At 52.6% G+C, this 142,342-nt stretch overlaps 1 protein-coding gene across 1 annotated transcript; it reads left to right on the top strand.

Moving 5' to 3' along the window:
- Window positions 1-58,018: 58,018 nt before the first annotated feature.
- Window positions 58,019-116,850, top strand: Mdga1 (MAM domain containing glycosylphosphatidylinositol anchor 1). Its single transcript, XM_028885041.2, has 17 exons — window positions 58,019-58,186; window positions 88,043-88,182; window positions 93,008-93,182; window positions 93,535-93,731; window positions 94,499-94,631; window positions 94,839-95,108; window positions 97,637-97,966; window positions 101,568-101,864; window positions 102,284-102,571; window positions 104,003-104,154; window positions 104,968-105,145; window positions 105,380-105,403; window positions 106,332-106,484; window positions 106,858-106,992; window positions 111,329-111,459; window positions 111,674-111,782; window positions 112,320-116,850. The coding sequence occupies exons 1-17, from the start codon at window positions 58,120-58,122 to the stop codon at window positions 112,409-112,411; spliced, it is 2,871 nt and encodes a 956-aa protein (XP_028740874.1). The 5' UTR covers window positions 58,019-58,119; the 3' UTR covers window positions 112,412-116,850.
- Window positions 116,851-142,342: the final 25,492 nt, after the last annotated feature.

The raw sequence follows: 142,342 nt of genomic DNA, 5'->3' as shown, positions 1-142,342 counted from the left end.
ACCAGTGAACTTGACAAGCCTGTTAGGTCTTCATTGCTGTCCCTGGTAACAGCCTTCCTTGTCCAGGCTGAGGACAGAGCCCCGAGGCTCTGCAAGTTTCCCTGCGGATAGACACGGCTTCCTTAATCAGCACCCTTCGGGGACAGTGGTTCAATTCACCTCATTACATGGTCACCCGGCCATGATGGGCCATTGCTTCTCAAGGACACTGTAAGGGGCCTTGTCACCATCCTCAGGACCTGACACACCACATGTGACACTGTTTCCTTCCGTAGTCTGGTAACCTTGTCAAGGAGAGAGGGCGACTTTTGTTTTCCAGCTACCAATGGTTGGCTTTCTCTCTGTCTCTCTCTGTCTCTGTCTCTGTCTCTGTCTCTGTCTCTCTCTCTCTCTCTCTCTCTGTGTGTGTGTGTGTGTGTGTGTGTGTGTGTGTGTGTGTGTATACAGTCCTCTCTCTCTTCCTTCCTTTCTTTCTTTTTTTGAGCTAGGGTTTCACTATATATCCCTAACTGTCTTGGAACTCTCTATGTAGACCAGGCTGGCCCCAAATTCATAGAGATTCACCTGCCTCTGCCTGCTGAGTCCTGGCATTAAAGGCATGTATCAACATGCCCAACTTTTATTATTTTTTAAAAAAACTATTTTATTGAAACATACATTCAGGAGTTCTCAGGTCACAAGCATACAGCTTGACAACTTTCCAGGGTGACACGCCATATAATATTACCACCCAGAACAAGAAACAAAACAGTACCTCACTTAGGTCACCCCATAAAGAAGAACCCTCTTAGGGCTTCTAACTTCACAGACTATCGTCTCTCATTTTTGAAATGCATACATTCATATATATATATATATATATATATATATATATACACATACATACATATGTATATATGAAACACACATATATTCTGTTTGTGTCTGCTTTTTGTTTATTGACTGCTGTGATTTTATTTCTTGATATTTACATTTTTTTGAGATTATAATATTATTACATTTCTCTCTCCCTTCTTCTTCCCTCCAAGCCCTCCCAAATACCCCTACCTGCTCTCCTTTATGGTGGTATTTTATTTGTACTGAAATGTGATTTTAATTGTATGTTAATAAATAAAGTTGCCCAGGGGTCAGAGCTATTGGAGCCATAGAAAGAGCATGGTGGTGGTGGCAGCGACAGCGCACGCCTTTAATCCCAGCACTTGGTAGGCAGAGCTAGGTAAGTCTCTGTTCAGGGATACAGCCAGCATTGGAGACACACGCCTTTAAGACCTGGAGGGCTGTACTTACAGGCAGTGATGAGGCAGTCACGTGTTTGGGTTTACAACCAATGAGAAGGCAGAACAGAAAGACTATTTAAAGACAGACACACAGGAAGTAGGTCTCTGTTGGAGAGGTAGAACCACCGCAGGAGGAAAGGTAAGGTTTTAGCTCTGAGCTCTGACCTCTTGGCTTTCTTCTTTACATTGGTTCTGTGTTTCTTATTTAATAAGACAGTTGGTTACATCTACACTCCTTCAAATTCATGGTCTCTTTTCCCACTGATTGCTATTGCATGCACATAGTATGTATGTATGTCTATATAATTATATATTATGTATTCCTAAATATGGTCTGTTCATCTCTATAATGCTACTTGTATGCATCCTTCCAGGAGGAACATTTGGCACTGGACAACCACTCGGTGTGCTCTTCCCTGGGGAGGACCACCTCTCCCGTTCCCAGATTGCCTCAGTTGCCTGTGGCTCAGTTGAGGCCCTGTGGGCTTCTCCCTGTCCACTCTGGCATGGCCATTGGTGTCATCCTGGTTCAGCTCATGTTTGGATGGTCATGGGTGTAGCTTCTGATGTTACTAGAAAACACAGCTTCACAGCAAACTCCCTGATCCTCTGGAACTTACAGACTTTCCAGCCCTTCTTATGAAATGTTTCCCGGGGCCTTAGGTGCAGGATGCTTTCTCTTTTTTGAGACAGAATCTCCTATAGTCCAGGCTGGCCTACTACTCACTGTGTAGCCAAGGATGACCTTGAACTCCTATTCCTCTTGCCTCCATCTCCCAAGTGCTGGAATTGCAGACATGTGACGTTATGCACAAACTTGTATTTAGTTTCTTTTGCTCACATTACATCTGACCTTCATCTGTATTGGAAGGCACTGTAGATGTCCTTTCTCATGGATGCATAATATTCCACAATATGAATATTGCATAATGTATTCATCCATCCCCCTGCTGCCAATCAGCACTGCTTAACCCTCAGGACTATGCTTTATGGGCTGCACTGATGGGACTTTCTATTTTTTTTTTTTTATCATATGACATGCACATGAAACTACCCATGCACAGTCAGTCCCTAGGAGTAAGTCTCTGGGTCACGATGTGTATAATTGGTAGTTTTACCAAATAGCACCACTGTGTATTCCCATGAGCATCCTCACCAGCAGTCAAGGGATTCTGTGGATTGGAGGGAAATCTCCCAGCATCTGTGTCTCCCTGGTGATAAAGCACAGCACTCTTTCACAGGCTCACAGCCAATCAGATGGCAAATTTGGGAAGTTATCTGTGCCAACCCTTTGTTAGTTTTTCTAGTGGTTTATCTGCCTTTTTCTTGTTGATTTGTAGTGGTTTCTTTGCTATATTCCGTGTGTACACCAAGATGTCATCTAACCTTCTTCAATTATTTGTGCAAATGAGTATATCAGATCCCAGGAGGCAGCTGGGGAGCGGGTAAGTTCCCGTTAGCGGAAAGCTGAATCTGAAGGAGTCTGTGAATCAGCTGTCAAGGCTTGTCTTCATTCACCCTACCATGCTTTTCTTAAAAACTGGTGGGGAACATGGACGAACAGAAATGATACACTGAAGGTGGCCTTAATAAACTGGGTGAGGCAGGATGGCGGGGAAGGCTGTCACAGTGTTGCTGAGGACTCTGAAGTTGATTATGAGCAAACCTAAGGGTGAGCATTGGCCACCCCACTTCTGGGTGTGTCATTGTGGACCAACAAGCCTTCCCAAGCATCCCTTCTCTCTTTCAGGATCAGAGAGGAAGATTCAAGCCTGTGAGATGGCTCTGTGGGTAAAGCTGCCTGCCCTAAGCCGGAAGACCAGGACCAACGTGGTGGAAGGAGAGTCGCCTCCCACGTGCTTGCTAAGGTGTGGGCACATGGCCATACATGCATGTTCAAACGCAGATAAATATCGTTACAGCTATCTCTAAAAATGAGGAGTCTCCATCGCATCTGAGATTAAACAAGAAAGCAAGTGATGGGGCTTAATAGTCATGCAAATGTCAGATGCCTCTTGAGTTTGAGAAAAACCCGCGAGTCCAGCTTAACGCGGCAGTGGATCAATAAGTATGCATTGTTGAGCACCTAATGTATACCAAGTGAGCAATCAAGGTGGAAAAAAGCTGATGTAAGACAGTCTGGATGCAAAGGCCACTTGTGCCACCCCCGAGGGCCACGGTAGGCATAGTACCTTATGTATAAAGAGATAGAATAGTGCCTGACCACACAGGGCGGGTGTGAGAACGCAGTGCAGCCATTTATGTGAAGATCCCACCTTGGTTCCATTTCTGTTGCTGTAACAAAAATACAATTAGAAGAAGCTTGTGGGAGAAAGGGCCTTCTTATCTGCTGGCATTTCCAGATTACAGTCCACCATGGAGGGGAAGTCAAGGCAGGAACTTCGAACAGCCAGTCATATCACCGTCGAGGGCAGAGAGAAACAAATGCAGATGGGCTCCCTCGTGGCTTGCTTCTGCTCAGCTCCATGTTTCCACTCTTGACAGTTCAGGACCCCCCTGCCTAGGGAATGGTGCTGCCCACAGTGGGCTGGGTCTTCCTATATCAGTTAAGACAATCTCCCCCGGACATGCCCGGAGGCCAACCCAACGTAGATCATCCCTCATTGAGACTCTTACCAGTGACTCTCAGTTGTTTCAAATTGACAATTAAAACTAAGTATAACAGCCGGGCGGTGGTGGCGCACGCCTTTAATCCCAGCACTCAGGAGGCAGAGCCAGGCGGATCTCTGTGAGTTCGAGGCCAGCCTGGGTTACCAAGTGAGTCCCAGGAAAGGCGCAAAGCTACACAGAGAAACCCTGTCTCGAAAAACCAAAACAAAAACAAAAAACAAAAAACAAAAAACTAAGTATAACAGCCCCAGCGGAGGTGGTAACACATGCCTTTAGTCCCAGCACTCAGGAGGCAGAGGCAGGCCTGATCTACAAAGCGAGTTCTAGGACACCCAGGGCTACACAGAGAAACCCTGTCTCAAACAAACAAACAAACAAACAAACAAACAAACAAACAACCTAAGTATAATGGACTCATGCTAGGCTCACAGAAGGCACACACATGTCAACCGATATGTCATGAGGAGGTTTGTGTGAATGCCTATACATATTTCATATTACATTCACATTACACCTTGTAAGGTGATGTTAATGCTCACTCCACTTAGAAGATAAGGAAACAGGTTGTGCATTACTACCAAGACGACATGTTCGTGTGAGTAGCAGAGCCAAACTTGTGCCCAGACCTCCATGGATGTGTTACCATCTGGCATAGCTAACCCAACTGCCGCCAGGCTCGTATGTGTCCAGCTTATTTTTAAGAACATCAGGAAAACCCTTATCAGAAGCCGTCCTCGATTTCTCGGGAGTTAGAGGGTCAAGAGAGGCCTGAATCTTTTGATACCGGGACAGATAGAGTGGGTATACCTGGCCCGCCATGAAGGAAGAGGGCTGCTAAGAGTGAGGGCAGTGAGCCCTGAGCCCTGAGCCGCAGACCCATCAGGAACCCCACACCAGAGGCCCTCTGGAGCCCCAGGACCCACAGCCTGGGATGGCCCTCGGGCTTTCTGTAATGAGCCTGCCATACAGTTGGACAGAGACTTATGACTTCTGGTGTCTGGGCCGCCTCCTCCCGCTTGTCCTCCCTGGTTATTTATCACATTTGTCCCTCTGGAGAGGCAGGGCCATCGCTTACACTGTCCAGAACAGGGAATGCAATAAAGCTGGTTCCACTCAAGTCCTGAGCCCTGCCCTCCCCACACCCGTGGTTTGTCTGCTGGGGGTGGGGCAGGGCCCCCGCGGCAACATTGACCCCCGTTCAGCTTCCCTGGAGATCTCTGGCAGTACCGCCACGCACACTGACAAATGTCACTCACCTCGCCAAGCTACCATAGCACAAACAGAGTCATACACAGCATCCCAGCATCCACTCATTCAATTACCTCTTACACCACCCGCCCCCCCAGCCATCCAACTGCACCAGTATCACCCCTGGGAAGGTAATGTCAGGCTGAATGAATATTCCTCATCATAAAATCTCAAAGTCAAGATGCCTTGAAATCTGAAACAGTTTGAACGATGACATAATGGTGTTAAGTGGAAAACTCTACACCTGACCTTGTGTGACAGGTCCCAGTCAAAACACAGGTGCTCTAAAGAGATTGTCTAAAATTATACCGTCAGCCTGGGTGCCTAAGGCGTACATGAAACACTAATGAATTACATGTTTAGACTTGGGTCTCCTTCCCAAGATATCTCATGAATCTTTAAAAATAATTAGATTTGTTATTATTTCTGTGTATACGAGTCTTTTGCTTACACATATGTCTGTGTACCACGTGCATGCCTGATGCTCATGGAGGTCAAAAGAGGGCGTCAGACCCTCTGGAACTGGAGTTATGGATGACTGCAAACCACCATGTGGTTGCTGGGACTCGAACCCTGGTCCTCTGCAAGAGCAGCCAGTGCTCTTAACTACTGAGCCATCTCTCCAGCCCCCATATTGTCCCTTTTAGTTTAGCTTGCAGAAGCAGGAGAATGAGAGTTGTCACAGCTGGTCTGCCTCTTGGGTCATCTCTCAGAGGCTCCTGGAGAAAGCAGGGACCTTCTCCCATGACTCCCCTTGGTTCCTTGGCTGATGGCATCATTGGAAGAGCTTGGCTGTAGACAGGCCTGACCTTGGACTTGTCTGTACCATTCACATCTCCCCAGGGTCTTAGTGGTGTCAACCATAAAAATGGGAATAGTGCAGATCATCTCATGAGGTCACAGGAGGGAAATGTGTCGCGTCTTGTATGCAGTAGGTGCTTTCGTAAGCATCCCATAGAAAAGTTACCAACAATACCGTTATTCTCTAGCCTCCTTGCCTCTGCCTAGAGAACTTGCCTCCTTCCATCCTGGTCCCCTAGCCCAGGACAGTAGCTTCTGTCTTTATCTCCCCCGCCTGACCCAGTTTCTGTGAAAACCTGAGATTCTCATGGGGTGGAGATGACAGTCATATCTACAGGTCTCATCGTCCTATTAGGACAACATCAGTGTAAACATTAGTTATTCACAAACCCAATTACATTTTGATTGCTCTGACCCAAGTGAGATTGGGGTTGCTCTCAATCCACATTTCTCTTTTGGCACAGGCTTCCTAAGGTTCCGAGAGACGAAAACAACCTCCTCCCTCCCTCCCTCCCCTCGGCTGGACCCTGGCAGGAGTCTTTTCCAGACTTCATTACTTCTCTTTCCCAGTTCCCAGATGCAGCCATTCCTGGGCACTCTGCCATTCAAGGGGAACGGATCTTGGTTAGAGTGAACTGAGAACTTCCGTCAGGGAGCCAGGGAGGAAGGGAGTGAATACGGGGGATTTCGAGAGTCTTTACCCAGTTAAGGAGACTTGGAGGAGCTCCCTGCTTTTGGAGCACAGCTGGAGGGCTAGCCTGCTTTTGGAGTGCAGGCGGAGGGCTAGCCTCCCCCTCGCCAGAAGACTCAGTTCTAGTCTGTGCCTCTACTAAACCACGTTCATCGTTAATTCCCCTGGGAAGCCGCTTCTCCCCAAATCTTTCCCGGTAAGTCTTTGCTCAGGTGAAAAACTTTGGTGTCTCCCACAATTCCTTGCTCTCTTTCACTCCAGTCCTTCAGCACCCTCACCCTTTCCACTGCAGCCCCTGTATTAGTCCCGCCTCTCGATGCTATAACCAAGCAGCTGACAAGAAGCAATTTCAGAGGGAGGGTTTAAGCTGGGCATGGTGGTCGGTGCCTTCAATCCCAGCACTCGGGAGGAGAGGCGGGTGGGTCTCTGAGTTCGAGGCCAGCCTGGTCTTCAGGGTGGGTTCCAGGACAGCCAGGGCTACAGAGTGAAACCCTGTCCCCCAAAAACGACAAAACGAAACAAAACAACAACAACAACAACAAAAAAAAAAAAAAAAAAAAAAAAAAAAAAGAGGGAGGGTTTATTTTGGCACACAGCATAAGGGGATAGATCCTGGCAGGAAGGGATAAAGGCAGAGGCATGAGGCGGCTGGTGTCACACATCTGTGGCCAGGAAGCAGAGAGTAGGCAGGAAATGGAGCGAATCTATAAAACCTCAATGCCCTCCCCCTCCCTCCGGCAAGGCTCTAACTCCTAAAGGCACCATAACCTTCCCCACAAAGTACCTTTTGGAGACCAAGTATTCGAACTTGTGAGCCTATGGGGGACATTTCACACTCAAACCACCACACCCACTCTGGGCCCAGGCACCGTCATCTTCTGCCAGCACGCCCACAGCTGACACCTAACTGACCTCCTCTCTCCTCATAGCTCACCCCCATGGAGCCTCTGCCACCTTTTTGCAGTGTGCCCAACCAGCGCTCAGACGCGGCTGTAAAGGCTGGTCGTGGTGGCACACCCCTGTTATCTCAGCACGTGGGAACTGGAAACAGGAGGATCTGGAATTTGAGGCCAGCCTGGGCTATGTCGTAAGACCCTGACCCCAAAACAAAACAAACAAACAAGGCCAGGGGCTGGAGAGGTGGTTCAGCAGTTAAGAATACTTGCTCTCAAGGAGGGCCGGGGTTCAGTTTTCACCACCCACCTGGAAGCCAACAATTGCCCATAACTCTAGGTAATCTGATGCTGTCTTCTGACTTCAAGACACAGGACACAGACACACATGCAGGTAAACTATATAAATTGAAAAAAAAAAAAAAAACTAAAACAAAATCCAAAACCATCTCCACTGGTTTCTGTTTCTCCCAAAGTGAAAGATGAAGTCCTTAAGATGACTCTGAGGAGCCTTGGCCAGATGGCTCATTGGTTAAGAGAACTGGAGTTTGGTTCTCCATGCCATTTAATATGTATCAGTTCATTTTATATGCATCAGTGTTTTGTCTGCATATATGTATGTGCACCATGTGCATGTAGTACTGGGGGAGGCCAGAAGAGGGCATTAGACCTCCCTGGAGCTGGAGTTACAGTTGGTTTTGAGCCACCATGTATGGGCTGGGAATCAAATCTGGGTCCTCTTAGAAAAGCAGTCACTGAACCCCCTGCCAGCCCCATAAAATAAATCTTTATAGTCACTTAATAAAAGTCTATCAGGCTGGCCTTGAGCTCTACATAGCCAAGGACGACCTTGGACTTCAGATTCTCCTGCCACTGCCTCTTGATTGCTGGGATTACAGAGGAGTACGTCCACAGCTGTTTTACATGGCGCTAGGGAAGGAACCCAGGGCTCTATGGATGCAAGGCGAGCACTGTGAACTGAGCCACATGTCCTGCCCTCTCTGTCACTGTTGCCATCACTCACAAGGCTCTAGTTCACGGGGATGCAGGCACTGTCTCGTCTCTGGCTTCCCTCTGCCCTTGATGCTTTCTTCCAGATGTCCACATTGTTTGCTCACCTGCTTCGCATCTCTGCTCAAACGTCACTTTACCAAAGAGGCCATCTTTACTTGCCAGAACCCAGGAGACAACAGATGGCAAATCCAGATCCTTTGATGAGCAGTTAAAATTAGATTGGATTGTGCAGTTATAATCTCTGTGGACCATGGGGACAGAGCTGGGACCCCCAGGCTATTAATGGCAGCATTGTGAGGAGAGCTGTGACCATCCGAGGCCAGACTGGGTACAGCATCCAAGATGCAGAAAAACCAAAACCAAAGCTGCACGATGCTGGTTCAAGACCAGCCTTGGCTAGATGAGAGCCTATCTCAAAAATAAGAAGGGCTTGGGGCTCAGCAGTTAAGAACACTTACTGCTCTTATAGACTTGAGTCCAGTTCCCAGTACCCATGTTTGGCAGCTCACAAATGCATGTAACCCCAGCTCGAGGGGATCCAACACCCTCTTCTGGCTTCTGAGAGCACTTCACATACGTGCACATATGCATACACAGATATGCCTGCATATACATTAATACAAACAAATCCTTAAAAAATAAATAAAATGGGGAGGGTGTTATGTGGAAAGGACAACGGGGGGGGGGGGCTGAGAACGTTGAGAACCAGTTACAGCCAGCCCACATCCTCTCTTGTCTCTGCTCTTCTTCAAATCTCCACCCCCTGGCCAAACTCACAGAAGTCAAAAGTCAGGGGGTTCAGGTGACGCTTTGCCTGCAAAGCAGCGTCCTAGAGCACAGATCTGGGTGAAGCAAGGCATGAAGGGTCAAGAAGAGGGTGCCCTTGTCACCGAGTGCCCCAGAGTATTTCGGTCACCACCTGACTCCATACCCATCCGCCTTTCCTGCCTGTTTTTCTGTTTCCCATTTACCATCTTTTAAAGTACCCAACTTTTTTCCCCCCTCATCCTCCATTGTATGTGAGTCCTACAAGAACCAGATTTTATCTCTTTAGACTACAGATGCATCTTTGGTGCCCAGCCCAGAGCCTGGTGTACTATAATAAATACGTGACAAACTGAGTCACCGTTCCAAGGTGGGCAGTGGGGGAGAGAGCCAAGAGAGCATGAACGCGTCCTGAATGCGTCCTGAGGTTACTTCCTGCAGCTGAGGTCTCTGGGCTTGGCCCTGGAAATTGCCATCTGTAATGGAGAAAGAATGCATTTGTTGTTCGGGTAATTGGTAGTAACTGATGGTAATTTCGAGTAATTAAACACTAATTAATTCAATGAGTCAGTAATGTATTTATTTATGGTCTCCGTGTTTGTTCCCTTATAAATATTGGTGTTACTTTTGTCAGGCAATTAAAATCCACTGGTGGGGACTGGCTGAGGTCCCAGGAGAGTCCGGAAGCTTGGCCTGGTCTGAGCCAAGAATGAGTCGAGGAGAGCCTGGAGAGAGGGCTGAGCAGTTAAGAGTACTCGCTGTCCTTGCCGAGGACCTGGGTTTGGTTCTCAGCACCCACAGTGACTCACAACTGCCTGTAACTCCCATCATAGGAGATCTGACGCCTTCTTCTGGCATCTGTGGGCACCTGCAAGCATGTGGTAATCACACACACACACACACACACACACACACACACACAATCTTTTTTTTTTTTTTAATCTCTGTGTAATTTTGGTGTCTGTACTGGATCTCGCTCTGTAGACCAGGCTGGCCTCGAACTCACAGAGATCTGCCTGGCTCTGCCTCCCGAGTGCTAGGATTAAAGGCGTGTGTCGCCGCCGCCCAGCTTGTCGTCCCCCCCCCCACCTGCCCCCAACCCCTTCTCTTTTTAAAATAATCCATTAATTCCAATCTGTGCTGCCTGTGTACTCCTGGGTGTGGGGCCATTTACTGGAGGGAACATAGTCAACCTACCAGGAGTCAAGACCCTTTAAGAAAACTGACTCTAACCCCCCCCCATTCCTGTAGTCGTTGACTCTCCATTGACTCTCCATAGCTCCTCATGTAGGGGTGAGGGCTTGAGCATCCCTCCCACTCCATGCTAGAAGTCTGACTGGCTCAATTTTGTATAGTTTTGGTCAGGCAGCCACAGGTGCTGTGAGCTCTTGAGGGCAGTGGTCCTGTCATGTTTCTCTCTGGTCCTCCCTGACCTCTGACAGGACCTCTTCCTCCGAGATGGTCCCTGAGCCTTGGGAAAGGGGTGTGATACAGGTGTGTCCCTTTGTGTCTGAACACTCAATGGCCACTTATTCTCTGCACTTTGAACACTTAAGTCTTCCTACAGAGTCCGGGATCCCGGTCCAGGGAATAGTGCCACCCACAGTGGGCACATCTTCCCACCTCAATTAACCTAAACGAGACAGCCCCTCACAGCCATGTCCAGAGGCCCTAGGTGTTTCTAGATGTCACCAAACTGACACTTGAGATGAACCGAGGCAGGGGGTGAGCTTCTGACCGGTGTTCTCCAGAACGATCCTTTCCCGGTGCGGCAGTTTCAAAGTGGCCACAGGGAGGCGTGGGGCGTGGGGTTTGGACTCAGATGGCGTGGTTGTGATGAACTGGGGATTTCCGTGACACCTCTGAACCTGTTTACTTACACCTGTCTGCCCTGTAGAGCTGTCACAGCCCGAAACAGGCCCAAGCACACGAAACCCTCCGTCTGTGCCGCTAACGGGTAGGAACTGTTCCGCACTGTTCGTTAGAATGACGAATGTGGGTGCCTGGCCCAACTGTGACTCGCTTTCTCCCCCCGGTTTTTCCTTGTCTTTTCCTTATTTATTTATTTATTTATTTATTTATTTATTTATTTATTTATTTCATGTGTGTATGTGTTTCGTTCACGTGTGTGTATGTGCACCACATGTCTGCCTGGTGCCCTCAGAGGTCAGAGGAGGGTGTGCGATCCCCCTGCAACTGAAGTTATAGATGGTTGTGAGTGGCCATGTGGGTGCTGGGAACCGAACCTGGGTCCTCCGCAAGAGCAGCCGGTGGGTGCTCTTCACCGCTGAGCCACCTCCCCATGCCCCCAGTCTCACCCGTTTTAACTTCGGAGATTCCTCTTCCTCCACGGGTCCAGACCAACCGTGGGAGTTTTCCCTCCATGGACTCCAAAGGCATCCCCGCTTCTCTCCTTCAGCCCGTGAAGGGGTTATCTCTTTCTCGGGGTGTCCAGCTGTCAGCGGGGAATTCTGTCTGCACTGCCTTCCTTTCCAGCCTCCGCTAGGACAAGCGCACGGTGACCTCCTCTTGCGTGTCCCAGCAGCCCCTGGGCCCGTGTGCTCATCTCTCTGTCCTGTCTTCCTGCCCTTCATTCTGTTGCCTTGTCGCCCATCTCTCCTCCTCTCTCTCCCTTTGTTCTCTCCTGTCTTCCTTAATTAGCGACACTCTGGGACTGAGGTGTTTTTATTATGTTTTATTTATCGAATGGCTTTACTGTTTCCTGTTCTTAATTTAAAAGGCAGATCGATAAAATGCTTTATATTCCCTGCTCAAAACAAAGCTAAGTCAAGTTGTTTTTTTTTTTTTTTTTTCTCTTTCATCCACGCAGCTCTTCCTTGTATCTCTCTTTCTCCCCGGGAAGAAAAGATTCCTCACCTCCATCCTTGTAATCGACAAGAGCATTTAATTCATTGGCTCCATTCATCCCCCGTTAATTATTCAGTAAGTAGTGATTATGTGCCCGGCACTGTGCTGGACCCAGGGACCCCAGAGATAATTCAAAGCCATGTCCCTGCCCTCCAGAGGCACCTGGCTACCTGGGGAAGCCGGACACCGACATGTGACAGAGAATGCTCCAGGTGCCATGTTAATGTGCGATGATAAAGTGTGTCATGTTACATGCAGCCCAGGGAGGGAGCGGGAAGGCTTCTGGGGGCGGGAGGCAAGTTGGGCCAAGAATCAAAGGTGAACTGGTGGTGTGTTTTTTTTTCTTTTCTTTTTCAAGACAGGGTTTCTCTGTGTAGTTTTGGTGCCCGTCCTGGATCTCGCTCTGTAGACCAGGCTGGCCTCGAACTCACAGAGATCCACCAGTATCTTGGTGCAGGCTCACAGAGGCAGACCGACCCTAGGCCGATGAGACGTGTGCAAGCGGTTGACTTAGGTGGCGGGTGTCAGTTCCCTTCTTCTCACTGCTGTGGCGAGACCCCTGAGACAGACCGCTTGGGGGAAGAAAGATTCACCACTCCGTTTCCGAGAGTCAGTCCACAGCTGCCTGACTCCACGTTGCTGGGCCTGTGCTGAGGCAGAATGTCACGGTGGGAGCATGTGATGAAACAGACAGCCTCCTGCCCTGGCGGCCAGGGAGCAGAAGGAGAAACAGGAAGGAGCCAGGACCGAGATTCCCCCCTCAAAGGCACACCTTCAGCGGCACTTCAGTCTAATTAACCCTCCCATCCACAGCTGCACCCCTCCCAATAGTCTTTTCCATTTTTAAAAATGTTTCAGTTAGTTGCTTTGTTTATTGTGTGTGTGGACTGGGTGGGCGTGTGGAGGTTAGAGGACATCTTGTGGGAGCTGGATCTCCCCTTCTGCCATGTGGCTCCCCTGGGGATCAAACTCAGGTATTCAGGCTTTGCCGCAAGCCCCCCTGCCTGCTCAGCCATCTCGCTGGCCCACTCTGTTCAACTTCAAATTGGCCAATGGATTAAATAAACTACTGGTTAGGGCAGAGCCTCACAGACCCCCAGAGGTGTGCTGTGGTAATTGCCTCTGTGTCTCTCAGGCCAATCTCAGGAATCGAGACTAACAGTCATGGGGAAAGGCAGAAGAAAAGGCCTGGTAGGAAAGAAGTTAGCAGAGCAGGTCATTCCTGTGGGGAGCTGGGCTTCATTCCCTCTGGAGGTCTGGGGGAGACTCCAGAGCATGCATCAGAGTTGTCCCAAGTGGTCCGGGAGGTAGCTGTCAACTGTCACCCATCACTGGTGATGCTACCAAAGAGGTAGGGCTCCCCCACAGCTCTGGCCCGCCACTCGGATGGCCAGAGAGCCTTCATGCGGGGAAATGAGGGCTCTGGTGGTTTGGCGTGCACCAAAGTAACCAGAATGAAGGAATGCCTGTGGTCACCAACACCTCTGCTCCCACGGGCGTTGGGAAAAACGGAGGAATGTTCCAGATAGAACTCGAGCGAGTGCCCCTTGCAGTTTCAGGAGGTCCCAAAATTCAAGTTCAGGAGACCTCACTCATTTACAGAAAAAATGATAAAACACTTTCTCCACTCATCCGAGGTGATTTGCAGGGAGCCCCTGCTCGCCCAGGGCCCTGCGGAACAGAGCCCCATTCAGCCCGTTCTTTTGAATCCCTCCACCGCACCTCCTGCCAGCCTATGCGAGGCTATTTATGATGTCCTGTCGATATCTGTCTTGGCGCGGGAGCGTGGAGGGGACGGATGGAGCCTGGGGTCCTATCCATCAGTCACTTGGCCGCAATCTCTAAAGAGATTTTAATTGTGAGCTCAGATTTACTCTCGCCATCAGCTGCGCCCGCCCGCCTCTTTACCAGCGAGAGCAGAGCCTGCAGGGCTGCCGCGCTTTGCCAAATGCACGTCTTGTAGCAACGCTGAGGAAATATTTGCTGCAGTGAAACAGTGTGCCCTGTGGAAAGCAATCGCCCTAAATCGCCCCCTGACAGCCGCCCGCCCGGGCTCCTTGCTACACATAACTGCTTTCCTTCCTGGCTTCCACCCTGCTCCCTGCCAGCAGGGACAGTGGCCTCTAACCTGGGGGAAGCTGAGGCAGGGGCCACAGCGCGCCCTCTCCCAGACCGTGAGGTAGAGAGGATTTCAGTACACGAAGGAAGCAGGACCGTGGCGGTGGGGGAGGGTGGAAGACCCGGCCCTGAGTGAGGCAGGCCAAAAGGCGATACCCTACGGCCCGTTTACAGCTGGCGTGGGCGCCCAGAGAAAGGGACATCCACCTAACCTGTGTGGCTGGTTAGGCTTTGGTGATTTGGGAGTTGCCAGAAGGTTTGGTCTTTGGACCTCCCCAGCATCCTATTTTCCAGGGACTAGGAACCCCTTCGCCGCTGCAGAGCTATCTCAGGGGACACCACCATCTGCTTCTAGTGTGTGCCGCCTCCCAGTGGCTCCTCTCCTAGATCCCCCCCCCGTGTGTGTGTGTGTGTGTGTGTGTGTGTGTGTGTGTGTGTTGAGCATGCTCAAAATACATAATAGGATGCTCTCAGAGAATTAATAAAAATAATATTTTAAACAATGCTTATCCTGATAAGAGGAAAGGAGGGAAGTGGGGAAGGAGAAGAAAAGGAGAAGGAAGAGGAGGGGGGAAGAAGAGGAAGGGGAAGAAGGAGAGAGAGGAGGTAGATTTGGAAGAGGAGGGGAGGGAGAAGGAAGATGAGAGAGAGGAAAGAGAGGGAAGGAGAGAATGGAAGGAGGGGAAGGAGGAAGAGGAGAAGGGATAGGAGAGGGAAAGAGAAGAAGAGGAGGAGGAAGAGAGGGGAAGAAGGAGAGGAGGAGGAAGAGAGGGGAGGAAGGAGAGGACTTTCCCAATCTGTGAGGTCATTCAAATGAGAGCCTCCCGTTCTGCCTCCAAAGCTCACAACTTGCCCGGCCCCGAAGGTCCCATGTGGTCTAAACGCCCACTCCCTTGGCCCCCAGCAGGCCTGTTTGTGAAATTCATCCTACCTGCCCGCAAGAGCTGGATGCTGCTGATAACAAAACTCTGGAAATGGATCTTTCAGTAGGGGCACCTCTCCCTTGGTTGGACATCCCCCCCCCCCGCCCCGCCGCCCACCAAAGAGCAGGGGACACCATGCATAGGAGCATTAGGGGAGGTGGGAGATTGAGGCCTGAGCATGGGGACCCTGTATACCCAACTGTGTGGAGGGGGGGTGGCCCTGAGGGGTCAGAGAACACCAAACCCTCTCCCCATAGCTTTGCCAAATTAGGCCACTAGGAGAGAAATGGCTGTCCCTCCCTCCCTCCGGGTCCCCTGGCTTCTGCAGTGCCGGCCGGCCCCCCATTCAGCGGCGTCTGTTGGGCTGAGTGCGCAGTCGCAGTCGGAACGCTGGTGAGCCGGGCTCCAGTCCCGGACGGGTTCCACCGCCACACAGGTCAACCATCTGAGAGGCAGAGGAGGTCAGTAGGTGCGCACAAATGGTTGGGGAGCACCCATGAGGCCTCTCCACACTGTGAGGGTGGAGACCTCTGAGATCACTCCCTTCAGTCCCCTCATGTGAGGAGGGAGGGAGCCAGTGAGGAGGGGTGTCAGAGATGGCCAGGCAGACTGCTGGATCCTGTGCTCTGAAGTTCTGGCCATGAATAACTCCTCCCTCTCCTTGTCTCTTACTTCCCTGCTTCCGAGTCTGTCCTAAGGACCATACCAGACTGTGCCTGCAGCCTTCTCTGGGGAAGAGTAGATGCCCACCCCACCCCGGCCTTTCCTTCTCCATCAGACCTGGCCTCCTGAAGGCCGGAGCCCACAGAACCCACAGGACCCACATTCTCTGGTAGATGGGGGGATACACCTCACCCCTGCAAAGTCTGGAAAAGCACAACCCCTCTGTCACCCTGCCTGGGCCAGGCTTCCTTCAGTGGCCTGGACACCCAGCTGTGGCCTGAGGGACGACTTGTAGGGAGCAGGAAAGTAGGGGGTTGGGCAAGAAGAGGTCGCTTGTCACTGCCCTCTGTCTCCAGCCAGATAGCCTGCCTCACCTTCCCCAGGTTGTTTACCTTGGCCCGCTCCCTCTGCCCTGCTCTCTCTCAGCCGATCTGATTGCCGTAATTAGTTAATCAGTAACTGGCATAATTTCCCCCTGATTAATGCAGGAATAATCACCCGCCAGGGCTGCCAGCAATTTGCTTATCAGAGTCACTTTGAAACAGCTTTGAAAACGAACGATTGGCACCTTCCGCAGGGTTAAAATTAGAGTCGGGGAGGCCGCCCTCTGCCGTGGGCGGCTGGGAGTGGCAGGCTGGGCTGGCAGGGGAGCCTCCACCCCAATGTCTGGGGCAACTGGAGTGGGTGACTACCACGGTTCTGTGTCTGGCTGATCCCAAATGAGTGCTGAAGGGAGGGGAATATGGGGACAGGGGAGACAGGTTGGGGTGCTGTGGCTGCCTCTGGAATGGAGCTGGCCCACTGGGATCTGGACAGAGGCCTTGGACAGCACAGGACAGGGGGACATGCTTTGCATAGTAGAGTAGTAATAATAATAACAGCATCCACAATAGCAAGCCAGTCACATTTATTTATTTGTGTTTTTGTGGTTCTGGGGATGAAACCCAGGGCCTTGCGTAATCCAGGCAAGCACTGTACTCCTAAGCCATCCCCAGCAGAGAAACTACTCTATTCTTTTATATACGTCATCTCATTTAATCCATGCGAGATGAAACTCTCCACTGAGTGAACTCATCTACTGAACCAGTATCTGACGCTTTCTTTTTCATAATTTTACCTTTAATTAAGGAAAATTCCCCACGTGGGCAGAGAGCATTGGGATAATGAGCTCCTATGAGCTCAGCGCCCACTTTCTCCACATCACCCCATGTCCTCCCCATCTGGTTCCATCTGCTCCACCCTCCGCTCTTGTTAGTGCTGGTGTCCAAGTCTTTAAACCAGCCCTGATACAGCAGTGTTCTCCCGGTAAAATGAGGTGCAGTAATCAGAGGCTCTGCCTCTTGGGGTTCTGGGGGCGTTTAATGAGATCCTTTGTGGAGGTGTGAGGTAGATATCCTGTATCATTATTTTCAGAGTGGAAGGGAGCTTGGTTGGGTATTGAAATCTGTGGGGTCCAGAGTTGAAGCAACAGATAGAGTTGGGGAATGAAGGAGGGTCATGGCCCGCTGGTCTGTGCGCCAGTCAGCTGAGTCGGAACACACACACACACACACACACACACACACACACACACACACACAGAGTTACCAAGTAGGTTTATTACTCACAGACAAGCAGCAGGGGTAAAAGAGGCCTGGCCTTATGGGGAGCTGGTCACCCAAGACTCAGGAAAGCTGCCCGGAGGGAGAGTCTCCTCCATGCATGGCTTACCTGAAGCATAGCAGGGGGACCCTGGGAAATAGACCGCAGGGATAATACTCCATGGGCTAAAGCCCTGATGGGCATCTGCCCCTGGGAGGACCTGGAAGAGAACTCACACTGTACCGGGAGACTACAGAGGTGAGAAGGGAAGCCTTGCCCAGACCACAGGGCACTCGGGCTGCTGCGACTGGGTGGGTTAAACAACCGATTGTAACAAGTCAAGCATTGCCACTAAGTAGTGTGGGGCCTGACCCTTTGCACTTGCGTGTCTATATACACGTGTGTGTGTGTGTGTGTGTGTGTGTGTGTGTGTGTGTGTACGCACCTGGTCTCACTCCTGACTTGCAAACGAGCTGTTTTGTGCACTCGGGCCATAACAGGAGGATGCAGGCACGTGTCCTGCATGAATGCATTCTTGAGGGCTACAAGGAAGAAAGTGTGGCAGAGACTGGGTGGGTCGAGGGGTGTATGAGGATCTTGCTGGTGCAAGCTTACATGCCTAAGTCTTGCAGGAATGGGGCGGGGGGGGGGGCAAGGCTGGTGTGATTGTTTTGTTTTATTTGGATTGACCCCGGGGCCTCATTCCTTCACCACTGCTGACTGTTGCGTTAACTTTTCCAAGGGAGGTGGGAACGAATGTCTGCTCACCACAGATAGGGGTGACCAAGCCAAAAAGACCAAAGCGGGGCTGGAGAGATGGCTCAGAGGTGAAGAACACTGACTGCTCTTCCAGAGGTCCTGAGTTCAATTCCCAGCAACCACATGGTGGCTCACAACCGTCTATAATGAGATCTGGTGCCCTCTTCTGGTGTGCAGACGTACATACAAACACAATACTGTATACATAATAAATAAATAAATCTTAAAAAAAAAAAAAAAAGACCAAAGCAACAATCGCACCACAGTTCAGCATGGCCAGACAATGAGATCACAGGTGACCCCCCCCCAAACAGCTACACCGTCAGGAAGTCCCACCCCAACATGCAGGACTTTCCTCATAACTGCATAGATGAAATGTGCCCCTACTTCAATTAACCTTCCACACTCTATATCAAGACCCCAGCAAGGGCTGAATTACAGCTGGGAGGGAGGTACACGCACAAGGTAGAGGAAGACACAGTTGGATCCCCGATACCGGCCTAACAACACATGCTCCCTCACTAGCCCTGCTGCTGAGGGAAGGCAACAGACCAGAGTTTGAGGGTCTCTTGTGGGTAGTCAAACTGCTTTAAGATGGGGATGGCTGATACACTCAGAAGACAACCCGGCCCCTGGGTATTGGTCTTTTCCCTCTATGTGAATCGCCCGGGGACCTACATGTGGGTTCTGAAGGGATGGGGGGGGCAGTGTTCCTGAAGCTGAGCAGAGGCTCCACGGTTGCCCTTTGGCTCCCGGCCTCTGTTTCCAGTTTTCTTCCATCAGCTTGAAGAGCTGAGACTCTTGTTCAAATTTTGAAAGGTCCTATCATAAAAAACCCGGAGCCAGAAATTGGCGTAAATACTGAAAGATCAGAGAGACAAAGGAACAAACTACCTCTTACCTCTAGGATTCCTCAGCTTGAAAAGTTTTCCTCAGCTGACACACTTTAGTTCCTGTCTCCTCACGCCTTATATACCTTTCTCCGCCCACCCATATCATTTCCTGTCTCAACTTTCCTAGTGCTGGGATTATAGCCTTGTGAACCCCCAAGTATTGGGATTAAAGGTGTGTGCCACCCCTGCCTGGCTCTGCTTCTCTCCTAGACTGAGTCAATCTCATGCAGTCCAGGGTAGCTGTGAACTCACAGAGGCCCAGACGGATCTCTGCCTCCTAAGTGCTAGGATTAAAGGTGTGTGCCACCACTGCGGGGCTTCTATGTTTAATCTAGTGGTTTGTTCTGTGCTCTGATCTTCAGGCAAATTTACTAGGGTACACAAGATATCACCACATGGGACAAAACACAGGCAGGTGACAAGGGACCCTGAAGGAGTCCTCATTTTCTCACAGCCTTAAGTCTGTGAGAAGCTGGAAAATCACCCCACGTACCCTGGCTGAGCTGGGAGTGCAGGGGGCTTCTGCACACTCAGAGCTGCAGGGGGCGCTGCTGAGCGAGTTGGGAGGAGAAAAACAAAACAAAACAAACACCCAAAGGACAGGGGCTTTGGCCCTGACCACAAGGTTCTCACCGCCTGGTGGGGATGGGAGGAATTAAACAATGATGTAGAACAAGACAAGCATTGCCAAGAAGTGATGCGCTTTCGAACATATCAGAGCCCTGATCTGGCCTGCTGGGGCCTGGACCCTCCACACATGCACGCTGATGCATACAGGCGCGCGCACGCGCACACACACACACACACACACACACACACACACACACACGGCCTCACGCTCCTGACTTGCAAATGAGCGGTCCTGTGCGCACATTGTCAAGGAACACCTGTCATAGAGAAGTCTTTGTTAGGGTGAGAAATAATGAGAAGTTAATTTAGAAAGATTTCTGTCAAAGAGGTGAGACTGTGTGACTAGCGGCATTAAAAAAATCATTTACACGCCATAAAAGAATTTAAAAATGGACTTTAATATGAAAAGAATCAAGCTCTGTGTGTTCAACTGCTCCCATCGGCCAATTTCCCGGGAGCAGAGGGGGGCGCCCCACCCCCACCGTGGGGCGATGTCACGTTTGGTGTGTGGCGCTGGTCTGGCATGCTCCCACGGTTTGCAACCAACTCCTGTCTTTGCAACCAAGCTCTGTCTTCAGGTGCTGGAAGGTTCATCTCCTGCCTTTTGGGCTCCTCTTTCTCCTCCACCAGCTGCTTCTTCTGTCTCCTCTCTTAGCTGCTGGCGCCCCTGACACTGAACCCACTGCTTACTTCTCCCGTAAACTCCTTCATTCTCTTGGCTTCTTGTTTGCGTGTTCATTTTTCTCCCTGCCTGGGTTTATCTTTTTTTCAGACCGTCTCATGTGGCCCAGGCCAAACTCACTCTGTAGCCCAGGCTGGCCTTGAACTCCCGATCCACACGCCTCTGCCTCCCAAGTGCTGGGTCACAGGTGTGGGCCACCACACCTGGCTTCCTTCCTAGGCTTTTTATCACCAGCTTCCCAACCATCACTCTCCATCCGTTCTCCCCCGCCAGAGGATTCCTGGCTGCCGTTCTCCATGGGTCCCGGACACCTTCCTCAAGGTTCCCTTGCGGGAAATTCTAATTCAATTTGTCTTTTTCAATTTGTCAGTCTTCTTCTGCAGATTGAATTATCCTTCTTTGATCTCTACACCTTCATCGGGTACCGCCATTATCTTAGAACTTCAATCCAGAAATGTGGCTCCCACATCTACCCCCACACACCCTGTGATTCCAAGGGCTTCCAGCTCCTGACTGGCTCTGCCTTTCCCACATCCTGAATACACCATAACCCTGCTGGATCCTCATCCCCTGCAGGATCTCTGTCTCTCCGGGTCCCCCTCCAGTCTATCTTCCAAATCCTGATCTGGGATCTGAAGTCCAGACAACTCAGGAGTGCTCCGTGATGGTTTCAGCCAGCACCCTTCTTCTCTCCTGAGCCGTCTACCTAACCATTGCTGGGGAAGCTGGGGGACCGAGGGGTGAAAGTCTGCTCCTCGGCACTTGGGAACATGGTCCTCGCCACTCATTTCTACCTATTTTTATCTTTTTTTTTTTTTCTTAGCGCTTTACTACTGAGCCACACCGCTGTCCCTACCCAGTTTTATTAGGTGGTATTAGTTTGGGCTTCAATACTAGAGATTCCACATCATGGTAACTTAAAGAAAAGGCTGTTTTTTATCCATGTGGATGTCCAGCTGGAGCTCTCATACTTAAAATCCTTAGGACCCAGGATTATTTTAGTTTATTCATTTGTCTACTGATGTTCATGGTCCAGGGTGCTAGCTGGGGCTCCAGCCATTACCTCTGTGTTCTATGTGTTAAAGAGGACAGAGCATGTATGGCCTTTTCAAGACATCTGTCTGGAGTTCCGTCATGCATTTCCTCTTGCATGCTGCTGGCCAGCTGCAAGGATGAGCTGTGACATTTAATCTTTGTGCTGAACTGCGAACCTGGTTGAAAACCCCGCTTGTAGTAGTATTCAAGAAGGGGAGAGGGTTTCGTGGGGGGATATCTAGAAGTATCTGATGCCATCTGACAGTGACTCACTCAAACGTCTCTTCCTTCAAGTGCCTTCTCAGGTCCCCAGCCAGTTCTTCCCAGGTTCTCACTGGCAGTATTAATTAACCCCAGCCGGTGCTTGTTGGTTCCTCTGGGACTCTAAGGCCCTGGGAGACGTGTCACAACCCTGAGCTGCCCTGTGGCTGATCACTTGTAGAGCAGAGAATGTGGTGGAAGTGACCCAGCCCTTGACCGCCCAGGTCCTTCCTCCATGGCTAGCAGGGCTCTGCAGCCTTGCCAGCTCCTGGCTGCTACCACATAAGGAACGGTCCTGTGTGTCTGACTCCTTGGTTTGATCCAACAGCACTGTATTGAAGTGTAATTTACACATCACTTTTTTTTTTTTTTGAGACAGGGTCTCACTATGTAGAGCAGACTGGCCTGGAACTCACAGAGATCCGCTTCCCCATGTCTTCCCAGTGCGAGGTTTAAAGGTGTGTGCCTTACACACAGCCACATACCCTTTTGAGGCAAGGTATTACTTATTATATAGCCTTAGCTGTCCTTGGACTTACTAGGTAGTTTGGGCAGGCTTGCCTTGAGCTTGTGGTAATCCTCTTGCCTCAGCTTCCCAAGTGTTGGGATTCCATATGCGAGGTCATATACCCAACTCTTACTATACTTAGCTCTTACTTATTTCTGTGTGTGTGAGAGAGAGGGAGAGGGAGAGAGAAGGGGAGGGAGAAGGGGAAGGTCTCCTGTAGCCATGTTTTCCCTCAAGCTCCTTATAAAGCTGAGGATGACCTTGAACTTCTTATCCTTGCCCCTCCATGCTAGGATTACAAAATCTTGCACCATCAAACTCAGTTTGTGACGTGTTGGGGATTGAACCCAAGGCTTCAGCACACCAGGCACTAATTTACATATCTTAAGTTTTGCTAATCGTATCTAAGCTCAATGGATTTTTAGTAAATGTTCTATGTAGCCACTCCTCTGAGCCTGAGAGAACAGTCTCCTTTTCTGCAGAGGTAACCACCGTTCATTCCCCGCATTCACCTGGATCTTACTGAAGCTCATATTAACAGCGGCGATAGTTGGCCGCTTAGGGGCTGTGAAGGAATCAGGAACTGGGATGGGGCAGCATCTCCCTCTCTCAGTTCCCAGTCTCCCCCAGCTTTCTACGTGTCAGTCACACCTGTCTGTAAGTCCCTCTAACTCACTCAGCTTCCTCCAGCCCCAGGGCCTTTGCACTGGGCAGTCTATCTTCCAGGCTCGCTGTGGCTTCCCACGAGGCCCCAGCCCTCCGTGACCTTCAGATCTCAGTTCAAACATTGCTTCTTTGTGAGGCTGCGCCTACCCCCACCTGAGGGTCCTCCCGTCCCACGGAGCCTCGGACCCTGCCTGCGAAATAGCCCTCCCTTCTGTGTTCGCACAATCCCTGCTGTGGTGGGTGCACTCGAGGGCAGCCCCCCGAGGGGTCCTGCCCGTGCAGAACCCCTCGTTAATGGTGAGGCCTTTTCCCTGATTGCGTCGGCAGGTTATGTTAAACAGGAAGACTCTAATGAAGGGTCACAACCAGCCAACTTCGAATCGACCAAAGAAGACGGCTCAGAAAGCTCTCAGAGAAGATCCAAGTTCCTTTCTCAGCACCCACGTTCCGATGCTTGAAACCACCTGTCACTCCAACTGCGGCAGATTTGATGTCCTCTTCTGACCTCCCCAGGCCACTGAGGGAGGTGCACATGTTGTTTACATGCACACACCCATGTGTATGCACACAATTAAAAATAAATAACTAGGTGTGGTGGCTCACACCTTTAATCCCAGCCCTCAGAAGACAGTGTGTGTGGCGGGGCAGGCAGATCTCTGTAGGTTCCAGGACAGCCTGGTCTACGTTAGTGAGTTTCAGGACAGCCAGAGCTACATCCTGAGACCCTGTCTTAAAAAGATATAAACGCATCTATCCCTTGGAGAGCCTGGCTTAACTCAGAGAAAAGACTCTGAAAGAGGAGCTGAGTGAGACCTTTGAGGCCCATGACTTTTCTGCTGGCCTGGAAGCCAGTCTTCAAGGAAGGAAATGGATTCTGACAGGATTGAGTGGCCATGTGGGGCTAGAAATCCTGAACATAGAAACCAACATGAGGAACACAGGTTGTTTTTAAGTATGCAAGTATGGGGCCATTTGTTATGCAGCAATGGGTAGCTAATACATCGACCCAACCTGCCCTTACCTTTGGACTCAGAGCTTCTTAAGGGCTATCCCTCTTCTTCTTCTTCTTCTTCTTCTTCTTCTTCTTCTTCTTCTTCTTCTTCTTCTTCTTCTTCTTCTTCTTCTTCTTCTTGTTCTTCTTCTTGTTCTTCTTGTTCTTGTTCTTCTTCTTCTTCTTCGTCTTCTTCTTTTTTTTTTTTTCTTGAGACAGGGTTTCTCTGTGTAGCTTTGCACCTTTCCTGGAACTCACTTGGTAGCCCAGGCTGGCCTCGAACTCACAGAGATCCGCCTGCCTCTGCTTATTATTCTTATTCTTATTCTTTGGCTTTTCAAGACAGGGTTTCTCTGTATAGTTTTGGTGCCTGTCCTGGACCTCACTCTGTAGACCAGGCTGGCCTAGAACTCATAGAGATCCGCCTGCCTCTGCCTCCCAAGTTCTGGGATCAAAGGCGTGTGCCACCACCACCCGGCCAACTCTTAAGGGCTATTCCTTTCAATTTTTTGGGTCATTTTGAAACAGGGTCTCATTTAGCCCAAATTGACCTCAGATTCCCTATGTAGCTGAGTGACCTTGAACTCCTGATATTTCTAAATCTGTCTTCCAAGAGGGAGGATTTCAGGTATGCACTACTACATCCAGTTTTATCTCATTTTTTAACAATGCCATTTATTTATTTAGCATGTGTGCACACAGCTGCCTTGGCGCACCTAGGGTGTTCAGAGGACACCTGCAGGAGTTGCTTCTCCCTTGCTACCATAGGGGTCCAGTGATCAAACCCAGGACATTAGGTTTGGTAGCAGACACCTTCACCCACTGTGCCATCTTGTTGCCGCTTTATGTTTTTTAAAGACATTCTGCAGAGGCCTGAAGCTGAAGCTAGTGCCCAAAATCTATGTATTGTGTGCTTTTCCTCTGTATACATAATTATGATAAAGTACAATTCATAAATTGGGACTGGTAAGAGATTAATAATAATTAAAAACACAAGTTAAAACAATATAATAAAAACACTTAAAATTGCATTGGTTTTCGAATTTTCCAATAATATCTTTTTAAAAACTTTCTCTCTCTCTCTCTCTCTCTCTGTCTCTCTCTCTCTCTCTCTCTGTATGTCTGTCTGTCTGTGTGTCTGTGTGAGTTTATATGTACCATGTGTATGCAGGAATCCACAGAGGCCAGAAGAGGGCATCAGACCCCCAGAACTGGAGTTATAAGTAGTTATGTAGGTGCCGTAATCCAAACCTCAGTCCTCTGCAAGAGCAGTAAGCGCTCTTAACCCCCGAGCCACCTCCTCAGCCCCACACTTAATATCTCTGGATACCACAGAAAGAGAAATTGCATGCAGGAGAGGAGGACCACAGTTTCTCAAGCTCTAGTACTAGATAATCCACTCCCTGTCCATCCGCCTTTTCTATTCCATGCGGATTTTTGAGATGACTCAGTTTTGAGAGTCTGTACCACATTTGCCCAGGACCCTAGTTCATGTCCCAGCACCCATGTTGGGTGGCTTACAACTGCCTGTAACTCTAGTTCCCAGGGATCCAATCCCTCTTCTGAACAATTTGGGCATCTGCACTCAAATGTGCACATAACTCCCACACACATATGCCCGTGATTAAAAATTTTTTTCAATATTTTAAAAATCTTAGAAACTTGTCTTCACAAGCATTATCAAAAGAATTCAGCACGTTATAATGTTGACCATGAACGTGACTCCGCCCGATGCTTCCGAGGGGTTGCTGTGTTTCTGCGAACACTTAACATACCTAACGATGCTATGGTGCCCCTTCTGTGAACATTTAACATACCTAATGATGCTATGGTGCCCCAGTGCATATACCTCTGCTCATAGTTTGGGAACCATGGACCTGGTGGGTACATGGAATTGACACAAGAAGTGAGCATTACCTGAGTGAGTGGCAGAAGTGACGGTGCTGGGAAGAGAGCCCGGAGAGAAATGGAAATTATGGAGGGGAGGGGCCCCCTCCCCCTCCCCTGGCACAGGGACTCTACTGAGCTGCCAGAGAGTATCCAATCAGAAACGGGATGCCACTCCAGATGTCTCAAACAGGAGGAATATAAGACAGACAGCTGGTCGGACAAGGGATGGTGAGATAGCTCGGGCTGGTGGGAGGAAGCTGCTAGTCTGTCCCCTTAGACTGTAGAGACAGAGGCAGGAAGTTATTCTATACCCCAAGGTGACTGCAATCACCATCTCTAGGGAGAAGGGAGGATGAAGGTCAGAAAAGGACCTGAAATCAAACCAGCCCTTGAGAAGGCATGAAGGACCTGGCTATGGGGCAGAGAGCAGACAGGGGGAAGGGCACCTCATCTAGACCCTTTTTGCCTGACTTAGGGCCATGTGGGTATCCTTGGGACCATGTGGGTATCATTCTGAGAAGCTCTGGCTTGTCCTTGAGTGTGTGGTGGGGGGACACCCTGTGTGCTCCTGGGTACCAGAAAGACTCTTTACTACTGGTAATGAGACCAGGCTCAAAGTACAGAGCTTTGGGGATGGGGCCGGCTGTCAGCTGGAAGCATGGCCTCAGGTCACTCTCCCACTCTGAGTCTGGTCCCCACATGCAAAGGACCCACAAGACCCCCTCATTCCTCTGACCTTGACTGCCCTCCAGTGTACCACTAAAGCAGATGTTGGGAATGGGGTGTATGGCTTGGTTAGTTAAGTGCTTGCCTGGCATGCACAAAGCCCTGGGTTCAATCTTCAGCATCGCCTAAACTGGGCACAGTGGTGCGTGCCTGTAATATCAGCACTCAAGAGGTGGAGGAAAAGGGGGGCAGAAGTTCAAGGTGACTCTTGAGTACGTAGCAAATTCAGGCCAGGTTGGCCACCTCCATGAGATCCTGGGAAAAAGCAAAACAAAACAAAACACTTCAAGAAAAAAAAAATCTGAATGTTGAAACAGGCCACGAGGGTAACTCTTGGGTGGGTGGGAAGGTGGGACCTCAGGACTGGAGAGATGGCTCAGCAGCTAAGAGCATTGGTTGCTCTTGCAGAGAACCTGGGTTCAGTTCTCAGCACCCACATGTCAGCTCAGAACTGTCTGTAACTCCAGTTCTGGGGGTATGATGCATTTTTCTGATCCCTGTGGGAACCAGGCACATGCTTGGTACATGTACATGCATGCAGGTGCACATGCATCCACACACACAAAATAGAAATAATACTTTTAAAAAGAAAAGAAGCCAGGTGGCGGCGGCGGACTCCTTTAATCCCAGCACTCGGGAAGCAGAGGCAGGCAGATCTCTGTGAGTTCAAAAGCCAGCCTGGTCTACAGAGTGAGTTCCAGGACAGCCAGGGCTATTACACAAAGAAACCCTGTCTCAAAAAAGAAAAAAAAATTAAAAAAAAAAAAAAGAAAAGAAAAGAAAAAAGGTGGGTCCAGATTCCATCTACTCAGGGTCTATAGGAACCTGCCAATCAAGCTCCTGCTTTTATTTTCGTGTGTGTGTGTGTGTGTGTGTGTGTGTGTGTGTGTGTGTGTATGTGTGTGTGTGTGTGGTGTGTGTGTGTGACTACAGCTCCTCAACCTGAAAGCCTCCTTTCGGTCACTTCTCACTGGGTATTTGGTCACAGTAACATGAACAGTGACAGGATTAGAAAACTTGCTCATAGACTCCCAGGTCAACAGAATACAATCCTGTGCTCCAGACACCGGGTTCTCAACACGGTGTCAACCTTGATTCCTCTGTGCCCATGTTTCTTTCTTTCCCCTAATGGACAGTTTACTTAATAATCAAACTGATTTACACAAGCAGAGAGCTTGTTCCAGCATAGGGGTCACTTTGGCTCCATGTGGCCTTGGGATAGTGATTGCCCCTTGTAGATGAATTTCTAAACAGTCTTATTAAATAAGAAACATAGAACCAAATACAGAGGTGCAAGCCATAGAGATCAGAGCAACAGCCGCCAACTAACCTTAGCTCACCACATCGCCATAGCTTCCCAAGAGAACTTCCTCCTGTCTAACCTGTGCCTTTATTGCCTTCCTGTTCTGCCTTCTCATTGGCTCTTAGCCCAGCCACCTCACTTCCTCGTCACTGCCTGTCTATACAGACCTCCAGGTCTCTATGGTTGGTACTGGGATTAAAGGTGTGTGTCACCATGCTTGGCTGCGTCCTTGACCACACAGAGACTCTGCCTGCCATGTGACCGGATTAAGGGCGCGTGCCACCAACGTCTGACTTCTGTTTGATGGCTGGCTATGACCTCTGATCTGCAGGCAAACTTTATTTATTAACATACAAATAAAATATCACATGTCAGCACAAATAAAATATCACCACAGCCCCTCTCTGTTCTGTAGTGAAGACCAGGTCATGACCCATGCCCAATGACCTCCCATAAGATACTGACCATGGGCCTCCTCGAGGAATGGCCATGTGTTGACTGGAGATGGTGAAGGCGGCAGGTGGTAACTATTTAACAGAGCGTAGCTAGATGGGGGTGTGTCTGGTACATCTCGTGGATGGGCCTGGACGCTGCGCTGGTGGGATGCGATGGAGGTGGTGTGGAGAGCGAGGTGTGTGGAGGTGCGTGGCGCTCCTGTGTGGGATGGCGACCTGATAGCTTCCCCCTGTGTCTCCTTCCCACTGGCTGCCCACGTCTCATACATACCAAGTTCTTACCACATCAAGAATTCATAATCATCCCAAAATATTCAATGGGGATATGAAATATTTACACACAAGGCACCAGACGATGAAACGAGTGTGTCCCCGGCCCTGACAGAAGTCTCTCTCCTGCAGAGACAGGACGGTGGTCTCCCTCAGAGCGCTGGGCTCCTGGGACTTTGGTGTGAGGTGTGGGGACAGCATTAGCTCTGTCAGTCTCCTCCCTGCTCCCCATATGGGAGCCTGGGGGGGGGCAGGTTGGCCTCAGATTGGCAGGGGACATCTGAGAGAGTGACAGGAACCCAGGGGCTTCTTATCCATCACTGGAAACTCAAATCCGCTCCTCTCCCTACCCCAAGTGTTTTGGGGAAACTCCTCTGCCTGCTTGCTTGCCCCCCCCTCACCACCACAGGGACCTTACTATCATCATTTAACAACTTACATTCAAAAACTCTTCTTTGCAAGGCAGACATGGTAGCACATGCCTACAGTCCCGACACACACACACACACACACACACACACACACACACACACACACACACACACACGGAGGATCCCAAGTCCGAAGTCAGCTGTAGTGAGTTCAAGACAGGTCTAAGCTACACAGAGAGATCCTGCCAGCATCCTTCTCTCCCTGAAGAAAAAAAAAAAAAAGAGGGAGGAGAGGGTAAGAAAGTAAGCAGGCCCTGGCATTAAAATGGCTCCACATTCCACCCACCAACCCTGCTTGGCCTGGCATCCCCGCAGCTTGCTCAAAGGTCACCTTGCTCATCCCCCCCTGGCAGCCTGGGTCTCCAGTGTCAGCAGACCCCAGCTCTGTCAGCACACTGGGACACACCAGAGCACAGATGGGCCCCCAAGCAGCCCTAATGGCCTCGTCTGTCTAATTAGCATGCAATTAGCCTAATGCATATTTTAACATCACATCAGAGTTGCTCATCAATCATCCCCCAGCCAGGCATAGACAGACAGACAGACAGTTGGCCTGCAGAGCTGGGAGGAAAAAGATCTTGCTGGTGACTTTTTTGGGGGCCCTGTCCCCACTCCCAAGGAGCTACAGGGTGGCCTGGGGGCCGTGCCAAGTCAAAAGATCAAAATTCTTTCTTTCTCGCTCCCATGGCAGGAAAGAGATGGCCAGGCCTGTTTCTCCACTGCAGCTTAACTGCCACTTGGGCTGGCAGAATTGGCTGCACCTTCCTGCTGGTTAAAGCAGCTGCCCAGGACACCACCTCCCCCATCAGGCTGGGAATCCTTTGACGACAGACTCGGCCTCTCTTTTCTCCACCTTTCCCAGAATTCCCAGCTCAGGACTATGATCCCAGACAGAAAGAGCACTGGTCTAGGAGTCACGGAACACATGTGTCACACAGAGTAGAGAAGATGGAGGCTTAAAAAGGTGTGATCCAGTGCAGGCCCACTGTGGGCTAGCTGGGTGACCCTGAGAAGTTGTCTCAATCTCTCTTGAGCCTCCATTTTCTCAAATGCAAAGGAGCTCTCCTCCTGTCTCCTCCACGGGGTGGGTAGAGAATTCGCTAGTTGGCATTATGCTCGCCCACTCTGCCTTTGGTTCTCAGGCTCCTTCTTGGACTCTGGCCACTTGGCTGCTGGTACCAAGACAACCCTTGACACCAGAGCTGAGTAGAGGCCTAAGGGGGGTAGAAGGGCTTTGTGAGGAGAGGTAGGGTGCAGTCACGAGTGGGAGAGGGAGAGCCTTCCTCCTCCATGGGGATGGAGAGGAATGTGACATTGTTCCCACCAGACCCTGAGCGGCAGAACACAGAGGCGCCTAAATATTTCATGGTCAAATTCATCAATAATGGAGACCGAGACTAAATTACATAACTGTCACCTTTCTGTTAAATAATATTTTCTGCAGGGGGGCTGGGAGGGGGCCAGGGAGGCCTTTATTGCAAGTCATGAATGATTTAAGAAGCAAATAAAGGGGATCTGGAAGAGAAGACAGGGACTTCTAGAATCATCTAACACATTGCCCTGCCGTGGGGGACAGCTGGCCAGACTCGGAGTACAGGTGGAGAGGGTCCTGGCATCTCCACAGAGTGTGTTAGACAGACCTCTGTCACTGTAACAAAACACTGGAGATAAATCAATGTAGAAAGAGGGGCGTGGAGACCTGGGGACGTAGCTGGGTTGGTAGAGGACCTGCCTAAGCGGAAAGCCGTGGATTCCATGTCCCCACTGCCAGAGCCTGGGTGTGGTGGTGGCACATGCCTGTGACCCCAGCTCTCCAGAGGATCAGAACTTCAAGGTTATCCTCTGCTACATAGTTTGGGGCCATCCTGGGCTACATGAAATCTTGTCTCAAACAGAAAATAACAAATCCAAATTAAACAAAGAGGGCTAAGTGGGATGGTTCAGCAGCGAGTACTTGCTATGTGAGTAGAATGGTCTGAGTTAAATTCCTAGGACCCAAACAAAGGAGAAAGGAGAAAACAGAAGCCACACAGCTGTCCTCTGGCTTCTACACATGTGCTTTGGCACATGCTTGCCCCACCCTCAACATTATTCACACACACACACACACACACACACACACACACACACACACACACACACTGCCAAAATAAATTTAAATTTTTTTTTTTTAATTTTGTTTGTTTTTGAAACAAGGTTTCTCTGTGTATCTCTGGATGTCCTGGAACAGGCTCTGTAGACCAGGCTGGCCTCAAACTCAGATCCTTCTGCCTCTGCTTCCCAAGTGCTGGGATTAAACATGTGTCACTACCAACTAGCTTATAAATTTTACTTTTTTTTGTGTTTTTTTTTTGGTTTTTTGAAACACAGTTTCTCTGTGTAGCTTTGGTGCCTGTCCTGGAACTTGCTCTGTAGCCCAGGCTGGCCTCCAACTCACAGAGATCCTCCTGGCTCTGCCTCCCGAGTGCTGGGATCAAAGGCGTGCGCTACTGCCACCCCACAAATTTTACATTTTTTTTAAGAAAAGAGAGAAAGAAAACCTGATATGGCGATCCAGGCTTGTAATCCCAGCTCTGGAGAGGCTGAGGCAGGAGGATTGCTGCAATAGTGTCTTCAACCTGAACTACCACCTGAGTTCCAACTATATGGTAAGACTTTGCATCAGAAGGAAGAAAAGGGTCTAGGGAGTTGACTCAGTGTTTAAGAGCACCGGTTGCAGAGGAGCCGAGTTTGATTCTCAGTGTCCACACAGAAACTCTGTAACTCCAGTTCCAGGGGATCAGACGCTCTTTTCTGGCTTCTATAGGTATCAGGCATCCACATGGTACACATACATACATGCAAGCAAAACACCCATCTACATACAAGAATAAAAGAAGTAAATCTAGCTGGGCGGTGGTGGTGCATGCCTTTAATCCCAGCACTCGGGAGGCAGAGCCAGGCGGATCTCTGTGAGTTCGAGGCCAGCCTGGGCTACCAAGTGAGTTCCAGGAAAGGCGCAAAGCTACACAGAGAAACCCTGTCTCGAAAAACCGAAAAAAAAAAAAAAAGTAAATCTAAAAGGATTTTAAATGTAAAAATAGGAGAATAGCTTCTTCACTTAGGGTGAGAGTTTGTCGCTTGCAGGTGGCCGGCTCCAGAGTGTGCACGGTAGAAGAAACCGATCACTTCATGGCGGCCAGAAAATGAACAGTGCCAGGAGAGGATGGGGTTCCACTATCCCCTTCTACAGTGTGTCCCCAGCAACTGGAGGTCTTTTGTTTTATTTATTTATTTCTTTCAAGACAAGGTTTCTCTGTGTAGCTTTGGAGCCTGTCCTGGAGCTGGTTCTGTAGACCAGGCTGGCCTTGAACTCACAGAGATCCAACTGCCTCTGTTTCCCCAATGCTGGGGTTAAAGGCATGCACCACCACATCCTGGTTTGTTTGTTTGTTTGTTTGTTTGTTTGTTTGTTTGCTTAATCTCATGTGCATTGGTGTTTTGCTTGCATGTATATCTGTGTGAGGGTGTCAGATCCTCTGGAACTAGAGCTACAGACAGCTGTGGTCTGTCCTGTGGATATTGGGAATTGAACCTGGATCCTCCGGAAGAACAGCCAGTGCTCTTAACTGCTGAGCTTTCTAGCTGGAGGCCTTGAAATAGGTCCCACCTCCTGAAGGTTCCACTGCCTCCAGAGAGGCCCATGCCTCTTGTCTATGCGCCTTAAGAACAGTCCAGAGCCCATCCACAGCTTTGGAAGCGGCCGCGGTTGGAGCGTAGAATATCCTCCATAGGCCCGTGTGTTTGAACAATTAGCCTCCAGATGGTGGCGCTGTTTGTGAAGGCTGTGGAACCTTTGGGAAGTGAGGCCCGCCCGGCTGGAGGAAGTGGGTCACTGTGGGCAGATCTTGAGGCTTTGGAACAGCACCCCACTTCTGTTCTCTCCCTTTTCCCTGATGGCCGATGCAATGTAAACAGAGGTCTCCCACACCTGCCTCCACGTCTTCCCTGCGGCCATGTTCCTTCACACCCAACCGAAAGAAACCCTTGTCCGGTGTTTTATCACAGCGATGAGCAAAGTCACTTAATGTAGGGACGTGCCTCCCATAACGGGTTTGAGCGGATAGCGCACCGACCTTCAGTTTGCATGGTCAAGCTGTCCAATTTACACGGGGAGAAAGGCACTCAGGAGACAGCCAGAGACCAGGGCACCAGCTTCCTATCCAACCGAGGGGTGCTATATGTGGGGAGGCTCCGCCCGAAGGGCACCTTGGGCGGGTTTGTCTCCTATAACCTGGGGCTGTCAAGGGCAGGACCTTTTTCATCAATGAACTCCCCCCTTGTAACCTCCCCAGCCTCCCCGCCCCCGCCTCCATCCCTCCTCCATCAGACCCACAACTCCGGGGAGTCCGCAACCGCGTGGTATGATCCTACTAGGGACTCCTGGAAGGCTGGTGTCAGTTCCACCAATCACAGTGGGGCCCCAAGAGGCCAGAACCACATCTCCTCGGTCAGACTGAGGGCATCTTGAGCTCTAGACGGCAAGTCTGTGACACCTGAGGGAGGCGCCCAAGACCTGCTGCACCTCTGTCTGGAAGGGATGCGGAGAGTGGGGCCGGGCTCCCCGTGGCTCCCAGGCTTCACAGCGGGCGAGCCCTCCCCTCCCGGGGAAGGAGTCTCCGTGGGCGTGTGTGCAAACTCACCCTGCACCGTCAGCCCATGTGGGAAGGGTGAGGGTTGGGAGTGCTGTGCCCGCTAAGTGTATAATTACACGGTACTTGGGGTAATTTCCCTGTTCCTCAAGAAGCGCACGTTGGCCCTGATTTTCCTATCTGCAGATTGTAAGCTCGTAATTAGTAGCAAATTACCCACACAAGTGACAAATTTTTGTGCTTTCAAGTAAACAGACAAAATACCCACAGTTCATAAATTGCCTCTCGGTGCAGCAGGCACCTGGCTCCTGGCAATGCCCAGCCTGCCCACACGTGGCAGAGAAGAGGCCGGAGTCAGTGAGAGGTGCAATGGCTACAGAGAGAGAGGAGAAGGCGGCTGGTTCTTCTTTACACTTGACCCTTCCAGTTTGCAGACCAACAGGATGCCAGCAGGTCACGGGCGTTGGGAAAACTTCATGGTCCCTGGCAAGGGCTGGGGACGCTAGGGCGTCAGCCTCAGCCTCCGTGTTAAGTGGGTGCCTGTAACCCATCTGTCACTCTGAATTTCATTGGTGTTCTCCCAGCTAGTACCACCTCTCTGGGTATCACATGCTGACAGAATTACAGGTCTTTGTTTTGTTTTGTTTAAGGAAGGGTCTCCCATAGCCCAGGTTGGCCTCAAACTTGCTGTGTAGCTGAGGCTGGCCTTGAACTCTAAATGCTCTTTGCCTTCACCTCCCAATGCTGGGATTACAGGTGTACACCACCACGCCAGCTTTATTACACGTCTTTGAATATTAGTCTTTGTTTAGAGTATTATTCTTAGCCAACTCTGGGTCACGGGCCTTTGGCAGTCTGTCAGCGCCTCTGGAGTCCATGTCAGTTGGTAGAGTCCTTGTGTGACATGCACAAAGCCTGAGTCTGTCCCCAGCACTTCATAAACTGAGCAAGACGGTGCATGTCTGTCATCCCAGCGCTTGGGAGATGGAGGCAGGAGGAACCGAAGTTCAAAGTCATCCTTGGCTATACAGAGAGTTTGAGGCCTGCCTGAACTACATGAGGCGATGCCTCAAAAATACACACACACACACACACACACACACACACACACACACACACACACACACAAAGAGAATAGAGAAGCAGACAAACAAATAAGAAAAACAAAAAACAAACAAACAAACAAAACCCAGAGCTTTGGGAAAAAAAAAAAAAAGAAGAAGAAGAAGAAAAAACAAAACCCAGGCAGTTTGGAGTTCAAATCTTGGCTCCACTCTGTTTAAGCTGTGTGACCCTGAGAGTCTGCTAACTTCTCTGTGCCCAGTTCCTTATGGCAGTGGTTCTCAACCTGCGGGCTGTGACCCCTCTGAGGGGATCAAATACCAGATCTCCTTCAGATCAGATATTTACATTATGATCCAAAACAGTAGCAAAATTACGGTTACAAGATAGCAATGAAATAACGTTATGGTTGGGGGTCACCACAACATGAGGAACTGTATTAAAGGGTCGCAGCATCAGCAAGGTTGAGAACCCACTGCCTTATGGGTGACTGTCTTACACGGGGTTGTAAGGATTAGACGACGTAATGTGCGCGGACTTCTTATCAGTCCCTTGCACACAGCAAGTGCTCAACCGACGCGGTGTTTCATTTATCACTGTTAATCCTCAGTTGGTGTGAGTCAGTTCTTAATCCCCCGCGCTTGTCTTCTGCAGCGCGTGCGTGCGTGCGTGCGTGCGTGCGTGCGTGTGTGCGTGCGGTCATGGCTCCCACAGCCCATGTTTGTCAAGCATTCATTCAACAAACGCCGATGTTCCCTGTTCCCCTTGAGTTCCCTGGTGCCATCTGAATGTACGGTGTCCCTCTCCTCCTGGCTCACACGCGCTCTGCCACCCTGCCTGCCCCCAGGGTCATTATTATTATTTTTTTTTAAATGGGAGCTCTCGACAAGGGGTAATATTGTGACATGCTGCCACCGGTTCTGTTGTGTGTGGGAATCTGCTACATTGATGGGTTCTAACGAAGCACACCTCGGTCGCCGCTCTACATGCTCCCATCTCACGTGACTCTGAGCTAGCTTTTATGTCCTGCTTTAACTGAGACTGGGGCAGGAGTCTTGTGGCAATTCCCGCCTGGGTCTTAGGAAGGCCTGGCAGCCTGGTGAGCTGTGGCTGGCTGGCTGGTACCAACTGGCCAGAGCCAATCGGTAGCTTACAATGAGTCTTTTGTGTTGTTTTTGTTTCTATTTTCGGAGATAGAGTTTCTCTGTGTAGCCCTCGCTGTCCTGGAACTTCCTTTGTAGACCAGGCTGGCTTGAACCCACAGAGATCTGCCTGCCTCTGCTTCCTGAGTGCTGGGATTATAAGGCATGCGCCACCACCACGTGGCCCTTGTTGTTTTTGAGACAGGGTCTCATGTAGCTTAAGTTTGCCTCCACTTCACTGTGTAGCCAAGGCTGGCCTTGAACCCCTGACCCTCCGAATCTCTGCCTTTGGAATGAGCCTTGATAAGAGAACTTATACCATAGAAACTGGCAAATACTCCAAACCAAAGGATCCTCCTTCTTTTCCTCCATTGTTTGTTACTCAGTCTCTCTCTAGCCCCAGCTGACCCGGAACACACTCTATAGCCCACGTCGACTTCAAATTCACAGAGATTTTCCTCTCTCAGCCATTGCAGGAGTGAGCCGCCATACCCAGCTCTTTTTCTTTTTTGTCCTGAAAGGCCCATCACCCCTGCTAGTAGCTCCCACTTGGAGTTCCAGTGAGGCTGACCCACCATCTGAGCAGTTCTGTGCTAACCTTCCCTCTGCTGTGGTTTCAGCAAAGACCCTGCCCCAGATAGACCCCAGACCCAGGGTACTACCTTCTCGAGGGGGCGCCCCAAGAACCCAGACTCCGGTCCAGTTGATGCAACAGCAGGAGGTGTTTATTGTTGCGGCTGTACAGTCGGGCAAACTCAGCTCCAGAGAGCAAGAGTCAGCGCCTATTGCAATCACATGGGTACTTTTTTTTTTTTTTTTTTTTGATTTTTTTTTTTTTTTTTTGATTTTTCGAGACAGGGTTTCTCTGTGTAGTTTTGCGCCTTTCCTGGGACTCACTTGGTAGCCCAGGCTGGCCTCGAACTCACAGAGATCCGCCTGGCTCTGCCTCCCGAGTGCTGGGATTAAAGGCGTGCGCCACCACCGCCCGGCTCACATGGGTACTTTTAAAGGAAAAACCCACAAAAGCCGTAAGATTGCAATTCCCATACAATTTCATTTCACAAGATCATGGTCTGGTCACAGAGTGGGTACAGTCACATCCACATGTACATTTTTCCTGAAACCTCAAGGGGGGTATCAGGTCGGGAGTGGAGTTTACACAAAGGTCACAGTGGTCCTTTCTGGAACACTTGGAACTATCCCAGTCACAGTTGAGCACGTCTCTTAACAGAAATCTCTTTACATTGTTACATTGTGGCAGCGGTGGTTGAAAATTGGCTGAGTCAGGTTGCCCTTGGAACTAGATTTTTAGTTTCTCATTTCCTGGGGCTTGGGGGTGTAAGCATGAAGGTTTAGGGTCTTTCACCCCCGCCCTGTGGAGAGCCCAGGGCACAGGGAGAGGGCCCTGAGATTCCCAAGGCAACAACTACTAGGAATCCAGCTATCTGAAGTGAGCCTTTCCAGCTGGCTGTAACCCAATGGTCCTCCTACCCAGGGCGTCACCTGGGAAAGAAACATCCATAGACACTGCACCCCAGGAGTCAGCTCATCCTTGCTGTAATCCTGCAGAGTTATGATTCAACTAAAACACTCTTGTTTTAAACCAGGAAGTTTGGGGCACTTTGTTGTATCACAGCAACAGATAATTGAACCAACCGTCCTGTGTCCCTAAGACAAAGAACCAGACAGCCCCTGCCACCCTGCTTTCTTCATTTTGTGACCTTCCGTACCTTTCTGTAGTTCCTAAGGGTCCAGGAACCCCAAAGAAAGGTTGCTCTGAGCAGGACAGTGTGGCTTGTCCCGGAGCCATGCCTGTCTTGCAGAGATCCCAGGCAGCATCCAGCTCACCCTCCTCCACAGGACACACAAGGTGAAGAAGGGATGTGGAGCGTGGGCTTCCACTGGGGATCTGAGACAGGCGCAGAGTCCCCTCCCTTCCCTGTTGACATTTGCAAAGGACTAAATTAGGAGACAGGTAAATGCTATTCTTTTCTTCTCCCGGGGACCAGCGAAGAGCGGGGGCAGACTCTCATGACTGCTTGAAGCTTCTTAGTAAGTGTGTTAGGGTCCAGGATGATGCCAGCATCGCAGGGCATTGGACTGTCACCCTCAGCCAACGTTACTAGGGCTGGTGTGGGGCAATGACCCTCAGCCTAAACCGGCACCCCAGTGTTTGGATAAACCCGAGGCCCCCTGCCTCAGGCGTCATTACCCATCAGTGATCAGTGTTTCTAATTCTCTGATGGAGCCTCATTTGGGAGATTTGGGAATGGGGACGTGGAATTCCTGAGAATTCCTGGAAATTTCTGATGTACATTATTGTGTATTTCTTTCCACCGCACTGTTTTTAAATAATGATGCATGACTGTAAATAATAAACAGTCCTTCAAGTAATGTTCAAAATCTCAGAGCTCAGTTTTTTTAGAAGACATAATATAAAATGCATGGACTGTTATTACTAAGAGCCACTCTATTTTCACAAGATTATATATTTTAATAAAATATAAGATAGTTCTCTACCTGGTGTAGATGTTGGACAAGCAAAAGCATCAGAATAAGGAAACATAAAAATCACAACTAATAGCTGGGAGTGGTGGTGCATGCCTCTCTGTGTAGCCCAGGCTATCCTGAAACTCTCTTTGTAGACCAGGCTGGCCTCGAACTCACATAGATACTACTGCCTGCTTCTGCCTCTTGAGTGTTAAAATTCACACCAGGCTAATGATGATTTTTTTTTTTATTGTAAAACGAAAACTTTAAAATCCACAGAGCACTCATTAGCTGGCCTGGCAGTCACGATCTTCGTTTTGAAACAAATATTCCAAACATGGAAAGCAAAAATTTTGGTGGTGGCTCGGGGTGGCGTGGGGGGATGGGTGGTGGGGGTGGTGGTGACGTCTCAGAAAGGACCAAGCCTGTGTCTATGAGCACCTTTAATATGGGAATCCGGATGCTCAAGACTCTTCCCAAACGATGAAGCGCTTTGTCTGTCAGCGCAGGTCTCATTCCTGTCACTAAAATCGATGCTGCTGCTTCTGTTCATTCATATATTGCATCCGCTTCTGAGTTTGCAGCTGAGAATTCCACAACATTCCCGGTTTTTTCTCTTTGCATTTCGTTCATAGTTAATATTCAATCACCGGAAAAAGGCAGCGCCCGTGACAGGATGGTATTTGAAGAATGGTAACATTTGGGTCTCCCCGCAAGGTTAGCAGCGCTATGCATACAAAAATTGCCAATTTAGGGGCTTATTCTGCTTCTAAAACTTATTTCTTGAAATATTGCCCACAGGATCTGCATAATGTATGCTATGCAAATAAACTTATTAATATTTATTTTATTTGGAAGATTGACTCGCCGTCGGCAGTAGACGGGGCCCACAAACATGCACTGATATAAAGCAAGGGCGGTAAAGAGGGCCCTGATGAGATGGCCACTTCCTCCCCCCAGGGACTCTTGTCCCCCAATTCCCGGAATATTGCATTAACCTTCAACTCTGTGTATCCAGGATTCTCTCTCATGTTTTCAACTTGACAGAAAAGGGTTCCTTTGAATTGTAAACATTCCTGTGTGGATTGTGAGGCACAAGTCCTCGAGGAGAACTTTTAATACCTCTCCTCGGTTTTCAGAATTTGGGGGATTTGAGATTTGGGAAGAGATAACTTCCTGAGAAATGCATTGCAGCATTGGGATAATTAGGGTGGTGGTTAGGAGAGCCATGGGGGCAGGAAATGTTCAGGGAGCTCCCTTGTGTTCCTAGGTCTGTAGCACGGTTTCAGGATGTGGATTTCCTCTGGGGAGAGTGAATTCAGCATGCCTGTCACCAGACAGGAAGGGTGGCCGTGGTCCAGGACTGGGAAAGGTAGCCAAGAGAAGGCGAGACTCAGGGAGAAAGACCCCCTGACATCAATGGTACCCCTGTTCCCACCTAGACTGCTAGGCTCACCTAAAACGATACTGTTTCTCAAGGACTTGTTTTAGCCTGTTTACCTTCTCCATGACCTCTGGGGCATCCATGAGCTTGGCTGCACTGTATTGGAGAACTCTAAGGTCAGGATTCAGTGTAGACCTGCGATGGCCCATCTTCATTGTCAGATGGAGTGGCTTTAGAGACACCTAGGAGACACACCCGCGGCATGTCTGAGAGGGTGTTTCTGGAGAGGTTTAACTAAATCAGAAAGACCCACGGAAGAGTCAGAGGTGCCATCCCATGAGCTAGGGTCCTGAGCCGAATAAAAAAAGGAAAAAGAGGAACCCTGCTGGGCACCGAATCTAACTTCCTGGTGGCAGATACAGTAAAGCCAGTCACCTGACAGTTCTGCTACTATGATGGTCTGTATCCTCTCAAACTGCAAGCCAAAACAAATCCTTCCTTCCTTAAGTTGCTTGGTTAAGTACAAGTTGTTTTTGTTGTTGGTGGTGGGTTTTTTGTTTGTTTGTTTGTTTTTGTTTTTGTTTTTCTTGTTTTTCGAGATAGGGTTTCTCTGTGTAGTTTTGGTGCCTGTCCTGGAACTCACTCTGTAGACCAGGCTGGCCTCAAACTCACAGAGATCCACCTGCCTCTGCCTCCCGAGTGCTGGGATTAAAGGCGTGCGACACCGCCGACACCGCCTGGCTTGGTCAAGTGTTTTGTCACAGCAAGGAGGAAAGTGCTAACACGTGGAGCAAAGGTTAGTGGGAGACTTCAGCAACCCCCAATGGGCAAAGCCATCCAAGGCTCAGCCTTCCCCAGACAAAAGGTTAAAATCACCCTGCTGGAGGAAGAACTGACTAGCTGCGGTACTTATCAAGATAGTGGGGCAGAGAATGAAATGACAGGTAAGTGACAGTTACCTACCCGCAGTCCGCTGCGGAAAGAAGAACTATTGTGCACACCCATCTTGCACGCCTAGCCTTCCTGCGGAGATTTATCTATTTTAATGAAGTTTCCTTTGCCCCCCGGTTCCTCACTGCCCATTGTGCTCATGTGGGGATGCTTTTGACGGCCATCTTTAGAACCTACTACATAGATTATAGGATGAGAGATTCGATCATGGTGGATTAAGGAGAGAATGAACTTCCTTTGTCATCTGGTCTAGTTCTCATTCAGACACAGCTCCTACCTGGGACATTTCTAAGCCTTAACTTCTGGTTTCCCCAGAGACTCCACATGTTATCTAATCCCCCTTGTGAATTCCTCTGTTGTGTCTGTGTGTTTGTTAGTGGGTAGTCATATGTGTGTGGGTGCAAAATACATGTTCATCTGGGTGTATGCATTTGTGCATGTAAGGACATGTGGAGGCCAGAGGTCAATGTCTGGCATCTTCTCAAGGATGGCTTTCCATATTATTTTGAGACAGTCTCTTTCAGAGCCTGGGGCTCAACTGAGTCTGGCTAGAGTGGCTGGAACCAGGCTAGACTGGCTGGCCAGTGAGTTCCAGGCATCTGTCTGTCTATGCCTCAACAGAGCTGGGATTTCAGGTCCGTGTTGCCAAGTCCAGAGTTTTTATATGCTTGCTGGGGAGTCAAACTCAGTACCTCATGCTTGTGTGGCCAGCACTTAACCAGCTGAACCATTTCCCCGGCCGGCGCCTGTGAATTCCTCTTCTGCAGAAAGCAGCAGCAGTGATCTCTGTTGCTTGCAGCTTAGCGAGCCTGATCAAACGCAACTGGCTCCAGGTTATCTCATTTGAGTCAGTTCAGCGCACACTGAGTCCTTGCCCCGTGGCCGGCTGGCTCACAGGCCAACAGTGAGACAAAGATGTACCAGACGGATTCATATTATGAGATAATCGTAGCTGACATTGCTGGGCATGGTGGCCTATGCCTGTCATCACTGAGCTTGGGAAGTGGAGGCAGAGAGATGAGGAGGAGCTCAAGGTCTTTCTCGGCTACAGAGGGAGTTTGAGGCCAGCCTGGCCTACACAAGACACTGTTTCAAGACGAAACGAAACAAAATGGTAGGGCTGGAGAAATGCTCAGCCATTAGAAGATTTGCCTCCCAAGCGTGAGGACCGGGACCTGGAAGTGCAGAACCCATGCCAACGCCACGTGAGTGTGGTGGCCCACCTCAGAAGATGGAGACAGGATCTCCAGCGCTTGCTGACTAATGAGTTGGGCTGTATGAGCTAGCTCTGGGTTTGATTGAGAGATCCCGATTCAATGAATGACGTGGCTGAGTGCAAGCACACATACACGCATACATGCATACCACAGATACAAGAAAACAATTAAATAAATACCCCTGAGGCTGGAGAGGTGGTTCAGAGGGTTAGGGCACTGGCTGCTCTTGCAGAGGACCTGGGTCCAGTTCCCAGCCGCCACGTGGTGGCTGACAGCCATCTCTAACTCCAGTTCCAGGGGTCTCAACACCCTCTTCCAGTCACCATAGGCACCAGGCATGCATATATATGGTACACATACATACATGTAGGCAAAGCACTTATACACATGAACTAAAAAAGAAATGAATAAATCTTTAAAAAATAAAAGCCAATAGATTAAAGAAGAGAAAACTATTAGCTGACATTAATGAGCACACGTACTGAGACAGACATTATGTTGTGCACCCCAACTCCCCCCCACCCAATATTTTGGTTCTCACAACCACTTCTTGTGGTAATTGCTGTCGTTGACCTCACGTTGGGGACAGGGAAATCAAGACTCAGAGAAGGTTAAGTAACCTAACTGAGACACACAGCAGGCCTCTGACGACAATGAGATGACCATGTGCACTCTGGAACTGGTTGGCCAGAGGCAGGGCAGGGCACTTCAGACTGTGGAAAGTGTGTTCCCAAAGGACCAGAGGCACTAGGTTACAGGGACAGAGTGGCCTGTGGCGGTGTGGGGCCAGGGAGGGGAGGGCAGGAAGGCAGGGCCCAGACCTCGCCCCCCTCATCACCAAGCACTGAACTGAGCTCTGGTGCACTGAGCCTGAGAAGCCGAACTTGATCCTGGAGGCTGTGGAGCCATGAAGGGATTTTCAGTGGATTTACAATTCGGAAATCCTCTTGCAGGTTTGCAGGGTGTGTGGGCTGGAAGGAGGACGCTATTGGGAGGCCTTTATGTAATCCAGGTGAGCAGGGCCAGGATGAAGCCCCGCTGGTGGGAAGAGGAAATGGATGGAGGGCCAGAGATGAGAGAGGAAGGCGGTGCATACTAAGAGGAAGGGAAGCACTCAGGGTGAGGTCCCCTGAGTCTGCCTGGGAGGTGGGGGTGCTGCTGAGCCTAGGCTGAGATGAGAGCTACAGGAGAAAGAATGAGGCTGTGTTCTAAGCAGCGAGGTGGCAGCCCCGGGGAGCTGGGCTGAAGATACAGCTAATGATGGCGGACAATTACGAAGGCAGGCAGCAGAAAGGGCGACCTCCCAGGGATGCAGGAAGATTAAATGAATTAATACACACGGTGGGCTGAGAATCGCGCCTCTCACAAAGCAAGCATGCTAAAAGAATTTGCTATTAATTTTACTATTGTTAGCCTTGTTTCTCGGTGCAGGAAACTGGGGCAGAGTGCTCGTGGAGCTGGCCAGGGTCACGCGGCCACAGGACGGCTACTGTCTCACCCAGGGCACTCTCCTGGCCCCATACCATGCTGCCTGCGGCAAACGGAGTGTGGAGAGTGACCAGAGGTGTGTGTGTGTGGGGGGGGGGGTGTAGCTTACACAGGGGGAGCAGGAGAGGGGTAAAGAGAGAGGCCAAGAGAAACCCTTCTTTGGCTAAAGTGTGTGTCCTGTAGGCCTCTCTGGAGCCCAGATTTCAGCTACATACACTGCTCATCCCTGGAGAACCTTTAAGAGATAAACTCACCATCTTCTTGCCTCCTACCCATGAGCCTCTGCTTCAGTCATTCTGGAAGGGTCAAGGTCCTAGCCAAAGTTTGAGAGACCTTGGACACAGGAACGAGGCTGAGCACCCAGGACTGAGATGTAAGGGTAGATAGACATGGTTCCAGTCTGTTAGTTTGTTTCTCTTGAGACAGAGGCTCATGCATCCCAGGCTGACCTCCAACTCAATAAAGAGCGAAGAGTGACCTTCAACTTCTGATCTTCCACTTCCTGGCATGCACCACCACGGTGCATGGGGATGCAAGCTAGAGCTTTTCAAACTTTAGGCAGGTGCCCTACCAACTGAGTTACGTGCCAGCCCCGCAGCACGGTCCCTGTTACGTGCTGGAATGAAGACTCCATGAGGCAACACTGGCGGGTGATGGCGGCAGGGCTGAGGGACAGGGATGGGGTGAACCCAACGTGGCAGCCTTGACACATCCCTGTGGGGTGGGCAGCCGAAGCAGAATGCCTCAGATTGGGTTCGGCGTCCCCCTGGAAAGTCCCTTAGAACCCGTTTCCTCCTGGTGAGACTGGACCCCGAATCTCTGCCTTGCAGGGTTCCCGCGATTAAATGACAGGATGTGAGGCTCCTTTGGGGGCTGCAGGGAGGGTGTGCGTGCGCGTCTCCAAACCGAGCTTTCTGTCACAATCCTGTTGCTTCCACCTCTGGAGGTGGCTGGTGACAGACTGGGAAAAGAGCGTGGGGGAAGCTGTCTGGGACTCGTGGGCAGCTCAGTGGCTTGGCAGACAAGCGGAGCGGGGTCAGCGTGGCTGCACTGAAGAGGTGCGGGGGCGGGGGCCGGCTCATCAGACCCAGGTGGGGACTGTCGAGGCTGATGGACTGTGACCTCCTCCTCCATGCTTATCCTAGAGCATGCCTGCTGGTGTTGTTGCTCAGGAGTGCTGTGGGTGTGTGTGGGGGGTGTGTTTGGGGCATGCCTGAGTGCAAGCATGTGGTGCGAGCGAGAGTGTGTATGTGTTTGTGCATGAGTGTGTACGCCCAGCTTGGCTCCACACTCAAAAGGACCCCCCCCCCAGAGAGGTGGTAGGTAGGATGACTTCTCTGAGAAGCAAGCCTCTCCAGTGGGTGACTTTTCTGCTGACCTCCTCTTCCGAGCCCTGGGGATAATTGGAGCGCTTGCAGCGTTCGGTTTGTTTGGGTGTCAATGTCGGATGAGCCAAGCACGCGCACATGGGTCCGGTGCCAGCCAGCCAGCCAGCCAGCCACCCACCCACGGGGCAACCACGGGTCAGTAAAAAGGGCGGTTGTTTACCAAGGTGCACCCTGGTGGTATTGAGATCGGCCGGATGGTGGCCTCTTGGCTGCCGGTGATGAGTGAGAGACTGGGAGAAGGAGGGAGAGGAGAAGCCTTGTGATGTCTCAACGTGCCCTGGCTCGATAAACAGCCCCCAGAGAGGCCCACTCTTGTCGTATCCATGTCGTCCTCCGAAAGCCAGCTTCCTGCCGCAGCTGTGACTGGAGAGCTGTGCACTCTGACCCTGGTGTGATTTGTGTGTTGTGTGTGACGGTCCTCTGAGCTAAGCACAGGGAGTTCAGTTATGCCTGTTTGCAAAAGACCGTCCCAGCGGGGCCTGTTGACTGTTCACACACCCACCCCAGGGTCACAAGGGTCACAAGGCCCTCACCCGTGGATCTAGTGCCCCCATACCACCTGCTGTATGCAGTTCTGCCTAATTGAACATGGTCTGGAGAGGAGCTAGAGTACATAGACCAGGGAAGATTAGGGGACTGTCCTTCAATGCCCCATTCTTAGGGTACTAGGTTGCAGACACTCACAGGCCATCCATCCTGATGACATTTGACATGATGTAATCATGTAGGTAGTCATCCACAGAGTTTACACTGGAGAATCACTCAATAGTTACACACACACACACACACACACACACACACACACACACACACACACACCTCATTCTAAGTACATTTATGATTTTGTGTTGGGTCACATTCGCAGCTATCCCATGGGCCGCCGGTGGGACGTGTCTGGTAGAAGTCTCTTGGGGCTCTGGGTGGGTCAAAGAGAGGGTAAATGTGATCTCCACCTAGACTGGGTTCCTCCTATGGGGCTAGCATCCCAGGACCCATACAGGAATGTTGTGGTAAGTTTAACAACAGGATTTCTCGGGGAAGGGTCCCCTTGTTATCCCGGTGTGTAGGGTTGTGTCAAGAAGCCCACCAGTTTGGGAGCGGGATATGCTAGTTTAAGGACACAATTGTGGCGGCATCTCGACAAGCTGTAAAAGCTGGGGTGAGTTAGTACCTGGTACAAAGCAGGCCTTCAAGCAATACCTGTTTAAATGAATTAGTGAATGGACAGATATCAAATGAATAAACACATGGGCGAACTAACGAATGAATGAATGAATAAATGAAGAGCTGGCTGGCTGGGAGCTGAGTCAAGAGGCTGTTCCAGGTTGGGCTGCTTTTGTCGAGAGACAGAGCAAGGGGACAGAAACCTCGGAAATCAGGACCCGGCTGACCCGAGGGGTCCCAGCCCCAGGTTCCCCAGCTCTGGGCACTGCTTAGCATTCTCTCATAAATAACCCGGGTGCCGCTGGATGCGGGTTTGGGACAAAGACCGTATTAATGAATTATTGGAAAAACCGAGCCCTGCTCCAGGCCAGAGAAGCAGCAAGCACAGGGGGGTGCTGCCAGGAGGAGGGGGGGGGGAGAGGGTCTCTGAAGAGTGAGAAAGAGAATTTAAGAGCTGCAGTTCACACAGACTGAGGGAATCCCTCACAGCCTGACCGGGGTGGGGTCGAGCTACCTCAAGACCTTTACTCTTGCAATTGCCCCTAGACACCCCCCAAACCCTCCACCCTCTACCCTCCACCCCGTGACACCCCCACTTGGCCTTGACTGAAGGCCGCTTCCTCTTAGATACCTTCCCTGATGACCTTGCCTAACATGACATTGTTCTCCGCTCCCACCCTTCTACTCTCCCTCTATTTTATTGTCTAGATTTTTCTAGAAGCAGACCCAGATGAAAAATGTGAAAGTGAACAGGATTTGTTGGCTCTAGGAAGTAGTTAAAAAAAAAGGGGGGGGGAGGTACGGACAATGAGTTGCCACCGTGTGTGTGTGTGTGTGTGTGTGTGTGTGTGTGTGTGTGGTGTGTGTGTGTGTGTGTGTGTGTGTGTGTGGATGTTGAGCTCATGAACACGTTCTCAGAGACACCTCCCAGAGAGGCGAGGGAACTAGGAGGGTTGGCCCTAGGCTCCGTGAGTCAAAGGTCAGGAGCCGTTCCTAAGGAACGTTTTCCGGTGTGGCTTGAGCTGATGAGATAGTTCAGTGGGCGGAAGGAGTGTGACACTAATCCTGACCAGCTGAGTTTGATCCCCATGAAGGGGTGGAAAGAGGGAAGTGACTCCTGAAGGTGTCCTCTGACCTCCACGTGCACACTGTGTGGCATGTGTTCCTGAAACACACGCACACACACACACACACACCCCACATCTAAATAAAAAATATAAAGAATGACATAGTTTGAGATCAGAACCAGTCATTCAGGAAGTAGGTCTGTGGGTACAGCACTTCCTGTCTCTCTGACTCCTCCCCCTAGGTTTCCTCCAATCACTGTTCGGAGCTAGGGCATTCTATACCCGGAAGTCCAGCTTGTGCTGGTTTGGCCTGGCCCACAGAGACCTGCAAAGCCGCCTCCTTCAGGGAACAGCATTCTCCCAGGACCTTCGCTGGAGTGTTGGGCTTTCCTGCCTCATCTGGAGTAACCAGCGCTTTAGGCGTCGTTGCGGGAGCAGCAGAATGCCCCACTGTTGGGGTAGGGGCGACTGGGGGTCTTCTGGTGTGCGGAGAGGCGCTTGGGCACACTGATCCGAGATGACCCCACCTCTGCTTGTCCTCAGTGCTGGATGGTGGGGAAGCGTGCAGACGCAGGAACGAAGTAGCCAGACCCTCCCTGGGTCTGCAGGCCACTTGTGGTCATGAGGATGCCGTGGTGGGTGCCTCTCAGAGTGCGTCCAGGGCAGTGCGACCTGACATAACCTTCAGGAGCCACGGTGACAAGACTCGGTGACATGGCAACACAAGGTTTCTTTTCCTGGACCCTAGAGAGTCAAACATAACGAAGGCTGGTTTCTCAGCATTGCGGCAATCGGAGACTTGGGATCCGAATTTATTTGACTTGGAAAAATAAAACAGGATGACATTTATTGCAGGAGGATGTGGCGGTGTAAATTCAAGCCCACTCCAGTGCAGGAGGCCCTTGGGGCCTCTAGGCGGAAGGGTCTGGGTTGAAAGGCTCGCCCTGGCCAAGTGGGGGGTGGGGGGTGGGGGTGGGAGGGGCACGGAGGCCACTAGGGAGACAGCTGAAGGATGTAATGTTTTGTTTTGTTTTTAATGTTCTTGAAAAACAACATTTCTTTATTTCTGATAGTAAAAATAACACAAACTGCTTGTGGAAAATTGGGGAGAAATCATAATACATGAAGTCAGAGTTGCAAATCACCCCTAATTCCATCACCCACGATAGTCATTAAAACAGTATTATCCAACCTTCTCATCTTTATTCCATGCCCGGCTCTTCCCATAATTGAGGCCATATTAATATTATTTATATAATTTATATTCCATCTACAGAGGACAGCGGATCCCTGAGCTCTACGCAGTAAACAAATGAGAAGCCCGCACACACAGTCCCTTGCCCGTCCACACTCACGTCTTAATTTGCAGGGCGGTGGAGCACAGAGGGAAAAAAAATGACAGGTCCCCACCCTGCCAGCAAACAGTGTGGTGACCCCGAAGTAGCGGCCTCACACCCTCCATGCCTCAGTTTCAGAATCTGTACCTCACAGCATTTTGAGGAGGGTCATATAGCAATGTCCTTTCATAACTCTCACGGTGCTATCCAGCCACGGTGGAGCAAGAACAATCGGCATAGCTTTGGCATTCGGTTTGCTATATGACTTTAAGACGTCTTCTTCTTCTTCTTCTTCTTCTTCTTCTTCTTCTTCTTCTTCTCCTCCTCCTCCTCCTCCTCCTCCTCCTCCTCCTCCTCCTCCGGTTTGATTTGAGACAGGGTTTCTCTGTAAAGCAGTCCTGGCTGTCCTGGAACTCACTCTGTGGCCCAGGCTGGCCTCTAACTCACAGAGATCCGCCTGCCCCTGCCTCCTGAGTGCTGGGGTTAAAGGTGTGCGCCACTGGAGAGGTGGCTCGGTGGTTAAGAGCACTGGCTACTCTTCCAGAGGACCTGGGTTCAGTTTCTAGTGGCTCACAACACTCTGTAACTCCAGTTCCAGGGGATCAAATGTCTTCTCTCCCAAGCAGTTGAGGAAGGGGGTCTGTGGAGGCAAGTGGTTTTTAGTCTAGGCTGTGAAATTTTAAACCACAGCCTCGCCTCCCCAGAAAGCCCCGGAGTAGGGGGATGAAAAGGACGTGTAATAAACAGGCTGGATTATCTTCAAAGGATTGAGAGGTTGGTCCTTTCCATCCCTGCAGCCATGCCTGAATCCTGATGCGCCATCCCCTCACTGGTAGGCTCTGGAGGTTCCCGTAAGAGCCAAACAATGAGACTAGTTAATCAAAAGGACAGCGAATCCCCTGGGCTCTGGGTTTTCTGAACTGCTTGCCCTGTGGTGGGGGTGGGGGGGTGGGGGGGGAGGGGACCCCAGCTTTTGCAACCCTCCCTGGATGCTCAAAGCAATCAGAATACATCCTGTGGAGTCACAGGACAGGACAGGGTAACCAGGGGGAGGGGCACAGGCCCACATGGCCCTAGGGTTAATGTAGGGTGGAGAGAGGAAGAAAAATAAGGCCCTAGATAGGGTGATGCCAGCCTGGGGTCACATCAGAGCAGAGGGACCAGGGCCCATACTCTCAATGCTCAGTGGGGCCGGAGATGGTTATGGTCCTGTGGAATCTGTGTGAATGGTGCCCCCTGCAGGAAATGCCATACCTTCCCCCTCACTGTGTGTGTGTGTGTGTGTGTGTGTGTGTGTGTGTGTGTGTGTGTGTGCCTGCCCCTCCACATTGATGCAGATTTCCGTGTCCCCCAACCGCATACTCACATCACAAACGAGTCATGGCCTGCCTGGCTTACAGAGATAGTTCAAGGCTAGCCTGGACCACTTTAGAAGATCCTGTCTTGAAATAAAAAAGGGCCTGGGTGTGGCTCAGCAGGAGACTGCTTGCACAGTGTGAGTGAGACCCCGGGGTTCAGTTGTGTATGTGTGTGTTTCGGGGGTGGGGTGGGGTGGGGGTGGGTGAGGAGGGGTATTGGTGACAAAAACAATTGGTAGAAGGTTAAATCTAAAGAAGCTAGGAGAACTCAGGGCCTGTCCTTGAGCCAACAGGCTATGACCTCAGCTTCACTGGTCCCCTTCCTGGGCCATCGCTGCAAGCTGGGGAACATTTGATCCTGCTTCTGGCAGAGCCTGCTGGGAGAGTGAGAAAAGCCAGCTCAGCGGAACAGGATACTTCCACTGGGGCCCCAGAAGCCAGAGGACAGCGAACTCTAGCAGGAAGAGCGCCTGGCCTGACCTCTGGCCCAGCCACATCTCAGAAGCGGGAGGCAATGGGGACAACTGTCCACAACCTGCTTATACAGGGATTTCCTGTGGCCACCTGCCCCTCACCTGGTTGCTTCCTTTCTCCAAGAATCAGCCCCCAGGCTGCATGTGACTCAGATATATCTTCCGAAAACCCGGGCATTTGCATTTGCCCGTAATCCAGCTATCGACGGGGTGATTCAGGCCTCATCCAAAGCCAATTTTTGTTGGTCAGTGTGGTCAGCTTGACTCACGAGCACACAGGTGACTTCTGGGTGTTCAGCCATGCCCTGGGTGCTGTGAAGGGCCCCCACATGAGCAGGACACATAGAAGTATATAGTTCAAGACACTGACGCCTGTTCTAGGCCTGGGGCATAGGTGACATCTGAGACTGAGTGGCAGCTGGGGTTCCAGAAGTAGCTGATCTGCAGATGCCGGGCAGTCCCAGGGGCTGAGGTGGCTCCCCTGGAAAGGCTATGGGAGGTGTCTTGCCTCAGTGGAGCCTGGCACCTCAGAGAGAGCGGGTTCTCTTCCCTGTGTATGTTACCAGCTGCCAGCGTCAGAGACTCACCATCAAACAGGCCCAGTTCCCAGGAGCCTAGAGAGACATTTGCATTGAGAGGAAATGTCCAAATAACACCCCAGGCTGCTTTCCTGGGGTGCTAAAACTGGGAAGCTGTTGCCAGCCCGGCAGAGGGAGCAAGAAGCAATCTTGCATTAGGAGCACAGAGTCCAGGGCCTTTGCTGTGAGGGTCCATCTCTAGATCTGTATTTGTACCCATTTCTGCACCAGGGTTGGAAGCCATCTCCCCTCGCAGGCAAGAGGCAGGGCCCAGGGCTGTGTCTCTTCCCTCAGACCTAGGCTCCCTGTGCCTCCTCAGATGGGGCTCCCTGTGGACAGGGTTTGCCCCCCTCAGACTGGGCCTCCCCAGGGACTGGCCAAGTCTCCACTTGCTGGTGTCTTCTGTCCACGATGACAGAGGTAAGAAACTGGACTGAATCAATCATTCGGTTCTTCCACTCGCTGTCTGCCCTGACCTGCTCAGCGGGGACGCCGAGCCCGGCATCCCACCGTCCCTGACGCCTGCTCAGAGTACGGAGACCATCTATTTTTTAAAGTCGGTGTTAAAACAAAATTACTTCCGATCTCCTGAGCCATCAGTTCAAAAGAGGTTAAACAAAGCCTCCCCTGTTCCAACAAGAGTGCGAGCAAAGCGGGCCTGGGACCGCGCAGGTGACTCTCCGATGGGAAATGGTGTGTTTTAGATGGCAGGCCTCGGCCACAGCTCGCAGGCCTCGGAGTCTGACGCTGTGAGGAATTTCAAGAAGTGGCCCAGCAACATGGATGTATGGCAGAAAATTCTGGAGCCCAGAGAGAGGAAGGTCACACAGGGAGGCAGGGTGCAATCACCGCACAGTGGTAAGCTAGTCAGGGAGTAGCTCAGGGCCTCATTGTTCACATCTGTAAAATGGGCAGGCCACTTGTCTTACCTGACAAGAAGAAGGTGAGGATAAAACAGTATAGTCTATGTGGAATTCACTGGAACGTTCAAATGTGAGGGAGCTGTCTTAGGGTTTCTAGTGCTGTGACCAAAAGCAACTTGGGGAAGGAAAGGTTTTTCCATCTTCCTCTTCCACCTCATAGTCCATCATTGAAGGACGTCGGGCAGGAACTCAAGGCAGGAGCCTGGAGGCAGGAACTGAAGCCCTGTTCTTCCAGGGTCTCCTGCCTTGAGTTCCTGCCCACTTGTACTCCAGAGGGGTAAGAGTCTATCATGGTAGAGAGGTGTGGTATCAGCAGCAGGTGTGACGATGGTGGCCAGAGCAGATCTCAGAGATCTCAGTGGACTGGAAGAGACTGAAGCCTTTTTTTTTTTTTTTTTCCGGTTTTTCGAGACAGGGTTTCTCTGTGTAGTTTAGGTGCCTGTCCTGGATCTCGCTCTGTAGACCAGGCTGGCCTTGAACTCACAGAGATCCGCCTGCCTCTGCCTCACGAGTGCCCACCTTCACTGACACACCTCCTCAACCTTCTCAAACAGCGCATCAACTGGGAACCAATGATTCACGTACGTGAATCCACAGGAGACTTCTCATCCAAGCCCCTACAACCCTCTTCGACCTCAGGGCTCCTCCCCCTTAGCGTCTCAGTTGCTTCGGTGGCTCCCTCACCACACAGGACCTTTGCACTGGCTCCCTCGTCCCGGCAGTGCTCTTCTCCACAGGTGTCTGTGTGATTCAGTTCTTCTCCTCTACAGTCACGGCTCCAGCATTGATAAGAATCTAGATTCTTGCCGGGCGGTGGTGGTGCACGCCTTCAATCCCAGCACTCGGGAGGCAGAGCCAGGCGGATCTCTGTGAGTTCAAGGCCAGCCTGGGCTACAAAGCGAGTTCCAGGAAAGGCACAAAGCTACACAGAGAAACCCTGTCTCGAAAAACAAAACAACAACAACAAAAAAATCTAGATTCTTTCTCTGATCATCCAGCCCTCACGCCTCCTCTGCCTCTCTCTAGCTTTAGCATCCTCCTTGTTATCTAAACACTAGATATTTTCTTTCCTTATGTGTGTGGCTTATTGTGTGTCTCTTTACACCTCCACAAAGAAGATATTTGGGGGTTGGAAGGATTGCTCAGTGGTTAAGAGCACTGTTCTTCCAGAGGTCCTGAGTTCAATTCCCAGTAACCACATGGTGGCTCACAACCATCTGTAATGAGATCTGGTGCCCTCTTCTGGCCTGCAGGGACACGTGCAGACAGAACACTGTATACATAATTAATAAATAAATCTTAAAAAAAAAAGAAAGGTGTTTTTTTTCCTAAAGTTTCACAAGCTGGGCAGTGGTGGCACACACCTTTAATCCCAGCACTCAGGGAGCAGAGGCAGGAGGATCTCTGTGAGTTCGATGCCAGCCTGATCTACACAGCCAATTCCAGAACAGCCAGGGCTACACAGAGAAACCCTGTCTTGAAAAAAAAAAAAAAAAAAAAAGAATATTTTTTTTACATGAGTGCTGGGTTTATGACGTGTGTGTGTGTGTGTGTGTGTGTGTGTGTGTGTGTGTGTGTGTGTGTGTGTGACAGCATGCCTGTGGGAGTCAGGCAGCATTTGGGAATCTGTTCTCTCCTTCCACTGTGTGAACCCTGGGGTTGGCACTTAGGTCTTCAGGCTTGGTAGCAGGCACCTTTCCCTGACGAACCATCTCACTGGCTGCAGAAGGGATCTTGTCTCTGTTTGTGTTGGGTCCACAGCACCCAGGGCAACCAGTGAGTGGTGCACATAAAGATGAGTGTGTTTATGTGAAGCCTGCACTCTGTCAGCAGGGCCTACCTGGGTGTAGAGGGGACAGGGAGTGAGTGGCAGGTTTACAGCCTTGGTGACAAAATTTGGTAGGTTTCCCCCTCGCTGAGACTGTCATGGGAAGATTGCATTATCCTTAGTCTTGAGCTGTGCAATTTATAACAGAAGTTAACTGCTTACTAATTAGCAGCTGGAACCATTAATTGGCTATTTGTTAGAGCTCGAATTAATAAACTGGTCTTTCAGCGGGGTCATAACTCTCCCCGTTCCTTGCCCCCCCCCTCCCAGCCAGCCTCCTCCCCTTGACCAGAACTCAGCCTGCTGTGCGATCCAATCAATACCTGCCACCGTATGATTTCCAGACGCAATCTACCTCGCCAGGCGACCACACCATCGGGGCCAGGCCGAGTCTCCCTTCGCTCTCCCTCTCTTCCCTGCCAGGCTCTGACTCACAGGAGGAGAGCAAGAGGGTGGAAGAGAATGGAGAGCTATCTAGCAACGGTGAGGTCATTAGAGCCTGCAGCTAGCTGCCCTGGCTTAGCCCTGCCCTGGGACCCTGCGTCCCCGGCCCATCTTAGTCACACAGCCAGCGTTAGCTAGTTCAGGGGCCCAACCGCGGTGTTTCCTCCGAGAGAAAGGAAGGACGGCTTCCTTCAACGAGGATTGATGGTGGGCCCCAAGTTGCCTGCCACACTCTGATCCTAGGCTCCATGGGTCCCCTCAGGGGTTCCCAAAGGTCGTGGGGGGGGTCTAGCTCTCATGCCCCACACTCTTAGCAGCCCCACATGGGGTCCAGAGCGCTGTTCTGGTGCGTGCAGAGAACCGGAGCTGCTTCTTACGAAAATGTGGCGAGTCGCCTCTGGGCTTGCGTATGTACGCGCAGGTAGGTAGGTAGCTCAGGGGGAAAGAGCCAGGCCCTTCAGCCTGGCTACTTACGTCAGGAGCCTCTGACCATTGAGCAGCCTGTGAGACAGGCCAGGTAGGGCCTGTCACGTGACATGAAGCCTCTGCCCCTGTGGCGGGTACCCAGTTCTCTCAACCACTCTGTTGGGTAGGGATCCCATCTACTTGACACCTGGGGAAGTCGAGGCCCAGACAGATTAGGGCTGGAACACAAGACTGAGGGCATTTTGCTTTCTCTGGGGTTGCCTGCCGCTGTCAGTTCTGGGGCTCGGTCCCAGGCAGCAGGCCTGGAACACTGGGGGAGGAAATGACTGAGCTGACAGGCGCACATGAACAGGCTGTCGAGGTGTTTACACTACACACAGCGAGTATTCACAAGTGGATTAGCACAGCAAATGTTCAATCCCAGCCTGCCAGGCTCCGGACTTCTGCTCCCCCTCCTCCCCAGCCCTCCTCCATCACAAGGCCTCTTTCTTCTCCAGGACCCGTGCGTGTTCAGACAATATCTCGGTCCTCTCTGCCATGGCAAAGAGGAGCAATTTGATGCTGTTTGGGGTTGGGGTGGCTAACTGGAAAAGAAGACAACAGCTTCCCAGAATAGGCAAAGCCAGGGAGAGCCTGAGTCATCGGGATGACTCCCTGGGAGCTTCCTGGGGGATTCTGGAAGCTTTCCAATAATGGCAACACCACAGTAAACCGAGTTACTCACCGCCACCCTCTCAGTTGGTACCACTTCCCTTTCAGACCGGTGGGAGAGGTGGGTGGGAAGACACTGGATATCTATGGAACAGATCATGCATGGTTTCCTTTGGGTTAATGGGAGGCTGTGAGTAGAGAGGATGGGCCTGTGGAAGGCTGCTTTGGGCTGCTGGATCTAGCCCATGGTGGGCATCATTCATTCGTTCAGTTAACAAATCTCCAGTTGCTGAGTTGGGCTTCGACACCCTTCACTGAACCTTGGACCCCCACAGTAGAAGGAGGAAAGAGATGAAGAGGGCAGGAACAAGTGTGGACAGCCTGGATGAATCAAAAGGAAGCTGAGAAAGGGTAGGCTGATGGGGCCCCTCCCCACCTACCAGACGTCTCATGCTCTCTGCTCCTCCTTAGCAGGTCAGGTCTGCCCAGGAGGACCAGAGGAGAAAGATCCCGGTGGGAAATGGATTTGGAGGAGGGGTTTGTTATTAATATTTTTTAAAATTTATGTGTGAATTTACACGCCAGAGAATCAACTCTTTGGGTGAACAGGTCTTTGAGTTTGGACAGATGCCTGGAGTCATGGATCCACCATCGCAGCAGATCCTGAACAGGATCCAATCTCCGAGCTTGTTAGCTGCGGCGGGTGTCGCGCTCCCACGGGCCGCTCTGGTAGAATCCCTGCGCTCACGCCGAGATAAATAACGGCGGCGACAGGTGGAGCAGGTGAGATTAGCAGGACCCGGGTGGGAGGACGCGATCGGAGGCGCCGAGGAGGTGGCGCGCCTCGCTCCCCAGCCCACGCCCCTCCCCAAGGGCGTCTGGAAGGAACTACGTCTTGGTCGCGGTTTCGAGGAGGGCCGGGTTGAGGTGACGGGGAGACCCGGAGTGCTGGACTCAGGGCCCGGCTTGGCTGCGGGAAGGGCGAACACCCCTAGCGCAAATGGCCACGCCTGAAGTCCCGCGGGGAGGCAGGGCGCCCGAGAAGCGGGCTAAAGGAGGCACTTGGTGTCCCCGTGGCACTGGGGTCTTGCTGGCAAACCTGTTGGCAACCTGTGGGCCAGGGCTAGGACGCGAGCTGCAAGCGCGTCTTCCTCCTCAGCGGCTCTAGCAGTGGCTCGGCGCCCGACCCGGGGAGAGGCCGAGGCGGCTTGGAAAGGGGCCGGGGCTCTGCCAGGGGCGGGTGGTGGTGGAGGTGGCGGGATTCCCAAACCGAGCCAACATCCCTGCAGAGCTGACAGCAGGCAACCGGCTCTCGCGCCAGCACTGGTCTAGGAGAAAGCAGACGTCTCGGCCTTTCCCTCCGATCCTAGGCTCCAGTCCCGCCTTCTCCAAAGTACAAAACACTCCTAAGTGTCCAGTGCCCTGCAGGCTTGGGTCCCCGCAACGAGCCGCCGGTGCCTGGCCCGCGAGCGTGCGGCGACCGTTTGCACCCGGCCCGGGCTTTGCCAGCCTGGGCTGTGCAAGGGCGGGCGGAGAGCGTGTGCGAGTGCGCGGCTGCAGAGCCCGCGCCGAACCCACGTTCCCGCTACTGTCCTCGGGATAGATGGATCCGTTGCTGCTTTCTGACATTTTTCTGCCAGGGGGCTGGTGGGGGAGGCGGAGATAGCGAGAGAGAGAGAAAGGGATGGGGGCAGGAGAGAAGGAGAGAGAGAGAGAGAGAGAGAGAGAGAGAGAGAGAGAGAGAGAGAGAGAGAGAGAGAGAGAGAGAGAGAGAGAGAGAGAGAGAGAGAGAGAGAGAGAGACTGCTTCCCCCAGCCCTGTTTTGTTTTCTCTAATTGGTCCTGGGGGAAGCAAGGAAATTGGACAGAGGCTGGGCCGGGCGAGCTGGGCTGCCTTTAATTGGCTCCTTTTTTTAACTGGAGGGGAATCAAACAGGAGAGCGAGCGACAAAGGGTGGGAGAGCGAGAGACCGATCGCGGAGATGGGAGGAGGGAGAGAGGGAGGAGGGAGAGAGGGAGGCGGGTGGTGGTGGTGGGGAGGAGGTGGAGGAAGCGCGGAATGAAAAGCTCGGAGGGACCAGAAAGCAGCACAGCGAAGCCCAAGTTGCCGAGCGAGCGGAGCGCTCTCGCGGCCCCGGAGCCCGAGTGGCCGCCGTGCCCGGGAGCCCGGCCCGGCCCCGCCCGCTTGGGCCCCCTCGGGCCCAGGCCTCCGGGAGGGGGGCGGGGACGCCCAACTTGGGGCGCGGCGCAGCCCCGCTCTCCCGAGATCGCAGAGCCCGGGAGCGCCACGGCCGCGGCCAGACGGCCGGGAGCGGAGCACGGAGACAGGAGGCGGCCGGCGGCTCCCGAGCTGCTGCCCCGGCCTCGGCAAGAGCGCGAATTATTTTCAAAGGACTCAAACTTTCCTCCTTTCCCTGCTGGCTGAGGTCCCTCTTGCTTTGGAATCGTTCTCCGGATTCCCGCGGGGGCGCCGGGACGCGATCGCCTCCCTCGGATTCCTCGCCGGCGGCTCAGCCAACTTCGTGGACCCGGGGACCCGGAGTGCTCACCCCGGGGCCGAATCCAGTCCTCGCTGCTCCCGCTCTCGACAAGACCGGGACCCGGGGCGCCCTAGCCTCCGGAAAGGGCGCCAAGCCCTGCTCCCTTGGGTCGGGCTGCCGAGCCCTCCGCACCCACTGCAGGACTGGAGCCAGCGGGTTAACCTCCCGGCCTGGCTCCACCGAGGGGCGTCCCCTGGGCGGGGAACGACAAGTTTGTCAGGCATCGGTGGCCTGTTGGATCCAAGCGCGGCCGCCGCAGCAGAGAGGTCCCCCGCGCTCAGCACCCTCGGCAGACAGCCCTGGGGACCCGGGGCTGCTAGGTGGCCGAGCTTTCTGGACCAGGGAGCTGGCTGCTGCGCCCGGTGCGCAGAGGCACCAGGGTCTGGGCCAGCGCCCCCAGCGTCCCCACCCGGGCAGCCGCCCTGTGGGAAGAGGACAGAGCCGAGTCGCCTCCTGCTCAGACTCCTGCTCTCGGTCGCTGCGCTCTCTGTCGCGTCTCAGGGAAAAGGAGGGAAGGCAGAGGGCATCGCGGTGCCCCGGCGGATGCGCCCCCCGCTGCCTCTCAGGCTGCGCCGCCTCGCGGGGATGAAGCACTGGCCGTGAAGATGGAGGTGACCTGCCTTCTACTTCTGGCGCTGATCCCCTTCCACTGTCGGGGACAAGGAGTCTACGGTAAGAGCCCGCGGCCAGCTCCACCCTGGCGGAGCCGCGCGGAAACTTTGCAAGATCTTGCTCAAAGTGCGCGCTGCCGGGCCTTGGTGAAGCCCTGGGCTTGCACTCTGGAGTAGATGACCGCGTCCCCGCCCTCAACCGGGCGCCAGGAGACCGAGCAGCCTGCTCCCGAGCCCAGGAGCCGGTCCTAGGGTATGGCATGAAGCTGGGGGTGCCAGGGTGAGGTCTCGGCTTTCTGAAACCTTGCCAGGGGTTGGAGTGATCTGGAAGTCTTGGGAGAATCCAATGGGCTCAGGAGACCCGGAAAGAGCCCAAGCTCTGGGCTGGAGCAGCGGTTTCCACCGAATCATCTTCTTCCCCTGGCTCAGCCTCCCGAGTGGAAGCAAGCGATCCGGAGTTGTGCGCGGCTGGCTGGCGGGCGAGATGCTCGCCAGCACCGCGGCCGGGCGGCTGGCTCGCATTCCCGGCAGTGGCCACGGCTCGGCCGCCTCTTCTCGCTTCTTAACGGTCTGAGCCGACGATGCTGGGCATCCCCTAGCCCAGGCGCCTACCGTTCACAGCATCCCTTTTCAGACCTCTCCCGAGCCAGCTCTTCCTCTCCCTGGTTCCCAACCTCAGAACCCCAGCCCTAGCTTCCTTCTGCCTGCTTGCACACACAGACACGTTCAGTCACCGTCCTCTGGAAACGCAAACACCGCTAGCACCCATCCGGCTACGTGTCTAAACTCTGCCTCCCGCCACGCAGCTCTGCTCCCGCATCACCAAGCCACGCTCCGTCGCGCCAAGGAGTATTCTGGCCACATTTTCTCCACTTCATGCCAGTGGGTTTTCTCAGCGAAGGCTCCTTGGTTCAATGCTACCCAACCAGGGTTGTTCTCCCAACATGCACAGAGAGTCAATCCCTAGAGCCTATGGCCCTGACTTTCCCTTCTCCTGACCGCAGGGTGGGCTTTGTAGTTACTTTCTAATGATGTGTGGCTGGGGTGGGCAGCATTCTCCCTCTTTCTCTGGGGCCAAGAATCTAATTATTCTCTTTGAGAGTGGAGGGAGTTGGACCTGTACTGTGTGGGTGACAGAGTCCATGTCCCCCGACCACTAGCTTTAGGTCCCGGGTCTCTCTGCCTGTTCCTGGCAAGAGAAAGGAGTGTCCTGGGGAGCGGGTATCTGGAAAGTATACATCCCTGGGCTCCAAGAGCTAGCTGGCTTGGGCTTAATTCCCTGGTGAGGCCAGCCCAGGCATCCAGCCAAACTCCTTTTCTTAATTAGTTTGTGTGTCTCTTACAGCCTGGCCCCTGGCATAGGCCAGACAAGGCAGCCAGGGATGCTGCAAGAGGCGGGGCTGTATGTATTGGGGGAGGGGGAGGGGTATGAAACGGGTCCCCCCTGTCTAGGACAGAGGGAGATACCAGAGGCTTCAGAGTTCTCCTTTCTCCAGCATCACCAAAGATACCAGCAGCTTAGCCTCAGCTACCTTTAAGGGAATACCCCAAATGGGCTATTGCAACCTGCTCATACACCCTCTTGAGGTCTCAGCCTACTACTAGCCCCTTCCTCCGGCGCTCTTGGAATGGTCTGATGACCCCATCTCATGGCTATCTGGTTTGGGGTTCTCCATGAAGTCTTTCTTCATCGGGGTGGCCCAATGTGCATTTAAGGAAAGTTCTCTGGGCCTACGTAGGAGCCTTGACAAAGAGGACAGAGGTCAGGGAACAAAAGGCATGGTCTCTGTAGACCTGTCCTTTTCCTTCTCTGCACCCTCCCCTTTTCTTTATTTTCTCCCATCTCTCACGTGCCCTGGTCCCAGCTGCTCTTGTTACAAATCAAAGAAGGGTAGGTCCGTTGGGTCCACCCTTGGCTCTTCAGTGGCGTTCTTTTGCATCTGCTTTTGGAGAGCTTGGCTCCAGGGGAGGCTGGGCTGCAGGGAGATTGCTGCTGCGTGGAAAATCTTCTTGGAGGTGCATGGGAAGCAGGAGAAAGAGAAGCTGGGGGACACCGTGCCTTGTAGTGTTACCAACACTGGTGACACCCCAGCAGGGTTGGGACTGGCCTAAGAAGTAGGGTGGAGAGCTAGGGCTTGTTCTGCCCCACCCATCCCTCTGCACCCCAAAGCAGATGAAGCAAATGAGTGGTAGTGTGCAGGAACGGAGATGTCCATCCACCGCAGCCTCCAGCCCCAGCGTGGCACCTGGCACCCCGCAGGAACTCCGATGAGGTTCGTGGAGTAGATGAAGAGCTGCAGGTTGAAGATGCTTCATGAAATTCTCAGGTGTCTCCAGAGCTTGTCACTCACCAAGACAGAGGCCTTTTAGTTGAAGCTTTCTGCTCAAGAGAGCCATGGGGCCCTAGGCTTGCAGCCCTAAAAGAGAGAAGAGACCCAAGTGCTGGGTTTCGCTAGCGTGGAGCAGGGAGGCAGCATGTTAGTATGTGCTGGGGACAGACTTCAGCTGCTGCTGTCATTCTGCCCCAGGCCTGTGCTGCGGATGAAGGGTAGTCTCATAAGAGGGTGAAGGCAAGAGAGAGGGAGGAACAGGAATGGAGGCCTTTGGTGTGGGTGAGGGTCAGTGCAATCTGGTGGGAGACAGATGCTCAGAGCCCCAGGCCGTGCATCCTGCTGGGGTCCACCCTCCAGCTCTAAAGCCTGCCATCAGCCGCACAGGACTGGGGAGGCCCTCTCAGTCTGGCCAAGTGGCTCTGCTCTTCTTTAGGGCCACAGATGCTACAGCGGGCCGCGTGTGGGACCAGATGGTCCATTTGGAGCGGGGCCTCCTCCTTCCCCGAGTCTCAATCTCTAGCCCAGTTTGTTGTTTACAGGGTGGATCCTGTAATCTGCTTTCTGCCAGGCCTGTGTGTGTGTGTGTGTGTGTGTGTGTGAGTGTGTGTGTGTGTGTGTGTGTGTGTGTGTGTGTGTGGCTCAGGCTGGCCCCAGAGGTCTAGTCCTGTGACAAAGACAGTAAGCAGGTGAAGGAGAGGTGACTGACGTTCTATCAAGGCGGAGTTAGAGGCTTCCCATCCTCTATTCTGGCTTCCTGTCCCCCTCTCAGAGCAGTCAGACTTCCAGGCAGGGGCCGGTGAGCAGGATTCGGCTCCTTACAAAAACACAACAAACCCCTGGATTATTTAATATGCAGGAGTGGGAAGTGACATTATCCTTAAGACAGGTTGTTTGCAACTTACGGGGGGAAGTCAAAATATTTCACCAAAGGTGTCATCAGAAACTACTATCCTATGCTAATTTTTGTGGGAACATGAAGACAGATGTTGAATAATTTGACAAGAGCAACATCGCTTACAGAATTATCACCAAGTCGGCCCACCCCCCCTCTTCCTCGGGGGAGTGTGGGGAAGGAATTTCGGGAAGTGAATTTCCCAGTGTGGGGCTTCTGAGTGTTGATGTGTGTGTGTGTGTGTGTGGGGGGGGGTGCTTGGGACTTCTCCCTCTGAGTTCCACACCCCTGCCTTGAAAATGGTTGTCTGTCTAGGGTCTTCCCTGGAGAAGGCCTCACCTCCAGCAGCGGGTTGTCCCTAGAGTCGGCAGCAGGCTTGGGTTTTCCTAAGTCCCCAAGAAGGTCCTTCCCTACTTTCGTTCCTTTTTCCTTCTCTGTTATAGACATTGCCCGAGGGAAAGGTTGTCTTGTGTCTACAAATCCAGGCTACTTTGCCAGTGCTGCCTTTGACAATCCCCCAGCCCTGCCTGGGGACTCCCCACGGGGTCATTCTCTAGATCTCTTCCAGGTTTGCCTCCCCACCCCACTTCAAGCAAACTGTGCCTTCCTACCCTGCAGGCTGGGCATCTGGGCATCATCCATGGGTGAGGTTCTAGGATCGGGAGGCGAGATTGGAAGGGATTGTACGAGTCAGGAAAGCACCCTCGAGGGGCAGGCTGGGACGGTCCGAGGGGCCTACATGTAATTGGCCAGGTCTGTCTCTGAGCTGCGGCGGCTGCCGGGTGGTAAAGCCTCATTTAGAGCCCCGTATTAGCTTTGCTTTGCTGGAACATGGAGGGATGGGCGGGGAGCTCCGTGGGGAGGTGGAGGGAGCTAATCACAGCCGCCAAGGCCTGGCAAATGAATGATGCAGAAGATCGATACCTGGGGTGGGAGTGGAAATCAGGCCATGGTAGCAGGGCTGGCTTCTCCTGGTTGCCCAAGAGGCACGGAGGGGGCCTTGGAGTAGGAAAGCCAAGGCAGGATACAGGAGGCCCGTTCCCCACAGCCACCTTGATGCCTCTTCCTGTGACTGGGTTCAGGGAGATTGGACCAGAAGGTGCCCCACCCAGGAAAGTTTGGGAGACTGGAGATGGCATCTCGGTCTCTCATTCTAGCAAGAGCTCCGCTTCACCGTCTCCCTGTCCAGACACCCCAATTTGAGTGGGTCCCCATGCCTGTGTGTCAGAGAGGTCGGGGTGTAAATTCCCTGTGGGCCCTGCGGTGGAAAGCTTGTGCTGCTCTTCCGGACATTGCCAGCAGGGGGCGGGCTTGGCCACCACATCGCTGCCTCCCTTTGCTGGCCTCCTTGCCCCATCACAGAAGAAGAAGGGGACTGATTCCCCCCAGCCTGAGGTGGAAGGGGGCTCTCTCCAACTCCCACAAACCTGCCTCGGCATCCAAGGGCGCCCACCACGGATAGAGCCACACTTCCTGCGTTTTCAAGATAACTCAATTCTTCTCTAGGTCAGAAGAGAACTTTTTTGGGCTCAGCTGAGCTTGCGGGGCCATGTCGGGGGAGGGGTCTGATACCTCTGCACAATTGCCCCACAGGGTCCCAGGCCAGCATCTCCTTTCCCCCTGAAGACAAAGGGCCCACGTGGCATTTAATAGTTGATGCAGAAGGCTGTCAAGAGCCATGCTTAGCTCAGAAGAATGAATCTTTTTCTCTTCTATTTTTTTCCCCTAAGACTGAATAACACATGCAAAACAAAGTGAGATTCAGCCTCCACGCGTTGGGTATGGCTCTTCCTGTGTCTTTTAGTATATAGGAGAGTGAAACGCTTGGTGAGGCTGATGGTCCCTCACCAGCATGGTGGTACCCCATGCCCTGCCAAGTCTTGGCCTGACCATGGCTAAGACTTAATATTTCCCATGATATTCTGAGAAGGCAGTCCATGGCGGGGACTGTCTTCGTCACTGAACCGAGGTGACCTGCTCAGTGTGGCACAGTTGGCAAGAAGGGGGACCCCCCCCCCAGCGTTGGTCCCGTGGGCCTTCTGGGTAGGAAGTGAAGATAATGAGAGGTGAATCTTTTCGGCATCTACCGCATCTTCCCTCTGGTAAAGCTGGTTTGGGGCACCAGGGGGCTGCTGGACATGAGTCAGGAGAAGGAGATTCCACAGAGATTCGATAAATCCCTCAAGGCAAAGACAACGTGAGGTATGCAGGAGAATGGGAAAAGTCACCTCTCAGGGCTTGTGGAAGACAGAGATTGGACCAGCCTTGGTCATCGGGCCTGGGGAGACTGTCCCTGGCAGAGGGCATACAGAGCTGAAGACCCTGGGCATGGGGAGGGTTGCCCTGTTGGTCAGGCATTGGTTGACAGGAAGTCAAGGCTGTGAGGATTGGAAATGCCAAGGGATAATAATAATAATAGCAACAGAGATGATGAATATGCATTGATGTCTCTGGCTTGCATCAAGCCTCCCGGAAAGACAGACTCCTCAGTCCATTTCACCCTTGAGGAAGCCAAGAGGTTGAGAGAGACGAAGCTACAGCCCCTGGAAGGGGCCCAGAGATGTGGACTGTAAAGCCCGTGATGGAGGCCACACTGGAATGATGGGCAGGAGAGTCTTGGGCAGGAGAGTCTTGGCTGGGGAGGCGGTGGTGTTTAGTGTTCTTAAGGGGGCGGTGTGGAGAGAATTTCTGGACCCTTGCAGGGTGCAGAGCTGGCGCCTGACTCAGTTGCTGGGAGAAGGGACCAGAGGAGCTGGCTATGTGGCAGGATTGGGGATGGTGGCCAGCTCTTGTTTCTCCTAAGGTTTACAGGCCCGTGGAGGGAGAGACTTTCCACAAACATGAGAACATGGATACAATGCACCTTACTGACAGGGTTTTCGTGTAGTCAAGGGGACTGAGTAGAGACACTGTGGGTCAAGTTCGTACATGGTGGCTGGGGTTGGGGGCTCCCCTGTGGAGGTACCCCCAAAGCAGAGACCTCATGGATATCTCCAGGAAATATTCCAGGCAGAGGAACAGCCAGCGCGATGGCCCTGGGGGTAAGGACAGACCTGGCTTGTCAGAACAAAAATCGAGGAGTCCGAGAATGAACCGGAGGAGGCGGATGTGCAGCAGACAGGGTCAACAATTAGTCTGAAGTATTGAAGGACCAGTGTTTGAAGTATTCAAGGCTGTGTAAGGACTTCCGAGTGTAAGTGGGATTGGGCATGATGGAAGGGGTGTGAGCACATGCGGAACACAGTGGGCAGTTTCCTAACAGAGTCCTAACAGAACACAGGAGGAGACGCCAGTGAGTTAGAGATATTGCAGATCTCCATCATGAACCCCAGAGCCGGGCCGGGAAAGAGATCCCCTGGGGACAGACGAAGGCCTGTAGTTGGCAGTTGGGGAATAGACTCACAGTGGGAAGAATAAAAAACGCTGTTGATTAGGCAGATTTGGGGCAGGAGAGTGAAGAGGGTAAGGGCCCTGGGCTTCTGAATTGCTGCTCGATCCTGCCCCAGAATGAAGCCGGAGAAGAGGCTCCGTCCTGGGCCAGCCTTCTGTCAGGGCAGACAGCAAACAAAGCCTGACAAGTAGCTTTAATGACTGGGGGGTGGGGGGGGGTGTTTTGAGACAGGCTGGCTATGTAGCCCAGAATGACCTTGAACTTCTGCTTTTCCCACCTTTACCTTCCAAGTGCTGGGAGTACTGGGGTTTCCGTCGTATCCCATCATGCCGCATTTATGCTGGGGACTGAACTCGGGGCTCCGTGCAAGCTAGGCAAGGACTCCACCAACTGAGCTGCGTTCCCAGACACTGAGTGTGGTTTTGAAGGTCGGCTTTGTGTTTAGGCTATGTGGCAGGGAGGCTGGTGTGAGGAGAGCGCAGCTCAGAAGAGGTGACTGTGCTCCTTGGTCTATGTCCACCAAACAAGATGGACTTCACCAGGGAAGGTACGCATCTGTGGGGGCCCTGGGCTGAGGCCAGGGTCCCATGTCCAGAGAGAGGAGAGAGGGGAGAGAAAGTGGATGTCAGTAGGGAGGGGATGTCAGAGGGGGCTTGAGAAGAGATGGGAAGCCGGGGGACAGAGTTGAGGAGGGCACTGTGTGAAGGAGAAAGAGGAGGTGCTTCGGGGCCCACGGAGGGATGGGGGCTCCCCAACTCTCCCAGGGAGGCTCTGGGGGGAAATGTAGATCTAGGCTGTGTTTCTATCGGAGCCCTCATGAGAGTGACCGACACTGGTGGCACATGGATTGGTCTTGGCATTACAGGGGCAATAAGCAGGAAGGCAGGGCCTCTCTTCAAGGAGAGCCTCAGTTTCCCTGTCTGGAAGGTCCTGGGGTCACGGGGAAGCATCAGTGTAATGCCGGTATTTTGCCAGCTCCTGAGGTGAATTATAGGGATTTGCGGGAGCAGAGGCGGTGGCAGCATCCTGGGGGAGGGCTGTGTGTGTGTGTGTGTGTGTGTGTGTGTGTGTGTGTGTGTGTGTGTGTGTGCTGCGTGGAAGAAGCAGTGTTCGTTTGAGAAATTTGGAAGGCCTTGGAGGCCTAAAGTGGCTGCGTCTCTAACCTGAGCTCAGCTTGTATCTGGTAGAAGTTGAGGCTTTGAGATGGGTGACCTTGTGGTTTGGGAGAACGTACCCCAAGCTCTCTTTGGTTCCCTTCCAGCCCCAGAGTCAGCCAAGGATGCTAGGATTATCTGGTGGGTTGGAAGCCGTGAGGTGGCATATTAAAGCCATCCGGGAGTTTACCCACAGTGCAGGCCTCGCTCTGCCTGGACTCTGCCCTGCAGGAGCTCTGCAGATGGAAGCTGTGGCTGGGAGCCCTGTAATTGGTGCTTTGACAGAGAGGCTGGCTGGAGCAGCCCAGTGGGTGTAGACACATTAGACGAAGTCAGGCCAAACCGCATCTTCTCCCTGGGATGTCTCCAGGGCATTGTCCAGGCCACCACCCAAGCTGGGTTTCAGCCAAGCTCTTGCTGGACCCTGGGGGCTTTCATGCAGGCCACTTATTACCCCTGAAGCCACCAGCTGGATGGAGCCTTTCTGCTTGCATGATTCTCCCAGAAGGCTCAGGCCGGGCGATCGGGATAGCACCTTACCCCTGCTCCTAACCACATCCCAAACCAGCTAAGGGCTGAACAGTTGATGGGTGCTGGCTGTCCCTAAGAATCTCCCCACAGGCCTCATTTTCCAGGAAAGGTTGAGGGTCAGGCTGAGTGACATTACCAAGGTCCTACAGTTGGCAGGTAGATGGTAGGGCTGGGATTTGAACTCAAAGTCACCTAATGCCAAACTTCGTACACCCCAAGTGCCAGGCGATTTGAGCAGCGCCGAGGTGGTTTGTTCCCTAGTTTTACATTGGGGTGGGGTGGGGTGGTCTTGATTCTTGAAGCAGCACAAGGAGCCCTCCAGTCCTCCAGGGACCACGTTTGGCTATGAAACATGGAGGCTTCGGTCTCTGGCTCCTCAGGTCCAGAGGTCCTCCAGGCTCCTCCCACCTTGGGGCCCTGCCTGAGCAGTGGTCCTTGGATTTGATTGCACATAAGATAACCCGGGACACTTCAGCAATTCCCAGTGCCTGAGTTGTATTACTCACAGTTAAATCAGCACATCTGACATTCTGGCCCAACTTCCTTTAAGGAGACCTCCCAGAAGCTCCTGGGTGGCTTCTGTTTACACTGGGCAGCCTTGAGTGCCCTGGCCATTTTAGCTGTAAGGGAGGCTGAGGTGGGCGCATTCTTGTCTACAGAAGTACAGGACTTCCAGAGAAAGAAAGACACATGGGGTCAGTGAGGTGGCTCAGCAGGTAGAGACGCTTGTCACCAAGCCTGAGGACTCGAGTTCAACCTGCAGGTCCCACGTGATGGAAGGAAAGAACTCACTCGGGAAAGTTACCGTTTGACCTCCACAAGCTCACCTTGGAATGAGTGTACACACACACACACACACACACACACACACACACACAAGACAGGATGGAGGTGGATAGGTGACCAGCTAGACATCAATCTGCGGTGGTATTGTGTTCCCCCGAAATATTGTGCACGCTCATAAACTTATCTGGGGTCACAGAACAGAACAGCCGCAATATTAGACATAGAGGATAGGCAGTGGTAGCACACGCCTTTAATCCTAGCATTCCAGAGGCAGAGATCTACCTGGATTTCTGTGTGTTCAAGGATACAGCCAGGCGTGGTGACTCATGCCTTTAATCCCAGAAAGTGAGCCTTTAATCCCAGGGAGTGATGGCAGATAGCAGAAAGGTATATAAGGCGTGAGGACCAGAAACTAGAAGCTTTTGGCTGGTTCAGCTTTCAGGCTTTTGAGCAGCAATTCAGCTGAGACCCATTCTGGATGAGGACTCAGAGGCTTCCAGTCTGAGGAAACAGGATCAGCTGAGGAACTGGCGAGACCATCTAAGATTCCTGCTACATCAATCCCCACTTAGTCGGCTGCCTGTCCTATAATTGGGTTCTTGTGCGTTGGAGTCCAGAGGTCAATGTCAAGTGCCCTCCACTGCTCTCCGCTTTAACTTTTGAGGCAGGGTCTCTCCTGGACCCAGGGCACACGGACTGGCTAGACAGGCTGGCCGGCAAGCCCCGGGGACCTGCCTGTCTCTGCCTCCCCAGGGCTGTGACTATAGGCACGTCTGGCTTTATCTTTTTAAATGACTGATTTTATTTTTGGCTATGTGTCTGTGTGAATACACACACAAGGACAGGCACCTTTGGAAGCTGGAATAGGGGTTCCACATGCCCTAGAGCTGGAGTTATAGGTGGCTGTGAGCTGCCTGATGTGGGTGTTGGGAACTGAGCTTGGTCCTCTGCTGGGGCAGCCAGTACTCTTAACCACTGAGCCCTGTTTCCCTCACAAGCCTGGCTGTTCCAAGGAGTGCAGAGGGTCCCAACAGGGTGTGGCGGGGCAGGACTTAGCCATCCCCTTGTGGCCTCCTGTGACCCAGATGGGGATCTCTTGAGATTCAGTGTAGGAGGAGACTTGAGGCCATTGAAGCATCTTTTCCCCACCTGCCATTTCCTGACTGAGGAGGTGTGAATGGTGTGAGTGGGCATTTCCTGACGGAGGAGGTCTGAATGGTGTGAGTGGGCATTTCCTGACTGAGGTGTGAATGGTGTGAGTGGGCATTTCCTGACAGAGGAGGTGTGAATGGTGTGAGTGGGCATTTCCTGACTGAGGAGGTGTGAATGGTGTGTATGGGCATTTCCTGACTGAGGAGGTGTGAATGGTGTGAGTGGGCATTTCCTGACTGAGGAGGTGTGAATGGTGTGAATGGGCATTTCCTGACTGCGGAGGTGTGAATGGTGTGAATGGGCATTTCCTGACTGAGGAGGTGTGAATGGTGTGAGTGGGCATTTCCTGACTGCGGAGGTGTGAATGGTGTGAATGGGCATTTCCTGACTGAGGAGGTGTGAATGGTGTGAGTGGGCATTTCCTGACTGAGGTGTGAATGGTGTGAATGGGCACACTGGGCCCTCTTTCACCCACTCTGCCCACCTCACTCAGGAGAAGACCGAGACCAGAGTGAGCAAGTGACTTGCCCGGAGTCACGCAAACATTCCTGTGAGAGTCCCTCCTGGTCTCCTACCTGCCTGAGGCTGTGACCCCTCCCCTCCCAGGCCCCCCTACCCCCACCCCTACCCCCAGGCTCGGAGGCTCTCCAGGGAGTCCATCTCCACTAGCAGGTGTCTCATTTCAGCCTGAACTCTGTGGCCTGGGGAGCAGCAGCCTCCTGGCTTTCAGACACTGAAGGCTATGGGCTGGGAAGTTCTGAGGTGACCAAATTCATTTGCCAACTTCTGGGGGAGCCCATTTGTGAGATCTTGTGAGGTCTTGTGAGATCATGAAGCCCCGCTACAATTTGCTGTGTCTTTCTTTGGGCCTTCATTTTGGGAAGTTCTTCTCACTGTCTGACTTTATATCGACTTGCTGTGCTGAACTTGAATCTGTCCTTGGCCTCGAACCTCCTTTTGCCTTGATGGAGGTTCATTTCTCTGTCTCTGAGTAGATCCTGGGAGGGCAGAACGGGAGGGGACTGGATTCCAGTGGCCTGATCCCTTGGGTCTGGTTCTAATGCTCCAGTAAAATGCAGGGGACCCTGGGGGGAGGTCGGGTTAGCTTCCTGCACCAGTGAGGCCTGGCTCCCCATGGGGCATGTGCAGAAGCGCCGGAGGGTGTGGCAGGCAGGACTCAGCCACACTACTATGGCCTCCTGTGCCCCAGAGGGGCATCTCTGAGATTCAGTGTAGGAAGAGACTTGAGACCAGAGAAGACAAGCAGTTTGTGAAGGCCGCACAGCCCTCATGGGCCCAGGCTGAAGTCAAAAGCCATACATGTAGAGGGAGGGACTCCAAAGTCAAATCTCTTTCAGTGTCCCACGCCACCTCTGAGGCACGCCGCTGTGCTATTGATAAGCTCCTGTCCCTCCCCACCCCTTCCGACCACATCCACGCTGTTCACAGTCAGCTAGCAGGGGACAGGGAAGACCTGGGGGCTGCGAAACAACCCAGGCCCCGAGGCTCAGGCCTGATGGGTAGGCGGGTTCAGGCATGGGGGTATCCAGGGGCAAAGTTTAGGGTAAAGGAGGGAGGAGTTAGGAGCTGTGGCTTTAGGTGGCCTGGGTCGAGAAGCAGAGGTGTACGCTAGGGAAACGAGGGGCCCCCTCCCCCTTGAGGAGTCTGATTACACCGGTTGCCCTGTGTCCTTCTGGAGAGCTCTGGTTCGTATCTGCCTCTGCTCCTGGGGTGGGGACACACCCACTCCGGCTCCATTGGCCAAGCTGCTCCACCACGGTAGGACTTGTTAATCTTGCACTCTGAGCCCACCGGGCACCTAGGAACGCTGTGGCCAGGATGGTGTCAGACGCCCCAGGATGGCAGGTGCTAGCAGCTAGGAGCTAGATGGATGGCCACTGAAATGGCTAGGGAGACAAGGGGGACTGGCAGCAGGTACCTCCCCACCGCCCTTGGTGGATGGAACCAGTTTAGTGGTATTTGCTCTGCCCATGACGTTTTAAGAGGTCACGGCAAGCAAGAAGCACCGCCTCCTTTGGGCCCTATAGCCCAAGGTCATGGGCGGAGCAAATACCACTACAGTTCCCATTTTCTTTGTCTTGGCGCCCAACGTGGGGCACGAACCCATGACCCTGAGATTAAGAGTCTCATGCTCTACTGACTGAGCTAGCCGGGCTGGAGGGCAGCGTGGTGGGCACTCCGTCCAGTAGAGCTCGGTGGCCGTTACCTGTGGGCCGCGCTGGTGCTGGCGCTGCTGGGTCTGTCTGACCTCCGACCCTGCCGAGCTGCCTGGGTCGCAGCCCTTGCGTAGTTTCCTGGCGCTGCTGCATCTGTTGCAGCTGGGCTATCTGTACGGAGTTTGGCATTAGCTCGTCCTTCCTGGGCGTCTCATGGGCACTACTGGATTACCACCGGGCCTTGCGTACTTGTCTTCTCTCTAAGCCTCGCCCAGGCTGGAGCTCCTCTGCCGTCTGCTTCCTGTGGAACCTGCTGCTGTTGAGGCCCCGGATCTTGGCCATTGCCCTGTTCTCAGCTCTCTTCCCCTACTACGTGGCCCTGCATTTCCTCAGCCTGTGGCCAGTACTGTTGTTCCGGGTCTGGCTTCAAGGCACAAAATTTATGCCAAACCCCAACTCTGAGTGGCTTTACCGGGGGAGGGTGGCAATCATCCTTTATCTCTCCTGGTTCAGTGTGGTTGAATACCCCCCCCTCCCCCGCACCCGAGGCCGGTCCATCATCCACCTGATCTTCATCCTCAGTGACAGTATGCTGCTGGTCAGCACCTGGGTGGCACAGAGCGCCAGGCTGCCCGGTGCTTCTTGCCAATGTGGTTGATTATAGGAGGAGCCTGCTTCCTCCTGGGACTGATCTACTACTACCTCTGGCCGCACCCTCCCTGCCACCGGGAGCCCAACCATGTGGATGGGGTCCGAAGTCTCCTTCCTTCAAAACAGCCTAAGCTGCTTTGTTAACAGGCGGGCCACTCAGTTAGCACACAACTTCTTCCCCAAGGTCAAAGCGGAGACTTCTCTGCCCGAGGTTGGAGAGGTGGCGCGTCCTTTGAGGCAGGTTCTGACTCAGCCAGGAAGGAAGATGTGGAAATCTGGGCCTTGGAAGGGCCAAGGGCCAATCATATACAAGCCAGGCTGGTTTGCCCAGCTGGAGGGCCCTAGGGCTCAAGACTCTCTCCAGAGTAAGCTACTCGTTAAATCTCAGTGTGTGGGTTTCCCCTAACCAGCGGTTCTCACCCTTCCTGATGCTGCGACCCTTTAATAAGAGTTCATCGTGTCGTGGTGACCCCCAGCCATAAAACTATTTTCGTTGCTACTTCATAACTGTAATTTTGCTACTGTTATGAATGATAACGTAAGTATCTGATAGGCAGATGGTCTTAGGCCACTCCTGTGAAAGGTTGTCTGCCCGAAGGGGTCAGGACCTATAGGTTGAGAACTACTGCCCTAGACCTTTCTGGAAGATGGAGGTGGGGCTTGTCCCTGAAGGAGACAGGGTAAGAGAATAGTGAGGACAAGCAGGGATTTCCAGGGTACTTTTTTTCTGTCCATGGCCTCGAGGAGTGGGCTGCCCTGCAGCCCTGAACAACTGGAGCATTTCCAAGGACCACAGAGGAACACCTCTGGCCTTTTGGGGTGCTTGCAACTGGGACCCGAGATGAATTTAGCATTTAGTGAGCACATGCTGGGTGACACCCAGCAAGTGCTAGACCCAGCTCAAACCCACAGCGGTCAGAGGTCAACGGCTGAGAGACGAGCTGGTCTATTAACTCCATCCTTCAGAAGCAGAAACTGGTGGCTAGGTGTAAGCCTGCGGCCTGCTCTGTCTCCTCAGTGGGACCTGGGCTAACACTGACTGAGATGTGATGGGTGTGCGTGTGTGTACATGTGCATGCACGTGCTTGGCACGGCAGGATAACTAGCAGGTGAGTGGCCGTTCAAACCACCTCACTCCTGGGACATTTAGAGGCTACCTCAAGCTCCACCCTACCTTCTCCAGACAATGTGGTTCCTGGCACGAGCCTCGTGGTGGGGCCAGTAGGTTCTGGCTCCTGGGTCTCCTAATCAGAACACCCTGTGTGGGTCACTTCTTCCCTGTCACTGTGGGAGGAGCTGAGGGAGCAGGTGGGGAACACTCGCTGGGAGCCAGCACAGGAGCTGACCACCTCCCTCCCCCATTCCGTTGGAGAGGAACATGAGGTCGCAAGTGTTTCTCACTGTGGACCCTGACAGGCTCTTGCTACCTCACACCAGAGCCTCTTATCTGTCTCCTACGCACATGGAAATCTGGCGGGCATGCGTGAGTAGATGCATTGGTGCTGCACACGGATGAATGCATGTGTGCATGGGGTGTGCCCTGGGGACCTCCTCAGGGATTCCGAGCAACTACCTTTGTCCCCAGCCCTCCAACCAGACTGTGGTTCCTGGCAGCCACCGGCTCAGCCCCAGCACCCCGGGTTCAATCTGTCTGTTCCTGGCTTTGGTCCCTGCTGAACACAGGCCCCCTCCTCTCTCCCCAAGAGGCCTGGAGTGGGGGGCAGGGGCAGGCCGAGGCTGGCCCGGAGCTCATGGCTAATTTTCCCGGCCACAATCGATCCAGCAGCTTCTCCTGAGTCTATTAGCAGTCGGCAAGTGAAAATATCCCCCATCGCGAGCCCTGACCTGAGACAGGGAGGGATCCATAGCAATTTGTTCAAACAGAGGAGAGCGATTCCCTCTCATTTCTATTCCAGTTTATTCCAGGGAGAAGGGGGTCAGGCTGGGAGGCCAGAGCTGGACCCAGGCCTTGTCCACTGGGTCTCCTGTGCCAGCCAGGGTGGCAGCTGGTGCCATCCGTAGCTCCTGGGGGGGGGGCTCTATGGGGGACTGGGAGGGAGGCCTGCCAGCCTTCCCGGCAGGCTTTGCTTGGCTGCCTGGCTTGGTTGTGGGTTTGGTTTTCACAAAACACAAAGCCCACCCGCCAGAGCCTCATTCCCAGGTACCGGGCCCTGTGCCCGGCCCGGCGTGTGCTCACCCAGGACACCCTTGCCAGGAAAGAGGCTGGGCTGGTGCAGGACCACAGTGCCCCCAGCTGGGCCCAGCAGGAGGTGATATGGGGCTGGGGTGGGGGTGGGGCTGCCTTCTGAAGTTCCATGGCCAACAACTGTTTGGGAATAGCCATGGCTCAAAGGGGAGCCAGCACCTTAGGCCTCCTCTGCGCCTAACTTCCCGACCTAGGCTCCTACTCTGGGCCTGGTCAGAGCAGAGGTTTTGCTGGTGACCTAGCCAGGGAGTCTCCTTCAAGCCCCTCCAATAACCTCCGCTTCCAGGGCTGGGGATGTAGGGTAGTTGGTGGAATGCTTGCCTGGAGTTACTGCTTAGCTCCCCCACAGCCTGTGATTTTACCACTTGGGAGGTAGAAGCAGGGGATTCAGGAGTTCAGTCATCTTGGCTCCTTAGTGAGTTCGAGGCCAGCCGGGCTACCTGAGACCTACCTCAAGAGAGGAAAAAAAAAAAAAAAAAGCCTTCTTCCCCCAACATTTGTTAAGCGCCTACTGTTTTCTGGTCACTGGGCCAGAGAAGCCAAATTCCCGCTTTCCCCCCATCTACCTCAGTTTCTCCCCGCTGCTCCTTTTGCTCTTGTACACACCTTGTCCCCTCAGCCGTCTGCCTGGTCCTCTCCCGCCCCCGCCCCCTCCCGGCCCCAGAGAGCAGCATCCTTCTTCTGAATGAGGAGACCCTGACGACTGAAGCTTCAGGACTGGGCCACGGCAGCCCCTTCTCCAGGGACTCCTGGCACAGGCCCCCTTCAGACCCGGGCCTCTGAGGAGTGGTGCCATGGCAACCAGAGAGGAGGCTTCTGGGAAGAGTTGACCAAGTGGCCCCGCATGCATGGTGCTCCCTCCCTCCCTCACTGCTTGCTTCCTCCTTCAGAGCCCCAGGGAGGGCATGATGGGAGAAGATCTTCACACTGAGGTGTCAGCGGCTCGGCTCGCAGCTCTGAGGTCAGCTGCTGCACATGACTTATCAGGCTCAGGCGACACCACCAGGGCCTAATTTCAGCACCCCATAACTAAATATACCCGCAGTGGGTGAGTGATGCCTCTCTTGCTCAGGGTGGGGAGGGCGGTGGGGCCGTGTGGGCTGCAGGGAAGCTGCAGAACCTTCTGGAATGGACCCTGAGTTCCAGTCCCCGCCTCAGCCGTGTGAAAACTTGGGCAGGGTTTTAGTTCCCCCGTGCCTCAGTTTCCCTACCTATGAGGAGAATCAATGTGTGCTGAGCTGTGTCAGCCCAGTGCCTGGTCCAGGGAGGTTTAATGGCAAAGATGGAGAGAGAGAGAGAGAGAGAGAGAGAGAGAGAGAGAGAGAGAGAGAGAGAGAGAGAGAGAGAGAGAGAATAGAAAGCAGCCACAGTTCCCATTTGCTCGGTGGCCCTGGAAGGGAGAGAGGTGGCAGGATTCCTTCTACGATCCTCATGTCTAAACATAACCCTCAGCATTCCCGTCCCTCTGCCTCACCCAGACCCACCAGCCACCTCTCTGTCCCCGTAAACGCCACACTTCACCTTTCCTTCCCGAAAGCTGGCCCCCTCCATACCCACAGCCGTCCCCTGTGGGGCCCTCAGCCCTCAGGAGCAAATCCTTCACCCCCTCGCCCACCCAGTCATTTACAGGTTGTTTTGAAGCATAGCATTATAATCAGATCCCACGGTTTGTGCCATTAACAGCCAGAAAAAGGGAAAGAAACCTTTCAGTAATGGAGGGAGGGGGGAAAAAACCCACAACTAATAAGAGCATGCTTAAAGCGGAGGGCAGGTATTGTATTTCTGGGTTTATAAATATACTGGATGCTAAAGAGAATACATTCCTAGACTCTGGGTTTTTGAACAACTGACTCTTGGAAGAAGATGGCATGTCCTTTCAGATATTTAATATATGTTCCCTCCCTGGGAGTGTTTGCTTTGAAGGGATACAGAGAGAGAACAACAACAACAACAAAAAATAGCTGGGTGCGGATGGATTTTATTTCTTTTTAAAATATTATGTGCATGTATTTGTGTCTCTCTGTGTGTATGTGTGTGTGAGTGTAGGTATCCATGGAGGCCAGAAGAGGGTGCAGATCCCCTGGAACTGGAGTTCCAGCCAGTTGTGAGCCACCTGATGTGGGTGCTGGGTATTGAATTTGGGTCCTCTGCAAGATCATCAAGCGTTCTGAGCTGCTGAGCCAGCTCTCCAGCCCCTGGTGAGCTAGTCAGGGCAGGGCTGTGGCTGTAAATGGGGTGCCCAGGGAAGGCCTCTTAGAAGGAAGTGCTGGAGAGGGCTCTGGAAAGTCGGGGATACCTCCCCAAGCAGAGCAACGACAGGGCAGAGGGTGAGAGGTAAGGGTGGCTTGGCCCTGCTTGAAGAACTGGTGTGGCTGGGCTCAGAAGGGCAGTAGATGGCGAGGTAAGAGGGAGCAGATGTCAGGACATGACTCCCATGGCGGCTGACCTCCGGTGTCAGCCGGCATTGGCGCACCGGGGAGGCGCGCCTCTTGGCTGAGTCAGTGGAGATAGTTCCAGAAAGGTTTAACTGAGGAGGAAGACCCCCGGCCTGAAGATCGGCAGCACTAACAGGGGCTGGAACCCAGAGTGAGCGAAAAGCAGCGAGTGTGCACCTCTCTCTGCTCTGACGGTGGGCGTCCTGTGACCAGCTGCCCCACGCTCCCACCGGCCTCCGTGACTTCCCCACCAACATGGACTGTGAGCCGGAATTAACCCTTCCTTGTCAGACGATACAGCCGGTGGTTGAAAGCACCGTTCAAGTGAGACAGGGGCAGGGGGGGTGAGCGGAGGAAAAGGGAGTGTCGTTAAAGGTCTCTCCTGCTGCTGTGGTGCAGGCTAGGGGGCGAGAGAAGAGGCCGGACAGACCCGTCAGGAGGCCGCTTTAACCATCCAGGCAGGAGCTGGTGATAGGGACCAAGAACAGGGTGGCATACAGGAGGCAAGCTGGGGCAGCCCACTGGTGGGCTGTGTGTGGGATACGGGAGAAGGAGAGGTCTCAGGTGCCTCCCAGCTTCCTGATGGACAGTGACCATCAGGAGACAGTGTGTCCCACTCATGTGTGGGTGCTGGCTCCAGAGGCCAGCGGCTGGAGTGGTGCGAGAGTCAGTAACCTTGGAGTGAAGCCACCCATGGGGCCAGGGTGACATCCTGGCCTCCAGGAACCCCACCCCTACCCCCCCAACCCCCCCCATCCCCGGTGACTCCACATGTAGACCGTCTTAGGGAGGTTCTGGAAGCATGACGGTGGTTCCTCCCTGGAGCTGGCTCAGAGATCCACCAGGGACTCACAGCAACCCCGGGATAGGGGAAAGGGATCGCCAGAGCTGCGTCCTCCCTTCCTTTTCCTCTCTTTCTCTGCATCCTAGGAGTTGGGGCCCTGCCAGCTCCCAGGCTGGTAGATTGATTTTGCTTTCAGTGTTGTTATTGTTATTATCAGCCACTTAAACAACTTCACAGGAAGCAGCCGGCCCCTGTGCCCATCAAACATTAACCGTTCATTCGAGCTCTCTGCCCATACCTGTCGATACATTTTTACATAGCGGTAAACAGTCTTCCCTTCCGCTCTCCGCCGGCTTTATCTCCCACACACGTCTTGCACTATTGACAGAGCTCTCAGACCTGCCACTTTAATGGGCAGGTAGCACCCTCTGCATTGATGGGCCGGGCTTGGGTCACCGTTTCTCTGTAGCCAGCTCCTGGGCAGGTGCCAATTTGCCTTTCTCTTGAATAATGCCACTATGAATATCCTTATGTGAGTGCTTTTTTCCTTTGCAATAATTTCTTCAGAGGCCTCTTCCCCCAAAGTGAGATCACCTGTAGCCTCTGGCTCTGAGACAGTCGGATGGGCTCATCATGCATGGCCTGGCTGTGGCGGTCCTGATCACTTCTGTGTGTTTGTCTGCCCTGGTTTCATAGATGTACGGTCTCGTGCCTTTTAACTTCCGACTTTTCACATCCCCAGGCCGTGTTTGGACCTCTCAGCACCTGATGATCATAGCAAGAGTAGATCTGCACCGGGCTTTGCAGTTTACACAGCACTTTGCTAGATGTTGCACTTAGCAAGACACTGTGAGCCTAATGTTATTTTGTGGGGGTTTGGTGAAGAGCTGGCACGGAGCCTTCCCTCAACGCCCACTTCCAGCAAATTCGATGGAAAGGATTCCCACCCAGCCATCGCCATCACCTTCTGTCTGAGGGCTCAGGATCTCAGACGCCTGCCAGAAGCCCAAGTGGAGCCCTGTGCCTTGGGGTTGGGTAGTGGATCCATGGGCTCAGATGGAGCCCCATTAACCCTCCATCTCCCTGGGCTTTGGGGTCAAAGTCTTCAGGGCCCCTTGGCTTCAGCACAGTACTGCTTTGCCTGTTCCTGGCCAGGGCCTGACCCAGGCTCCGCCTTCTAGGATGGGGATCTGGATTTGTACAGTAAGTAGGAGAAGCCTGATTCCTAGGACCTGTGTCCAAGGCTTACAGGGACAGCAAGCAGTACTCAGGGGGATGTGAGCATCCACACTGGAATAGCCAGGCCTGCAGTGCGGATCTGGTTCATTCTGCACGCTCCTGGCTATCCTTCTGGAGTGTCTGTCAGGCGTCCAGTGCTGAGCCTGGGGCATCTCATCCTTACATGCTTAACACTATTTATAGCCAGCCCATTTTATAGTAAAAAAAACAACTGAGGCTTCAAATGAGAGTATTATGATTTGCCTCAAGTCACACAGCAATTATTGGGACAGGAAGCTTGTCCCCTGAGACACCCGGGGCAGATCTGTATATGTATAAGGGCAGGGGCCTGGATTATAATCAGACTCTGGGCTACTGGCTGAGACCAGGGCTGAAGGAACAGTGAGAATGGGAGAGCATTGTTGGGGCTAGATGATGAGGACCCAAGTTAGGCTACTGAATGAGTGAACCAGTGAACATGGCCCCAAACCCCTGAGCCAAGCCAATAGGCAGCAGCCTCAGTTGCCCGCCAGCAGGGGGAGCTCTTTCATTGGTGATCAGGCTCAGCCTCCTTTGCTGCTCTGGCTTTTGTATCCTGCTAAAGTGTCCCCCACTCAGTTTTATTGACTCCTCTTGTGGGACTTTGGTACTATTTCCTAGGGGATCCTGGGCGCTATTACCAACTGGAAATGGAGCAGAAATTAGTGCCTACCAGGGACCAATCCCTGTGCTGGGTGCCCAAGGCTCAATCCTCAAGTGGCAGTTGAGAGGTGGAGTATGAGGAATAGTACAGATAAAGAAACTGAGGCTCAGAGGTTTATTAACTTGCCCAAGGTCACATGACTGTGGAGTCCTGTCTCTGTCTCTCAGACCCACCTTATACAGCCCACGACTCACAGCCTCAATTTAGCAGGCTCCTGCCTGAGGTTGGGTGGGGCCTTCCTGCTTTCTCTTCCATGAGCGATGTTCTCGGTCTTCCTCAAATTTGGGCTGGTGTCCCTGCACCCACAGAAATCTACAGGTTCTCACGTAGAGGTCTTCCCCAGTGGCCTACGGAGTCTCGCCAGAGCCTCATGAACAGGTGGGCAGTCCCGATGGATGGCTGCTTTACTGACAGCTGACAAATGCGAGCTTCGCCTGGCCCACCCCCAATGAGGCACAGATGTGGTGAGAGGTGCCGAACATTCCCAGGGCCTGGGGGACAGAGGAGCTGGCCATCACTTTCAAAAAGATGAGGTTCAGAAGAGGGCCAGCCTTTTTCCAGAAGCTTCCGGCTCTGCCAACAAGCTGTGCGTCTGCTATGTAAAAAGCGGCTTATTTCTGGGCTCAATGGTGGTGATGAGACAGCAGACTTCTCTCATCCTTAGCTATGGACCTGTGCCTTGCTCAGCGGTGGTACCCTTTCACTTAGAGGTGAGGGATCCTTGTCTCGGAAGGGGGAGATTGGCTGGGTGTGTGATCGGTCTTTAATTATTTACTTAGCACGTGCATGTGACTGCATATGTATATGCAGATGCATGTGTGTGGAGGCCAGAGGTCAACCTGGGGTGTTGTTCCTCGGGAGCCGTCCACCTTGATGTATTGAGACAGAGTCTCTCACTGGGCAGTGGCTCACTGATTTGGCTGGCCAGCAAGCCCCAGGGACCTGCCTGCCTCTCTCGCTTCTCAGCGCTCACCGCCATGCTCTGACTTTTTACGCGGGTGGTGGGGGTGGGACTCGGGTCATTGTGCTTGCAAGGCAAGCGCTTCCCTGACTGTACTATTCCTTCTGTCCTGTGGGTTGCGTTTTGATCAGCACAAAAGGCCTTGGGGTGGAGAACAAATTTTACCGTGCTCTGAGCTGAGGAGCCCCAAGGCTCCTCGCAGAAGAGGCTTTCTGTCTGTGAGGTTCTGTATCCTGGCTCCGAGGGCAGAGATCGCTCATTTTGGAGGCTCAAGAAGTGTTACAGAACCAATCAACACATAAGTGGAAAATTCAAAGGTGATTGTCTGTGCCCTAGGAAGGCTTGGAGTACAGGCAGAGAGGGAGGATGAAGAGCAGCCAGCGTGGCCTTGGGGTGATCGGCCTGGGAGAGAGAACCAGGGGTGGATGGGCCAAAAGTCTGCTGGAATTTCTCTGAAGATGCCTTGCGCTGGGGTGAGGCTGAAGGAGATAGGCAGGGAGAAGTGAGATTGTTTTAAACTGGTTTCCCAGCGTGGAACTGGAGGTGTCTCTAGTCTGGGCAGGTTCCCAGAAGGTCTGGGTCACCCTGGCTGGCAGTGCACAGATGACAGGCTTTCGGCAGCGTGTAGATATCTGGACTACGTGAAGGTTAGACCGGCCCCATCTCAGAGACCATGAGGGATAAGGCTCACTTCCCTGGTAGGCCCACGTCCGCCTGGCAAAAGCTGGTTCGGGAGGGCCGGCTGCCACCTGCCCCAGGAAGCCTCCTCCCAGACATTGGCCGCCATTCTCTGAGCAACTAATTAAGGGAGGAAAGCTTGCTAACATTTCAGCACTGTGAACTTCACTAAGTTACGTTACATGCATAAAAGGATCAATAAACATGTTCGGACCCAGAGATGGGAGGGCAAGAGGGGTCTCCACGAGGGAGGGGTAGCAGTGAAGGATGCTGCCCACATGACCTGACCAGAGACAGTGTCCTCAGCCCAGTCTCAGCACTGCATTGGGTACCCAGCAAATGAAATTCAGGAAGTGCGGTAGCTTCCAGACCAGAGCGGTTTGCGGGGACTTATGGAATGTTGCTGAGCTTCATCTTATCTGAAACATGGGAGCATTGGTAGGCTTGTTAAGGCAACACCTAATTCCTATCGGAGATGACACTCTGTAGAACACTGCAGAATCAATGTGTTTCCTTGCACACTCTTGTGGTGAGGGCGTGGGGAGACCCGAGGTATGACCCAGGTCCCCAGCTCACAGCAGTCCCTCTCGGACTCTCCTCTCCGAAGCAGGCCTTCAGTCACAGCTGGTGGCCTCCGGGGGGAAACAAAGTAGCCGGGGATTCCACAGGGCAGTGAGCAGAGTCGCAAGGTCGTCCCAGCTGTGCTATGGTCTCAGTGAGTGACCCAATCAAAGTGTTTCTTCTCCGTGTCTCAGTTTCCCTCTTTGAGAAGGAGGCTAAATAAGAACAGAGATAAGGAGCTTGAACACAGACAGGGCACACCAGGACCATGCCACTACTCAGCACACGTGGCCGGGGTGGCGGGCTCTTCAGTCAAATGTGTGCCACCCCCTAGAGAGGCCAGTGCCTGAGAGCTCCTGTTTGTGTTAGCCGCAGTGTGGCGGCCCATGGCTTAGGTGGCTCGCTACGCGTCCGACGCCATTGAATTTTATTTATTTAGTGTGTGCGTGCATGTTTATATCTGAGTGTATGAGCATGCCGTATATGTGGAACATCTGCATAGGTGTATGTGTGTTCCTGCGAGCATGCTGTATGTGCAGGACATCTGCATAGGTGTATGTGTGTTCCTGCGAGCATGCTGTATACGCGGGACAGCTGCACATGTGTATGTGTGTTCCTGCGAGCATGCTTATGGAAGCCAGAGGAGGCATGTGTGAGGTGTCCTGCTGTGTTACCGATTCAGAAAGAGCCTCTGAGCCTAGAGCTAGGCTGGCAGCTGGCAAGCCCCAATACTGAGGTCAGGCTCTAGGTTTTCACATGGGTGCTGGGGACTTGAACTCAGGTCCTCCTGCTCACACAGCAAGCACCCTTGCGCTCTGAGCCATCTCCCCAGATGTTTTAACCACCCAGATGTTTTAACCACTCACATGGGTTTACTCATGCATTCCTCACAGTCACCGCACTTTTTTAAGTAAGAAGATTGAGGCTCTCAAGGCTTGAGGGACACTGTAGTAAGAGAGGGGGGTGCTCAGAAAAGCACCTCCCGGGTCCTCAGTCCCTGCACGACCCCCAGCATGAATTTCCAGTGTGTTTATGAGACACCCCTTCCAGTTGCCTGTCCACCCAGGGAGGGAAGAGGACCAGAGTGGGTGGTCTCCTGTCCCTCTTCTTGTACCTGTTTCATCGTCCTGGGAGCGGTCATTGGTCACGAGAGCTTGTGTTATTTGGGCCAGTGTTTTACACACAATGCTTTGAAGGATCATGCTGGCTCTAAGGGAATCAGCGGTCTCATTTACGAGCCAAGATGCTAAGGCTCAGAAAGGTTGAGAGAATTGAGCAGTGTCTCCTAGCAGGTGGGTGAAAGACCTGGACATTAGTACCAGGTCTGGTGACGTCAGAAGTCTGCTCCCTTCTCCTGCTGCCCTTTGTTCCATCCCCTGCTTTAGAGCTTTCACGGCACTCCCGGAAGCCACCTTGGTCCTCTTCGATTCCCTGCTTGGTCATGCTCTTTGAGAGTGAGCCCTGTCTACTTTTAGTGACAGTACCCAGCAGAGCACCTTGGACCCTAGCGTTTGTTGTTGGCTCGATGCCAGAGGGGATCGTGACAGGCCCTGGCTTGGTGGCCTTTTGAAGCAGATGCTGTTCCCTGAGGCTTCCCAGGACGTGCAGAGCTGGGGGCTGAAGAGAATTGTCAGGGACAGAAGCATTGTTAGGGACTGTGGTAGTGACCTGGGGAGGACAGTGCACCAATCGGCATGCCAAGGCCAGGGGGCACGAGGTATGTGATGCCAGGAGGAAAATGTGAGGCTGGAACCAAATTAACTCTTTTTTTTTTTTTTTTTTTTTCAAGACAGGGTTTCTCTGTAGTCCTGGCTGTCCTGGAACTCACTGTGTAGATCAGGCTGGCCTCAGACTCACAGAGATCTGCCTGCCTCAGTCTCCTGAAGTGCTGGGATTAAAGACATGTGCCACCACCGCCCTGCCCAAATCACCTCTTAACACGTGACTTTTCCAGGGGAGATGTGAATGAATGTCTGTCCACCCACGTAAGGCACCTGGTGACACTGAGTTTGTGGGAGACTTAGAGGAGACTTGGGACTCAAAGGCAGGCGCATCCCTGGAGCTCCCTGTACAACTGGCAGGCACCTCCACCAAAGAGTCTTCGCTCCAGCAATGTTCCTGCCTGTATGGCCTTGCCCAGGGGTCCTGTGACCCTTGAACCCCTATGAATTGCCTGGCAGTCTTCTGGAGTCTCCCTCCTCCCTCAGGAAAGAGGTGTTCCGGTTCCCCGGAATCGGCTACACAACCATCTCCGATGTGCGGATTGCGTGATGGTTCTGGGTTCTCTAGGATAATTACAATGATTCAATTCAGGCAGAGAGAGGTAAATAGATGTTTTGTTTCTTTTTATTGTTTCTTAAATTGAAGTATAGCTTAGTATGTTAGTCACTGTGACAAAATACTTGAGAAAATCAACCTAAGAGTTGAAGAAAGATTTGTTTTGGTTCACGGTTGTTACAAATGCATACTCCCATGTCCGGCTTTCTCCCCCGCCCCCCAAAGGACAGTTCTTTGTTAAACTCAAATCCTCACATGTGCAAGCACTTTATCGACTGATGTATGTACTTAGCCATAACCAGCCCGCTTTGAGACAGGATCTCACATAGCCCAGGCTAGCCTCAAACTCTACATAGCCAAGAATGACCTTGAAGCGATCCTCCTGCTTCAGCCTCCTAAATGCTGGGATTACGGGTGTGTGCCATCATGCCTGGTTTTATGCAGTAACTGGGATCAAATCCAGGGTTACATGCATGCCAAGCAAGCACCCTACAAATTGAGCTACAGCCTGGGCCCTCTTTATCAAAGGCCTTTGATGGACTAAGTTAATACCCTCATGATCCAATCTCCCCTTACCACAGCTGGGGACCAAGCTTCCAACACATGAGCCTTTTGGGGGAGGGGCATGCCATATACAGACTATATCAGACAAGGTGAACGTCCAAACAGATATCAGACAGGGTGAACGCCCAAACAGATACCTGGGCGCATGGACCTCGCCACCATTGAACCGGCACTCGGATGGTGGTTCTTCTGTCCCACCTCCCTGGGACATTCTGGTATTCCCTTCCCAGTTATTAACACCTTGTCTACCCAAGGCAGTCACTGCCAAGCCTCTGTCACTACAAGGTTGGCTTTTGCAGTTCTGAATTTTGAACAAATGAAATCATGCATTATAGACACTCTCGTGTCTAGGTTCTGTCAAATCGTGCCTGGGAGGTTCGGCGGCGTTGGCCGGGCTATCGTTCATTTCCTTCACTTAGGCTGATGTCGCACCGTGTAAAGACACCAGCGGGGGCTGTGGAGATGGCTCAGTGGGTTAAAACACGTGCCGTGAAAGCCTGATGACTTGGGTTGGAGGCTTGGAGCCTGTGGAGGATCTGGGCACAGTGATGGAAGCATCTGTAATCCCAATACACCCTGAGATGGCGAGTAGAGCCGGGAGAGCCACCAAGAGCTCACGGCCAGCAAGCCTGCAGCCTGGAGCTGAGCCACCCTGCCTTTGGTTTTGTTTTTGTTTTTTGTTTTGAGACAGAGTCTCCTTGTGTAGCCCTGGCTGGCCCAGAACTTGCTATGTAGACCAGGCTGACCTTGAACTCACTCACCAAGCTCTGCCTCTTTCTGCCTCTCCATTGCTCTATACAAGCACATGTCGCCACATTGGGTTCACCTCTACCACTCTTGACAGGCGCATGGGTTGCTTTGGAGTTTTCGTTATTGGAAGGAAAGCCACTCAGAAGATTCTTTTTTAAAAAGGTTTATGTGTATGTGTGTAGAGGGGGCAGGTATGTGCGTGTGGGTGCCGGGAACTGGACTCAGGTCCTCTGCAAGATCAATACGTGCTCTTCTTGACCACTGAGCATCTCTCCGGCCCCTTGGAGGATCCTTGGACCTGCCATGTCATTACCATAAGTGCTCATTTCCGTTGTAACTGTCCCCAAGAGAGGGACAGGCATCATGGAGCACACGTATGTTTAGCATTCAGAGGTATGGCTCAGATCTCTTCCTGTGTATTCTACCATGTTAGGGTAGGGTCATCTTAATAGCTAATATCAGCAGAGGGAGGTGGGCAGTCTTAATGATGTCATGGTGGTGGCTGCTCCCTGCCCACCTCCGCTGAGGAAACTGCAGACCCTGCCTGTCTCTGCTGGCCAGCCCCCCCCCCCCCCCCGGCCCAGGCTCGCTGTACCCTGAGCGTGTGAAGCTTTGTAGCTCTTTTCCATCATTCCTTATCAGTCACCAGCGCTGTCATTACAACACTGCCTTGCTGTGGGCAAGCCACGGCGTCCAAGATTATAGCTTATCTTCCATTGAGGCCTGTTCAACCGATGTCTTCCTTGTCAAGAGGCACCCCGGGCTTCCCGCAGACATCCATGCAGCCTCCTGGTCTTATCAGCAACCAGCATGCGTGACATCTCTTGGTAGCTTGTTGCTTGATGAGGTTCCTGGAGACCTGGGCCAAAGATGCCTATCTCTCCTGTGTATGGTGACGTGCGTGCATTTTTATGGCATGGTGACAGTGGCGGGCCCAGTCCCTGGAGTGTGGTGTGCATTTTATACGGACACTGTGCGCCGATTACAAAATCAATAGCAAGTTGAAAAGACCTCAGAGATCATCAATCCACTTTCCTCCCACAGATGGGGGAACGGGCTCAGAGTGGTGACTCAAACTGTGCAAAGACACACAGCTTATCGCTGACCTGCTCAACCCGGGGTTCATTCCTCTGTAATAGACATGCAGCCAGGATGGCCACCTGGACACTGTTTGCCTTGTGAGGCGTGGCCGGTGTCGTGCCGAGCGGCCGTACCACAAGTTTTTCAGCCTGTCTGGGGTTGATGGCGCGTGCCTATCATCCCAGCACTTTGAAGGTGGAGGCAGGAGGATCAGTCAAGTTCATCCTTGCTGTGGAGTACCCTGGCAGCCAGCCTGTTTCAAAGAGTTTCTTGAGCTGCTGGCTGGTTGCCTTTTGGGACAGTGCTCTGGTTGGAGCATTTGTCCCATCAGTGATGATGGCGGGCACTCCTTTGGAATACCTGGCAATTCTATCTTCACTCATCATGTTCATGCCCCCACCAGGTAAGTTCTAGGAGTTGGCTGCATCCCCATTTCAGAGACACGTAAAGTAAGGCCCGGACATCACTGCTGTTCCTCCCTAGATGACATGCGATGTGGGACTCAGCCCCGGCCACTAACATGGGTCTTCCTTGTGCTTTGACGGGCAGATGCTGCTCCTCCATGGAGCCTCCTAGGATCCGCCTGCAGCTGCTACCGCTTTCCCCTCCTAAGGTCCGCCCTTAGTAACCTCTCCTTGTGAATTCACCCCTCAACATGGGGCCTTGTGTAGGGACCAAGTTGAGGCCTACAGACCACTATCCTGAACCTGACAGACACAGTCTGATGTGTATATATTCTGGATGCAGGATGCTGGAGGACCCCAGATGGGCTGCTCCCCACTTATTGCATCTGCTCCCCTAATCCCTGTATGCTCAGTCTTGAGCAAGCAGGTGTGAAGCTGTGGCCTCCCCTCCTTTCCAGAGCTCAGACTCTGGCCAGGGTGGAGGTGGAGGTGGGGCGGGGGGCGGAGTGTGTTAGGAGGATGGGACTAGACTTTAGTCCGTTTCCCTGTGGGCCCCTCTAGCCCCACCCTTGACTTATACCTCTGGACGCTGGGTAGAAGGGGTCCACAGTCTTTTGAGGGCTCCTAGCCTCCCATGAAAACTTCTGTCCCTTGGAGGAGAAGCTATGTGCAGCTTGGGGACAACGTGAATGGATGATCTGGTGCTGAGAGGGAGCTGTGCTGAATTACCTTCTTTAAAAGCCGAGGCTGGAGGGGCTGGGGAGGCGCCTTAGTAGGTAAAGCACGAGCTTTAATATGTAGGGCTGGAATTCGGGTGCACAGAACTCACGTAAATACCATGTGGGCATGCAGTATGCTGTTTATCCTGGTGCTTGCTTGGAAGGGGGAAGAACTGGATCCCCCCGAGCAAGCTGGCTAGCTGTCCGAGAAAGACCTGGGTTCACTTGAGAGCCTCTGATTCAATGAGAGTAGAATGGAGAGTGACCAAGGAAGACATTCCTACCATCAACTTCGGGCCTCCACTCCCGTGTGCGCACACACATTCACATACGTACTCACACACACAAGCACCACACATACACACATATGCGAAACAAAATCTAGGAAGCAGAAGCTGAGAGGGTCAGAGCGGGTGGTACAGAGGCATAGATTTGCTAGGCACGTGTATGGTCTCAAGAGGAACCGAGATGGGCAGCCAAGCGGAGATGAGGTTTAGGAAGTTTAGCCTTAGCCTGTCCCTAGGGGGAGTCTGAAAGACTGAGCAGCCTCAGTCACCCCTCCCTCTGAGTGTGTGTGTGTGTGTGTGTGTGTGTGTGTGTGTGTGTGTGTGTGTGTGTGCACACATGCATGCTGGGTAATGGGTCACCTGCGTGCTGTGAGCCATTAGTGGCAAGGGAGATGGGCACACCTGTCGTATTGTAGACCTGGGCACAGCACCAAGAGCGCCCAAGACTGGGAGCCAAGCTAACATCAACTGGCCACCCAGCCTGCGGTGTTTTCAGACTTGGGGGTCACAACCTGCGACCCAAGTCATGTCTGTCCACTGTCCTCAAAAAGCCAGTTAAAAGAGACAAATCAATAGTAGGATGCAGAAAAAGATTTACTCAACAGGGACACATTGGGAAGAAGGACAGAGATCCAGTGAACCCCAAAAGTCCATCTTAGGGGGTCCTGAAATAAGACTAATGACATGCACATCGAAGCAGTCCCTGTGACGGTGTGGCCCCGCCCACCACTGACCCATCATCCTCTGGGCTTCGGTCTCTTCCTGTGAGGTGACCTGACGCGTTGTTGGAATTATGTGAAATCTCTTGCTGGAGACAAAATCCTCTTCTGTCTGGTCCTTCTCCTTCTCCCATGATATTCCTGGGGAAAATTCCCATTCCTCGGGATCCTTTGTTTTAATATTCTGATAGGATAGATTGAGAGACAGCATCTCTTTAGAATTTCTTCATTTCTGCCATGCCTGTTTCAGCAGAGTATTCACAACACCCCCACCCCCACCCCACTGTCCTCCTCCCTCGCTGAGAAGCAAATATGGCGCCACCTCTTTCCCAAATCCTGAGCTCTCCTGACTCTGGCCTGGGCCCCGGGAAGAGTCCATCCTGGCCCAGTGTGGGTGAAGTCTGGGAAGCCGGTCTGGACTCTTCCCCAGACACACTGAGAGGCCGCACCTAGCCCCTGAGCTCCGTGAGTCCTCCCTACCCCTCCTCTGTCCTCTCTCCACAGCCCCAGCCCAGGCCCAGATCGTGCACGCAGGGCAGGCCTGTGTGGTGAAGGAGGACAACATCAGCGAGCGAGTCTACACCATCCGGGAGAGCGACACCCTGGTGCTGCAGTGCCTAGTCACTGGGCACCCCCGGCCCCAGGTAAGCTGGGCCTCGGCCTTGCTGGGCTCCTGTCTGCCCACACACTGTCACCTGGGATCAGAGTCTGAGAGGAAGCAGGAGGGGAAGAACTACACTCCACAGGGCTAGCGACGAGACAGGACGAGACAGACTGGGACCGGACGACTAGCCTGGAGATGGACTCTTTAGGGAACTGCTGGATGCTGAGGAGAGAGGAGAGGAGAATGGAATGATGCTAGTTGTTCCATTTCACTTCATCCTCTGTGGAGCAGACATATCTTTACACACACCCTCAAGAAATGCTGGCGAGGGGACAGTATGTCAAGGAGGACCCTTGCCCAGTGTTCTCTCTCTCTCTCTCTCTCTCTCTCTCTCTCTCTCTCTCTCTCTCTCTCTCTCTCTCTCTCTCTCTCTCTCTGCCTCCTCCAAAGGCCCCATTTTACAGCTAAGAGAAAGCAAGGCCCTGGGAGTCTGGGCAAACTCCCAAGGTCCCACAACACTTCCGCTAGCAGAAGCAGACTCTGAGTCTAGAGGCTGCCCTCTCTCTGGCTTGGCACGCTGCCCTCCTCTTTGGGTTAGGAGCCACAGCGGCAGCACTTGGGGCTTTTCGGCAGGCCAGAGCAAACTCCGGAGGTTCAAAGACACAAAGCAATTAGAAGGGGACAGAAGACAAGTGTCTGGAAATGCCAGATGAGTTTTGCCATAGATCAAGTGCTCAGGTTCAGGCAGGAGGTAGCGGCTGGCGGTTGCCGAAGGCTGATGGAGGAGGCAGGTGGGGAAGGAGGGCTGGAGGAACTGGCCGCCTGGCGAGCTGCTGTGACCTTTAATACCTGAATAGCGGTAACAAAGGTGGCAATTGGATTCTAGGAAGGACGTTGAAATACAGAATCTTTTTTTTTTTTCTTCCCTGATAATTTGGGGGGACGGAGACAGCTTTCACAGCTTTGGCTTTGAGATAAGCAGATGTGCAAGGAAACCCCTAAAGATTTCTTCATCTAAAGCCTCCACCGCAGCTCGCTCCTGCTCAAAGGTTTGTTTGGCTCGCTGGCAGGGCAGCTGCATTTCTGTGGACCTTGGTGTCATGTGCGGTAACAGCAGTGGGGATGTGGCCGGTGAGGCTAGGGAGCAAGCTGCCGGGCGATGCTGACCATCTGTGTATGTGTCCCATAGGTGTGACCACTGGAGGCCATGGCTGGGTGACAGGGTCTCAGGGGACCCGGGCAGGCCTCAGATTTGCCACATAGACAAGGATAACTGAACTTCTGCGCTTCCTGCTTGTACGTGTTCCACGCTGGCATCACAGACACGAGTTCCCACGCCCAGTTTGTGCGGGGCTGGGGCTCGAACCCAGGCTTTGGTGCATGCTGAGCTAGGCAAGCGCCCCCCGTCTTCCTGTTTTTGTTAATGGTTTTATTGCTCGCCCTGTGGGACAAGCTCACATATTTGGCTTTGCCCTACCTCCTCCGCAGTTGGCCAGACTCTTGTCTTCAGTCCCATCCCTGGACCACCGTGGTAGATTGAAATTGATCTCCCAGGCTCTTTGCTTGCCCCCCTACCTTAATTCCACTGGAATGAACACCCCCAAATCTGCTCCAACTTAGCAACTACCAATGGCTCCCCATTGTTTACCATCTTTGCTCAAGCCCCTGGGGTGCAACTGGAGACTTTTTGTATCCCGGCCCCTGCACACCGGTGTCCCGGCCATATGCCCCCCCCCCCCCGTCATTCTCCAGGTACGCCCTATCCATTCTGCTTCTGTCACTGCGGTGTCCTCTCCCCAGCTGTCTCCTTCCCTGCCTGCTTCCTGACAGTGACACTGAGCATCTGTCATGGTCCAAACACAGTTGATGGGTGTCAAGATGCAGCTGGGGCACCTAACCATCGGGGGAGCAAGGGGTGAGCCTCAAGGCCCTTGCCAGCCAAGGAGTGGGCAGACACAGAGCTCATGGGTTCAAAGAAGAAGCAAGAGCATGGGTGCAAGAGCGTGCTAGGGTCTGCGACCCAGAGGGAGTCTACACAGGAAGGGAAACCACACACCCAAGTTTCTGTTGCCACTCAAGCAACCAGTGACTTGAGGACAAGTTGTTGGGCAGGGAAAAGGGGTGATTCAGAGAGCTAGCCAGCTGAAAGAAGATGCAGGTCGAGGGATGTAGCTCAGCAAACGGAACTCTTATCTAGCGTGTGCTCTGGGTTCTATTCCCCAGTGCTACAAAATAAGGTGTGGCGGTGCACGCCTATAAACCCAGAGCTTTGGAGACGGAGTCCAGAGGATCTGGAGTTCAAAGTCATCCTCGGGAATATATCAAGTTCATGGCCAGCCAGGGCTATCCCTGAGATCCTGTTCAAAAATAAAAAAAGAGGCTCTCTCCAGGTGGTGATGTCTGGCTTCTGTAGGGAGCTTTAGAACAGACAGATGGGAGCCAAGCAGTGTGAGTCCTCAGGGTGGTCGCAGACTTTGGGTGCTCTGCCTTTCTGATGTGCAGATGCTGTCCACTATAGGCCCCTGGAATATTCTGGGTTCTTTAAATCTAAAGCAAAAGTTGTGAATGAGCAAGCCTCTGTTCTTTGTGCTTTTGGTTTGCTTTCCAAGGAATAATTAATCCTGTAGCTAATTACTAGGACACAAAAGTCTCCTCTGGGAACAAGAAGAAATGGAAAGCTGCTTTTCCCCAGAGTATGGGAGAAACAGAGAAAGGCATCTGAAGAACATTTGAGGGGTGAGGGGGCAGTTTTAAAGCTGTTAGGTGTGATCTACTAGAAAGCCAGGGGGAGACACTGTATATTATATGGCCCAGCTGTGTGACCTCCCAAATTAGTGGGATTTTAAGTCAACTAAGAAGAACAAATGAATCGAGAGGGGTTTTTTAAAAGGATTTTCCCCCTGGGTGCCAGCCACAGTGAGCAGAAGCTGAGGAGCCTGGGTTTGCACACACCTCAGGAGGAGGAGGAGGAGGAGGAGGTGTGTGCTCATACTCGCACGGCAAGTAGGCCCGAGGCCCTCGGGAAGCCCACGGAGGCCATGTTGCCATCGCTGCGACAAAAATGCCTGAGAAAGTCTCCCAAAGCACGCCCCTACTGTGACAAACGTCTTCAGACGAGTTCCCATAAGCTGCATGCCATCAAATTGGAACCCACCGATAATCCACCTCCCCAAAGCCCATTGGCGAGCAGCAAAGCCTTGAACACGCGAACCTCCTGGGGACACTGCACATCCAAACCACAGCAAGGCTACAGCCCCGTCCAGGATGAGGAGCTGATGTGGCCCCAGAACAAGAGCTTCTGCCTCTGACGGGGACCAGAAGCCTGTGCCCAGAGTCACAGCAGGGGGCCGGCACCCAAGAGAAAGCAGAACCCTGCTTGCTCCGTGTCTTGATCAGTTTGATGTGGGAAAGAACAAACAGAAATCATAGGATTAAAAGCAGTAGTCTTTTCTTAAAAAAAAAAAAAAAAAGCCTTAATACTTCAGAGATAGCTAGAGAGAAAATGAGTAAATTGGGTGATAGATCTAGGATATTAGACACAAGTCTGGAGAAGCAATAGGAATTCTGAAAGAGGGGTTGAGGATGCAGCTCAATTAGTAGCATGCCTAGCACGTGTGAAGCCCAGGGTCGGACCCCAGCACTGCATTAAGGGACATGGTGCTACACTCACGTAATACTGGCCACTGTGGAGTCGGAGGCAGAAGAATCAGGCGTTCAAAGTTATCTGTCAGTTACATAGCATTTGAACCCAACCCGAGATAAGAAAAAAAAAAGATCTCTAACTCCAGTTCCAGTGGGTCCAACAATCCTCTTCTGGCCTCCAAAGGAGGCATGCACATTGTACACAGAAATAAACGAGACAAAACAAAATAACCTACCCAAACCAAAATCCAAGTTTTTGAATAGTATGCTAAGATCCACATAGACAAATTAAGATAAAGCCATAGAGCATCAACAATTAACCAAGAGCACTATTAATAATAGAAATTGTTGAGTGACTAATGTATCCGAGGCACCGCAGTTAAGTGCTTCGCTTCCTAAGCCTCATAACTTGCAAAGTAGGCATTATGCTATATTAGTTATTGTTGACTGGCAAATACTTCAAAACTCAGGGGCTTGGAGCCTGGAACCCCTCCTGTCTCCCGGTGCCAGCGGCAGGAATCCAGCAGCGACTGATTCCCACGCAGGCTCTCTCACAAGACTGTGGTTGGGTGCCGGTCATCAGCGTATGACTGAGGCTGGAGAACTCTCTGCAGGGGGAAGAGGGCGGCCGATGGCTTCTCCTGGGCTCCTCTCCACAGGACTGCTTAGGGCAGAAGAGCAGATCGAGCCATGGTGGAAATCAGTTTTTCATACGCTGTCGTAGACTCTCTCCTGCTGAAGTCTATGGGCCACACAGACCCTCCCTAGAATGGTGGGTGGGGCCTACAGAAGAGAGCGAAGCCCATCTTTGGAGACTGGCTTCCGGCACAGCTCTTTCAAATCCAAGAGTGTGAGATTGAGGGTTGAGTAACCTATGAGGTCACTAAGCTAAGGAGTGGGTTAACACACATCGTTTATTCAGTTAACAGGCTTCCCAGCACTAAGGATACACTTACCCAATCCCCGGTTAACTCTAGGCAACTTAGTTGGGCAGGCTTCTGACTTAGAGCCTCCTCCCTCTGATCTTGACCTCTGCCCTGAAGCTCTCCTCACTGTGGCGTCCTGAGGGGTCTCCTCTGTGCCTTCCCGCCACTTGTTTGGGTCAGGCCTGGGTTCACTCTCTCCTGTGCCTTGGAAAGCGTGGGGCAGGCAGGCAGGGGACGCCCGTGCAGGGCCCTCGGTCCTCTCTACGCCGACCTCAAGGTGGTGACTCGCCCACCCAGGTGCGGTGGACCAAGACGGCTGGCAGCGCGTCTGACAAGTTCCAGGAGACGTCCGTGTTCAACGAGACGCTGCGGATCGAGCGCATCGCCCGCACGCAGGGCGGCCGCTACTACTGCAAGGCGGAGAACGGGGTGGGAGTGCCGGCCATCAAGTCCATCCGCGTGGATGTGCAGTGTGAGTCGAGGCCCTGTACCCTGACAGTCCGTACCCCTACAGGGGACAGCTCCCGATCCCTCAGGGGTGGGGGAAAGGGTAGGACGGAGAAGTAGAGGGCTGAAGAGGCTTCTCTTTGGGAATGGACCGCTGTATCTCCCTAAACCTTTTTCTCATTCCCATGTCACCCTCCTCCCATGGACCTTGATGGCGCCCTTTAAAGGGGACAGGGCATGCTGGATTATATTTCTTCCATGGAGGAGGAAAAGCAAGGTGCCAGAGCGGGGCTCTGTTCTCCCCAAGGGCTGCAAGGCGCCTGAGCCCCCTGCTCTGGGGGCGCCTCGTCTTGACTTAGGGCTGCTTGTCCTTGCAGACTTGGATGCGCCCGTGCTGACGGTACACCAGACAGTGAGTGACGTCCGGGGCAACTTCTACCAGGAGAAGACCGTGTTTCTACGCTGCACTGTCAGCTCCAACCCACCCGCCCGCTTCATCTGGAAGAGGGGCTCCGACACCCTCTCCCACAGCCAGGACAATGGGGTTGACATCTACGAGCCTCTCTACACCCAGGTCAGGATGGGCAAGCTGGCTCCTCACACTCTTGCACCCCGCGAGGGTGCCCCCAAAAAGGGGCTGAAGCCTGGCGGCCCAGACTCCTGGAGACTGGCCCCATCTCAGCAATTCAGGGCCTTGGTGGGAGACACCTGTTCTAGAGTTCACACAGCCTGGGGTGAAAAGTCAGAGAGCAGAGAGGTCAGAGGTCAGAGGGAGTCCCAGACAGGGGAGTCCCAAAGGCAACATATCCCCCCAGAGCATGGCTGGATAGGAAAAAACATCCAAAGGACAAGCAAACCATCTGTGCCTGCTACTGTGGCTGAGATGGGGACCCATGAGCGGATGCTACAGGAGTTGGGGCGGAAAGGCCTCTCGGTCCATACCTCCCCCGCACGTGGTTCCAAGGGATGGAGATAAAGCCATTCTGCCAGGGAGGGCTTTCCAAAGTGACTGTCAGCCAAGGCCTTATGTGGTCTGTGGGCCGGTCCCGTGTTGTGTGGGTTACAAGCCACAACGGTATTCCCTGCTCACGCCTGCTCTTCCCCAGAAGGAAAGGGCACTGAGGCCTAATCCTGGACAGTGTGCACCAGGGCTGCCTCTGCCCCAGAGAAGCCCGTGGTGGAAGCACTCTGTCAGGGGCATGGCGGCTTCCTAGGGGAAGAGGTACGGGTAGGGCTTGAGTAGGAATTGCCTGTGGACTGCGGTGTGGTGTAGATGAATGGATGTGGGGGACCCCAGGAGACCCAAGCAAGCCCTTACTCCGGTGATCCACTGCCACCCAGGGGGAAACAAAGGTCTTGAAGCTGAAGAACCTGCGGCCCCAAGACTACGCCAGCTACACCTGCCAGGTGTCCGTGCGTAACGTGTGTGGCATCCCCGATAAGGCCATCACCTTCCGGCTCACCAACACCACAGGTACAGGCGCGGCCCCGCCCCGCACCTACCTGGACCCGCTCCCCACCCTACCGCCCAGGTCTTCCTCTCCAACATCCATTCCCGGGTTTCTCTCGTCCCTGCCAGAGTGCCCCTGACCTCTCCCCCTACCCAGGTGTCTCTGTCCCCTCATCTCCCTCTCGTTTAGCCCCGGAAGCCTCCTGAGACCCAACCTCCTTGTCCCCTCAGCACCGCCAGCCTTGAAGTTGTCTGTGAACGAGACCCTGGTGGTGAACCCCGGGGAGAACGTGACGGTGCGGTGTCTACTGACGGGCGGCGACCCCCTGCCCCAGCTGCACTGGTCCCACGGACCCGGCCCGCTGCCCCTGGGTGCTCTGGCTCAGGGTGGCACGCTCAGCATCCCTTCGGTGCAGGCCCGGGACTCTGGCTACTACAACTGTACAGCCACCAACAACGTAGGCAACCCAGCCAAGAAGACGGTCAACCTGCTGGTGCGATGTACGTGGTGGCCCGGGGGAGGGGCTGGTGGGAAGTTGTGCGGTGAACCGGTGAACGGGGTCTCTGTCCTTCGGGGACTGGGGGTGACCTGGGAGAGGGAACCATCTGTTTGCTAACAGAGGATGAGGTGTGTCAGGGAGCCAGGGTCTAGGCACTCTGATTTCCCTGCAATTCAGCAGTCTGCCATCAGGGGCAGAAAAAACGGCAATTTGTAATTTACGAGCAGGGCTGATGCTGATGATGTTTCATTTAGATTGGTAAACAGAGGCTGCAAAAAAAAAAAAAAAAAAAAAAAAAAGTGGGTGCTGTACGCTTCAAGGGAAACTTCCTGGCTTTCTAGCTGCAGATGGCCAAATTTAAGTGACAATAACATACGTTTCTGTCGTTATATATGTATTAAATTTTTTTTTTTTTTTTTTTTTTTTTTGGAGACAGTGTCTCACTATGTAGCTCTGGCTGGCCTGAGATTCACTCTGTAGATCAGGCTTTCCTCCAACTCACAGAGATCCACCTGCTTCTGCCTTCCAACTGCTGGGATTAAAGGTGCTTTCTCTATGTGAAAATCTTTAGGAGCATAGAGTATCAGTGAATCTGAAGATAACTTATTAAATGTAAAACAATATCAAACTTAGACAAGATCTAAAGAAGTACAGATGTGTTCCTTACTACCTCTCAGCCTTGGTTGCTTTCGTTAGCTGCTTGTTGAATCTGGAGTCTTCTTCTTCTTCTTCTTCTTCTTCTTCTTCTTCTTCTTCTTCTTCTTCTTCTTCCTCTTCTTCTTCCTCTTCTTCTTCCTCTTCTTCTTCCTCTTCTTCTTCCTCTTCTTCTTCTTCTTCCTCCTCCTCTTCCTCTTCATATCCTCCTCCTCTTTTCTTTGATTGTGCAGTGTTAGGGTTTGGGGTTTTTTGTTTGTTTGTTTTTTTAAGACCCAAACTTTCAGGTCATGATGGCTCAGGCCTGACACCCCAGCACTTGAGAGGTGGAGGCAGAAAGATTAGGAGTCAAGGTCATCCTTGGCTACATAGGAAGTCCAAGGCTAGCCTGGGCTGCCTGAGACCCAGTCTCAAAAAACAAAAACATGGGGGCTGGAGAGATGGCTCAGAGGTTAAGAGCACTGACTATTCTTCCAGAGGTCCTGAGTTCAATTCCCAGCACCCATATGAGGCTCACAACCATCTGTAATGAGATCTAGCACCCTCTTCTGTGTACATTAAAAAACAAAACAAAACAAAAACAAAACCATGGACTGGAAGGATGGCTCAGCCCCCTTACAGAGGAGCTGAGTTCAGTTCCAAGCACCCACACTGTGGCTTGCACACACCTGTAATTCCAGTTCCAAGGGAGAAGACCTTCTTCTGGCCTCCATGGGCACTGTGCACACACTTGGAGCACATATATACATGTAGGCAAATGCTCATACACATTTAAAATAATTTTTTAAAAGAACAAACAAGTGAAAAAGAAAAAAGAAAAAGACCCAGGCTTATTCCCAGCCCTTGAGGCTTGAAAGTCAAGTACCGGTGTTGACAAACGTGACTGAGCTCCTCAGACTGGCCGCCGAGTTCGCCTCTCCCTGACCAGCCTCTTCCCGAGGCTCCCCTCAGCAAGAAGCCGATTCTCTTCAGTTTGACTCGGATTGAGAAATAAATGAACAAGGCTGGAGCTCTCTGATCTCAGCTTTCTCTTCCACAGCACGCTCCCCGATCAAAGATGAGCTGTCTCCACCTGATCCCACTTGACCTTGAAACCCTGGGGTGGTGAGATCTTTCTGGACATTTGTAGCTGTGGTGTCGCCTCTCAGGGTGACTCTGCAGCCTGCCTCGTCCAGCCCAGTGCTGATCTCCAAGTCACTGTACCGGTGCCCTGCCACATTAGCGCCTCACTTATTAAGGGACTTTAACTGACTTCAAACAAGACCCACATTTTAAAAAGCATCCGGACCCTTATTCTCTGAGGCGTGTGATGTTGTGCAATTGCATGCAAGATCATCATGTTGGCTTTTTATGATCAAAAAAAAAATCACAGTCTTGTAAAGAATCAGACAGTACAAAGGGGGGGAGGAAGTGCAATGAATTGCTCTTCCGTTTCCTTATGATCCATGCTGGATGGAGCAGCTATCAAGTCTCATGTTTCCCTTTATCAGTACTTTGTATACGCAAGGTTTAAAACACAATGAAAACAAAGCAGTGTGTGGTCAAGAAGGCCTTGAGGGTACAGGTCAGACCGGCTGAGCCCCATCTCCCTCCAGAGACAGGGGGATGGATGGGTTAGATCCACTGGTTCATGTGTGACGCCTGGGCCAGCCCCTGTCACTGGTGGAGTGTGCCCGGTAATAATGCCTGGAGTCAGCACCCACCTCGCTTTTCTGCAGAGAGCTCTTCAGAGCTATTAAAACACCTCTGAGCCATTGCAACCATTTCCAGACAGGCCTGGGGTGCAGCCAATTTGGGAGGAGAAGCTGGGGTGGGACATGGATGCCCATCCTTGGGTCAGCCCCAGCTCTTCCTCCGCTCCCCGTCTCCTTGCAGCCTTGAAGAATGCCACATTCCAGATCACCCCTGACATGATCAAAGAGAGCGAGAACATTCAACTCGGCCAGGACCTGAAGCTTTCGTGCCACGTGGATGCGGTGCCCCAGGAGAAGGTGGCTTACCAGTGGTTCAAAAACGGCAAGCCGGCACGCATGTCCAAGCGGCTGTTGGTGACCCGCAATGACCCTGAGCTGCCCGCCATCACCAGCAGCCTGGAGCTCATTGACCTGCACTTCAGTGACTACGGCACTTATTTGTGCTTGGCTTCTTTCCCGGGATCGCCAGTGCCTGACCTCAGCATTGAGGTCAACATCTCCTCTGAGACAGGTGGGGCCATTGGGAGCTGGGGGGACGCTGGGAAGGCCCAAAATGGGGGGAGGTGGGGGGACACATACAGCAATTTGCAAGTGGATGTCTAATGGGAAGAGGACACCATTTGTTCATAACACACACACACACACACACACACACACACACACACACACACACACACGCATGTTGGGTCCCTGTCCTAGCCAGGCTCCGTGACAGGCCTTCGGGTAGAGTGCTGGGAAGAGGAGATGCTGTGTTCCTTGAACGTGATGGGAAGATGAACGTATTCCAGACAGTTCATGAATAAACGTATCGCTGAAAACTGTAATGTGAATGAGATCTGAGGGAGGAGCAAGATTTTGCTAAGCAAAAGAAAGCCAGGGAGACCACAGAACCAGCATATGCAAAATCACTGCGGTGGGAGAGGACACTGGTCATCCGGAGGGTGGAAGAGAGACAATAGCTAGGAGAATGGAATGGCACAAGCTCAGGGAGGCCACCCTGCGGACCTCTCAGCCATGGAGGTCACGGTGCCAGCAGGGTCAGGCTCCCTGGCTGGCTGGTGGCATCTTCTCCTTGTTCGTATCTGTGTCCTGGACCGGATTAGGGGAGGTCCCGCTGGCTTCAGCCTTCAGAGGCCTGCCTCCAATACAGTCACATTTTGTTCATCCACTGGCATTAGGATGAAAATATATGGATTTCGAAGGGATAGAATGCATCTTATGACAGGCCATAGTGAAGAGTCAGGTTCTTATAATAATTCTTATAATAATAATTATAATGTGATGAGTTGATAATAGGAAATCGAGCATTCAGTATGATTTCTTCATTCACCTCTGTGACTCATTTTATGGGGTGGCAGGGTTTTGTTTTGTTTTTTCATTATTTTACTCATTTATTTTGTGTGGCTATGCATGTGTAGACATGTTCTGTGGTGCATGTGTGGAAGCCAGAGGACAGCTTGCCGGAGTTGGTTCTCTCTTTCCACCATGTGGGTCCCAGAGATCAAACCCAGGTGGTCAGGTTTGGCAGCAAGTGCCTTTACCACGGAGTTACCTCACCGGCCAGTTAGGGGTAGCAATTTATCTTCTCATTCTACTGATAATGAGGAAGAAGGGTACCTTAGAAACTTGAGTTTGAGAAACTTAGCAAGCAGTGGAGCTGGAGTGAGAGCCCAGGCAGGGACACTGTAGAAGGACGAAACGAGGCTGAGGCTGGAGGACGGTTTTTGGGAGAGGGCTCCAGGACCTTCTCCTGAGAAGCCAGCTGAACTTGAACTTGGCTGGCGAGCCGCGTGACCAACCAATGCAATGACAACTCTAATCATTATGAATATTTCCTCCCTTGGCACTTAAGCTCTGTCCTCAATTTCTCTCGGCGGGCAATTAGACCCAGGGGCCTCAGAGGACCCTCTGCACACAGGGAAACCCAGTGAATGAGTGGAGAGCCCGGAAGAGGCTTCTAAAAGGAGATGGACTTCAGTAGGACCTCAGAGTGGATCGGAGCTCCACCACCACCACAGAGTCATTTCGCAGAGTACTTTGTACAAAGCTGTGGGAAGCGAAGAACCCAGACTCCAGCACCTCCAGCCCCTTCCTCAGGACTCGCTGTCTGGACAGGGGACCTAGGGCTATTAGGAGAAGGGAGAGGCCAGGGAAAATGCTGGAACTCTTGTCTAGGAGGCAAAAGAGGGGTCTGTACAGGAGACGCTAGTGAAGGAAAACCAGGCTGCCTAGGAAGCCAGAGGCAGCTTTCTCCAGGAGGTGTTTTCCACATGAGTCTTGGAGGGTGCTGTGGGCTCTGCCAGGTGAGGGCATAAACCCAGAAGGGGTACAGCAAGAAGAAAGAATATGGGGTTGCACAGTGTAGGAGACTAGGTGTGTCTCGGGGTAGGTGAGAAGATTCCTCACAAAGTCGAGTTATGCAGCTGGGACGCACCAGGGCACAGATGGGAGTTGAGGCTGGGGAATGATGGAGGCCAGAGTCCGAGGGCCCTCTCCCCAGAGCCCAAGTACAGAGCTTTAACCTGAGGGTGCATGGGAAGGGGGTCTCTTCATCCTGGGGGGCCTGGAGGGCTTCAGAGCTAGGAAGTTTCTGACCGAGGGAAGAGGCCTAGGGCTGCGTCTGCAGTTGGCTCACAGGTCGGATGCCAGGAGCACAAAAGCCTTGTAAACGCCTCTGGGAACGATTTAAACCTGAGGGGGGGAAATGAATGAACCGGCTCCAAAATTCAAAGAGAAAGCCATGGAATGGAAGCCAATAGATGCGCAAATTTTGGCAGGGCACAATTTATATAAACTGGATAACTGGACCCTCGCCTGGTTTCTATAGTTATTTACAAATAATTGCTCTATATTTAATTATATTTAATGTTCATTACTTGACATTTAATGATGAAATGTTTGATGTGGGTTAAGACCCAGGGAGGTCTTCTCAAAACCCTTCATTTGGCAGTGTGTTGGAGTGGAGTGGGTTCAGCTGTGAATAACAGAACTCTAATTAACAGTGAATTAAGCGTGGTGTGTGTGTGTGTGACTCAGTCGCTGTGCCACTGGCTGAGCATGTATACGGCCCAGGCTCCAGCTCCATCCTGAGTGCCGCCGCACACAGGCTGGATGTCTGCGGCTTCATCGCGTAAAGGTCGGCTGGTGAGTCGGCTGGTTTAGGATAGCGGTCTCCGAAAGTCCTCAGGACTCCAGGTGCCAAGAACTTCTTGTCACCTCCTCCGTGATGGCAGTTCCACCTGCAGCCAGTGATCTGCCTCATGACCTGCAGCCCTTCATTTTCTCTAATATCCCATTGGCCGGTATTTATTCAGAGGCATGCTGGGAAATGTAGTCTTTCGTCTGGGTGGCGCGCCCTTCTGAAACCCAAGTGTCCTTACTGTTTTGGAAGGAGGGCTGCAGGATGTCGGGAGATAGACTTAACGTAGGGTGCTGATACTGTAGGCAGGAAAAGCTGGAGAGATGGCTCAGTGGTGAAAGGTACTTGCTGCTCTTGTAAAGGACGCAAGTTTGGTTCCCAACATCCCTTTTGGAAAATCCAGGGTGGCTCACAACCCTCTGTAACTGCAGTTCCCACGGATCCGGTGCCCTTGATCTTTGGGCAATGCATGCACGTGTACACACACATGCATATATCCATAAATACATATCCAAATAAATCTCTAAGAGACCAAGGGCTAGAAGTAGAAGGGCTGGGAAGGGAGAGGTCGAAAGTGCTTGAGAGTTAGAAGCAGGAGGGTGAGTTTAAAGCTCGCCTCGGCTACATAGCAAGTTCAAGGCCAGCTACAAGGGTGGCCTGCAAGAGATCCTTTCTCACCATCCCCGCACGTGCAAGAAAAAAAAAAGAAAAGGAAAGGAAAAGGAAAAGCAGGACACCCCTGTGTGAATGTTAGGGAAGTGGAATGGTTAGGCTGACTGCATGGCTCTTTCTGAACGGGAGAGCCTGAGGTGGAGATGCTGGGAGTGGAGAGGATTGGGGAAGGCCACTGCACTGTGCTCTGGACATTCCGAGGGACCGTGGGACCCACGGGCTGGATAAGGGGGATAGGCAGAGCCCCACCTCGGAGACCAGGGTTCCCTAACTCCGTCCACCCCTCTCCACCCTCGTCCAGTGCCGCCCACCATTAGTGTGCCCAAGGGCCGCTCCGTGGTGACGGTGCGCGAGGGCTCTCCTGCCGAGCTCCAGTGTGAAGTGCGCGGCAAGCCCCGGCCGCCGGTGCTGTGGTCTCGCGTGGACAAGGAGGCCGCCCTGCTGCCCTCAGGGCTGGCCCTGGAAGAGACTCCGGATGGGAAGCTGCGGCTGGAGCGCGTGAGCCGCGACATGAGCGGCACCTACCGCTGCCAGACGGCTCGCTACAATGGCTTCAACGTACGATCCCGGGAGGCTCAGGTGCAGCTGACGGTGCACTGTGAGTCCCCTCCCCAGACACCCAGCCTAGGCCAACCCCACCCCTCCACCTATTGCTTGCACACCCCAAAAACTCTTTGACGATCCCTCCGCCGAGGCCCAGAGAAGTTAAGTAATTTGCCTCAGTTTGCACGGCAAGGCTTGGATCTGAACTAGGTCTAGAGACAGTTCTCCAAGCCCCGTGGCTGTGCGGTCTTTGATTACGGTGTTGGTCGAGGGACCCACTGAGGCACAACCAGAGGACCAGTCTGGGAAGCGTGGCTGAAGGGGATGGCCTGCAGGCAGTCTGAGCCTGGCTGTTGTATGAATGAGTTGCCAGTGTGTATCGGTCCGGAGATGCTCCCAGGCCAGGGTCACGGGACTAGGGGACAAATAAGCCTCCTCCTCCACGGTCCTACTGACCGCAGCCCTGGTCCCCAGTCCCGCCAGAGGTGGAGCCCAGTTCCCAGGACGTGCGCCAGGCGCTGGGCCGGCCGGTGCTCCTGCGCTGCTCGCTCCTGCGTGGCAGCCCCCAGCGCATCGCCTCGGCCGTGTGGCGCTTCAAAGGACAGCTGCTGCCCCCGCCGCCTGTCGTCCCCGCCGCCGCCACCGAGGCCACCGATCACGCCGAGCTGCGCCTGGACGCCCTGACCCGGGACAGCAGCGGCAGCTACGAGTGCAGCGTCTCCAACGACGTGGGCTCGGCCACCTGCCTCTTCCAGGTCTCCGGTGAGCGTCCGGTCGGCCCCGCCCCCGCCCTCCCGCCCCCGCCCACCTGGGGCCAGGCTCCGCCCCCTGCGGCCCTGCCACGCCTGGCTGGGCCTCTCTTTCCATCTAGTTCCGGCACCGTCTTAGGCGTTCGTCCTTCCAAGTCCTGCCCGTGCCAGGTGTAGACCTCGCCCCGCGGAGCCCAGATCCAATCTTTGACCTTCTCTCGAAGGCCTGACCCCTCAAGATCACGCCCCCCCCCCTTAAGGCTCCTGGCTGGTGACCGGTCCCTTTCTTTGGCCTCCTACAACCACGCCCCTTTCAAATCCAGTCTCTGCAAACACCAGACCTAGACCCCTTCAGCCTATCCAGCCCTGTGCTCCTGTCCCTCCAACCCCGCTTACTCTCAAAACTTGGGCCCAGTCCCATCCCAGCCATAACTCTAGCCCTTCCTCCATGGTCCTTGGACTCAGAGACTGTGAATGGGGACAACCATTGGGAACCCCGCTTATAGCTTGGGGATAGATAAAAAGCTGGGGAATGTCGGGGTGAGGCTGGGCTAGCCAGAGCACAAGTCCCCCAGCCCTCCTTCCTCACCTCCCCGCCAGCTGCCACCCTAGAGATGCAGGCTGCCGGGTGCTCAGACATCCTTCTCAACCGCTCTTTTGCATCAGGCCTCTCCTTAGGAGCCCACAGGGCTGCTGACGGGCCAGGATGGGAAACAGAAAGGCATGGCGGGGGTGGGGTGGGGGGGTGTTGCTGAAAGGGCCGAGGGCAATAGCGGGGCTGCCTGGGTGGCCGGCGGTCTCTCATTTCTCCTCTCCTTTTTGAGAGCCACCTTCCTGCCAGATCTGGTGGCCGTGAGCCTGGGAGACCTGTGTGCGGTTGCCTGGCACCCCCAGATTCCTCAATAGCCCCTCCGAGGCACTGGGCGCCCCCTTCGAGTCTTGCACTACTCGGTCCCCTCAAATGGCAGGGCCAGACCTCCCGGGCCTCTCCCCACCCACTCAACTTTGCCAGTCAGAGGCCCCGGTGACATTTCCCACCTCCTTCCCTCCCGCTGTTCTCCCGTTCTCCCTGTCTCCTCACCTTTTGACCTCCACCTATCATTTCTTCCTTCTCTCCTCTCTATACGCCTGACCCTCACCTCGACCAACCTCCCTCTGTTTCTTCCTTGGCCTTTCCTCGCGCTTCTCACCAACATCCCCTCTTGGGATTTACAATCGCGCCCCCAACTCCATCTCCACCCCCCACCCCCACCCCACCCCCGGCCTCACCGGCATCCTCCCCACCCCCCTCTCCTCCCAACGCCAACTCTCCTCACGACACCCCTTTCTCTTTGTTGCCCCCACCTCTGACCCCCCCCTTCCCCTTTCCCATGGCTCCTCTCTCCGTGTCTCTCCCACCTCCCCCCCCCTCCACGGCCCCATGGCCCCCTCCCTGCCCTCTCAGCCAAAGCCTACAGCCCGGAGTTTTACTTCGACACCCCCAACCCCACCCGCAGCCACAAGCTGTCCAAGAACTACTCCTACGTGCTACAGTGGACGCAGAGGGAGCCAGACGCCGTGGACCCCGTGCTCAACTACAGACTCAGCATCCGCCAGGTGGGCCGGGGCGTGAGGCATGGGCAAGGGGGCGTGGTGCGGTGGGCGGGTCCTAGAAAGAGGGACAGGGAGGGGTTCCCGGACACAGCCCCTCCCGTCGAGGCAACTTTTCTGAGGCAGAGGAAGAGTCCTGATGCAGCAGGCAGACCTGGGAGCCTCTGAGCACACCGTGCCCTCCATACTGTCCCTGGGTGCGCCTGAGAACCAGACACAAGACCGCAGGGTGCAGGGCAAGGCCAGCGTGGCTCATAGAATGAGCATCCACTCTGGTGTCCAGGCGAGGGCAGGGTCTCTGTGGGACAGAGCCCGGGTCCGTGAGCTACTCTTACGCTGCCTGTCTAATCTATGTGGTCCTGCCAAGAGGCAGTAGTGGGAGGGGGAAGACTGGCCCTTGGAGACAGGGCCTGGGGTCGGGGGCACAGACAGCTTCTAAAGAGTTTAGTGAGCTTACGGCTCTTTTGACCCTCGTTTGTTTATCTGTGAAGTGGGATAATGTTACTATTTTATCTTAGAGGATTGTTGTTTTGAGTATTAGGCGAGTTATGATGCCTACGCACGTCCTAGTGCCCAGGACACACTAATTGTCCCTTACCTGTTGCCATGGTATACCGCGATATATCCTTGTTAGTACAGTGGCATCCTGGGAGGGGGCCTGGAACAGCAAATTGTTCCATCTCAAAGACAGGGAAACCCAGGGCCTGATGTCCCAGCTCTTTGCTCTTTCTGCTCCCCTGAAGCATTCCAGGGCCTGTGCTGCCCCTCCAGGGAAGGCTATGGCCTGCTGAGCATCTGGGAATTCTCCTGTATCCACAGTTGAACCAGCACAATGCCATGGTCAAGGCCATCCCTGTGCGGCATGTGGAGAAGGGGCAGCTGCTGGAGTACATCCTGACTGACCTGCGTGTGCCCCACAGCTATGAGATCCGCCTCACACCCTACACCACCTTTGGGGCTGGTGACATGGCTTCCCGAATCATCCACTACACAGAGCGTAGGTGATGGTGGTGGTGGCGGCCCTGGCGGTGGCAGGAAGGGTGGGCCCATCGCCTAAACCCCTCCTACACAGCCCTTGAACTTGGAACACCCCATTGGTCCCCAGTCCTGGCTCCGAAGACCCTTCCCCACTGACCCCCAGCCTGGGCACACTTTGCACAGCCATACACCTCAGTTCTCACTTGTTTTTTTTTTTGTTTGTTTGTTTGTTTTTGTTTTTTTGCTTTTTCAGCCATCAACTCGCCCAACCTATCAGGTGAGACCCCAGTCCTTAACTTCCCCCACCCTTTAGGGACACAGAGGCTTATATGGGATACAGGGACCTTAAGAGATACTCAGAGAGAAGAATAACTTCTTCCGGTGTTTCCATGGAGAAGGACCAGCAACAGAGGATGGGGCCGGAGACGCTTTGCAATCAGAGTTTATCCCGGGGCTCCGAGACTGCACGCTGGTGGAGGGCACTGTCCGCCCGAAGTAATGGAAAAGTCGAGCTTCCGGGTTTCACCTGTTTCTGCAGTAAAATTCCCTAAACCAAAAGCACCTTAGGGAAGACAGGGAGCAAGGGTGCTAACCTGTGCTGCTGGGCTTCTGCAAGGGACCTCTGTAGAGAACTCAAGGGTGTCTGAGTCTGAAGAGGTGCATTGTTATTTCTTTATTTTCCCAGCTTCTGACAGAAACTTGCTCTTTAGCGATGAACGTAGACAACAAGCCACAGCAGAATAATCAGCACCTGTTACGCTGTCATCCGCAGACACCCAGTGTTTCCCCGTCGCCATACAGTTGTTACAGACATCTGTAAATGTCATCTCCATTCATTAGTACTGCAGAACCACGGTGGTTATTAGACCTAACACTAGATCTTGTGATTTAATTATATAATAAAGAGGCCCTGTTATTATAGAACAGATTACAAGAATATTTTGACAACTGTATTTCAATATAATTGATTTCCCTTGAAGCCCCTGTGCATTTTATTGTATGTGTCTAGAATCATTATTCTGGAAGGAACTCTTAAACTGAAGCTCTGTTCCTGAATAAATTTGGTCCTCCCACACTGCCTGGTCTCTCTGGCCCTGAGGTCCCGGACTCATTGTTTAGATCGTTTAAAGCTGGCTTAGGGGTGTTGAGGGGAGGGCAAAGACAGACAAGGGGCTAGTTGTCTCACCCCTGTGCCCTCCACACAGACAACACCTGTCACTTCGAGGATGAGAAGATCTGCGGTTACACCCAGGATCTGACAGACAACTTCGACTGGACTCGGCAGAATGCTCTTACCCAGAATCCCAAGCGTTCTCCTAATACTGGCCCCCCGACTGATATCAGTGGCACCCCTGAAGGTGAGGACGTGGCCTGTTGTTCGTTAGGAGTAGAGGATGACCTCTGGGAGGAGTCTAGGCCCGTGGAGCCCCAGTCTGAGAGCGGAGGGAGACACATACAATCCTCGGGGACCCTCTGAGGGAGACATGCCCTGTCTGAAGGATCCCCAGTCTGAGGGCAACAGAACTCTGGCCTGACTGAGGATCAGAAAGGAAGAAATTGTCCGTAGAGCTGGGGACTTCTGAACTCAGTGGGGGATGGGCTTGGGCAGCTTGTGCTAGGTCTAAAGACCAGGCAGGGAGGAAGTCAACTGGACGGAGGCTGGGTGGCTGAGGAGAGGTTGCTAGCACGACGCTCCCCCCCCCCCCCCCCCCCCCCGCCCTTTCACTGCAGGCTATTACATGTTCATCGAGACATCCAGGCCCCGGGAGCTGGGGGACCGAGCCAGGTTGGTGAGTCCCCTGTACAATGCCAGCGCCAAGTTCTACTGTGTCTCTTTCTTCTACCACATGTATGGGAAACACATCGGTGAGTCGGGGACCATGATATTGACTGTGTGAGCTGCCTGGGGCGGATCAGGGAGCCGCAGAAAGCTCAGAGGACTTTCCCAGGAGGCCTAAGCTTCTCAAGTTGGCTAACCTGGGAGTAGGGGTGGGGGAAATGTGGGCACGTGGGTGCTGAGGATGGAGACTACCACTTAGCTGTTTTGGTTGTATATCGACTGCTTGCCAGGTCCTGGGGCCCATACAATTCAGAGAGGTTAAGCATTTCCTCGAGAATCTTAAAACACAGCGTTGGAAGGGGGTGTCTTCCGGAGCCGCGAGGGGAAGTGCTGCTTCCTAAGTATGAGAGTATATACATATATAAGATGGGGAGAGAGGTCAGGGAGAAGCACCCCTTTTCATCCCTGAGCTCGCCAGCACAGCCACCGCTGCCATGTGCCAGCATCAGTCACTTGGATGCAGGAGATGGACAAGTCCCTGTCCTCCAGTCTAGGGGAACAGGCAAATCTGACCGCTAACGGCATCTGATAGGAGTGGGTGACCACCGTGGGAGTGGAAGGACAGCGCCAGGGCAGCAGATGACAAGGAACACGAGGTCTGTCTGGAGGCTGGGCCTGGGAGACCGCCTGGAACATGAAGACTGTCTAATGTGCTGTTTACGCTGGGTGTGTGGCCATGCATGCCTTTGATGCCAGCCCTGTTTGAGGCCTGGTCTACATAGCCAGTTCTGAGCCAGCCAGGACTATATAGTGAGACCCTGTCTTTAAAAAAAAAAAAAGTGTTTTGTTGTTTTTTTCTTTTTAACCTGCAGCAGAGCTAATGCATTTTACAGGGACTGAAAGTTTATAAGAGTGCAGTAAATACCTCCCGCTCTTCCTGGTCCCGCCGCCGCCGCTGCCACCACCACAGCAGGCAGCCCACATCGTCTCTCTCCCTCTCCCCGCACTGTTTTATACTCTGTTTTTATACTCACCGTCTCCCTCTGGACCATCCGTCATCCTGGCAACTCTTCCTTATCAGTCCACCCAAGCTGCTTTGTTGCCCCTGTATGCTGCCCCCCCCCCACCCTGCCCAGCAGAGGGGGTGACTTTAAGTTTCACCCAGGAGAAGTGTCCACATTGAGAGAGGAGGGTCATGCCGAATGGATGAGCCAGGATGGGCGTGGGTTAGGAGATTCCGCACTCACGGAGTCCCCACCCCCAACCATCTGCACAGACCAGCACTGTGGCTGGGTCTGGACTCTGTGAGACGTTTCCCCTGGGGTGAGAAAGCCGGGGACCCTGGCTGTGTGCCCCGTTGGCACTGAGTTTCAGAGCAGTCAGTTCCTTGTAGATTCCCCATTCTTAGTGCTGAACTACCCCAACCCCCCGGCAAATGGAGATGGTGGGTCACTGTCACCACACCGTCAGAGTGGTCCTGGGCGTCCAGGTGTCCGGGGAGCATAGAGGATATAATAAATCTAGGGGATTAGGGAGACAGACAGCCTGAGAGGACAGACACACAGACCTTGCTCTGGGCTTCCCAGGAGTGGAGCAGACACTAGCAGTAAAGCCATCAAGAGGCAGCTTTGAGGCCAGCTAAGGGGACTCTCGTCGTCAGACCTATGGGTCAGGAGTGGGTTGTCCCAGAGGTGAAGCGCATCCCGCCCACAGACAGACTATCCAGCTGTGGAGAGACTCCATCCCAGATCATGCTTCTCCTCTGCCCGGGACCCTCTGACCCTTCCTGTGGCCATCTTCAGGTCTCCCGTGCTGGACACAGCTCTGACCCCTCTCTGGCCCTGTTTCCTGCCTGCTGACGCTGGCACCCCATCCCTTGCTTGACTACTCCAGGCACATCCCTGCCTCTGAGGGCTTTGCTCAGAGTGGTCTCTGGTCTGGAATGGCACTCCTTCCTTTGCTCAGGTCTCCTGGGGCGAGCCTGACACAGCTGCCCTTCCCGTTGCTCGAAGCGGTTTGTGCTTTGCATGTGTGTGACTGTGGGGCACGGGGTTGCGTGTGTGCGGGGGTTGCGTGTGCGCGGGTCTGTGTGTGTGCACCTGCCTGTGGAGTTCGGAGATCAACCTCAGACATCGATCCTCTGTCAAGTTCCATCTTATTTGCTTTTTGTTTTGTTTTGTTTTGAAGCAGAGTCTTTTTAGGTAGCCCTGGCTGGCCTGGAGCTCACTGTGTAGACCAGGCTGGCCTCAAACTCCCGGAGATCTACCTTCCTTTGCCTTCTGTGTGTTGGAATTAAAGGCCTTTGCCACCACATCCAGCCAACCTTAATTTTTGAGAAAGGGTCTCTCACTGAACCTGGAGCTCACTGATTCCACTAAAGAGATGGCGTAGCAGTTAAAAAAAAAATGCTTGATGTTCTTGAAGAGGGCCTGGGTTCAATTCCTGACACCCACATGATGGCTCAAAATGGTCTGTAACTCCTGTTTGGGGGCATCTGATGCCCTCTTCTGACCTCTGTTGGCATCAGACACACGTGCGGTGCACATACACACATGCAGGCCAACACTCATACACATAACTTACAAATGAATAAATCTTTTTAAAAGATTGTTTTTGAGACAGGGTTCCATGTAGCCCAAGCTAAATGAAATTGTTTTGTAGTTGAGTGCTTATAAGGACCCTAAAAAATATTAGATCTGAGCCCTGCTGAAGCCAGGGTGGCCATTTCCTGTTCTGCTGGGACAAGTAGCCGCCCTCTTAGGGGTCCATGCCTGCCTGATGAGGCCCTGCCAGCCCTGAGCCTTTAGCATGTCCCCCAGGCCTGGCTCTGCTATGCGCCCCCCCCCCCCCGACACACACGCACTGTGCCTGGCAGCTTTGGGCACCAGCTGTCCCTAAACTTTGTGTCTCGTCGGCTCTCCTTGGTCTCAGCCAACTCCTTTCATCCAAGGCAGGTAACATTTGGTGACTCTCCCCGCAGTGGGGGGAGGGAGGTGTCTGTCTATCTGGAGTCCCAGATGGTGCAGCTCTGTCTGTGGGCAACTCCATGGAAATGCCAGCCACCAGGCGCCTCTGAAGATGGATTTCCCTTTCCTCCAGAGCCAGGTCTCTTGTGCCATGGGAGTGGTGGAGAAGGGCTGAAAGAAACATCCAGGGGACACTTATAGCGTCGGTGTGACTTTCAGTAAGCTGCGACCCGCTGTTCTCCGAGTGCCCCTCAGCACTCCTGGGGTCCAGATCCCCGAGGCGGCGCCCGTAGGCTACCGCCCTCTGAATCTTACGCCAATTGTGTTCACCCTAGCCATGTAGCCCCCAGATTTATGTTTTTAAATAAACTCATCCTATGTTTCAGGGTTGTTTTTCAGCTTCGTCCTAGCATCAGAATTAGAGAGAGCATGACTCGGAAGGCCAGCTTTGCCCAATGCGTAGTAAGACATCCAAATAAGGAGCTGGGGAGATGGCTCAGCAGGGAAAGTGTTTGCTGCTCGAGCATGAGGGCCTGAGTTCGGATCCCCAGCACCCATGAAAAATCTGAGTGGCAGTGCGCATCTGTAACCCGATGGGGAGGGGGAGGTGGGCACCAAGACAGGCAAATCCCAGGGGCTTTGCTCAGCAAGCCAGCTGTCAGTCGGTGAGCTCCAGGGTCAGTGTCCAAAAAGATGCTAGGAAGATGCCCAATGCTGACCTCTGGCCTACACACGCACGCACACACATAAAAATAAAACAAATCTCTCTATATATAATTTTATAAACCTTACAAATAGGGGTTAGGGATTTAGCTCAGTGGTAGAGTGCTTGCCTAGCAAGCATCAGGCCCTGGGGTTCGGTCCTCAGCTCAAAAAACAAAACAAAAGAAAACAAAAACAAACAAACAAACAAAACCTTACAAATAAATAAATTAAAAAGGTAAGTTCCTTTCTGCTCCCCAGTAACTACGTACCGTGTGGGTGTGCACTTGTGCTCTGAGAATCCTGTCTGAACTGAGGTGAGGGATGTACCTGTTCTGGGATGGTCTCTCTCCTAGCTGGGGATGGCGGTGTGTGTGTGTGTGTGTGCTTGTGTGTGTGAGTGCTTGTGTGTGTGTGAGTGTGTGTGTGCTTGTGTGTGTGTATGTTTGTGTGTGTGTTTGTGTGTATGTGTGTGTTTGTGTGTGTGGGTGTGGGTGTGTTTGTGTGTGGGTGTGTGGGTGTGTTTGTGTGTGTGTGTGTCCCCATCATGCACCCGGCCTGATTCATTGATTACATGGAAAAGAAAGAAAAAAAAGGAAGGAACTCTGCAAGCTGGTCTGGGGACAGGAACAGGCCCCATTAAGCAGGGTCGTGCTGTGGGCAGGGCTGACGGGGGGGAGGGGGCAGCTTAAGGGAGACAGGAAGGCCAGGATGACATTGCCAGCCTCACCACGCTCTCCTTCTCCTGCCACAGGCTCCCTCAACCTTCTGGTGCGGTCCAGGAACAAAGGCGCGCTAGATACACATGCCTGGTCCCTCAGCGGCAATAAGGGCAACGTGTGGCAGCAGGCCCATGTGCCCATCAACCCCAGTGGACCCTTCCAGGTCAGTTACTCGGTGAAGGCTGTTCCTAAGGCAGGTGGCTGCCCTGGCCGGAAGCACTTAGGGAGGTCCTGTGCAGGTTCCGGCGGGGGTGGGGTGGGGGATGAAGGCAGGGGGTGGGGGGGCTTCCAGGCAGCCTGAGGTGAAGGGGTGGGGAGGCTCTGGTGCCAGGCCCAACTTCCCCAACCCGTCCCCCTGCTCTCTGGCCCCACCCCAGATTATTTTTGAGGGGGTTCGAGGCTCAGGCTACCTGGGGGATATCGCCATAGATGATGTCACACTGAAGAAGGGAGAATGTCCCCGGAGGCAGATGGATCCCAACAAAGGTATGTGACTTGAAGTGGGTTGGGGGATGGTGGGTGTGGGGGGCTGCTAGGGAGGGGTTTAGGATGCCTGGGTGACGAGAACTGCTCATAAGTGCCCACTTGGGCACTACCCTGAGTCAGGCTGTGGGGAAAATGGAGGACTGACTTGTCCATAGTATGTGCTGTGGCTCCAGTTGTCTGAGCAACGACTGTGTGCCAGGCACAGGGGCAGAAATCTGCAGAGCAGGCTTCCCTTGATGCTCCTGGCAGCTCCCCGGGATATCAAATACGATTAGACCCATTTTGTAGGTGAAGAAACTGAGGCCAAGTCCTTTGCTCTGTCTTAGTGAGCATGAACAGCAGCACACCCAGTTAACCCTCATGAGTGTGTCTGTGTGAGCTAACTGTGTGAACTCCTGCCTTCGGGCTGCCTTCATCCCCTGAAGGGAAGCCGCGAAGTCGCGGGGCCTCTCTCGGCCTCTCTCTCTCTGTCCCCTCCCTGCCCCTGCTGGAGCTAACCAGAGCCCTGGCCTGTTTCCTCTCTGTCTTGTGTCGCAGTGGTGGTCATGCCAGGCAGCGGAGCCCCCAGCCTGTCCGGCCTGCAGCTTTGGGGATCTACGGCCATCTTCCTCTTGGCATTGCAGAGATGATGAGAGCTGTGTGGGCCCCCCCACCCCACCCCGCCCCCGGCACACCAAAGTGTCCACATCGTACCAAAGACTGACCCCTGCCAGCCGGGGTGCCCAGGGGCGGGGCCGGCCCGCCAGGGAGGGGGGCCTTCATTGGCTGCGAGGATGAGCGGAGAACACGGACAGAGGCCAGGCCAGGCTCTGATGGTTGTTCAACACACGCACACACTCACACACACACACACATTCACACACACACACAGATCTATTAAAGCACAAGTTTCTATCCGACCTGCCAGCACCTTCTTTACTCTGGAGACAAGGGACTTAGCTGGACGGCGTCCGACACCTCCGAGGACCTCGGTACGACGCCGGCCTCATCTTGGCTGCACTTGACCTTGCCCTGTCCCCTGACTGACTCAAGGCCCAACTCCAGCCCAGGCAGAGGCTTGCCAGAAGGGAGCCGGATGTGGGCACACACATCAGACTTGCGCTGCTCGGATGGAGGTCACAGGGGTCAGAGGCAGGCCAGGCGGGACCTCTCTGACTGAGAAGGGAGGGGCACCTGCTGCAGGCAGGCAACTGTCCCCAGAGTGTGGAGACAGGCTGGATGGTTGAGGTACCAGTCAACTCAGACCCACCTGTCCCTGAGATGTCATGTTCCCCCCCTCCCACTGCACCCACTTGGAAGGGACCCAGCCCAGGGCTTAAGGTATGTGCAGTGTGTGGACTGTGCTTCCCATCCTGCCCCACTCCAGAGAGTCCCAGTTTGGGGCTTCTGGAGAAACTGGTGGTGTGAGGCGTGTCCATGCCATGCTCCCTGGTGGGGCTTGGCCTTGAGAGGAGCACAGAGTCTTCCCCTTCCTGCCTCTGTGATTCCACGTTCCCACAGAGAACCGTGAGCTCATGAGTGGAGTGGACCCCCTGTTTCTTAGGTAGTTAGTCTGACAGGGAGTTCTGGAGGGAGGGGACCATGGAGGACAGGACACTGTCTAGCCAGCTCTGGAGCTCTGGGGTGATGGATGGAGATGGCTGCGCCTCCTTGTTCCCTGGGAGCTGGGAAGAGCTTTGTCCTTGGAGCTTGAAATTGATGGGATAGGATCTAGAACTTCCCTCTCTGTTCCTCTTGACCCCCTGCCCAGCTTCCACGGGAGAGCAGAATCCTAGCCCCTTCTTGAGTGAGTCTATACACACGCATGTGGTGTGTCTGTGTATCTGTGTGCAAGTGTGTCTGTGTGTCTCTGAGTGTGTAAGCGTGTGTGTGCCCATCTGTGTCCGTGTACCACTGTGCACATCCCTGGACGGGAGTGTGCAGGAGTATGAGGTTGAACATAATAAGCCCAGTCCCCCGTGGATGAGTGTCAGCATGCATTTTCACCTTAGTGACGTGGTATGTTTGTGGGGTGCTGGCCTTAGTTACAGTCTCAGACTGCCTGCCGCAGCCTAAGTCTTTCCTCTCCTGTGGATGACAAAGAACTTGGAGATGACCCTATTGAAGGCTAGCCCCTTGGCCGGGGGTGCGGTACAGGGCTCTTCCCTGTGCATTTTGGGGGGGCAGCCTCAGAGAAGAGGCTGGGACCCCAGCAGCACCATAGCACCAGGAGGCACATTGAGGATCAGGATCCTTGCTGCCCAGCCCCCAACTCCACCTGGCCTATGTCGTCATCGTCATCATCATCATCATCGTCATCATCATCATCATCATCATCGGCTGCTGGGTAGTCAGGCCAGGCTACAGCAGGACCTTCTGGTACCCAACCAGCGTGGCTGCCTTCCTGGCCCTTTGGAGGCCTCTGTCTGAAGTGAGTTTCTCTGGTCTCCAGGACACGCTCCCATGGCATCTGCCGGTACTGCTCCCTGACTGTCCCATCTGTGAGGAGTCCGTTGCCTCAGCTAGACTGAAAGCCCCTCCCCCTCTGAGCCCCTCCTCCATTCTTGCTGGTGTAAGGGAGACCCAGGTGGAAACCAGGTGGAATGAATTCCATAAGCCAACGGTCCCTGGCCCTGGCTATAGAACCGACCCTCCGGGGGTCTTTTTAATGCCTGGGCCTCAGCCCGGGGGTGAGGGGGAGATTTAATGGTGTGGGAATACAGCCTGGCATTAGAAACAGTGAGAAATCCCTTAGGACACCCCAAGAGGGGAAGCTCGCATCCTCTCAACTCCAGGGCCATGCTGGAGAACCAGCTCCACTTCCTCCTCCTTAGGGTTCCCACCCCACCCCAAGCCTGCTCCCCCACATCCGCCCATTGTCCTGGCTGCTCTGTTGTGGTAACTTTATATCTCAGAGCCAGACACAGGAAACGTACACAGTATGCATTGGTCCCATCCGTATTCCAGAATCTTCCCTGTGGTGAGAGCAGCCATGCCTGAGGAGGTGTGGCCTGAGATTACAAAGCCTGTCTGCTGAGAAGCCCACCCTTGTGTGCAAGTGGGTAAGGCTGGGGTGGGCATGTCTGTGTGAGGCCGTGGTGTGCGGGAGCTGTGACGTCAATATGCGTGTGTACTGGAAGCACTTAGATGTGTGTAGGGCTGAGAACCTAAGGATAGCTGTAGGGTAGGAACTCTGTGCACATGGATGCCTGTGAATCAGCATTCCTGTATGTATCTTTGTGGGTCAGTGTTGGGACAGGTGACCTGTGAACACCCCAGTCCCGGGAGACCAGGCTGATGGGATCTAGCGTATCTCTTCAGTGGCAGCCTCACCCTCTGTGTTGAGGGAACCGAGGAAAATTGTGGCCTTAAAACAGGGATCCCAGAGCCAGCTCTCAGGGTTCTGGGGCCCTTTTACCCCTGGCCCCTGCAGGTTAGTGTCTGGCGGCGGGGGCGGAGAAAGGGATTCTTGGGACCAGGTACTGAAATAGCAACCATAGTCTCAGCTTGACTGTGCTGAGACCACAGGGAAGCTCCCAGGGTTGCGTCATTCATCCGAAAACCAAGCCTGCTCCTCCTGGCACATTCCTCCCATCATCCCCCCCTTTCCCAGTCACTGTCTTTCTCCTGTTCTGTGGAAGTACCTGTTCAGGCTAGCAGAGCCAGGATGAGTCTTAGACACGCCGGCCTCTCATGGCACAGAGTCAGGAGCTGGGGCCGGCTCAAGCCTTGGAAGTCTGGCTACAGCCCTGGGGGCATCATGCCATGGCCACTGCTCCTGGGAACCGCTTACCTGACCGAATAGCCACGGGCGGCTGAGCGGAACTGACCCTTCTCGGGGCGCCATCGACGCTGCTGGGCCTGTCACACACGGGACAGGTGTCACGAGGATCTTTTTTGAGAGAGAAACCGTCTCCCTGTCCTATTCTGGCCTCTTCTCGCAGGCCACAGTCACTCCAAGCCCGTGGACAGCACGGTGCCTGCCATTCTGTGTCAACACTGGCTGCAGCCGCTGCTCCATCCTCCAGGCTCCAGACAGAGGGGACTTTGTTTCCCCACTGGCCGCTGCTGTCTGCCCAGGAGGCTGGGCTGGGGACCAAGGCTAGCAGATGCTGGTGTCCCCATCCTCCTGACATCCTCCCCAGGACCAGGAAGGCTGCAGAGGACATAAAGTGTCCTTGGGTTTTCCTCTGCATGGACAGCTCCACGGGGCTGAGGTGGGGAGGGAATGTCCTAGGAGTGTGGTGAGTGAACCTGTACTTGAGAGTTCCTACAGGCCATTGACTGAGCTCAGATTCTGGCTGCCTTCTGTTCTGTGAGTGCTGTGTGTGTGCATGTGTGCGTGTGTGTACGTGTGTGTGTGTACATGTGTGTGTGTGTGTGTGTGTGTGTGTGTGTGTGTGTGGTGTGTATGGACAGAAGGACCACTCTTTTCTGGAGACCTCTTGACCCTTAGCGCTGGAAGGGACCTTAGAGGCATCTAACCCGGTGTGCCCATTGTACAGGTGAGAAAGCTGAGGTTCAGAGAGAAGGCACCTGCCTATCCCCATCCCTCTCCCTTCCATGTGTGGCCAGCCTTCATTGCCCAGGGGCCCTGTCAGAAATGCTCTCCCTCCTAGCACCTTCTTGCTCTCCATCCAGACACCCCATTTTCCCCCATCTTGGCCCAGTTGGGCAGGAGGGGGACTGCCCCAGGGCACCCCCAGGCACCACCACCTCCTGCCCAAGAGCAGCCTGCTCACCAAGTCCTTATCCCCAGCCTATAAAGGACAGGAAAGAGGGGACTGTTCCACCCCTGGGGCCTCATCGATGGGAGGAAAGCCAACCCCTCCCCATATGCCCAGACCCATGTGTCCGCCCCACCTACCCTGCTACTGAGGTAAAAGCACAACAGGAGACCCCCCACTCACGGGTGACATGCCTTGGGGTCGTCTTGGGTCTCACGACCTTGCCTCACCCCTTCGCCTTGCTCTCTGTCTCCACCCAGCCTCTGTTCCCCCATTGCCCACCTTTCTCTCTCTCCCACGAACCCCAAAATGTAACCTCTAGTTGCGGCCACGGTTGTTTCAATCAATAAAGACGCAGTGTTCTAGAACTCAGGGCCAGCCTGTGTGTGTTGGGCTTCAGGGAGGGAGGGCGAGGTGACGGGCTGGGCAGGGGCAGCCTTGCTTCTCTTTGCTGCCCGTCACCGTGACCTGGACAGAGGGTCCCTGTGTCCTGTGCGCCCACGGTGAGTCCTTGTTCCTGTTCCCTCGTCACACAGACACAAGCACCGTGGTGATGGCGTGGAGTCTCCTGTCTGGTGGGAGAGGTAGACGTGGAGCAAAGACTGACGTCAGGAAGTAGATCGTGGAAGCAGGGGGCTGGCAAAGAGAACGGGGGTCCGGGGCTTCAGACATTTGGTTAAGCGTGGAGCAGGCTTGCAATCCCAGAATGTGGGAAGCTGAAGCAGGGGGATCTTGAGTTCGAGGCCAGTCTGGCCTACATCAGAATGAGTTCATGGCCAACCTGAGCAGTTTAGTGAGACCCTGTCTTAAAATAAAATTTAAAAAAAAAAAATAGCATGTGTTGGGGGGCTGCTGAGAGAAGGTTTAGGTGCAAGAACTCGCACTGCTCTTGCTGAGGATCCAGGTTCAATTCCCAAGCATGGGATGGCTGATAACCACCGGGAACTCTAGCTCCAAGGGATCTGGTGCCCTCTTCTGGATTCTGCAGGCACCTGCACTCACATGTGCACATACTCACACATAGACACACATGCGCATCATTAAAAATAATTTTTTAACACTTGGATATAGCGCTGTGATATTTGGGGGCACTTACCCCAAATCATTACATGCCTGTCTTTCCTATTGTCCAGGTGCCTCAGATTGCTAGGACTTCAGAGCTGTGAGGTCTGTCACAGTCACTTCTGCTTCTTCCTCAGCTCTCCTCAGGAGAAGTGGGCTTGCTGAGGTCACGGGGCAGCCAGTGGCGAGGGAAACCCATACTGCTGGGGGTGCTCGAGGATCAACGGCCACATCTGGATGGGTGTCACGATGGGGACTGTAGTGAGACGGAGCAAGCGGCAGGAAGATTCTGTTTGTTACTTGGTTGTAATGACTGAGGTGGTTAGAGTCACCAGGCCCATGTTTCACATGGGGAAACTGAGGCTTCACAAGGCAACAGGCTGAGGACTCTCTGCCTAGACACCTTCTTATGGACACACCTGGCTAGAGACTTATAGCTTGGGTAGTCTGGCTCACAAGGAACTAGAAGATTTAAACTCTCTAGATACACAGAGGGGGAGGGGGGGACAGACTCCAAAATACCAACATGAGTTGAGTTGTGACAGAGATGGTGTCCTGTGCTACATGGGGTTCTGGGTTCAAGGTAGAACTAAGAGCTGAATCCATCAACTATAGAAACTTCTAGCTCCTGCTGTGAGGTAAAGATGGCCGGAAATCCCTCCTTACATTTTCAGTGGAGAGGCGGAGCCTGACTCCCTTCTCCTCCAGTCTGCACTTGTCTTAGCGATCTTTTTGTTCACCTGAATGCGACTTTCCAAGCTGTCCTGTCCCAGGGCCACCATGCACCCGACTCTACTGAGACTACCAGGAGGCAGGGAGTCCCGTTCCCCCACCCCACCCCCGACCATCCCAGCTGGGCCTGGCCTTATAACCATTTCTGACCAGCTCATCATGGGACATGAGGCAGGGGCTAGTTCACTTGTTACCAGTGCAAGAGTTAACCTGGCCGGAATGTTTCGTCATCTGCACCCCACCACACCCCCAGTGGAGCGTATCCCTCCCACCCACACAGTTCCTCTCCTGACTCATGTCAGCTCCCTCAGAACGTTAGCCAAGCGGGTACCAGGACCTCAGCTCCATTTCTCCCACAGGAGCTTCCTGTGGCAGCTGCCAGCATCCACTGACTCAGCCTCTCAAGAGAAGTGGCTGCTGGCCTGACTGCTGTTGTACATCCAGACACACACACACACACACACACACACACACACACAGTTGAGCAGCCTGTTGACTAGCTGCCCGCTGCCACCTCTGAGCTAATCAATTGGGCTGAAGGAAGGGGTCACAGGTGTACAACTGGCTAACATGTGGGCTGCCATTTTTAGAGAGCTTGTGGGTAGACCCACGTCAAGAGGCAGGGGGCAGGGGGCTCCCATGAGTCCTTTCTTTTCCACCCTTCCTAAAGTGGCCATCCATTCTAGGGTCACTGTTGTGTGGTGTGTGCACCATGAAAGTCCTCCGGTTGACCTTGGCCAAGGGCCCTCGGTCTCGATACCAGGATCCAGGTAGGTGAGGTCACATGCAGAAGCATAGTCTTCTGTTTGCTCTTGTTAACTGATGAGTGAGAGACTCTGCGGAGGGGCCACATGCATGTCTACTGACCTCCGAAAGGGAGCCCTCGACAGACCAAAGAAGCCATTGGACTAAGACCCAATTTGGAGAGGCAATGAGGTTTTTGTTTGTTTTGGGGGGCTACTAACAGGAGTGTGGGCGAGAGGTTACTTGGAGGAGCAGGCATGACTCAGAAGCAGCTGCACCACCAAAAAGCTCTCCCCCAAACTGCTGATGACTCCAGAAAGTTTCAACCTGGGAGTTTCCAGCACAGTGTACAGGCAGTTCCACCATCCAAGAAAATCTCCCCTCTGCAGCAGCTGGCTCGAGTCTCCCCAGAGACTGTGTGCTGTTTCTCTAAAGCTGGCGAGAGCCATTGAGAATCTTAAAAGTTTCGGTTTTCCCAGACATGCTCCCTCCCTTTCCTCCTGAACCTCATGGGCCTCCCCATCCCTCCTGGAGGGGATGCTCTAGTTCTGAGGAGCAGGCCACACAGCTGACTGTTTTAATTCTGTACTGCAGATAAGGACAGCCAGGTTCAGAAAGGTGAGGTGGTCACCAAAGATCATAAAAATCAGGAGGAGAGACATCCAGAAGTTGGGCTTTCAGTATGGAGTTCCTCCTGTGCCTGATGGCCTGCTCTGTGTTCCCTCCTGGGGACTGCCATATCTTGCTAGCCAGCTCATCCCCAGGCGCCGGGGAAGCCAGTCCTTCCCGCGGGGCTTGGGCTCCAGCCTCTGCCGTTGATGGAACTGTCCCGCTCCTGCTTTTCTTTTTCTAGCATCCTGACCTTTTTGCATACGTCCTTTGTTGAAAGCTCCACTCACACCTTTTTTAGAAAGAGGCTGAGTAAAAATAAATCCAAGGAAAAAAGCCGACACACTTCTCCTTGAAGTCACCCCAAACCCAGGCAGAGGCCTCCCCTCCAGCCGGCTTCTCACACCTCCAGCTTCCAGATCCATCTTTCCCGGGCACGCAGCCTGTCAGCACCCAGTGTGGCTTCCTGCCCTGAGGTCAACCTGGCAGCTTCCTCAGATGCAAGGCCCTGATCCATCATCATCCGGACTCTTCAGCTGTTCAGATCTTCTCTAAAGATGGCAGGGGTGAGGAGTGAGGTCCTCCTGCTCCTCTCGGGTACCCTGTGGCCAGCCGGAGCTCAGGTGCATGGATTCTGCACTTAGGGGCCTCCCCCCAGTTGCGCCAGCTGCACTGAGCAGGGCTCTGCCCTCAGATCTTATCCCCCACGGCCATCCAGCTACACTCACTCTCACCTGAGAGATGGGGAGAAAAGAGTTGAACGTGAATAGGGGGGGGGGGCAGGGTGCTGAGAGCTCAGCATTTGTACAGTGGGTGTTCTCTGGTCAGAAGCATCTGCAAAATATGAACGAGGGAGACTGGCCAATTGGAAAACAGCATGCTGATTACCACTTCATTCGTGTGTGTAAATGTGCTCATGTGTATGCAGGTGCACATGTGTGTGTTTCTACACGGGTGGGTGGGTGGGTGTGTGAGGCCAGAGGACGGCCTCAGGTGTCATTCCTCAAGTGCTGTCCACTGGTTTGGTTTGGTTTTGAAGATAGGAGCCTGCCCAGAAGGCTAGGTGGGATGGCCAGAGAGCTTAAGAAGTCCTCCTGTCTCTGCCTCCCCCGTGAGAGGGTCACAAACTCATGTCAGCACACGAGGCTGGTTCTCACCTGTGTCCTGGGAAGCGAACTCACGTCCTCGGGGTTGCAGAAAGGCGCTTAACTCGGCCATCTCCCCAGCTACCATCTCATTTTTATACAAAAATATCTGTGGTGCTGCGGGGTGTGTGTGTGTGTGTGTGTGTGTGTGTGTGTGTGTGTGTGTGTGTGTGTGTCCAAGTCCTAAGACTCTTCCCTGGCATGTGAACACTGGTTCTCACAATGGTGAAAATTCAGAGACCCTGAGTCAGCCCTAGGCCTTCTGCATTGTCTGAACACTTCTAAATAAACATGTATGATTTTTAATAACCAAGAAGAAAGTCTTATTTCCCTGAGAAAACAAAAGGCAGAAGTCATCAAGGACTATAGATTAAAAAGTAAAGGTCACCTTCTGTTCTTCATATTATTTCCATAGCTTAGACATCTCGGAGTTTGGGAAGAGGCTTTGAAATGAGAGCTTTTCTTCCTAATTTATTCAAAGAAAAAATACTCATCCAATTGGGAGGGAAGACAGGAAGAAGGGGTATGAGCCAGGTGTTTAATTAATTAATTAACTAATTAATTGTCTGTGTGTATACATAGGGGGCACAACATGCATGTGGAGATCAGAGGACACCTCTTGGGAGTCAGTCTCTCCTTCCATCATGTGGGATCTGGGGATTGAACTCAGGTCGTCACGCTTGGTGGCAAGAACCTTTACGCTCTGAGCCATCTCATAAACCCCCTTGAGCCAAGTAAGAGCAGCCTCAGAATCCACAAATTCCAGGAGAAATACTAACATGCAATGTTATGTCCAAAGTGGCATGCATGTGTGTGTGAGAGACAGAGGGAATGCAAAGGTGTACATGTGCATGTATGCACGAACACGGGAGAGTGTAGTACATGTGCATGTATGCACGAACACGGGTGAGTGTAGTACATGTGCATGTATGCACGAACATGGGAGAGTGTAGTACATGTGCATGTATGCACGAACACGGGAGAGTGAATTGCATGCCCACCTATGTATGCCTGCGGCTACATTTCCCCTACAATCAGCTGTAAAGCACGTGAGTAATTAAAACCCTGGGGTGGTGGCTGCTACCATCAGAGGAGAAGCAGCCCGGGAAGGGGAGGTGTGGGGACCGCAGCTCCCACACTTTCCTCACTCTTCGTCTTCCTCATCAGCCTCTAAGCATCCTCACCCAGAGTTGAGGCCCCAGTAGGGAGACTGAGGTCTGGTGCCTGGGGAGGAAGACGATGATGTGATCAGCCGGGACTCCTGTATCCTGCCACTTCCTCTAAGCCTCCTTGTGCCCTCTCTTTTTTGGCTGACGGGTGCCAAAGCCCTTAGCTCCAAGAAAGGAGTGAGAGGTAACGATCAGTCAGGTCCATAAACTGGACCGCCTGGAAACAGAAGAATCGCCCACCATTCTGCTTTCCTGGGAGGCTGGATTAGGCCCCCTCTCCAGACAGGACTCTCAGAGTGAGAAGAGTGGTTTGCATGGAGGTCACACAGCTGTAGAGGCTGCTGCTGGGATCCTGGGTCAGACTTCTTACCCCACCACCTGTCCATCATTCCTTGGATAACTTTATGCCCGAGTAAACAGGCTTTGAATGTAATAGCCGTCCATGTCAGTGGCTCCCTGGAGGGAGAGAAATGAAATCTCATGGTTGCTGATGGGGTAGGGGTGGGGGGAGCATCCTGAGGGAGTTTGGGGATCTGGGGAAGGATGGAGAGCTCTTTGGAAACTTGTGTCCAGTCCAGGGAGGAGAAGGTAGGGACAGCAGGTCCCATGTAGCTATCTCTGCCAGACTGAAAGGCTAAGAGGAAGGGCTCATGAAACTCACAAGAAAGTTGTAAGAACTCAGAAAAAAGCCTTTTTAATCCCAGCACTCGGGAGGCAGGTGGATCTCAGTGAGTTCGAGGCCAGCCTGGTCTACAAAGCTACAAAGTGAGTTTTAGGACAGCCAGGACTGTTATACAGAGAAATCTTGTCTCGAAAAACAAAAAAAACAACAACAACAACAAAAAAAAGAACTCAGAAAAAAGTGACCATACCCGTGAGGCCCCTATCTGCAGTTACATAAACTATGAACGGTGCTGAGGAGAGGAGACTCTTCAGTGGAACTGCCTACAGGTTGGACAGGGAACTCCTGTGAGCCGTCACCCATGCTGGGGTGAGCACCTTTGAGTCACCCATGCTCCAGTTCACCGCATAAGACTTGGGGGCATCATTTCTTTGATTTGTTGGCTGTGCCCTACCTGGAGTGAACAGATATTTGTCTCCATCTCCCCAGGGACAGTCAGTCATACAACAACAGGCCTTAGGAGGAGATGGGGAAATTTCCAGAACATTCCAGGTTTCCACACACATTTATTTTGTCTTATCCTGGTAGGAGGATCTTCTTTTCCATCAACCTCATATCACTGTGTAGCTTGGACAGATGTTATATCAGGTCAAGCTCCCGCCATAGCTTGGGAAGAAAGGCTGTTAGCCTCTCAACTTTCCCATCCTGTACATGGCAGTCTCCATGCCTGCCACCGACAGTGCTCTTGTGGCCCACCGCTGGCCTCTGCCTCGAGAGGGTCAGAGAGGGTATCTGGATTTCCTGGAGGAAGACTAGAGAGAGGAAGCCTAGACAAAGACTGGACGCTGAAGAAGTGATATGCACTAGGTTACTTGTCTGGTGTGAAGATGGCTGACTGGTCCCTCAAGGCCCAGTTTCCTGTGAATTAGGAAAGAGTCTATAAGTTTAAGGATTCTTCCTGTTCAAGTGATCAATGAAAGGAGAGAGCGGGGTGTTCCTAAGGAGTGCTAAGAAAGAGAAGGGAACGCTGTAGCTGGTTTTTATTTTTATTTCTTTAACTCTTTGGGGCCCTCCATCCAGCTCCCAAATAAATACATAGAGACTTATTCTTACTTATAAATGCCCGGCCTTAGCTTGGCTTGTTTCTAACCATCTTTTTTAACTTAAATTATCCCATTTCTCTTTAACTATGTTTTGCCTCTAGGCTTTTTACCTTTATTTTTATATCTTTCTTTCCTCTTTACTCTGTGGCTGGCTGTATGGCTGAGTGGCTGGCCCCTGGCTTCCTCCTCTCCTTCTCCTTTTCTTGTTCCTCCCTCTTCTCTCTCAAGCCTGGATTTCTCCTCTTATTTATTCTTTCTGCCTGGCAGCCCTGCCTAGCTTTCTGCTGCCTCACTATTGGCCATTCAGCTCTTTATTAAACCATCAGGTGTTTTAGACAGGCACAGTAACATAGCTCCACAGAGTTAAACAAATGCAACATCGAAGAAGAATGCAACACATCTTTGCATTGTTAAACAAATGTTTCACAGCTTAAACAAATGTAACACATCTTAAACTAATATTCCACAACATGACACCTACTAAAGGTCCAGGAGAACCCTAACATTCATCTCTGTTTCTATTGATATAGCTGAGCCTGTTGTCTCCACCCCCATGCTGGGGAGACCCACTACCCAGGCCTAGGTGGGATACAGCTGACCTCCTTCTTCCCACAATCATCCCTTGAAGTGGACCCCACCCTCACTGGGAGGAGGGCAGGTGACTGGACCCAGGGCTTCAGCTGATTTGGCCCAGTGGGAAGTGGGGAATGGAAGGGGGGAGTGGGGAGGGGAGATATGGGCCAGAGCAACCAACACAGTGAAGCACTGCACTAATCAGGCTTGAGCACTGGGCTCTGGGCCCAGGGCGGGTATCTGACTAACGTCAGCAGCATCAGGCTAGAGAGGAGCAGCAGCCAGAGATCCGGCTGAGGCCTGAGGCAGTGGACCTTGGTGGAGAGGGATTGCAAGGGTTCCGGCTAAGGCAGATCTGCCTTCATGATGTCTCAGGGGCAGCAGGCCCTCTGTCCTGAGTGTGTGAGAGACCTGGATCCCAAAGGGCATTGACTTTGCTCTGGACTCATTCCTGGAGAAGAAAACAGGATGGGGCTGGGTAGGGTCCATCCTGGGACCCAATGATGCATGCCAGGTTCACTGCTGTGCCGGGTGGCCTCTAAGCTCCCAGCCACACTCCCTCCAACCTCCTGCATCCTGAAGATGCTGCAGTCTAGGGCCTGGACTCTGGGAGAATGGTTAGGAGCCTTGTCCTGCCCCCAGCATGTGCCAGCAGACGCTGAGGAACTCCGGATTGCAGTTTCTGACTCACTCTGTGGAGACCATGATTCTTCCTCGAGATCAATCTCCAATCCAATTTTGGAAACACAGCGGGACGGATAGTAAGGATCAAAAGACACTTGCTGATGGGTAAGTGATTCGGGGGAGTAGCTATGTCCTCAAAATACTCGGGACTCATTATAACTGAGGGAAGGCTCTAAATACAGTACGGGAGATTACAGAGGTGTGTCTTCCTCCCACAGGCCAGGGTGTGCTGAGATCAGACTGTCTCCCTCAGACTGCAGCTCCCTGAGGACTGGCCATGTCCCCCTGGAGCCCTCTGAGGACAGGCCATGTTACCCTCAGCCTGGGTATCTCTGAGGACAATCCATGTCTTCTCAGCCTGGGGCTCCCTAATGCCACATCTCCCTCAGATTGAGGATGTGTCTCCCCCAGATTGGGGTCCCCTGAGGATGGGCCATGTCCTCCCCAGAATGAGTCATATCTCCCTGGGGGCCCCCCAAGGACAGGCCACGTTACCCTCAGACTGGGAACCTCAGAGGACAATCTGTGTCCCTTACGGACTGATGCCCCTGCACGAAACATCTTCTGTGTGCATTTCAGATGTAGAACATTCTCTTGGGCTCCGGAGCGCGATGCTGGGTAAAGCCTTGTTCTCACATCCCCCCCCATCCCTCCCCCCCCCCCCCCGTCCCCCTCTCCAGAGTACTGGCTGTGGCAGTACTGCAGATGGCATCTCCTAATGCTCGTGGGTGTTTAAGCGCCCTGGGAGTAAAGTTTAGCCTCATTACAGCTTGTTTGAGAGAAGAGCCAATTAGAGAGGCAATTTTCCTTGAGCAGTCTGAAGAATGTGTTGATATGCTAGCCGGTCGGATGGGAAGCGGGTAACCTTCGTCATCTCTGCAGGCCTAATGGTGGCCCTGACTGCCCCCCACCACACACACACACCTCTGGGAGTCTCCTAGCCACTGGATTTGGGCTGATGGTAGGAGAGGAGCCTTGAGTCCCAGTCCTCCTGAGACCTCTGGTCTCCAGAGGTTACCCTGACCCATCTCTCTCCATTAACTTCACACGGGCTTCTTTCATCCTGGTGTGTTCCTTGCTGTGGGGAAACCTCATTGCTAATTACCTTCTTTGGGGCTCAATGTCTTTCTATTGAATTATTTGTGATGAAGGAAGATGGGAAGTGCCCTTAGGAAGAAGTCGGAGCCCCCTCCCCCACTTCCCTGTCCCATCCAGGAAGTTCTATGCCTTCTGTTGTGGGCAGATGGAGGGAAGACGCTGTTCCAAAGCTCAGTGTTGGCCAGGGTACTCTGAAAAGCAAATGAAAGGACCCTGACTGGAGCCATGAGGTAACACAGAAGGAAGGACTCCAGGTCTCTCAGAATCAAAGCGAGGTGTGCAGGGGGGGTGGGGGCTGGAGCCCAGAGCTCTGCACAAACCAGAAGTTGCTCACTCTTTCTCTGGCTTTTGAATTAGTGTGATCTCTAGGCCCCTCTTCCTCACAAGGCAGCCAGCCACCTCTCCTCTCTGCCTCTCCACTCACAGCCTTTCCACTCCCAGGGAAGAATGCTGATTGGCCCAACTTTGGGCACCTGATCGTACCTCAGGGGGTGGGGATCCCTGAGAAAGGCCCCATGCCAGAATCTCTGGTGAGCCCATGCCAGGGAGAGGACAGCCTGGAAGGACGGCTGGGTGGCCATCCATCACGGGGACAGGTGCCTGCCATCCTGTCACACATCTTGAAACAGGCTCTAAAAAGTCCCTGTCGCCATCACCATGATTTATAGGCGAGGCAGCCAGGACTCAGAAAGCTGAAGAGCTTTGCCTAAATGAGAGAGCCAGGACTTGAACCTCAAAACTTTGGGCAAGCAACGGGAGTTGGGGAAAGAGGAAGGCCGAGTCCATCTGATGCGATAAATCTTGGGCACGGGACATGGAACTCCCAAACCCAGGCAATCGGCACACAGGATCTGAAGCTGAGTGCGCAGAGCTCACAAGGCTGCTAGAGCCGAGTAGGGCCCCTCGGGACACGGTGTGGCTTAAATCTGAAGTGTCCCCCATGTGCTCTTGGTCCTCAGAGGGTGGCTCTGTTTGGTCCTCAGAAGGTGGAGCATGACTGGAGGAAGTGGATCACTGGGCACCATGGGCCTCTATTTCCTGTTTGCTCTCGGCTTGCTGATGGCGGACAGTGTGACCGGCTACCTCACGCTTCTGCTGCCTTGATGGAGTGTATTCCTTCTCCAACCTGGGGCCAAAGTAAGTCTACCCATTTTTTTTTTTTAAGATTTATTTTATTTTGTGTGCATGAGTACTTTGCCTGCATGTATGTCTGTGCATAACATGCATGCCTGGTGCCTAAGGAAGTGGTAAGCCTCTATGTGGGTGCTGGGAATCGAACCTGGGTCCTTTGCAAGAACAACAAATGCTCTTCGCCAATGAGCAAACTCTCCAGCCCAATCCTGCCTTTCTTGAAGTTATGGTTAAAGCAGTGAATACAGCCGACAGGCTTCCTAGAGGAAACAGCATCTGCAAACAGCTGGAATTGGGCTGGTGCACCACAAGGATAAATGGGAAGGGAAGGGTAGACTTCCACAGCATCCTGACCAGTAACCACAATGGGAGGTTGGGCAGCTAGGGCCAGAAAGGTGGACATGGAAACCATAAGCAGGGTTGGAGTTCACAGTACTGGCACAAGGATGCTGGGTAATATTATTTTAAGGTGTGTTACTTTTGTGTATGTTGCATTTGTTTAACTCTGTGAAGCTGTGTGACTGTGCCTGTCTAAAACACCTGATGGTCTAATAAAGAGCTGAATGGCCAATAGCAAGGCAGGAGAAAGGATAGGTGGGGCTGGCAGGCAGAGAGAATAAATAGGAGAAATCTGGGAGGAAGAAGGAAAGTAGCCCAGAGAAGGAAGAGGACTTCAGGGGCCAGCCACCCAGCTACACAGCCAGACATGAAGTAAGAAGTGAAGAAAGGTATACAGAAATAGAGAAAGGTATAAGGCCAAAGGCAAAAGCTAGACAGGATAATTTAAGAAGAGATGGCTAGCAACAAGCCAAGCTAAGGGCCAGACATTTATAACTAAGAATAAGCCTCCATGTGTGATTTATTTGGGAGCTGGGTGGCAGGTCCCCCAAAAGGGAAAAAAACAATCAATAGAACAAGGACACTGTGGATTTTTAAAAGTTGATTTCTTTAATTTTTGCCAGTGTGTATGTGGAGCTGACAGGTGCAAGTACCTGCAGAAGCCAGAAGAGGGTGTTGGATCCCCTGGAACTGTGAGCTGCCTGATGTGGGTGCTGGGACCAGACCTCAGGTCCTCTGGAAGAGAAGCCAAGAGCTCCTAATAGCTCAGCCGTCTCTTCATCACACCCCCTCCACAACCTTGCAAGCTGTGGGGTTTTTAATGGAGGTGTTGACAGGAGAGAGAACACTTCCAGAGGGTGAGTCTCAAATGCCTATTGAGCACAACACTCCACAGCCCAGACTAAAAGTAGGGGCAACGTAGTAGGGGTCAGGCTTTCTGTTGCCCCATCCAAGGCAGAGCAGCGTGGATTGCAGAAGTAGGCACACCAGGGGTGCTCAGCAAAGAGCGCACCAGAAGCCTGTAGGGGGCATTCCAAGTTCAAATCAGCACAAGGAGTAACATTTGATTTACCTGAGCACAAGCAATGTTAGTGTGGTCAGAACCCCTGTGGGTGTGGTGGTATGTGAACACAGGTGTGTGTGCACATGGAGACCCAAGGTTGATGATAGAATCATCCTCAATAGCTCACTCACTCATTCACTCACAGAGTTAGGGTCTCTCAATCAAACCCAGAGTTCATGGATATAGGTAGTCTTGCTGGCCAACTTGCTCTGGGACTCTCCTGTCTCCACCTTCCAAGGCTACCACACCCACCCAGAATTTTATGTGGGTTCTGGGGATTCGAACTCTGGTCCTCACACTTGCTTTGCAATCGTTTTAACCATTGAGCAATCTTCCCAGCCCTTTGCCATTCTTTGAGAAGACAATTTTGAAGAATAAGCATCTACTCTGTACCACTGTCATAAAAAAAAAAAAAAAAACAATGTTGTCTGGGTCATCAGTGCGCAGTATGGCTTTCTATATTTTTCGAAAATATGCAAAGGAAGAAGCCAAGACCCTGAGAATTAAGGGGATATGTCCAAGGTCACACAGCCAGAAAACGAGGGAACTTAATTCTACTTATTTTCTAGAGCCAATGTCTCCAACGCTCAAGCCCTGGGACCCCGCTGGGCATGGAGGGATCCCCAGGCAGAGGGTGGGGTGTGGGACTGTGCCTCTACCATTAGACTCACTGATAGGTGTTTCATCCTCCCTTTGCTTTTAGGGGGTCCTTGTTCAGGGTTCAAATCCTTCAGCTCTGCCCTGGGTAACAGGGGAGAGAGGCCCTGCATAGGCTGCCTCGGGGGACCTGGGTTCACGCCAGGCACCAGTAGCTTCCTGGGCATCTCTCAGAGGCGACTCCACAGCAGCGGACAGCCTGCTAATTAGGACACGCTCTTTATGACTTTGTATTCCGAGATGTCATTTACTAGACTCGGGGTTGGGGGGGTGGGAGTGGAGAAGACATACACAGTTGTTTTTAATTACATTTGGTTTGCTAATTTCTGATAGAAAATAAATATTTACCGAGAGCCATATTTCTTCATTTCACGCCGGCTGACTCTCAGAGTTTATCGGGTGCCCAAACAGGCACGCCCGCTCACCTCCCCCCTCGAGTCCCCACCCCCTTGCTGGAGTCACACTCTAGAGCCTGGAGAAGTGGGTAGGGAGGGGGAGAGAGAGGGGAAATGGAAAAGGTGGAGATGGGTCAAGTTCAAGTGTGGACAGTACCATGAGTCTGAGGACGTGGAGATAAGCCTCCTTCCCAGTCTCTTGTGTGGTGGCCATAGCAGAGAGGTTGGAAGGCAAGGTGGCCTTAGCCCTGACGTGTCTTCCCGGGTCTCTCCACACAATGGGCCACCTCTAAGGATGTGCAGTCTTCCATGTGCTAGGATGCACTCACTCTGGTGGTCCTTCTGAGGACCAGGCTCCATGATGGGTGGACAGAGCTTAAAAGGTGGTTTTGTCAGCTTTCTCCAAACGACTTTGCAAGGCAATGAGGGTGGGAAGAGAGAGCACAGGGGGAGAGGGGAGGTCTCGGGGAGGGGAGCACCTTGTTGGGGGGGGTCTAGGATGTGGCTAAAGGACAGAACAGACACTTCGGTGTGGTTATGTGTTCAAGGCACATGTGTATGCGGCTAAGTCACACGTGGGCTTGTAGATGTGAAGGCTGCCGGTCAATTCTTCCAGAACCACTCACCTTGTATTTTGTTTTTAAATTGTGTGAGTGAGTGCTTACATACACTACAGAGTCCAGAAGAGGTCATTGGATCCGCTGGAGAAGGAGTTACAGGCTGTGTGAGCCACCTTGTAGGTGCTGGGAACTGAACTTGGGTCCCCCGCGAGAGCGGCAAAGCGATGCCTATCCCTTCTCCCGAGGTCCCGATGACAGACGCCACCAAAGTTCACCCTGGAGAACCAGCGAATCGATTGGGCTTCCTTGCAAAACCTAGATGAGGGGTTAGTTACAGGGATGTGGGCACCCCCTCCTAACTGGCCGCACCTGGAAGAGCCTACCCATCAGACGAGGGCTTTCTTGAAACTGCATAAATGGAGTTCTGTCCTGGGGCTTCTGTCTGAGCTATCCCGCCTTCAGGGCTACTTGCCAGGTAGTAAGGAGCAGCTGGGTACTTATGGGGGTGGGGAGGGTGAGGAGGCGTGGGAGGTGAAGGGGGCGGGGAGTGTAAACCGCCACCCAGCCGGGCTGAGATGATCTTTTGCAAGGAGGCCCCGCTGAACCCCTCAAGCTGTTGGTTTCTTGGCTCGGAGGACAGCACTCAGAACACAGCCCTTAACCCGCTGAATGCTCTCTGCAGGTTCCCACCTCATGTTCAGAGACAGGATCTCTCACTGGAACCTAGGGCTTGGTCCCAGGGATCCTGGCACCACGTCCCCAGCACTGGGGCTACAACCAAGCATCACTATACCTGGCTTTTTATGTGGCTTCTGGGGCTTGAACTCAAGTCCTCATGCAATTTACCAACTGAAGCAACACTCCGCCCCGCCCCCCACGCCGCCCCCTCACGCCGCCCCCACAGCCCTACACTCTTCCCTCTACTGAGCATTGTGGTCTTGGGGCTGATGCCTTCCTGGTGCTGTACAGAGGGACTAGGCCCCCCCATAACTAGCCGAGGGAGAGCAGGCTCTAAATCTCAGCAGGACTTATCCAGACTGTCCTGGTACATGCACTGTCTGGTGGCACCCTGGTGTCTTCACCACCACCACCACCACCACCCCCCACCCGTCATGATAGCCAAAGTTGCCCGTGGACGGAGTCAGATGTCGGAAGCCCTTGTGTGCCTAGGGGGCCCTCACTGAGAAGCACTGTTTGAATAGCCAGGGAGGGAGGGCAAGGGAGGAGCCTCGGGGAGACTGGGAAGAGCCTGGCAGCTGAGAGCGGTCTCAATGGTGCCCGCAAAGGGATGGGGGAAGAGATAAGGAGAGCTGAGGGCAGTAGAGTAGAGAGAGAGTAGAGGTCCCTGCCCCCAGCCTGATTTCCAAATCCATGGTAAGCCAAGGCTGGTTTTTTTTTTTTTTTTCCAATTACATTTCAATTTAGCTCAATTACTTTTCCATTATTGTTCAAGCGACTCGGTTTTAATTGAAGCTGGTGGTTCTTATCTTCCTCACCCCCCCCCCCACTACATACAAGGGAGGAAGGGGAGGAGGGGGAAGAGGAGAGTCTGGAGGGAGGCCTAGGAGCTGTGGTCCCCTTAGGTGAAAGGTCAAGGCTCACCTGGAGCTTTGGGACACCCCCTGAGTGGCCAAAATAAATCTGCACGGTGACAGAGAGAGATGCGAAGAAGCAAAGTTTGTTGGCTAGCTCTGACCAGTACAGTGGGCCAGTCCCAGGCCTGGTTTCAATCCCCGTGGTTTAGAACTGTGGTCTAAACATATTCACCTGGACTCCTTCAGGACGGAGCCGCTGGGCTCCAGGACTTTTATTGTGGTGTGTCGTTACAATTGTTATGTTTACGATGGCACATCCCTTTTGTGCCTCCTTCATAAACCCAACTTTATGGTAGTGGGCATGCGCATGTGGGGATACCTGTCCCGGCTTTCAGGGGCCTGAAATGGATTCTGGATGATCCCGGGAGACTTTGGGACCAGACATGGTTACAGCCAAGATTCATTTAATCCTCAGCACAAGCCCACGTGGTGCTTTACAGAGGCGAAAACTGGAGCCCAGAGAAGTGAAGGGATTGGTCCTGAGTCTTACAAAGGAGAAATTGCGGAGGTGGGGGGTATCTCAGCCGTGTGGGTCTGAAGCCTGGGTACTACCCCAGAGCCCTGTATTACACACACAATATCACATCAACTTGCCTTTCCAAACCCCAGCTCCCTGACGCTCCTCCACTTCCAGAGTCTGTTCCTGTTAGCCCTCCTCCTCCTCCTCCTCCCCCCCCTTTCTCCCCCTCCAGCTTTAGGGTTGGACGGATCTGAATGAAATGACCTGCAAACTGCAATTCAAGCTCTGAGAGTCTCCATGTCCTTCTTAACTAGATGTGAACAACGTCCCCTTCCTGGGGATGGGGCTCCGTGGACAGAACCAATGAGATGAAGGATATTGGGAACCTTCCCCTGCATCATGTTGGCCCCAGCACCCAGCCACAGCAGAGTTAACCTCCCCGCTTATCACATCAAACCAATGAGTCCAGAGACGTGCCCACACCGCAGGGAGAAGGGGCAGAGCCTGACTCTGGGGTCCACGTCTCTCTGAGTCACTTCTCTATCGCTGTGACAGGCCACCACGGCAAAGGCAACTTATGGATGACTTGATTGGGGGCTCACAGTTTCAGAAGGTGAGTCCGTGATCATTACAGCAGAGAGCATGGCGGCAGGCAGACAGGCATGGTGCTGGAGCAGTAGCTGGGAACTTACAGCCGTATCCAAAAATAGGAGGCAGAGAAGCTAACCGGAACTGACAGGGGATTTTGAAACCCACGCCCAGTGTGACAGGCCTTCTCCAACAAGATCACACCTCCTAATCCTTCCCATACAGTTTCACCAGCTGGGGGACCAAGCATTCAAATTCATAAGCCTACGGGGCAGGGGGTGGGGGGGCATTCTCATTTGAACCAGCATACCTCCTAACCCTAAATGCCCCCAGGCCTGCAACAGAGGAGGTAAGGGGGGGGGGGGACATGTAAGTGACTGTCAACTTTGTGAGCCCTTGGGGTAAGCATATACCTATTGCTTCCTCTTTCCACCCATGCCTTGTTCTGCCCAATGGAGCTGGAGAGGACCCTGTGACCCTGAGGTGGGTGAGTGGTTAGCAAGCCTCTGGCCCTGTGGCTATGAGGCATACACGTGTTTCTCAAATGAAAGATGCCATCTACTAGAAATAATGAAATATTAAGCCAAAAAGGGGCTTTAAATGTTTTTTTTTTTCAAGTAGCAAAGCCTGGAGGTGGGTGGTAATGGTGGTTTGAATGAGAATGGACCCTATAAGATTGCTTATTGCTTTTATAGAGGACCTGGGTTCAATTCCCAGCACCCACATCCAGCTAACTATCACTGGTAAGTTCTAGGCTGTATAGTAGGTTTAAGGCTTGCTGGGATACATAAGACGTGTCTGAAAAGAAACACAGTCAGGTGCGGTGGCACACACCTTCAATCCTAGCAGTTGGGAGGCAGAGACAGGTTAAACTCTGTGGACTCAAGGCCAACCTAGACTACATATCATGTTTCTACTGGCTATGTACTGATACACTGTCTCTATCAAACAATCAGTCAATCAATCAATGCCTAATTACCAAAATGCATGCAGAAAATAAATGAGCAGCCCAACCCTGTATCTCTTAAGTAAATTAAAATTATTTTAAAAACTGAAATACCTCGGCAGTATGGTTTCTCAGGTGAATCTTAACAAACATTAAAAGAGTATATTTATTCTACAGTCTCTTCCTAAAAAGAGGAGAGATGGGAATACATCGTAACTAATCTGAGATTGCCTCTATTGGGTTTTTTGGTTTTGTTTTGTTTTTGTTTTTTTTTTGCCACAGGGTTTCTCTGTGTCGTTTTGGTGCCTGTCCTGGATCTCACTCTGTAGCCCAGGCTGGCCTCAAACTCAGAGTCCTGGCTCCGCCTCCCGAGTCCTGGAATTAAAGGCCTGCACCACCGCCGCCCAGCTCGCCTCTATTTTTAAATAGGAGCAAGACAGGAGAAGAAACCTGCAGAACGCCATTCCTCAGGAATCTAACAACTAAAATATTATGCAAAATACTAGGCAGGTGACTGCATCAATCCACAGAGAGAATTACACACCACGGCCGAACGGGGCCCCTCCCGGGAACGTCAGGCTGGTTCAATATTCAAAAGTCAATCAATGTAATCCATCACATTAATAGCCCGCATTCTCCTCTCAAACGGAGATAATAAGCACGTGTTGCTGTAAGCTGCTGGGCTGTGTGACAGTCTGATACTCGGCAATGGATTAGGGACCCAGCACAGCTGGTGCTCCCTCTCTATTCATTCCTCGCTCCCCAGGGGCAAACACTGGCCCAAATGTAGTGTGTGTGTGTGTGTGTGTGTGTGTGTGTGTGTGTGTGTGTGTGTTTGTCCCCCCCCTCTCTCCCTCCCTCCCTCCCTTCCTCTCTCCCTCCCTTCTTCTCTTTCTCTTTCTTTCTTTTTTGAGACAGGATCTCATCTTGAACTCACGGAGTCTTCCTGATTCTGCCACCCAATTGCTAGGGTTAAAGGTGTTCACCACCATACCTGCCTATTCTATGTGTTTATTTATACTCTTACTTGAAATGCTGGGGATTGGACCCAGGGACATACATGTGCGTGCCAGGCAAGGACTTTGTCACTGAGCTACACCCCAGCCCATATTTACAGGTTTTTAAAACTTACATAAATAATACCCACACCGCAGGCAATCCTTCTGTTTGTAAAGCGCCTGGGGTTGACATGTAACTCAGTTGGTGGACGCAGCCTGCACGAAGCCCTGGAGTCTATTCCTAGTACTCCACAAGACCGGGCATGATAGCACTTGGGAGGCAGAGGCAAGAGGGCCAGAAGTTCAAGGTCATCCTTAGCTACACAGTGAACGGAGGCCAGCCTGTGGTACATGTGACTTGTCCGTAGTAACAGTACGGTGTCCTGACATTCACCAGTGTCAGGCAGGGGCTCTAACTGCCATGTGGCCCTCCACCGCTGTGGCTGATTGATCTTCCATGGTGACAAATTCATTTGTCCCCAGACTTGGCATTTGTCACAGAGTCTTGGCAGGAACCTTCCTGTGAGTGCCCCCAGGTGTGAATGTGTTGGAGTTTCTCTGGGGAGAGAGAGAGGGCTACCTGGTCCTTCTCTGTTCAAAAACTTCTCTACCAGAGCCCATATGAAGGGGCCACAGCCGTGGCTCGTGTGTCTGTGTGTTTCAGAAGGTTGGGAGGAAGAGGAATAGCAAGATGATGACCACAGGTCCTGTCTACGTATGAGACGAACTGAGTGGAGTCCTCATGCCATCAGGGAAATGTGTCCATTGCAAGGATTTCGGATGCTTTTTTTGCCCCTTCCATCTGCCCTGATGGTCTCATCCCTTCTCAGCTCCTGCCTGGCCTGGAAAGCTCCTTTCTCCCTCCATATCCTCATCCAATCCCAGCAACTTGTCAAGGTCTCAGGCGAGGGCATTAGATAACATGAGACGACAGGAACCCCTGCCTCGCTACAAGTGAGGGGTTGGGGGCTGCAATTAAAGGGGAAGACAGAGAGGAAAATGGAGAAGAGCAGGAATGAGGGAAAGGACCACTGAAGTGAGTAAAGATGCCCTTGTCTCGGTGAGCTCAAGAGCATTCCTGCCTGGAACAATATTACCGGAAGTGTATTTGAGCATCAGGGGTCCCCTGAGACAGTACAACATGTGCACGTTCTCAACGGTGCATGCACATCTATGCAAGCAAGCACACCCCTCACACAACACACATATGTGAAAGCATATACCTTGTGCACAGCACTACACACACCCCATGTGTGCACACTTACACACTCACTGTCCATGCTCCTTTGTAGCCCAATAGGAGAGCAGGGGATGATTTATGCCCACATTCTCTCTTGCAGCTTCTCAGGCTCCGCCCATGGCTTTAGGAAATTCAGCCTTAAAGAATTTCATTTCCAGCCATGAGGTTGGTGGCTCATGCCTGTGACTACAGTACCCAGGAAATGGAGGCAGAAGGATCCAGAGTTCAAGACCAGCCTAGGCTGCAAAGTAAGACCCTCTTTACTTTAAGAGAAAGGAGTGTGGCAATGTACACCTATAATTCCAGTCTCAGGAGGCTATGCAAGAGAATTTAAGTTCCAGAGGCCAGCCTGGGCTACATAGTGCATTCCAGGTCAGCCTGACTACAAAGTGAGACCCTATCTCAAAAGAAAAAAAAATGTTTTCCTTCTGTTTACGACTCTGGTTTTGTACCTCCCCCCCCCCACCTAATTGCACCCTTTGGACTGTTATTTGTTTTTCAGCAGAGAAATAGTTGCTTTTTTTTTTTAAGTTAGAAAAATAATCCGGCTGGAGAAACAACTCAGTGGTTAAGAGCTCACACTGCTCTTGCAGAGGACCTGAGTTCAGTTCCCAGCACCTACCTACATCAGACAGCTCTACACTTAGCTGTAACTCCAGGTCCAGGGATCAGACACCATCTTCTGTCCTTTGTGGACATTACACGCAGGTGCACAAGCCCACCCACACCTACACACACACACACACACACACACACACACACACATTTATACATATATATATATATATACATATACATAAATAAAACGAAAAATAAATCTTATTTGGATGAAAAAGAATCATTTGCTGCTCAAGAGTTAGATAACATAAAATAACACGAACAGGATAAAACCCAAAGAGGAAGCCTGGTGCCATCTAGGTGCCTTCTAGAAGGAAATGGGTTCTTCTAGAAGCTTCTTTCTTCTAAATAGACACAACTATCCCCCTTTCCTAAATGTCTCCTGATTTGTTTTTATTTGACAATAAATGTTTTTAAGTGCCTCTTTGATAAATAAAACTAGCCAGCTAACCCCATTTTTAAAGTCTATTTTAAAAGTGCACAGTGTTCCACGCCCTGGTCTGGGTACACTGTATTTTTTAAATACAATTGTGACAGTGTCTCACAAGTTCTTCTAGAACCATCTACCTCACTGGAGACAAGAGGCTCTGTGTCCCCTCTCCACCCTGGGCTGACCTTTATGGCTGATTTGACTACTAAATACTATGACTTTGTTTTTACACAAGAGCTCATGTAGCATAGCCCAGGCTAGCCTCCAAGTCACTATGTAACCAAAGATAGCCTTTGAGCTTCTGGTCCTCCAGTCTCCACCTCCCTGGAATGCGGAGATTATAGACAAGTGCCACCACAGAGGGTTTATGTCCTCTGAATTCCATACAGCTCTGCGGGACACATGCATGTGTGTGCGCGCATGCACACACCCACACATACAAGGAAGGAAGGAAGCAAGGAAGGAAATAAATAAATAAACAAACAAACAAATAAATGTGATGGTAGCTTTTTTTTTTTTTTTTTTTCCGAGACAGGGTTTCTCTGTGTAGCTTTGTGCCTTTTCCTGGAACTCACTTGGTAGTCCAGGATGGCCTCGAACTCACAGAGATCTGCCTGCCTCTGTCTCCCAAGTGCTGGGATTAAAGGCGTGTGCCACCACCGCCCGGCTGGTAGCTTTTAAAATATAAAATACATTAGATTTGAAAATCCCTTCCTCATGGGTTGTGGGGATTTTCTCATATAAACAAACCACAGAGTGTGGCAGGTCTGTCCCTATGGGTGCCCTGGCACTACCTCAGACCCAGTGAGTTTTTCCCTTGTGAAGTAATGGAGAAGGAGCAGGCATGTCCCATACATTTTTTTAAAAAAGTGGCTTTTTAAATTTTTACTTTTGAGATTTTAATCTAATGATATCATTTCCCCCTTCCCTTTACTTCCTCCAGAACCTCCCACATACCCCTCCTGCTCTCCTTCAAATTCGGGGCCTCTGTTTTCATTAATAGGCCTATAAATATATATCCCCAACTACATAAGTACTGGTTTATTAAAGTGGTGGCCCGTGGGTTCTCCTCCAAGACTCACGACTTCACTAGCTCTGGCTAGTTGTTTGGATTTCCAGTGCTGGTGCCAACTAAGGACAATGCAATAGCCTGGTCCCATAGAGTCATGGTCGTTAGTGTGCCCTCAGCACCAAACAGCGTTGGCCACCAAGCCAGGCATCAGGCCAGGATGAACAAAGGCGTGATTTCCCTCTGGTGGAGCTTGTCTTAAGTCCCATTAGAAAACGGTTAGTTACCGTCGAGGTGTGTGCCTCTACCGCACTCTTGGGTTATGGAGCCATGCTGGTCCTGTTGTGGTTCAATGTACCTGGGTAGGACTGACTGTTGGTTTCTCCCTTTTTTGGAAACTTGCATGGCTCCTAGTCCTCAGGGCGGAGGCGTTCAGGTCAGCTGCAGTGCATTGGCTTCTGGACCTTGCATATGAAGTGCGTGATGTCTTCTGCACTAGGGACTTACCTTCCACCTCTTGGGGGCAGCCAAGGGCAATAGCGAAAGCCTGGTCCCATACATTTCTTTTTAATGCGCCCTAGATATAAAACAGCTTTGGCCACCAAGCCAGGCAGTAAGTTAGGATGAGCAGAGGATGACTACCAGCTCTGGGCCCTCTCTATAAGAACACCACCACCACCAAGGTGTCTCTCTGCCGATTGCCAGGGGCGGGGGTCCCATACACTCTTAGCAAGGGAAGAGAGAGACCAAGGGGCCAGGTCGCAGCTTCTGTGGATGAGGACATGAATCCCTAGAGATCTCCATGGATTCGACTGCTTCGTCCCCTCAGTCCTGGGGTGACAGACACACATGGCCACACCTACACTGGGGATCAAACTCGGGTCCTCTGGCTTGTGCGGCAAGCGCGTGCCTACTCAGCCACCTCCCCAGACCAGGAACTTGGCTTTAAGACGGGCATAACTCTTTAACAGTTGAAGGCACAGCTTTGGAAAACCCACTGGGACCCTCTGAGCCTAGACACACGACGCGGGGTAGCCTCAGCAGGTGGATGGTGGGGCCCGTGGAGATGCGCCCGTCTTCTGCTCCATCTTCCCCCGGCTCAGGGTTGACGGCCCAGAAAGCCGAGTGCTTGATAGATAGTCTCTGCTCCTCTTTCAAAAAAAAAAAAAATTAAAAGCCCCACAACTCTATTAAAATAACAGCATGCTCTAGTTAATGACTCCCCCGAGAAAGTGAAAATCGGCAGGAGCATAACGGGTCCAGCCCCCTGCTGCCTCATCCGGTTTCCTGAACCTGTTCTTGGCCCTTGTTATTGTACCCGCCCCGGGAGCTTTAAGTGGTTCCGAAGATTGCCTAGAACAAAGCCCCCAAATCCTGCTTGAGATGTTTGAGACCTTCGCCGTCTGGACCCTCCCTACACGTCCGCCTCACGTCACTGGCAGGATTCTGCATTCTGTACCAACTGGGCCGCCTGCATCATCCCCTTGTCTCTGCCTCCCTATGCTCTTTAGAGACCCTGATCACACTCAGCTTCCTCCGGGAAGGCAGCTGTGATTGCTGTAGCCCAGAGTTTCTTAAAGTGAACTCAAACCATCAGGATCAGCATCATGCAGCGTGTGTGAGGAGCGTGGGGGACCGGGGTAAGATGCTGACGCGTAGGCGTTTTGTAGCAATCCCAGGAGTCTCCTCCCATCATGTGTCACACTGTCCCTTTGTAACTGTAATGGCTAGCTTTGTCAACTTAACATAACCTAAAATCACCTGGGAAGAGAATCTCATGGTGGGGGGGGGATTGGCCTGTGTGCCTCTGTGCAGGTTGTCTCGATTACTAACGTCCATGGATGTGGGGAGGCCTGGCCCACTGTGGGCTGCACCATTCCCCAGGCCTTGGACTGTGTAAGAATGGGAAAGTTGAGCTGACCACAAGCAAGCAACTGAGTGGTTGTGCATTCATTTCTCTCTGCTCTTAACTGTGGATGTGATGTGGCTAGCTGTTTGAAGTGCCTGCCTTGACTTCCCCAAAAGGACTATAACTTGGATTGTAAGCTGCAGTAGAACCCTTTCTCCTCAAGGTTGCTTTAGGTCAGAGTATTTTATCACAGCAACAGAGATAAATATAGACTAGTAACCAACGGTCCTTCTCTGACTCCCCTAGCACTTGGCCTGGATCTCTCACCTAGACAGAGCTGATGCTGGAGCTTGATGGGACAATCACTCCAAAGAGCCTTCTCTGTACGAAATACTCTGATCCTCAGCCGGCCATGCTTAGTGATCTGGGGTTAGGGAGCAGGTAGGGACCTCTTTGAGACTGCCCCGAAGAGCATACCAACATCGATGGGATTTGTGTAGGGAAAACAAACAGAGCTCCCCACCTGAGGTTCCCGCAAGGACTCAAGTGGTTGGTGTCCCTTGCCTTCCAAGAATGTCACTACAAATCCTCTTCAGAGGAAAATGTTCCACCTTAGTCTCCCAGGAGCCTCATAGACTCAGATCAAACACAAGCCCATGATGGCTCAGTGGTCAGGAGAGCACACTGCTCCCCCAGAGGGCCTGAATTTGGTTCTCAGCACCCATGCTAGGCAGCTCACAGCTGCCTGTGACTCCAGCTCCAGGGGATGCAACAGCCTCTTCTGGCCTCTTTGGACAACTGTACTACTCATCTACACATACTATCATACATTCACATGTACACAGAATTTAAAAATAAAAATAAACCTTAAAAAATCAGCCCTTTACAATCAAAGTTGAAAAAACATTTAAGAAAGTTGAGCCCAGTGAGTTAGAGCTAGCAGAGATCATAAATGACAGAGTCAAATGGCCAAAGAATCCCGGGGCTATCAGGTGCTGACTATAAAGTAATCATGCAGAAAGCAACAGAAGAAAGATACATAGATGGATAGATAGATAGATAGATAGATAGATAATTGATAGACAGACAGATAGATGATTGATTGATAGATAGATGATTGATAGATAGACAGACAGATAGATAGATGATAGATAGATAGATAGATAGATAGATAGATAGATAGATACATACATACATACATACATACATACATGCATACATACATACATATATATCTATACACACATATTTGAGACAGAATCTCATGTAGCCCAGGTTGGCCTCATATCTACTGTATGGCTAAAGCTGGCCTTGAACTCTTTAAGACTTTTTTACATTTATGATTATTATATGCATGTGCATGATGGAGTGGGCGCATGTGCCGCAGTCTGCCTATGGAAGCCAGAGGACACCTTGTTGTGGTCAATTCTCTCCTTCCACCATGTGGGTCCTGGGGCTCGAACTCAGGTCCTCAGGCTTGTCAACAAGGGTCTTTACCTGTTGAGCCATCTCGGTGACCAGAGTGCGTGTTTCAATATTCAGAAGACACAAGGGCTTATCACAGTCTCCTCCAACCCTCAGATGCTCATTTCCCACCTGGAAAACAATCATGGATCCCAAACATTTGTAAATCCTTACCACCACCACCACCCCCAAAAAAAAAACAATAAACAAAAATTCATCCATACACAAAAAAAAATCCTGCCCGCCCACCCACCCCCCTGCACTTTTAAAATTTTTGCGCAGTTTCATGTAGTCCAGGCTAGCCTCAAACTTTCATTGTAGCTGAGGATAACCTTGACTCCTCCTGCCTCCAGAGCTTTTGAGTTATAGGCACCCTGGGAAGTCAGCTGCAGACCTCTTCAGGGAACCTCCCTGCTTTGAATCCCAGACAAAGCCACACCCCTCCTTGGGGTAGGAGGATCCACAGGAGTGCCATGACTTCACTGTAGTGGGTAGCCATTCTAACTCTGGTCTGGAAGTTCCAACTTCCATTGAGGCTTCGGTAACTATCATGCCTACAAGGCGGGGCCTGCTGGTGACCTTGGCTGATGGAAGCTGAAGGCAGGAATCCAGATGGCAGGGAGCTGGAGCCGGCACTCAGGGAGCAGGGGAATGCCTCACTCACAGCGGTTTTTCGCTGGTCTCAGTGCTAAGCTAGGGAACTGAGACCAGACTAGCTGCTCTCTTTTTCGGGAATGGAACGGTGTAGGCGTTCCCTGGTTATATGGGACTTTGCAGGCGGGTTTAGGTACCCGCCAGCCGGGGAGGAGGCTGAGGGTGGGAGCCACCCAGGCCTTTGGAATTTGCCCCATGTTGGGTGCCAGATATTGGTGAAATTATTAACGCTACTCCACGTAGTTAAAAGGGAGATTTATTTAGTGGGTAATTTACAAATGAAGGGATAGGTAGGTGGCGGGTTCTGGAAAAGACGC

The sequence above is a fragment of the Peromyscus leucopus genome, chromosome 16_21 (assembly GCF_004664715.2).
Source record: "Peromyscus leucopus breed LL Stock chromosome 16_21, UCI_PerLeu_2.1, whole genome shotgun sequence".
Classification (NCBI taxonomy): domain Eukaryota; kingdom Metazoa; phylum Chordata; class Mammalia; order Rodentia; family Cricetidae; genus Peromyscus; species Peromyscus leucopus.
The sequence above is the reverse complement of the archived record's forward strand: the minus strand, read 5'-3'. Positions and strand labels throughout refer to the sequence as shown.

Coding starts and splice junctions, on each gene's coding strand:
- Mdga1 (XM_028885041.2), top strand. CDS start 58,120: ATGGAGGTGACCTGCCTTCTACTTCTGGCGCTGATCCCCTTCCACTGT. Junction 106,993..111,328: donor CATGTATGGGAAACACATCG/GTGAGTCGGGGA, acceptor CTCCTGCCACAG/GCTCCCTCAACCTTCTGGTG. Junction 111,460..111,673: donor ACCCCAGTGGACCCTTCCAG/GTCAGTTACTCG, acceptor GCCCCACCCCAG/ATTATTTTTGAGGGGGTTCG.